The following is a 144,179-nucleotide window of genomic DNA, read 5'->3' as shown; positions in this document are numbered from 1 at the left end:
GACACCGTCAAGATTTTTTATAAAATTTGGATCCTAGATCAGCTTTATAAAATTGATCCTCCCATGGAAAAATAAACTGCAATATCATCTTTAAGAAGACTGTAAAAAAGAGATAAGTCAACAAGATTTCATTTTCAAAAAAAGTGGTTTCTAGAGGTATGAGCAGCAGAACACTAGAACTAACTGTCTAGGGATGCTGGAGTTCTGTGCTCAGAAAGATCTTAAATATTCATCAGGGAAGACATATATAAATGATACTTTGGGGTAAGAGAACACACTAAACTTCTGACATGCTTTGAAGGCCTAATTTCTATGTCTTTCTATGCTTTCTGTTATAGAAGAAATTCCTCTAAAAGTAAAGACTGCTTCTGACTCAGTTTCAAGAAGCAGAAAAACAAGTTTTCCTGGTCACCAAAGCAATAAATCTAATTTACTGCTGTAAAATTTATTTGGGTTCAGCCCTGGAAGTTGATTTATCCGATTTTTTTTCTAGTTGTTTGTATCATGTGTCCATTTGCACCATTTCTAACACAACACCATATAGCAATACAATTTGCTGAGAGGACCTCTAAGTCTGGCAATATTTATATATATCTTATGGTACCTTATGTAGAATACAGTCAAGAAAAAAGAAAACTATCAAAGCATCTTCTATCTATATAGACTCCTGCAGCTAACAGATGAGCTCCCTTTCTCTCAGTGATCAGACAAGGTTTCAGATATTACTTGTAATATACTTCTAATATCTTCTGTGACACAATATTTCACAGACAAAAAAAAAAACCCAAATTTTTTTTTACTTCTATTAATTACTGACTGCAAATTTAAACATTAAAACAATACAGCAACTCCCCTATGACTTAAAATAATCAACAGAAATTCTTTTGTGAGGGAATTTTAAGTTCAACAGTGTGCATCAACAAGTTGCAATTAGAAGAGGAATAAAAACGTTATATGGATATTAAATTACTTCCAAGTTATTACAAACCAAGAAAATTCAAAGTAAAATTTACCCTGCAAAGAAATCTAAGTACATAAAGGAAAAATATACACAGTAGAGCACTGAAATAACTCCTGGATCATGTTCACACAACTCTTCCATTCTGCACTTGCATTACAGTGCACTTTTACTTCATTTTCTATTGTGTAAAGGTATTTTCTTCTTTTTGCTTCACTTTATTCTAGTCAAAGCTCCTACGTGTCCATATATCTTACAGAATATATCATAAACCAATTTGACAAAGTCAAAAAGAAACTGAAAACAGCATTTCAATCCTATAGAAAACTATATCCAATAGAAGGAGGTAATGTTTATCTCTATAAACCCCTATGTTGTTGAAATAATAAAACCCTTCATATTCCAGATATAGAACCAGACATATGTACAGGCTAAATGCCATTGGCAGAACACAGTAAACCTCAAAAAGAGCTAAGAATGGAATTAACATTAATCTAAGTAAAAATGTTATGTATTAAAAGGCTATCCAAGTATTTCCATATGAGATCAGAAATTCAGATTAAAGTAATTATTACATGTGATCTACAAGAGCAAGATTCTGTATTGACATCTATTTGCCTTATCATTCAATGTGATTTTTCATAATGAATGAATAATATGTAATATATATGCTGTTGATATCAAGAAGTGTTATGTCTTCAAATTTTCCTTAAACTGCTATAATTAATTAACTGTGGTTTTGGATGCATTGACTGGAGACCCATATTTTCATTCAAGACTTATTAAAAAACAGTGGCAAACTCTTCTTGGATTACCAATATATACAACAGGACTACTTCCAAGATCCTCTTCCAAAATTTAAAATGAAAGATTTCATTTTCTATCAATACTCTCAATCTTTACAACACCACAGATGGCTTTAAAGTATTTCTTACAAGATGAAACATAGAACATCTGTTGAAAACACTTTGAGGACATGAAAGAAAGCTATTTTTTCAAGTCTTTAATTTTTAATATAGAACAGGTTACCTAAAAAACCTTGAGAGATTTTCATAGGACCAAACTATACATTTTTCCCATGTTCAATACATGTTTTTTCCATTAAATCAGTGTTTGGTATTGTAATTTGTCTTTAAACAGTGCTTACAGAGATAACATTAAAAGTTGCCATGTAACAAATGAGATTTCCTCTTATTGTGAAGAAGAAAACACTCCCTCTTAGTCACGGTTAATGGAGAAGAGGGGGGAGCAGAGTTACAAGCCTGTTTCTTTTGCCAAATTGGACCACATTCACATTCATCAAGTATTTCAAGCAAGTTCCTCTCTCAAATTGTTTCAAGTGTTTCATTTTTTGAGTATAGTAAGAGAGGCAGATTAATGCTGAAAATTAATGGCAGCTTTGAAGTGAAAGCTCCGCTTTATTGTAACTTCAACTTTAAAAAAAATTTAATAATCTGAAAACATGAACCTACATTAATTTAGAAATGAACTTTTAATGATATACATAATCCTAAAAGTTAATCCATAAAAGATACCATTTTAGTAATTTACATCATATTTAGGTGTTCTAAAGAGAAACCCCCATCACAGTCAATGTTACAAACATTAGCACTGGAATGTTTCACTGGTTGAAGGCAATCTACTGCATAATATTGATTCAGCTTACAAAACACAGCTTCAAATTCTCTCTTCGTTATATTAATCAAAATATTCATAAGGATAAATAAAAAGAACCTAAAGCTCACAGGACAGTAGCAAGACTACACGTAGCTATAACCATCCATTTAGGATTTTGATGGAATTATACTAAAAAACAATGTACTGGAGAAAATGAAACATTATTGCCGTCTTTACGTAGCTGCTGAAACTCACGCTTTCAAGTTCACTTCTCATTCAAGTGATAAATATTGCTGTTTCCCTTCTGAGTATTCTCATTGCCTATTAAAAACACCAGGGCTTGTTAAAAAGAAATGCAGTGCCCACTACAAACCTCCTCATTTATCACCTCCTATTGTTTCCTCATTTATCTAAGCATTAACCTACCTGCAGCTGCTTTCAGAGGCAAGCAATCTGTACCCCCTCCTGTTAAGAAGGTTCACACATAGTCAAGACTATTTTCTCTCAGCTTGCCTGCATTGCTCTGCTATTAAACTGAAATTTGCAAACTCATGTTTGATTGTGAATAAAGAATTTAGTGCCAAAACACTGGGAGAAATATGTGATAATTTTTATCAGTTGGAGTCATAAAGGCAGCAGCTTCTCCATGCTTTTATAACTCACAGAGCTGTGCTATTTTACAACATCATCGTATAAATTTCTAAAACAGTCTACCAATATTTTCAGAAGGGAAACCAACTGTTGTTAAACCAACTGTCTTTATATTCCTGAAGCCAAAATAACTTTTGGCTTCCATTTGTAAATTGCTTATGCTGTCTATTTTGGCCATTGAGAGGCTGCAAGGCAGTACCATACATAAATATATCATGTACTACCAAGAGCTGCAAACTCACTTGTCTGATGACCCAGCAGAGGGGAAAAAAAAATAAGAAAAAAGGATCATCTACCACTTCTCTTTGACTCAGATAAGCCAATGCTTTCAAAGCTTTGTTGTCCCCAGCTCCTGACAGAACTTCACTTTGAAGGGTCAGCTTTGAATTCTGGAGTACCCAGAATTTTCTGAAGGAAAAGCCAAGCCTTGGGTAAAGGTGAGGGGGCTATGAACCTCTGGTCATTCACAAGCAAAAGCTGACAAAGAAATCCTGATGAAAACAACTTTTTTAGCTACCACCTTTAAAGAGTTCTGAGAAATACCTTCCTCCTCAAGTGCCTGCATATAATATTATCATATTAAGAAATATTAATGCTGGAGAAATTTTTTAAATGAAATCAACATATTATATATCCATCTATTTCATATGATCCACACAAAATTTAAATTGCACTACACACAGCAGTGTGTATATTTTTTATGCCTGAGTTTCAGTTGTTTATTATTTCTAACAACCAGAAAGAACCCCTTCAAAGCTTTCATCAACTGGACAGCCTGCTGTTTTCTTTGGAATCAGATTCAAAAGACATCCCTTGGCACCTAACCCATGACAAGCTCTGGCTAATCCGTCAACAAGGCAACACAAGTGAAAAGGAAGCCCTACTGTCCTCACCACTGCACCATGATACCTGCAGGGTAGAGCCTGGGGATGGTCTATTACACTCTGTGCTTCCACTTAAATATAATGAGAGGCTGCATCTGACCTAAGAAAATATGTGAGTTGGGCAAGAAGTGTATTTCTAAACCTTGAGAAGTATCAGTTCTCCTTTAAATACAATCCCAATGTGGTATGGGTATATTATGATAGGATTTATTACAGATTTTTTTTTATTATTATTAATTAAGCAATGCCCATTTTCTTCTGGTGGAGAGTATAAGCATTTGCACTCAAATATTTTTCTTTCATTTTTTTGCATTGAACAAAAAAAATCTTAGAGATAATAGAAGAAAAACATTGATAACATTTTGCTTAAAGAAGCGACCAAGATAATGGCAAAAATAAAAAGTAACAAATCACAGTCTCAGACAACAGCTGACATGGCTCAGATTGTTATAGAAATGACCAGCATCAGAAAGAGACAGAAAGGAGGGCAAGAGAAAAAAAGCAGCATATTGGTATCATTACCAGTGAAATCCAAGTACTTTGTATCTTTATGCTTAATATAACCTAAGTTTTGCCATGCTACAAAATCCTCTTTCTGTTATATAAGGTTTTTGAACTACAGCTGTAAATCATACCAGAGAAGTAAAATTATTTATATTCCTTTAATAGATATCTTGCAGTTCCTTTATCTTTGGAAGAACAGCAGGTATTTTAAAGGAAAAAGAAGAAAACTACCTGGAAACTTCCTTCTCCCTTTCCTTTGGAAAGGTATTTTATTTTAGCTCATTTCTTTATGTGCTTCAGGTATCTGCAGTGTGCCTGCAGACAAGTGTGCACAATGAATAACCTGAAGTGTAACAGTTACATGCACCACATGTGCAGCTTTGCCTGGTGCACATTTGTCACAGGCGAAATTATTCCATTGATTAAATCAATCTTCTTTTGCAAACAGTAAAATTTTGAGTGAGAAAAAGTACACCACCTCTGACCTTTTTTTTGGACAGTTATGACAATTTTTTTTCTCTTTAATTCTTACACGTTTGTTTACTTTTTCTAAAAACCCCTCCTGTAAGTTACTTACAGAAACATAGCCCTAGCCCCACTAATCAGTTTTATATTTCTAGAATGTTAGCTTGTATCTCTTTGGTTTTAACGCCTCTTGTCCTCCCAGATCTCTTTACCATTTAATTTGCCCAGGAGTCTTCAATGAATGTATTTTGTAATCTTAAATACTGATTCAGAAGTTGATGAAACTATTCCAGTAGTTGCAGCAGCAGTTATATTTGCAACAGCTACCAGCATTAATAGCTGACATTCTTAACTTGCCACACTTCAATACATTTAAAAATATAGATACTGAAGTTAAGAAGGTTCTGCTCTAACCTGAGTTCTCTGGAGGTCCCCTCAAAGCTACTGCTTACCTCTACCATGTCCCATTTTTCTTATTAAATTACATTTTCCTCTGAACACTGCAGCAGAGAGATCAGGAACCAAGGATAAATTTGGACTAGTGTTTCAAGCACCTCTCATTCACAATTACTTTGCTCCAAAGTTTGGAAGTGTTTGAATTAACTTCATATAATGTGAAAGCACAGTTACTATGACTGTTTTGGTACCCATAATTGTTTTACACTAAATCCAAACTGACTGACAGAATTAATCTTGGCTTATGTGTGTGTATAATCATTAAATAAGAAATAAAGTATACCCTATATATATTTCAGTTGGCAAATAACAATTTTCACCGAAACATAGTGAAGTTTCTGGGGAGATCACCAGTTTGTTCAAAAGCTTTCAATGTTTTTGCAGCTGACACTACTTCTGTCTACCCACATAAAGAAATTTCCCATATCAAGGGATTTCAGATTTGGCACAAGAAAAGAGGGCTTACATTAATTTCTACACTTGGGGTCCTTCTCCCTGTCTACAAAGATCATAAATCTATAAATTTTAAGGTACAATGTAACATCAAAATTCTAGCATCCTTATAAAAACAGAATGCAGAAGCTTTTAACTGACATACACTGTGGTGGGTTGACCCCAGCCAGCAGCTGAACTCCCATCCAGCTCTTTGATTACTTGCTCCAGTGGGATGGGGAGAGAGTTAGAAGAACAAAAGTGAGAAAAACTCATGGGTGAAGATAAAGACGGTTTAAAAAGTAAAGAAAACCAAAACCTAATAAAAAAACCCCAAGTGATCCAAAAGCAATTATTCACCACCTCCCACAGGCAGACCTGCTGTCCAGCCAGTCCTGCAGCAAAGGTTACCTTGGGAGAGCTATCTGCTGCCAATTTTATTGCTGAGCATGATGTAATAAGGCATGGAATAGCTCTTTGGCCAGTTCAAATCAGCTGGCCCAGTGCTACCCACTCACAGTTTCCTGCTCATTCTCAACCTACTCCCTGTGGGACAAGGTGAGAAGCAAAAAAAGACCTTTTCACTTTGTGCATGAATAATTGATTTCAGTGATATCAGCACAGTTTTGGTCACAATCTAGGACATAGCACCATATGAGCTGCATGAAGAAAATTAATTCCACCCCATGAGAACTTATATAAATACTAAGAATGAACAAAAGGCGTGTTTAACTACAACAAGAAATAAAAAAGCATGAGTTTAGAAAATAGGCTTGACAGTATGTTTGTCTGAATATTCATAGAATCAGTCATAGACTATTGGGCTAGAAGAGGACCTCCCACATTGTTTGAAATTTAGTTACAAATTCTTTCAAAAATTATTTCACCATTGATATGCCTACAAGAATAAGGTCATTTTAGAAAAACATCTCTTCTAAAGTTAACACATTTACTTAGGCTCATCTCAGGCCCTTTCTGAAGTCTGGCCTGGGAGCTGTCATTTGGGTCTTGTTAATAGGAAAATTAGTTAAAATGGCACTTAAAAGCTGTGATGCAAATGAATCAAGTCCTAACATAAAGCTACTCCAGTGGAATGTTTAATCTAAATCAGCCATAGGATTAGCTTACTTTGTTTCCAATGACATTTGTATATTTCATCAGAGGAAGTGCTTATAATGTACAATCATTTTTATTTTAAAACTTAAAGCCCATAAAAAGTAAATTACTGGCAGCAGGAAAAGAGGACACAATGCAAACCTCCTGTCCCACCAGTAACCTTTATCATGAGTTACAACTACTACCTTCTGCAGATGTCAGAGAGAGTTTATTCTCCATGGTCTTTCATCCCAAAGCAGTTCCCAAATACATATGCAGAATGAAGGGGGGAAACATGAGTGGCTGTATAACAAGCACTGAAATCTGAAAGCCCCTGGGCCAGCTGAAGCCAGCCATAATGCCATTCTGGTAAGATCCAACCCATTCCTAAATGTAAAACAGGTTTGTGGAAAGAACCTTGGGTTTGTTAAAGCAAGAAAAGCACAGCTCTATCACAGTCAATAAAATTTAAAATTATGTTTCCTTGAAAAAATAAAGCAATTTGTCAATATAACTCAGATATTTCAGAAAAAACGTATCTTGAAAGTGAACTGGTTTTGGCTACTTAACATTACAAGCAACAATTTTTGATCATCAGTGTGTCAGGTTTCTTCCTGTTTCCTAAATATAACAGAGAACATGTGCAAGCACAGCTGGCTCCTGACAGAAAACTGAGCAGGCCCTACATCAAACTGAGAAGGCAGACAGCATCAGGAAGGACACAACAACCTAGCCAAGCTAAGAGAAAGGACTAATGTACACACAGGCACTGAACACATCAGAGCTTTCATCACAACCAGAAAACATAACCATGGTTATGCAGAAATTTCATATCCATGACAACTACAAGATCACTAAAATATGCTTTCTTTTGTTGAAAATCCTTAGAGTTGAAAATCCTTAGAAAGTAAATAACTTTGCATGAGCCTTGAAACTTTAAGCAATGAATTCTGAACCGTGTAATCGCTAGATGCCAATGCTTTTCTTTCATGAGGTTTTGAATTAGATAAATTTGATACAATTAAACATATCAAATAGAGCTGTAAATTTCCTTACCAGCAAGGATGACTACTGAAATACACACTAGAACAAAATTACAATATTTCCCAACAAGCTTCAAAAAACAGAGCTGCAACAATTAAAATACCAAGCCATAAGTGCAAACAGGCCTTTTCAGGTCCATTTTCAGGTCAGCCCAAAGGCTTTAACTGTCCTTAAGCTTCTGCATCTAACTCCAGGCCCTTTCACATATAACTCAATGTTTTTAGTATCTCTGAATTATAACTCTTTCTGCTGAACAGCTTTTTCCCTCCTAGCACGGCGTGCAGCCCACAGGAAAAGGGAGTGAGGCTCAGACAAGGTCAGTAGCAGGACCCCAGTGAGCTGCAACAAAACAGAATTCCATGATTTCATCGTTTTTTGTTCCAGAAGTCAGGCATGAGAGTCACTCATTGCTTTTTTGTAGGTTTTTCTCCACAATTATCAAGAAGCAAATAAAGAAAGGGATTTTATTTATTCAATAATTACCTCTAATTTTTTTAAGTACCAATTTAGGGAATTAGGCTGTACCATTTCTGTTTAGCACTAGAAGCATCAGCTTGCTTAAAGCATACAAATAGACACTTTTTTCTTTTTTTAATTTGAGCAAGAACAGGTATGACAAAATTACAACCAAATAGAAATAAGAATGTTAGGAACAGAGACGGGTATACTGTATAACCAAAGCATTTTGATTTCAGAGTAGACTTGGACAGAGATCTGGCATGCTTTTATGGAGTCCTCTAAGTAGGGGGAAAAAAAAAAAATCGAGTATTTAAATTATACCATGGCAGCAGTATGTGCATTTCATTCATCTTCAGCTGGAGGTGGCTAAACCTCCTCTCCTGCTCTGTTCCCTTCTTACTGGAAAGGGAACATCTCAGCCTCACTGGCTTTCTTCTGTGATTCTCTCTCTCCTAGATTTACTTAATTATCCCTTAACCTCTTATCAGAAACAGCTCATTGATTCCTATGGAAGGAATTTGCCATTATTTGCCATTTCTCTGTATAGGCAATCATTTATGTAACTTATACGATCATCTTAGTCCTATCCAGTTTGTATTGTATTTTTTGTCTTTTAAAGAAAAATATCCAGACACTTGCACCTAATGCCATCCCATTCAAACTCTGGATTACACAAATGGTAATTTTCTTGCCATTATTAGGGTCAGTATGGAGCTGGAGTCACACAAGTGTCAGTAGAGCTCTCTGAGCTAATCAGCTATGTGAATGATTCCTCAATCGGCACACACTTGCAGAAAGAGGTTATTATCAGGCAGGAATAACATCTATGAAGCACACAACATCTGATAATTTTCACATAATAATAGTTCTTCTACTGCCAGCACATCTTGGCTGGCATCTATGGGAAAAGGAAAATATTCTTTTGCATCAGGATATTCCAGTGCAGGGTGATAATACAAAACACAGTCGCTCTGAACACGTATCTGGTGCCAGAAAGTGAAAAGCCTTCCAAAGGCTTGGTATGAAAAAAAAAGGGCAGGATTATTTTAAAAATGGGGAAATAAACTATTCTGGTTTTCTACATAAATAATTCAATTTTGCGCAATTTTTCAATTTTCCCAGTAGGACTACTACCGACAAGTAACCGTACAACACTGTTGCAGTTAATGATAAAGAAAAAATTGAAAAGGTTTTTGTGAGAAAAAGAGGAGGGGAAAAAAGCAGATAACTTTACTCAGCAAAAGCCAAGAAGCAGTCCATGCTGACTTCCAGCTTCTCTAATTTTGAATTATGTGTCACTCAAAGCACTGACTTATTAGGACTAGATTTATTGCAAGCAACTATCTGAGACCGTATTTTCCACTTCAAATATGGCCCCAAACATTTACAAGAACACACAGTCTACACAAATGTTTATTCATCCACTTTTTTCAATATGCCATAATAAAAGTGCTCTATTGTTACTTCCAGAGTCATAACATTTTCTGTTAAACTTGCAAAAGCAGACAGCTTCAGGCTGTAGCCAAAAAACCCAGAACTCCTTGTTGATTTACCTGACTTTCCTGTCCAAGTTCATGAGTTTTTCTCATGAGTTCATGAGAAAAAAGTCACAGGCCAAAGGAACATCTAGTCAAATACTAAATTACTTTTTCTCAGAATGAACAAAATGACTGGGAAAAGTAAATAAATAAGGCAAGTATATAGTGATATTTTCCATGAATACTCCCCCATTCTCCAGATAACTCGAAACTTCGTGACTTCCTGAGCCACAGGGAGGCACCTTTGCCTTCGATTTTTCTTGAGTGAACTTGGTCAGCCCACCATTCAGGCTACACAATTTTTTATAATAAAAACAGCATACAGTTAGCTCATAGGGTGAGGCACAATGAATCACAATTTTCTACTGGTAATTTTTTTACTTTTGGTTTTATTTTAACCTTGGTACTGATACAAGTATTACTATTGTTAGAGTTCATGTTACTTAGTACCAGTTGTATGACTTGTTACTACAAAAGTGATATTTAATAAAAAACCAGTCATAGTATAGCAGTTGCAGTATATAATAATCTTTTTTAAACAAAAACAGTGGAATTAATTAGTTTATTAGTATATAATAATAGTGGAATCAATAGTTTGTTTAATGTCAGCACCTTGAACTCTTGCCCATCAAGATGTCTTTGGCAAAAGCTCGTGTCTTGCTTTACTCTCCCGGCTACAAAACCTTTGGATTAAAATCCATTCAAAAAAGTAAAAATCCAGATAATTCAGCAGTAAAACACATGTACATACACACACATTATTTTGATTTTGATGCAGGACACAACACACTAAAAACATTTTTCTCTTTTCACCTGCCCTGCCTCCTTTCTAAAATTACTGACTGTTGCTCACACATACTTAATATTCAGTACATGAAAAACAAATGCAGAGCATATTAGTTTAAAGTGTGCCATTTTGCACAAGTGAAAAAGACTGTGAGTGTGTGTATATATATATATATATATACATGGCTTTTGTCAGTCACACAGCAAAGCACTCCTGTCAATGAAAAAGCTGATCCCCCTGAAATGCCTTCCCCCTTCCAGCCCCTCTCTCTCCATGGCAGAAGGGAGCTATAGGAAGACACCATTTCACCACTTCCAGCAACAGAAGAGTTTTTGAAGACAGAACTATTGACGTCATTGAACCAGGCCTCACAGCTAGCCTCTGGAAAAAAGAAAACAACATTCTTACTCTGTAAACTGGACAACATTTATTTCTAAGAACAAAGCACACCCATTGTGAGTAAGAGAAAGAAAGGAGTTGCTTTCACAGTCAAAATCCCTGAAAGAAAAACACAGCTGCACCTGCAAGTTTTCTTTACTGCATCACAAGCATTGCCTGGCACTTTCTTAAGGACCGCCAAGAAGCTGAGGGTACAAAATAAGCTGAATTCCTGTGCTCTTGTGCATGAGGAAGAACAATGCTGGTTTTTTTTACTCCTTTTTTTTTTTTGTTTAAGGACAAATCTGATGTAAATGGGTGCTGTTGCTATCCCAACTTCTTTTGGTTCCAGTCAGGTAAAAAACCACAGACAACAGAAATGATCTTGACTAAAGTGAGTTGTTTAGGAATTATTACAACAAATACTGTCTCTCTGCAAGAGAGTAAGAGGTGAGTACAACACAGATGTGTCCCCCTGTGCTTATGCTATGGCCATACTCCCTCCAACATGTAGCCAGAACACATAGTTTGCCTAAAAGCTTCTTGGCAAACCATCTGAAGTTGATTTAGATTCCTGTAGCCTCTGCAGGAGAGTCAGACACAAAGGTGTAATGATGTAAAGGGTTCAAAATCTGCCTCGAGAAGGAAATGACTTTAAAAAGTCAAGCCAGAAAAACGAAAAAATAAATCACACCAGATGTTGTAAACATTCATGTCAAAGTATCTGAGGCTCCATATTCAAGAAGCAGGTAAATTCAGAAAATATTGCTATATTCAGAAACTCTTTCTGCACAATCTAAGCTGTAATGAAATTCCATTCTTTCCTGTCAGAATCCGTAAGCAAAGAAATCCTTAAGCTACCACCTGCCCTCCTGAAAAGCAGGAGGGCCTTGCAAGTCCGAGCTCTCTTCCGCCAGCACAGTTGAACCAAGTCAAATGCACGTCATGTGTTCTAGATCAGCATACACAAACACAGCTGACAGGATGCATTTGAAGTCTGGATAGCGTGAAGTTTACACCTGCACTTGAGTCTGGTTAAAACTTTGCTGCAGCTGCTTTATAGAATGGTGCTTTTCAAAGGCAGCCAGAATTTTAAGAAAAGGTTCGGCTGGCTTGTCCTCCCCATGGGTGGTCCTCTTCCTCTTCAGGCTGACATAGCCTGCTAACATTCAGTAGATGGTGAGATTTCATTCTTTCACCTCACCCCCTCCCTGAAAGTGTGTCTTTTTTTCCACCTCCTCCTCCTTTTCCCTCCATTTTCTCCTGCCTCAAAATCAGCTGTATCCGGCTATAAACATGAATTCTTACAAACAGTGTACATAGCTCAGTGTATATTGTAAGCTCTCTGTGTTCCTGCTGGCTGCTATTCCAAATGCAAGCCAAATCACTTAATTTAAGAATTACAACATCTGCATTTGTATACTGAAGCACTTTCTAAAAAGATAAAGCAGGAGGCCAAATTCTGAGCTCACTGATGCCACTGAATAATTTCACTGATGCTAAAAAGGGTTAGTACAAACTTTCATCCAGTATCACAGAGATCAGAATTTCACCAATTGCTTTAGTTATGTGCTGATATTTTCTTTAAACAGATGATGAGAAAAGGAAAATAATCAGTGCTCGCATTCCAAATATTTGATCCCTGTGAATGTTTGAGTGAATTCCATCTTTAGTGTGCCTTAATTTCTATGAAAAACTGCATTTTATTATTTCTCCATTCTCGAAGCTAAATCTTTAATAGATAGGAAATTGCATGAATATCTGCCTACACTGGCCTTTTCAATTTACAAGAATAGTATTTACAATTCAAAAGAATAGCAGGAAATGTCTAATAGACTTAGCACTTGGTCTCTAGGAAACGAGAAATACCATGCTAATCACTGAAGGCTGCACCTTAACTATATTAAAGTGATTAAGCAAGCATGAGAAAGTGTACTTTTCTGTGGGCAGTAGTACACTGAACAGAAAAACTACAGATATTAAAAGAAAAATATATCTGAAATATTTGTTGTAAGCATATGGACAAATCATTCTTCTGTTGCAGTAAGGATCAGTAAAAAAGGATCAGTAAGCTTTGCTTGTACAAAAATTTTTGGAACAGACTGATCTTGAAGATGTTTATGATTATCTTCTCAGGAAAGTTTTCCTTGATTTGCAAGATGAAGATTCTGAAAATGATTTTACAAATCCTAAACCAAACGAATCTTTTTTTACAAATTATCTTAATAAAAAATATATAAATTTTAAAGTAATATAGCAAAAAACGTGTTCAGCCCTACAAATCCAAGTAAAACCTAATCAGATACTGTCATTTTCATGCACTTTTCCCAATACTAACATGCATTTGACCAAATTAGTCCTGGAAATTTTCCTTTGCAGTCTAATTTTCTTCTGCTTGCTCTTAGTGGCACATACAGGACAGCATCAGCCCTCTCTAGACTCAATTAATGAGTTAATATAAACAGAAAATATAATCCTCAGTCTGAATGAGAAATTAAAACCTTTGTCATTTACTTGCTTTGGAAACAAGGTAATGAAATGGTTTTTATATTCAAGACACAAAAACTCACTGAAGAACAGGTGCATAGAGAAGACCAACCTAACAACACAGGCCTACCGTGTTACAGGGCCAGGCTACTTCATCAATTTTCAATGAAAAATTATAGAAAGGATTAGAAAATAATGCAAATTTACACTGATAGATAGCACATTATAAAATTAAATTATTTGACACCAAAGATAACAACAACTACAATCATAGTCTCTTCTGTAAGTTTTCCAGAAAATAACTCAAATGCATGAACAATGCATTTGATAATCATGTTGTAGGCACTGGTGGCACAGATATCAATATATCTGCTGAATCTACAAACCAAAACTACATCTTTGCTCCTGCACAGATTCACGGCTGCATAAAGTATGTGGCAAAGAGGATTTGACAGTACTTTCACAGGAATCTCCTGATGTTGGTGTGTTTGCATATCTTCAGGTCTCTAAAAGTGAGACAGACCATGTCCTTTTCTTCATCAGTCACTGTGTGACACTGTTGGAAGATTCAAGATTCTCCCCTGACTTTAACATGCACTGGGTATGCAGGGTGGGGGAAAGCTGACTTGAAAATTAGCAGTTTCTAGCAAGAGCCCCTGTGTAAAGATGGCAGTTCTGCCCCTAATGACCATCTCTGATTGCAAGTCACTGCTAAAACAACTGTAAGGATTGCTAACAACTTATTTCTTTGCCACATGCACAAAAATTTTAAGAATTTTACCTGGTTAAATTTTTGTTTGGCTTTGGCCCCACCATATCAACCTCCTTCCTCCATGACTCCCCAGTATTTCTAATCATAGCAAAATCTAGGAGCAGCAAAGAGGGAATTAACTTTCCATAGACTATAGGACTGATGCAGACTACAAAGTAGCCAAACAAGAACAACTGTCTTAGACACAAGTTCAGATCTCTTCAGAGTGACAAAGTGGCAGATCATAAGGGAAGAGATTAAGACAGCTAGCCAATGGATAGACAAAGTAATTTATAATAACTAATTTCTAAACCCAACTTGAATTTAAAATTTACAATAACTACACCAACACAGACAGGAAACAGAAGCCTCTTGGAGTAACTATACCATTTTCACTTCAGCCACAAGAACCTGATGTGCCTCAAAGGAGTCTGTACCCATTATAATAAAAAAGATTTAGACTATTGCAGTCCAAATTAGACAGCTCAAACAGCCAGAGACAGAAAGTATTGAGCATGTAACTACTTTTGCTGTAATCTTCACTTAAACTGCAAATTTCAGTTTTCATTTCAAGCAAATCAGCCCAAATATAAACAAGCTTGCACCACACAATTTTGCTAAAGGAAAACTGAATTTGGGATCAGGTACTAGCAACAGAACTATAAGCCCTATTTAAAAGTTCACAGCATCATGTTAAATCGTGTCTTTAGCATAGAAAGGTATTTATGCCTTGGCAATATCTTGCAACCTAAAGTCAGGAGTGGTCCTACCTTGGGCCTCCTGAGTTCTCCTTATTATTATCTCCCTTAAATTATTTAGGGATCCAACAACTTGATGATGATATATTTTATTATTGCACCAACAGAGCAAGATGCTAAGACACAAAGATCACAGCATTGTTTAGGTTAAAAGGGACCTCTGTAGATCAGCCCCCAGTAAAATGTAAATTTTTAGCAGCTTTAATGATGCAGGTATTATGCACACATGGTTTGCCATCTGTAAAAGCTTTAAAAATAAAAATATATCAACAGAAACACATTTAGTTTCCACCATTCTCACAAGCATGTGAACTAATTTTAAACCCAAGTCAGGGCTTCTCAGGTCTTAATAGGTGTATTTAAAAAAGTCTCTTCATAGGTACAGTACATGAATAAATAATCCTGATTCCTAACTACACTGTAAGGCACATACTCTTGGAGGGTTTATTCTACTAGTAAATGAGATTCAAGTTAGCACTCAGAAGATAAGTCCTATTAATGCATGTTAGGGCAACTACACAAACATATTTACATATTAGAGTAATTATATAAATCAACAGCTTCTTAAATTAAGAAATAAGTCCTGAGCTGGTTATTTGCTTCATTCCCAGCTGACTCAAAAAAAGAATGGAACAGTCAGTCACCAAATCTTGCCTTCAAAAAATGACACATTACAGCATTACTAGACTTTGTAAAATTCTGCTAGCTATAAAGCACCCCCTGTCTCCTGGGAAGAAATGCAACTCACACTAGACCATAAATGCAATAGCCTTGTAAGTCATGGCATTTCTCATTTCGACTCTTGCTAGAAAATCATATTTAAGCCATGGTTTTGTGATTATCATTACGAAGAGACATCTGAGCAATAACTTGTAACAAAAGACCTGATGGCTCTGTTTCTTTTATCTTGATTATCCTTTGCAACGAGAGTTTGAAGCTAATACAACTTGAACAAAATACATTAGATTTCTTTATAATGTAGAAGTACCAAGAAACACTGCTATTATGTTCTTATACATCATTTTTCACCAAGGGATCTCAAAATACTTTAAAGAAAAGGAAGGAAATGTCATTAAGCCATTTTACAGGTAGATAAATTTCAGAGATTTCAGTTTTTCTCTGCCTATTTCACATCCTCCTATGCAAGAAGAAACAATGGACACTATATTTAGAGGCAGCTTCCAAACTGTGGTCTGTGAGAATTCAGTAATTCACACAACCATATTCAGGAGTGGTTTCAGGGCGCCCTTTAAACTTGTGTGCTGATCCTGAAGTTCTAAAATTGGACAGCTGTTAAGTGGGCCCCAAAAATCTTGCAAGGCAGTGGCAACGTTTATATGCATTGTTGTGAAGTGCCAAAATACAGAAAATGAGATCCCAGTTCAAATACTCTAATACTTAAGGCCTACCCATTAAGAATTGTTACCCAATTTAGACTGAAACTGAGGTGAAATTTTTCTCTCTGTGGAAGAACGTCTTATCTCAAAGTGTCTTCCTTTTACAAATTAACAGCAAAATTCAAAGTCATAAAAATTCATTAAAAATAAGTATTCTAATTTAGTCCAATAATTTTGTTTTACATTAATAGAAATCTTGATTAAAATTGGATGTGAACTGAAAATGGGAGCTTTTAGATTGAAACTTTAAGAATTCTATCTTGTTTGTTGTTCTGTTTTTAATAGGATATTTATGATTTATTTGGGGAGGGAAATAAAACTGACTAATCTGGATTTTTGCATTAGGTGGGAAGAAGATCTTTAAACCTCTTAATAAAGCAATGGTGAGTATCTCCATTTTCTGATGATCCACTCTCAGTACTCAGATCCCCAAGAATGTCTGGGTTTTCATGTTCACAAGAGCCAGTCCCAGAGTCCAGAATGCCTTATGAGATGTCTCACTTCATATGAAGGTCTGAAGATTTAGCAATAATCTCAGTAACAAATGTAAAGAACTATTTATACCAACAACTATCTTAAATGTAGGACTAGAAGCTTAACTTTAGGGGAAAAAAAAAGGAAAAAGAAAGAAAGAAAAAAGAGTATCTTCAATTAGTAGTCTTTCTGCCTTACCTCCATCCATTTATTTGTCAAGCTACATAGCAACAGCAAATTATACCAATTTCAGATTCTGGCCACTTCTGTTTTCTTTAGTAATGAAAACAAGTGACTGATAGTTATGTCATGTTTGTGTAACAAGTTTCATAATGAAAAGCTCAGTGCTGTGTCAAGGGAAAGCTTTGTGCACCCAACCATCTCCTAAGCACTTCCTGGCAGGAGTTTAGCAGGTTACCACCAAAAGTTTGAGGTCACCTCAGGAAACAAAGTGGAATTAAATGTTTCCACATTAAGACTTGCAAATGCAAATCTGTCAGACAGATGGATTTCATAGCTATTTCTAAAGTCTGCAATACACATCTTCCCAATGAAAGACCAGCAGTTTAACTCTTAAGGTTTCTGGTAAAAATGTTTTATACTATGTCAAGCCTGAAATAATGAAATCTGTTGTCCCTCATCATTAGGCCAGTTAAACTTTTAGTTATACAGCTTGAGCGTTGATACAAATGCTGGATAACAAACATGTTATCTGCTCAATTGCAAACTTTTGAGTATTTTAGGAAAAAATATGACAACACACAAATTTGATTTATTATGAAATACAGCCCATTTAAACGAAGCTGAAGAGATACAAGAGAGAGAAACACATTCAGCTACACAATTTGTAACAAAAATATAGATGTAATGTGCGATCCCCAGATACAATTTAAAAAAAAAAAAGAAACACACAAGAAACATAAAGGAAACAGAAATCGTGCAAGTACTAGTGCTAGTTAATACTTGTATTCAAAGGCTATCTACAGAGACAGTTTCAGGGCCAGAAGAAAGAATTTTGCTTTGTACAAATTTTTGATAGAATCTTTTCAGGATGAAAAGATCTTCAGGGGTCCTCTCAGCCAAAGAATTCAACAGAGAAAATGAAGAACAGAAAAAAAAATTCCTTTTCTGCCACTCAGAGATGCCTTGGGCCATGAAGATGTTAAGGAGCTCCTAACATTATGGTTGATTATATAACTAAAGTTTGCATTTTAAAATGAAAATTGACTGCCATAACAAAGATAATTCTTCTTTGTATACTAAGAACACAGAATGTGACCTCATGATTTTTATCCCAGTATATAATGCATAGGCACAAAAATTAAAACAGAGTTCCACCATTTGTTTCACTGTGATTATTCTGTATAGAAGTGACCCTCAACACATCTAACACAAGGAAAGGACATGGCTAATAGGAATAGCAAAAAATAGGCCACCAGCACTTAATTCCTGTAAATCCTACCAAACACCAAACCCAATGCCAGCAAATATGTGAGTCATGGAAGCCTTTAAATGTGCTTTCGAGTGATTAATAAAAGGAAGAATTTTACCCATACACTCACAGTCTCCAGCACTGAATGCTGCTACTTTTCATTGCTGAAGTGTTTTTCAGGGCACAGCTTATAAATCATAACCATAAATCAGATAAGGAGCTTGCAGGAAGTAAATCTAGGGCCTACTACCGTAACTTACTCGATTACAAAAACAAATAAACAAGAAAATCTGGGGGTGTTTTTTAAGATGTAAATATTTGACATACCTAACACAACCGGAAATCAAGATGATTTTATATGTATTTTCTCACTCAACTGAAGCTGATTTTTTTTTTTAATTGAGATCTTAATTATTTAATGCCCAAAGTTCTGAAAAAAATCCCAAATTATGATGCCCAAACTGCATTTCACAGGCAGTAGCTTGATCTGAAACTGAAGAGTGCTCAGTCCTGACTCCTATCTTAAGCATATTTGACTGCATCTGTTTGTGAAAAAATGGCTTAATATGAAAATTGTGTTCTTTAAAAGTAATAAAATAATTTTCCCAAGTTTAATGAAATGAGTGCATCAGAGTTCAAATTTCATAAAGCAATTGAAACACTTGTAAAACATTTTCCAAGTATTAAAGTACAAATGTTCAATATTCATATAGAACTGACCCATTAACAGTATTGTATGTACAGAACATGACAACACAAGTGCTCTAACACATTCTTTTTCATGTACCTGAGTGCCACATGTGTGCCAAATACCCTGCAATGCCTACTTTTAATGAAACGCATCTTGTTGCAAGGAAAGCAACTGTGAAGGACCACTGTTAAAAAACCACTTACTCCCATTTTTAGGGTGGAAACATACATTCTGAATCAGCTGGGGAAGGTTCAGGAGCCCAGACACAAAGTGGAAGAGCAGTGTGAGGTCTAAAGGACAATTTCAGGGTGCCCAGCTCACTGAGAGTACTGGCACTTTCAGTACCCAGGTACTCGCTGAGAAGCCAGAAAGAAGGAGGAGTAGAAAACACAACCCCAAGTTGAATTTTACACACTAAAATATGCAACTATGTGCAAAGTATGCCTTTTGCCAGAGTTTGCTGTATTTTCTATTTTATTGATGTGCTTGATTTTTAATTCATCACACAAAGGAAAATAAGCAAAAAGGTGAGTAAGGGCATAAATGGCAAACCAGAAAAACAGTATTAGATGAAAACAGGCATCTCTATAGGCAGGCACCTTGATAATTAGCAAAGGAAAAAGTAAGAACTGGGCCAATATATATATGAGGTTGTGCAAGGAAGAACCCCCTTAACTTTTCCCATGTCCAACTTTAGGCCAAGGCTAATATATGCTTTTGTGTAGTAACTACACATAGATCTCTCTTTCAAGTACTTGGGCCACCCTGAACTCAAGCAGATATTATTCATTTCATTCATGAACACAGCTCTCATTCTGCAAATAGTTCTGGAAGCAGTTTCCAGTTGAAACATCTCTAAAGCATCATTGACTTTGAACTTGCAGAGATTCATCAGCATAAGAAAAAAAAAAGAGCAATGACAGAACTATTTGTAAAAGTCAGACTATCAGGGGAAAATAACCTTGTATTATGCTAATAAGAAGGCTAAAAGAAGAACACTTGCATTCACAAAGAATTTGCCTTACAGAGGAGGAGACCAATTAAGAGTGTCTTATGGTTAACATGCTGTAACCATTTACTTTTAACCAGAAGGCATTCGATTATTTCCAATATGTCACTACAGACTCCTCCTGTTTTCATACATAGTAAAGTGGCAGACAATATCTTAAGTCTATTCTGTACAGATTTATCAGCCAAAGACTTGTTGCTGAAAAATAAGGCAAACTTGGGCACCATAGGAAAGCATTGCCAGTAAGAGGGTTAGGATATTTTTCTACAAATTGCTTTTTTGCAAAACATGGTTTGTGTATTTTTTCTCTATTTTTCATGCTACCACTATGAAGAAAACACAAATAGATTACAAATACTTCAGAAGTGAAAAAATACATGGAAGATTCAAGTCTAGAGAGACAGAGCTGACCCTGGGGAACTATTATTTTCTCCCATTTTGGAATGTTAGACCTCAATAGCATGGGGGGGAGGGGAAAGGTGAAGGAAGATGGGACCTTATTTCTTATTACCTAAGCAATTGGGTTAAAGATTACAGGAAAACAAGAGAACTTTTGCTTTTAGCTTTTATATGATAAGCCAAAGCAGACTTAGTTGAAAGAACTTGCAACACTAATTCACATCTTTCTCGTGTCTGGAATAACCTAAATTGAATTGAATAATTAAATTAAAACATTGTCCTTTGTATACAAACATTTCAGCAGCTTTGAAATTTTTTGTAATAACAACTATTTCATCAAATAATCTTTAAGGGACAACTAGGTATCTGGTTCATTACATCAGCAGTGAGTAGTAATTTCTCATATTTATCTCAAATCACCTTCACTTTGTTGACACAGTTTAATCAATATTGTGCTTCTCATTATTTATTTCTTACTGTGAGAGTTAATCTTTTTCAACAGGCCTATCTAACTCAATTGTCAATTTATGAGCAAAACTAAATATGTTTTGTTAAAAAAAAGTCTTTCTGACACTGTAAACTTTCTTGTGGGAGGGCAAATATTCGGCTGCAGTTATTTTCTTATTTATATTCATGTTTTTTTTAAAAAAAACAAAACAAACAACACAATATATACCAAAAATGCACAAAGCCTTACTTTATTTCAGGTCTTGTAAAACTCTGTATACTTTGATATATGATGCATAGCCATTATTTGGCAAGCAAATGCAACTTTAATTTAGTAGTCTCAAAGCTTTTTGGTAATCTCTGCCAATATCTGCCTTTTGTAAGACATATATAGAAGTTATATGTTTTACCTGCAAAAACTGCATTTCCAAGCACCAGGCAAACACTACCCAGTTACCTAATATAACAGAGCTTATATTTTCACATTCATTATCAGTGAATAGGCCTCATCTAGCCCTTTTTGTGATTTTCTGTTCCCTTTTGCTAGAAAGCAACTCTGGTGTTATTATTCTGTTAACTGCCTTATCCTGATTTTGCCTTATTTCTACCAGGACTGGTAATTGTCTTATCTCTGCAAGCAGATTAGACTTCCATGATTTTTCCTACAAAACCTGAATAATAAGATACCTAAATTCTCCAGTTCTTTAAACAATTTAGAAAGTAATTTGGATCAGGACCACTGTTCTATAATGATCATAAGTCTATGCACCTGTTGTTTTCAGTTAGGTTTTCAGGAACTCTCATAAAGGACTCTCATATAGAACAGGTTCCACAGAGGGGAAATGTGTATAAACATAAAAATCTAAGGCAGGCACTGGGAAGAGAGACAGGACAACTTGAAGCCACACTTGGCTTTCCTGCTGAAGAAGTGGAGACAGCTGTTTAGGCAGGGATCAACATAACTGAGCTGCTAGAGCCTGGTCACTGAAAATTTGTATGTGTGTGTATGTTGGTCTGCCTCAGCTGTCATGGAGCCCTTTGAAAACAAACTAATGATCCATTAAAACTTCCACTGAGGTAAATAATTATCACATCTTCTTTCACAGATAAGTAAATAAAGATAGTAAATAAATAGCTGGTCTGAAGCCACATAGAAAAATCAGTAGTTCCAGAAACAGAGTACTAGTTTCCATGTTTACATATTCCCTTCAAAGAGTTTCTGTCCCACTTTACTTTTTGGTTTAGATTACAGATTAGCCTTTTACTTTTTGCAGCTGCATATTTAGCTCAGTTTCACAGAAAAACCTCACATGGGAACAAAATGAAATGTATATATTGTACAGCAATCTCTATTATACAGCATAGAGATCCCTGAGCTGTATCCAGAAGAAGCAGCAGGACAAGCACATCACATAAAGTAATCTGCTGGTAGAGTAGAAGGAAGACTCAAAAGGAATTGTCACTGCAGAGGTCAGGTTTTGAAACACAAGCATCTTCCCAGTACTGCCTGATACAGGCAATAGGTAGTTTCATTAGCAGCTTAACATCCAGCTCTATAATGAATTTCCATCCCAAATTATTTATACTACAGCAGTACATTGCCTTAGAGCACCTTTCATGCTACTTAATTACACCCACATGTTCCAGAGGCCCAACACAGGCTGCAGATCAACTACTGATCAATCTTTCTGAAAAGACAGGCATGGTGAGGAGCACAGAGGAGCTGCTAAGCAAGCTGCTGTAGCAGCAGGCTGGACTGACACCCTGGACTACTATGGGGGAACTGAAAACCTAGTACTGCTAAGCCAGAAAGGTTTGGTTAAGGAAGAGCAGCACAAAAGATATTAGTGTAAAAGTCATGCTTTTGGAAAAGAGCAACTTTATTTTTGAGAAAGACCAACTCTCAGCAGTAAGTTATGGTTCAGCAGAAAGTAAACATAATTCAATTACTTAAATAATTTATCAGTAAAATATGACCCAACAAAAATTCTTGACAAAAAAGGCTGTTTGATAGGGATAGCTAGATGATATCACGTGGCACATAGCAATGGAAATGCATAATCTTTAAAAATAAACAATAGGCCACACTTGAGGGCAGTTCACTTAAGAAAGAAAAGCAAACTTTCTTCCTCCCAGTGAAAAAAGAATAAAATTCAACTTCTCTCCATTCTTCCCTCATTTGTGTAATGTAGAATCAAGAAAAATTAGTTATACTTTCCAAATTCCATGTCTCTCTCATAATGAAAATTTCAAATGAAAAAGAGGGAAAGATAGGAAGATATTAATGTCCCTCTTTGGAGGTTGTTGTACCACCTTTTCAAAGCACTGATGCACTGAATTAAGTTTAGTGTTTGATCAGAGAGTTTGGCATGTAGGACTAGCTATCAGGGCAGGCAGGAAAAAGAAGTTGTAAAGAAAGAGGCATAGCAGAATGATTAAAACAAAGCCTAAAAAACTGAAAAGCATACTGATATAGAGAATTGAAACATTCACAGAAGTCAGCCATATAGCTACTCTTTCAAAGAGTAGTTCATTTTAGGGACTTAATATATTATCATATGTCTTTATATTTAGGCAATATTGATCTGTGAATTTGAGTAAATTGCATTTCATATTTCACTTTATCTATCCATGGTTTTTGTTTGTGCTTTTATTACATTGCCCACCCTAACACATTCCAAGGTCTTGAAAAGATTTTCAGTAGACAACCACTAAGATTTCTGGTAAATTAGTAACACTAATATACTCATAAAAAAAGACTTAATATATATATTACTGTAAAAATAAAAAGAACACATACACATTCAGAAACAACTCTTCCAGATGACAGTTTAAAGGGTTTGCCAGACACAGTTAAGGAGCACTGATAAATTAACATGAAAATGAGCGTATATGGCACAGTATGTTTTCTGTTTAGTGGATTAACAGACAACTTTAGCCTATTAGTGTTCTCTGTGCTATATACACATCAAATCAGCACTAAAAATACAACTTCTGTAACTTTAACTTCAGCTCCCAGATAAACAAGACTCCTTTAACATGACAGCTATGAGCATTCACGAGAAAATAACTCTTTTCAGCAGTCATGTAACAGAAGCCATATGCAGAGACACATACCAGCAGTAGATAAAAATCTTACTTTACTGAACTCAATTTCCCCAAGACACAGTTTTGCTCAATGTTCCACCACATCAGAACCACTATTCGTGCTTCTCACATGGTAAAATCACACATGTATGGATGTGACTTCATTTGATCCCAAGTATAATCACAAGAGCATTGAGGAAACTCCAGTGGGGAATGCAAACTTGCCAGGAGAAAAACTTTTACTGAAGAACTCAGGGAAAGGGAAGTTTGAAAACATCACTCCTTTGTGGAAAACATGCAAAGCACATTTGAATTAAGCAATAAAATTCATCAAACCTCTGTAGTTTATCACACTGCTATCCACAGTCCTCTTTTTGTTACTGTGTTGCTGTTTTACTGCCAGTGTTCGCATACTGTTACACTGAATTTAGCATTTGAAAGACCTAAGACTTTGTAGTATTAAACTTTAGGAGTATTTTGTAGTATTAAAGCCTTTTAAAGTATTAAACATATTTTGCTAAACACTTCAATAAGACAGCCCCAAAGAAGGGAGAATGCCAGATAAAGAAGTCAGCTCTTGGCAGAATTCAACTCCTCTAAGTCTTCAAAGAAAGGGCAGTCTCTGAAGACAATGGATTGGGCAAGCAGTTTTTAGCATGCCATTAAACCAAAAAAAGTCCAGATCAAAAGTGGAAGCAGATTGGGCTGTCTCTCTGAAAACAATACTTTGCATGCCATAGTGTTTCTCCAATATAATTTTGACTTGGCCAGAACATTACTTTGGGTTTTCTTTAGCAGACCTTCTATGAAAGGTGGGAATTTCTAAAGCACAGACTTCAGTTGTGAGTCATTACTATTGTTTCCTTTAAATTTTCTCACCAGCTCATCCTGCACCACTTCCCTTGTTCTCATGAATGAACAACAGTAATGGAAATGTACCCATTGGTAAGAAAGACAGAAAACTATTGTGATAGATTCTCAAATGTCCTGACAAAAAAAAGTCAACAGTTAATTCTAGTTGCTGATTTTAGGGCTGTTGTAGAAATGAAGAACTTAATATGAACTCATTTAATATGAACTTATTTCAACTTTGGAGCCATGAAACTCCTTAAGAGAAAAAAATAAGCATCCATCTTGTGCAACTTTGTTTTATGATCCATTACCGTAAAAAGGAAGGGGGATGTGATTTTAATCTTAAAATAATATCCCATTTGTGTAAAGGCAATGCATCATCAAAGCTTCATTTCCCCATAGCATCTCTGTATATCAGCACAAGGGAAAAAAATAAAAAGTCTTTACATACCATGAAATCTTACCTCCTTTCGAGATTAATGAGCACTAGTCTGTACGTACATTAAGAGGTCACTTGACCCCATCTGTTGTGCAATAGCCAGGCACACTTGGATAAGTGAAGGGGACTGAAAAGCTTCATTTTCCTTCTATAAGTCATTGCATGCAAGTTTTGTGCTGTGTGCCCTTCATGTGTTACGCCCTTGGAACTCCCTTTGACAGCAGTGGAATTTCTGGGGATGACATGAGTGTGGTACTGCCACATCAGGTTCTGCCAAGTGCTGCTTTCCTGCAGCAAGCTCCCCCAGTTATTTGGTTTCTTCTAGTATTGGGACCAAAAGGTAAAAACCAAACAACCCTCCACCAAACAAACAGGAAAAAACCCATGAAAAAAAGGGGAATAGTCTAGTTTTACTAAAGGCATGAAAGCTTTAACAAGTTGTAGCCTAGACCTCATTTTACTTAGCTACAAAGGAGGACAGCAGAGGCCAAGAACTTTCCAGCTGCCCTTTCATGAAGGGGCACTATGACACAAACTCTGACTAAACAGACACCTACTGCAATTTCTGTTTCAGCATAACTATCAAGGCCTTCAAACACAACCACAAATATTAACATTTCTCTCCTGTCAAGATTATAAATATATGGTTTTTAGGAAAGAGTCTTATGATATTATTATCTAGCTTCTCATTTGCTGCACTTTTATCCATGAAAACCGCCTCAAAAACCTGTTTTCTCTCGAAGCTAAGAACTTTCTCATATAGTTTAACAAAGTCCCCCTCTGCCATGTGTTACATTGCCATCTAGTGACACATTGTAAAGGTATTTTCTGCTGATAAACTATTCTCAATCACTTTTCCCTAACGAAATTTCACTCAGTGTATTAGCTTAGGGTTAATAAAAGATTATTCAAATCATTGATGTAGTTTAATAGAACTATTAATAGAAATAATAGAAATTTTATTATTTGATTGTTTTTAGAATAATTCGCACTGTGTGTTTGCTTTTCCATAATTAGCTCTTCATCAGTCTTGCTGGTATTTTTCAATATTGTTAAGGGAAAAGACCTTTATATCAGTAGGAAGTGGAAATATTTTCTCTTTCAAAAAGAGATCACACAGGACTATTGGCTTGCTGTTAGTGCTCTGAATAATTATATTAATAATTTTACTGGTTTTACATTTAAAATTGAACCTTCTCCTAGTGCACATCTTACATGCCATCACCTTATCAATACCAGGTGCTTTCAAAACAATAAATCTAAGAACCAATTAAATTAAGCTAGGCCTAAGCCAAAAATGAATGGGCTTGTGCTGAAGATGAGAAACATACATGTGCTGTTGGGTTACAGCCTTCTCTCAAGCAGAGGGTCAGATAAACCAGGGTGTCACATCCTCAGCTCACTGTGACACTGCAAATCTCCTGGAACAGGCACAAGATGCTCCAGCACCATCTTGCTAAGGTAATAAATGCTCTAGAGGGACACAGTCAAACCCCAGACTGACAACAGCCTTGGCAGGGTCCTTTCCTTCAGCTTTACAAGGCCTGTGGTGTGCACCCCAGACCTGGGGAGATTGCACTGCGCTGCCTCTGGCTGCTCTCATGGCAGCTAAAAATCCAAATGAGGACAGTTCCAGAGAGCCTCATCGTAGTTTGCACAAAGAATTGGTTGACAGAGTTAACTTTACCTGTCTGTAGTGTATTATACCAAACAATCTCTGAAATGTTGCTACTCTCCAGAAGCTATTTTGTGCACAGCAGCAAGTTTTGATGCCCTGAGCTGTTTTTATGCTTCAGACTTACCCACTGAAGGTGACCATTTCATTGAACTTCTTGCAATTCAGAACAGAACAAATGAGGTCCAAATGAGAAGAGTCTTGCCTCTGGCAAGAAAGTGATGCTGACCAGCTCAGGCTGCTAAGTGTAGTGATGAGACTGATTGTCCATCTGACTAAGTCCAGACTCACTGATTCTCTCTGCCTGAATGAAGGAGCAGTTACTTGCCATTCATTCACAGAAAACTGTTGGATCAGCAAGCTCTTCAAAATTACTTAGCCCCAACCCTTGAGTTGGGCCAATAAAGGTAGAAAAAGTATGTGAGATTTTCTTCCAATACTTTTACACTAAGTCATCCTCTTATCTGACACTTTGAACCTGTGTCACTTTCAAAGTGGTTTATGAACACTATTGATTCTTATTTATAGCTGATATCTTTGTCTTTCCCTTTTAAATTGGATCAAAAATACTTTCCCAGTGCTTGCACATAAGGGAAAACCCCACAACATTCTGCAACAGGTATAAAACCAAAAGGTCCCTGATAAATGTAGCACTCCTTTATTTCTCATATATACAGAATACAATATTTTCTTACAGCACTTATTCTGGCCCTTTTTACTTGAGGTGGCTAAAGTTGATGGGGAGAGGATAAAAATGGTTGGTTGTTTCTAATACAGTGGGAACTGCAGAGGCAGCACTTCTCATTTCATGCTCATGCTTTCTGTTGTTTTAACCATGGCTGCTTTGAGATTCCTGCTGCTGCAGCACTAGCAACTGACTTGTATCTTGTCTCCTTGGGAAGCAGCTGTTCCCACTTAGCAGGGGCAGATGCTCAGAACACAGACATTTACCTTAAAGAACGGGGTCACTGCGGTTATCTGTATAGAAATACCACCCCACTTCAAAGGACAGCTACTCCTGCTCCACTGCCCAAAAATTTACAAAAAATTTTTTTTTGTTTTCTGTATGAAACACGTAACAGGTAATAAATGCACTGAAAATTGTCTTAAACATATTCACTACAAAAGTGTAGCTTCAGAAAGAAGATGATTTTGACCAGACTTCATCCCCTACAGCAATCTCTACTCATACTATTCAAAGTTGGAAAATTTGATTTATATTTGCAATGAATTAGGACTCAAAATGCTTGTGAGACAACCAACCACCACTCCCTATACAGTTTAAAACTCATCTGCATTTGTCATCTGCAGCTTTTTTTTTGGCCTATGAAAGATCTGTAGAGGACCCAAGAATAACATCCCAGAGTCCCGGGTCTGTCACAGATTTTAACTGTAAAGATTTTTTCATTTACAACAGATGATGGCAAATCCCATCCCAGGGATGGGTTTCCCAGGGATAAACTAAACAGCACTCTCTTAAATGTCACCAGACACTTACTGCCTAGAGAACAGAAATACAAGGATGTCACTTGTGTACACATATACATAATTGACTCATCTTTTTTTACTGTATTATACACGACATTAATACATATGTCAAATACAAAAAAAAAAAAGTTACATTAAGACCACCACTGCCTAAATCCAAACACTCTGAAAATTCCTTTAAATTAAAATCTCTCAGTTCGAATAGGTAAAAAACTGCATAATGGCATTATATACCTAAATTTAAAATCCAAGTATCTTATATATCCTACTATGAAAATGAACGTCTCACTCTCCATTGTTTTGTAAAGTGAATGCCTGACATCTGCTGGTGAATATACAAACTGCATAGTGTTGAATTAAACTCTTTGGTTTTTAGACTAAGGAAGATGTTTTAGAATATGTAGTTTATTCAAAGAAAAGATTAAAACTTTTAAAGATTATCACGATCATGACATAATGAGGTTTCAAAACTGAACTGCATCAATATTGCTTTTACTGGTTAAACTTGAGATAGGTTCTTAGATTTTCCTACAAAATTTCCCTACAGGAACGATCAAATCCAGTCCTCAAGAAACCAACATGAAAATCAATCATTTTTCCTCAATATGATTTTTGTTTACAATATTTTTACTATACTAAATTAGCAAAAGCAATTTTAGTGCAATTACACTGCCATTTTGTTTAGATTGAACAGTCTTCAAAAAGCTATTTCGACACTATTCTGTAATACTTCAGTCATGCTACCAGAAGTACAATTGCTGGTTAAAACAACTGGAATACCCATTAAAGCACTGACTTATAAAAGTCCAGTCTGTGACAAAGGATACAAAACATTTTTTTTAAGACTTCTCAAGACCCAGGAAAAATTTGGGAGAAAATAAAAGATATTTCTCTAGAAAAAGCAGCAGAGACCACTGCTCCAGAATTGATCAAATGAAGGCTTTCAGTTTTTCACCTTCTCATATATTGTGCAACTCTTTTTCTAAAATCTGAGGAATTTTTGTATGGATAACTAGGACTCAATTGTTATGATACACCTTTGAAACACAATATCTTGCTGAAACACAATTCAGAAACTAATTTGTGCATTAAATAGGTCAGCATATCAGAATTAAAATAATCTTGCTGGATCGCAAGTAGAAATCAGGAAGGAAAGAATACACCCAGGAAAATGAGAAGCTAAAATACTGCATGAATTCGTTACTATGGAGTAATATGAAAGTGGTAAAAAACTAAAGTATTTTTTGACAAAATTTAAAAGGGAAAAAACTTCCAAAGTTAACAACAGACCTTTGCTCAAACCCTATATAGATATCAAAGAGCAGAACTCCTTCTTCAGCCAGAGAAACTGATCCTTCATTCCAAACAAAAATAAAATTTGGTTTGACAAGAATTTCTTTTGTAAAGTAAAAGCTGTTGTCTTCATTCATTTTTGGTTTTTCATTCTCCCTCTGTACCAACAAAACCAATCAAATATAATTAAAACTTGGCACAGTTTCTCTTGAATCCCTATATCATAAAGTGCATTTCTGGTGCTGAGCAACATAAACACTATACTTTGCTACTATACCACCAAAAAGAGAGCATAAAAGAATTACCATAAGTTTAATGGCAAATGTACATTAGTTTTCTGAAAGCAAACCATCCACAATTCTCTTTGACGGAATAAATTAATGAAAAAGGAGAGAGAGCTAAAAAATACAATAATTAATTAAAATCCAAGCCATCAAAAACCTTCACTTTGGATCCAGGAAAAAAGTCATTTACACCTCATATAGCTCCCCGGGAAAGGGTAAATTTGTGTTGCACCCTGTAGAAGTGGTCAGATCAATCTCAGTGTTTGACGCTGGTTCCTCTGAAATACAAGCAGCACTGAAATAAAAATTGCTGAAATTCCCTGGTGCTGACCAGTTCTTGAAGGATTACATTTAACAACAGGTACACACATATAGCATAAATATTTATTGGATCTCCCTGAAAGGATAACAGCTTGTTACCCTGTATGTAAGATACAAATGATAGTTCCCCATTCCTTGTTTTCTTTAATACTAAAAATTATGAATTTCAGAGTAGTGGGAAATTCTCATCCTGGGATCGGGAGAGCATTAAAAGACACGACACTACCAAACCCATGACATTACTATTATGGGAAGTATCCAGAAAAAAAGAAACAAACAAACCCAGACATCTCTTATCTGAAGACACCCACTGGCTTTGATGAATATTGATGGATTCTTACACAGGTTATCTCTCTTTGAGAAGCAGCCTACTGTCCATGCTGAGAATGTCAGCATCTGCTCTACAAATTTCTGATTAATAACTTATTAAAGTGAGAGACAGGGAAAAAAGATAGTCATCTAGTCAAAGGCTCTACCTGTACCCTATTAAGTCAAAAAAAAAGTTTTATTAACTGAAAAAACAAATCCTAAGGAGATACTCCTTTTTAGAAGAGACACTTGACAATACAGAGAGGTGACAACTAGGCAAAGTTCACTGCTCATGTGGATCAAACCTTGTGAAATGAGGCAGTCTTTACAGTGAGATCAGGAAACACATCTGATGAGCTATATAACATTCATTTCATTACAGCATTAAACCATACAAAACATTTTACTTTTTAATTTTAAAATTTGAAAATATAAAAACCCCCAAAAACAGTCCTTAAAAAGAAGAATGTTAATGTTGGTTGTTGCCACATGTGCATTTAGAATGCAGGCACTAGTGCACTTCTCTCTTTCTTACTATACTAATTCCTAAAGCAAAATGTCAATGAACAAGGAATATTTAATGAGCAATGGGGACTAGAAAGGCAGGAAAGAAAAAAAACCCTTGCCTGCTCTTTCTTTCAGAACTAGGAGAGAGAAAGAAAGAAAACGTGAAGAAATTTACCTTCTAGAAATTAAAGTAAAAAACCAAAAATCAACCAACCAAAAACACCAAAAAACAGCAACAGCACCAAACAACAAAATGCAAAACCCAGAAAGACTTCAGCATCCACAATCTGATCACTGTTACTTCCAAATTACAGTTAAACTAGTTTTATCTCAATCTTCAGTTACAATGTCACACAAAAAATACCTCTGTCTGCCTCTCATAACTACATGTAACACCAACCATTCTTAAGCATAAATATTTTTACACTTCAACTCAGAAAGTAGTGTTTGGCTTATCTTCTTTACCCATCTCCTAGCTTCTACCACCACACTCTGAAACTTCATCTGTGTATCAAATCCAACAAATTCCCTTCAGCATGAGCACATGGGACCACAGCAGTCTCTTGGAAAACAAAAGCAAACCCTGACAGAGCAAGAAGAAACACTACACTGAGCAAGGAGGCAGACTGAATGAATAGCACTGTACCTGCTGCGCACGTTGTAACACAGAAGCAAAACCCCACACGTGGCATCCAAATCCCAGTTCTGCCAAAGGCCTGCCCAATTAAGAGCTCTCAATTATCCCTTCTGGTTACCAACCACCTGTGCAGCCAGCTGGTGGAACCTGTGGTGGGTTTATCACATGCCACACAGGCAATTCTAGTTACCCCAGGATACTGTTTTGAAGACTGTTGCTTGCAAAAGCACTTCCAGTGTGGCTTAAGAATGCCAGGATCTTTCTGGAACTAAATGTGTATTTTTTCTTGTAAAGCACTTGGAAATCGTTGCATTACAAGTGCAAAGCACATGATGACTGCTGCTAACAAAGTTATTGGTATAATACAAACATGTCTTCCAATTACAGAAATGTTTGCTCACTGTCATGGTCCTCTAGCACTGGAAATATGTATGTCCTCTAACCCATTTCGGCCAATTTTATAATTTTAAAAGTGTGCCAGCTATTTCTTCAGAATTTACGTGAGTACTACCAAGGAGCAAAAGGGAATACAGCTGGGAAGCAGAAGAAAGTTTCAGATGAATTTGTCCATGGTTAACCCACAGTTGTTCTTTTTCCACTTTATTTTCTAAATAGTTTATTCACAGAGGATTTAGAATTTCATTATTAGACCATTAGTGATTGAAAAAGACAGTTGTGTTGAAGCTTGGAGTAAACAGGTAGGGGTAGTGAGAAGGAGGGAAGGTTGAGAGGAGGGAAAGAAGAGAAGGTGGAGAGAGATGGAGAGAAAAATCCTGGCCATGCAGATAATTACAGGGATGGCTGAGAGAATTGGGCTGTTCAACCTGAAGAAGGTTCCAGGAACTTCTGATTGAGGCCTTCCAGCACTTGGGAGGGGCCCTAAAGATGGGCATTAACACTTTAGCAGGGCTTGTTGAGATAGGACAAGGGATAATGGTTTTATACTGAAGAAGGCTGGATTTATAGAAGGAAGTTTTCTACAATGAGGGCAGAGAAGCACTGAGCATGCTGCCCAGAGGTGTTAGATGTCCCATTCCAGGAAACATTCAAGGTCAGGCTGGATGGGGCTCTGGGCAGCCTGGTGGGGTTGGAGATGTCCCTGCTCACTGTAGAGGGGCTGCATTAAATGGCCTTTAAATGTCCTTTCCAACCCAAGCTGTTCTATGACCATTATTAATACTGAATACTCTTTTCCATCTGTGCCTCATCTTCGGCTCATTATCTTCAATAACATTGGGAAAATGGTCTGAGGGAAGTGTTGGTGGGCACCAGAAAAAGATCCAGAAATGATTTGGCTTGTTCAAGCTAAGTCTTGCATTTTTTTTTTTTTTTTTTAATAAAAAGATGCCTGATATAACTACTCCAATATGAGCATTAACCCATATGTGTAGAATGGGACTTTTCAGGCTAAACAATATCTGTCTGTTGACTTGTTTTTGAATGAACAGTTTAAAATTTTATAAGTTTTAACTGTTTTAATGAAAAAAAATTCCAAAATAAAGCAGCCAAATAAACCAGAAAAACTTTTCTTGAAGTCTGACAGTTATTCTGTATGGATTTTCTGACACAAATTTGGAGCAAGATTGCTTCTCCAGTACCCGAGTTTTCAGCTTAAATAGCTTTCATTTTGCAGAACTGATCTGTAAAACCTACCATCTTAAAGCAATTTTCAGAACATTTTCAACAGCTGGAATCCAAAAATTCTGCAGGAACTCTATTTAAATCTTGCTAGTAAGCAATATATTAACTAGCTTTAATTTCATTGTTCAGAAGAAATATATTAAAATAATTAACAATTGATAGAAATAATTTATTTTCTCAATGTCTATCTTCAATAACTGTAGACCCACCCATAAATAAGACTGCCTGCTCAGGGGAGCAGAGCTCTAAACATAGATTTTTCAAAGCTATTTTGCCCCTCCTGCACAGAGCCGTCAGTGTAGTGCTGCATGTGTTTGATGGCAAATGGAAACTCAGGCTACTTTAAAAATTTCCCTTTTTCAGTCCTTACACAAGAACTGCTGTCTCCAGAACCTCACGTAAAAATTATCTGAAATGTATCTTTAGCATTTTCAGTTCAGCCTCTCCCCATTAAGTAAATCACTTGCCAGGGAATATCTTGTTTGTACATATTACTTCATAAACCAGCAACATTTGGTCAGCAACACAGCTAAGAGAACACTCAGCTGCCAGCAGTACTAGTACCTCATGAGATGTGGGAGACAAGAGGAAGTAAATGCCATTAGTTTCCACAAAAGCACGTGCTTTTTGTAAATGCTTTGAGAATTGTCACAACAAAATACAGTAGCCATTTAACTTTTGGAAAGGCTTTTTACTTTTTTATAGAGATCAGTTGAGGAATTTGCCTCCTTAAACTCTGAACCAACACCCTGTCTCAGTGGCTCAGGAGCAAAAACCAAGCTATTACAGCATCAAGTCATCATTATGCTGGCCTTTTCATCAGGTCAAAAACAAGTTCTTCTCTCCAAGAATTTGAACTTCATGATGGTTTCTTCTTCATCCCTCTAAAATGCTTACCTCAAACATAATTTCTCTTCACAGGGAAACACAAGTAAAGCATCAAACATCACATTTGAAAGCTACTGTTTCTGTGTTTTGAAATTCTGCTACTGTCTGCTGGGAGGAATATACCATTTTGTAGGACAGAAAGTAGCTTTCTCCCTGATGCTCTTTGACAGCAGATCCTTGTCTCTGTAGTTAAAGCTTCTCTTTAATAGGCAGCAGACATTATATTCATTGGAAGAGTACTGCCAAAGGAATGCAGGGAAGTGGTTGAATGCCAAGCCGCAAGAAATGCTTCAGTAAACAATTCAAGAATATAATTTATGACAAAACCAACCACTTATTTGGCAATTAGCAAAACAAATCCACAACTTTGCCCAATTATCTCTAAAAATATTTTGTTTTCCTTATCTATGACAGTTTTAAGTTCTCTGTAACAGTTTTTAGAGCCATATATACAATTGATATCAAAGCACAGCAAAAATAGTATGTGTTTCAACGTGCTGATTATACTACTCTGTGGAAAATAGCACAAGTTCAGAGAACTGAAATTCATGCAAATATGCTGGATACAAATGACAAATTCTCCTACAACATTCATGTAAAAAATTTTTTTTAGTTTTTGCACTTAAAATTTTGTTTGTACAGACAAAGCACCTTTTGGGAATTTTTTTCAAGACCTTTTTGATTAATACATCAACATGAAGAATGTATTAAAATAGTCACTAAGGGACAATTCACAAATATTAAAGATCCCTTTTTAAAAGCAAGTTAGTTCCTTCAAAATCAATCAGCTCTTAGGTGAACTCAAAACCAAGGGAGATACTCTGCTCCGATTTTTGCATCTCTTTTTTTATAAGGGTTTTCACAATGCAGTTCTCATCATTTTTCCCATTACTTTTCTTCTGATTTACAGCTGAGTTTTAGTTTCCTCTTTTTCCAAGTGTCCGGTACATCTAGAACATTCCCTGCCTGGCAACGAATTCCCTTTGTCATGCTTTGTTTGAAGACTCACATGTAAATCAGGCACTGTGCCAGGGGGACAGCAGATAGAGGGGCGTGCTCCTTCTCCTGGCTGTCTCCTGGCTGGCCCGAATGCACCAGTCAATCACTGCAAGCCACTGCATTGCCTAAGGCATCCTGGTACCCTGCTCCTTCCCTCCTCCCAACCCCGACAGCACTCCCAGCTGTAGCTGAGGGAAGGAGCACACACAGGGGGATGTGCAGCCACAGAGAGGCCACTTTTTCTGCAGAGGGGCCGCCTGAAGCTGCTGCATGCTGCTTGCTACCTTTCCTGGCTCATGCAAGCAAGCCTTGCAGGTAGACTCACTGACAATCAGGTTGGTAAATCTGCCTCAATTACTCTATTTTACCATGGGGAAATCCTCTGCTTTGGAAAGGTTTACCCAGACTGTTTAGAGAACATCTATCCTTTCCCTTGCTGTGGCAGATCCCCTCTGATATCGGTTGTCTCAGCCCCTTCTGGGACAAGCACGTTCATTCTTCCTTGATGAACAGATCCCAGTAAAAATCTAGAGATTCCATTTCAGAAAGTCTTTCTTTACCTAAAGCTTTTTCTTTTCTTACTGACTTAGCCTTATGTCTTATGCTTAAAGAAATAAGACTCATACTGAATAGATTTCTTTTTATTCTTCCAGTTTGCTGCATTGCAAGCAGCTATTAAAATGATTTGTAATACAGAACTGAATGTGGGCTTCATCAGTGGCACTCAAGATTTGAGGCTGACAGATAATAAACTACCAGTTTTCCAAGTAGCTGCTGACAGTCCTAGAAAGGACCAAGTTTAGCCTACTGTAACATACTGCACATGGATTTAAAAAAATGCCCTAAAACACAACAGCCATTTCCTTCAGGCACTTCCAGAAACCAACTCCAGAAGGTATATTTGAGTTCTACACAAAATAAATAAGAATCACAGTACTTAAAAAGCCCAAACACAGGAAGACTACCTTCTGGTTTAAAAATATTTATTTAAAAGAAAAGGAGATGTATACTTGAATGGCCAGGAAAAAAAAAAATCCTCAGTTTCCCCCCTCAAAACCGTTACTCTGCAATTTACCTTTCCCTTCAAGTTTCAGCTCCAATGTTCTATTAAAAAAAAAAAACAACCGAATTTTCATTTCCTTTTCCTATGCTACTATCCTGAGGAAATTAAGCTCCATTCAGTGAAAAGTTGCATGGGATGCAAGAAGAAACTGCAATAAAATGTATCCACAATATACAAGTATAAAAATATTTTGCTTATGGTTCAGTACTATAATTTAATAACTTTTTGTTGTTTCATAGGTATCTGGGAAAGGTACAGACACATGTCCTGATCCTGTTACAAGAGGTAGAATGCCAGCATTTGGTACAACATTCCAGGAGAGAGTCAAGGTGATATTCCTGTTTCCCCTGCAAAAGCAACAAAGACTATCAGCACAAACACTCAAGTTAAGTGATTTAATTAACAGTTACTAGTATTAAATAAATTACGATACAGATTGTTTATCTGCTCCAGAAACAACAAGCTGTTTAATTTTAGGTAGTTACTGCCTATTTTTTTTTACTTGACTCCTTTGGAGTTGGGTGCATCACAGAACCAATTTTACAGAGACTGAAGGCAGAAACCCAGAAGCCTGTTGCTCATAATAGCGGTGCATCTTCCAGTCTACAGAATACATAGGATATCTTGTACCCCAAGGCCATCTTCTAACAATGAAAGATGCAATAGAGATGACAGAGTATCACACAGAATACAGGTACCTTACTACACCAATGAACACATGTATTAAATGCAAAGTATGCAAGTAAATCAAGATACCATGAACACTAGTAATAAAACAAATATTTACTTACTTGAGACCATTTCCATCATCAAAGAAAAAGTACTTTGACTTCATGTCTTTTAAGGACAGCCTTGGGTTATCTCCTCTCAACATGATCTTGTCCCAAAGGACCACCTGATTTAGGGCCTAAAATCACAATTGTAATTAAGTCAGCAAGGTATCTTACCAGATCACATTCAGACATTGGACCTTCACTGCACTATTCCTCTAAAACCTCCTTTTGCAGGTACATGCTTGCAATCCATAACTAATTTAACAAAGTAACACTTCACAGTGGGGTAATGTAATACTACTACACAGTGAAGTGTGGCATAGAATAAATGGAAACAACAAGGAACATCTTAAAACACAAGAAAGACATTTAAAAAGAAGTCATATGCTTTAGAAGAATTACAAAGCATAAAGGGGTTTCCTTCTGACTTGCAAAGGTAAGTCACTTTCAAAGCAGTATTTAGACTTTGTTTCAAATAAAGGACTTAAACTGAGTTAGCATGACTCTGCTTATGTCCATATCATTTTTCCAACTTTAATGGAAATCTCTATTTTAATTGCAAGCATAACCCCAAAAAATTTATTAACAGTTGAAAAAGTGAGATCCCAAGTTCTTACGTTACCGGAATTTACACTCTAAAGTGTAAATTCTTTACACTCTAAAGTGTAAAGTTGTTTCAAGTAGATGCTAAACAGTCTTGTTTAGTAATTTATAGAACAATTTAGAAAAATACATCTCAGTATTTCTGAGAAGTGTTGAGTTACATGAAAGAAAAATCTAAAATATGGAACAATACAGTAAAATCACTGTACAATCTAGTACAAACATAATATCCATCATCTTATTTAATATAACTAAGGTGCTTAAAAAAAATTTAAAAAGAAGGACAGTTTTGTACAGCAAGTTAAGAAAACCCCCAAGTTTCACCATATCCTTGCAATGTGACCACAGCAGCTTTAACTAGAATTCAGTGGTACTATGGCAGCATGGTGTTTCATGAAAGCAATTTTTAAAGGCTGCTCCACATAGCTTTTATCAGATTAGTAAAAAGGGTTTTCAGCTATCCCAAAGGGAAGGCTCAGTAGCAACCAATTCAAAGCAACATGGCAAATTATTTTGAGAAGTATGACAAGGTAATGTAAATGAATTATGGGGCTACAGTAACTGGTAGGATCAACTGTGATCTATGAACAAAACACACACCACATCGGGCCAGCCCAGAAGCCCTCTTGTTTCTAACAACTGTCCACTGCAGAAATTCAGGAAAAAAGTAAAATGGACAGAAAAGGTGAAAAAACTCATTTACAGTATACTGCAACACAAGGCATGTGTTATTTTTCTCCCATTCTACTGGGCATATATCAAGTTAGGTTTTATGGAGGTGAACTTCCCAGCCTACGGTTTAACTGTCAAGAAAATAATCATGAAGGCCAGTGCAGGCTAGTAGGAAATGCTGGTGGCCTTAACTCTTCTCAGCAGAACTACAGAATGTTTAAAAATAGCTGCAGTACTAAAATGAGTAATTGCTTCAAACCTCTTTTTAATACTTACATTGTTTTTCGTTGAATATTCTGCAGACAAATATAGAAACAATTGTTTAACATTCCAATCAAATATACTCTGCAGATGTATGCAAGTTAAGAAAAATACCATACTGTACTTACATAACCTTGTTTTATCTTTACTAGATCTAAGTAGTTTATAATCATTACAGTGAGCTCTTACCTTTCAACATACCTCATCTTACTCATAAATCAGAGCACTGCCAGCAGTTTGAACACAAGTTTTAGTCATAATAAAGTGACAGGTTTTCAGGTGAGTATTTCTTTTTACTACTTATGAAATCTAGCAGCTATTTCTCCTCCAATAATTTAAGAGTTCTATATTTGACACTGCAAGCTAGTAACCACAATCCTCTGCTAGACAACCTATTATAAAACCTTAAGCATAAAAGTCACAACAGAATTCTTCCACAAATATCCCCAAGGCAATTTTTTATAGTATCAGAGAACCCTTGCATCCAAATACAGTAATGTTAAACAATATATAAATACAAAATCGGTGATGAGTAGGGAATTCAAAGAGCCTTTAATGCCCATGTTAGGGAAATTAGAATATGGGAAGTATTTAATATTGGAAGGGACCCCAAAAATTAGCAAATTTGGTTCTTTACTGACAACAAATAAAGCTTATTAGACTCGAACAAAAAACTCTTGATCAGATTTTTGATCAGCAGTAAAGAACTGATGACTGCCATTTGAGACAGTATAATTATGCTGGGATTCTAAACAGTTGTCTGTTTATTTAACAATAATGTGTGACTGCTAAGGAAAACACTTTTTAATTCACAATAGAGATTAGCTGTAATCTTTATTTCCTAGTCCTCTTTTCTATTCTATTTGCCATTATCTCAAAGAATAAATAGATTCCCTAACCAGCCTCAAAATCTGTTTCTCCTTCTTCCACTCATCCCAAGACACACATGTTTTTCAGTTACTAATTCAAAGGGCAAGAAAGGAAAGAATTAAATATTTAACTCCTGTCCCTGCAAGAATAGGTAGAAATATTTTACTTGAAGATTTTTTGGCACCTGGCTCAAAATATCCAACAAGATTTTGAAGATCTCCTTGATAGGATTTCTTATCACGTGCAAAAGTTAACAATGAATTAAATAAGCTTAAAGGAGATTGTCAAAATTCTATTTTCCCTTTCCTTTGCCTAGTTCCTTTTTCTAACTGCCATTGTATTTAACTTCTCCCAGGATGAACAACTTCTTTCTGGTAGTTAACACAGTCCATGTACCTGTATCTCTTCACAAATTTTGAACAAAAAACCCTACCAGACTTTTACAGCTCTACATATTGCAAGCTTTGTTTATGCCAGGCATGAGAGATTCAGTCAGAATCGGTTTTTTAAAAAAAGGCTGTTACTAGTAGCAGTCATTCAAACATGGAATCTTTATGCTCACATATTGCAGACTAATCCTTTTATAAGAACATTTCTTTTAGAGGTCCTGTCCTGCTTTACTCTGCTTCTCTCTATACACAATGTGTACAGGTCTGTGCATCTAATTTAGAATTTCAGTCTCTGTTTTTAATATGCATAAGCATTTCAGAGGTAAAACTCAGGAACTTACTGAGTTGATAAAAAAAAAGTGTTTGCACCCTTTTCCTGTGCAAACAGGCCTGCAAAAATCTGATTAACCTGTTTATCCAGCATTTGTATCAGGCGTTGTGTTTTGTGTGGTCTGCTCACACAAGACAGTGTTCTTCAAAAGGGCGAAACCAAAACACAGAGGTGATCAGTGCCTTGCCTAACAGACAAAAACCAGCAGACAAGGAAAAATCCCAGGATCCTCAGACCAGCTGCAAAACACGGTTTAGTGTAATCACCTGAACATGCCACCTATTATTTGGTACTGACTTCTGAAGAAAAACTCTTTCAAGAGCCTAAATCCAGACTAGCAGGGAAGCAAAGAAATACAAAAAAAACCACTGCAAAACTGCAACAGCAATTGAGAAAGAGGCCAAAAAACAATGTGATACATCTTTCAGTAAATTGTATGCTTCCCAATGAATTTCATACTATTCAATACTAAAGATTAGAGTATTTAACATCTAAGCAAGTAAACTATTACAATGCCTTTTTTATTTTCAGAAAATGACAGGTACTTCTATGCAACTATTATACAGTCAGGACTTAGAAAGCCTCACAACAAAGTGAGTTTGAAAGCTGCAGTTCCTAGATCAGTATGACATTCAAAACAATATCCTATATAAACCTTACCATTAATCCACTCCTCAAACCGCTGATACAAACTTCACTTAAAAGTAATAATGTCTAGATGTTAAACTGCATTCCCCATTATTAGATACAGTGCACTTAACAAGAGAGCCTGATTTCAAAAACAGACATTAAACAACTTGTCATCTACTAGAGACCAAAGGGCTGGTTTAAGTTCTATTTCACTGCCATAGCTATGCAAAATACTATTTTTAGCTGCTTTAAATTTTTATTTTTAGACAAATTGCTAGTTTTCCCCATGTCCTGAATATCTGAAGATTATAAGGTAACAAAAATAGCATCTAAGTGTTCTCATTCCAAAAAGTCTGCAAACCATTTTTTCCATTAAGGATATCTGCAGTAATGTCAAATGTGACGAATCCCAGATCACTTCTTTCTCTAGGTCCAGTGAAATCTTCTACATTTTTTCTAGGAGAAAACAAAACACAACACAAGATTATCCTTTCTCATTATTTATATCTTACACGTGACAAAAATTATGGTTTTTATTAGGTATTTTCCTCATCCATTTTCTGTATTTTGCTTTATATACTTCTGGCTAAAATGCAATCAACATTACAAACTAACACCTACCTTCCAGAAATTATGGTGTCCCAGTTTTAAATGTCAGGCCTTGACACCACAGTGTCTAAAACATATACGTAGCCTATTGACTTTTTCCTGTTAACAAAAATCTGTATATACAAAATCTAGACTACATTTCATTTTAGTAAAATATGTTTTAGCATCTCCATATAAGTAAAACTGATTGGGACACCATCAGCATAGCAGTCTGCTGGCAACCACATTCAATTTTATTTCTCAACTGTCCTTGAAGAAACAAAAAAAGCCAAAGCATCTCATGAGGCTTTGACCATTCCAATACAACAGTTTACATGCATAGTTCATGCAAATTTCAAGATTTATTCCTGTGATGTATTTAAGTAACAGCATGAAGAAGATAGTTATTTTCATCTACATTCTGGAAAATGGTATAATTTTGGAAGGCTTTATTATAAGCGTACATTTGGAAAACTACCTCAGTTGCCACACTAAATCACAATGGAAAGAGCAACTGGAAAATAACAGACACACAGCAGATACTGCCATATGTATTCATAAGGCTTATCAGTTTACCAAACTTACTATCTACAAAGAGGAATACCACAAGCAATTAGCTTGGCCATCAACTACGAACCTCAACTCTTCATTGAACAATTTTTTTATGAATTATGAACTTCATAGCTATATTTATTACAGTTCAGAAATTAGTCAATTAAAATATTATTTCATTAAAACCAGGTTTAGTAATCTCAAATTAAAAGAAAAGTTTACAAGTGAAGAAAACACTTTTGGAGATAGCAGATAAGAAAAACACCACCAAATCTTCACAATTTAAGCCTTGTTATGAATTTTCATCTCTTTGCAAAAAAGCAGTATATTTTTAAGTAGAAAACCTTATCAAGCACTTGACTTCACCTCTTAACCATTGTCAGTCAGATGGAGTAGCAGGCCTAAGTTTGGGGTCTCCAGAATTTCTTAGACATTCAAGAGAAGCAGATTAGGTGTAGCACCTCCCAGTAACACCAGATCTGTGTGTATCACAGAAGGGACTGGCAATTTCAGCCAAATCAGGCAGTTGTATGCTGCCCTATATATGCTGAGCTCACCGTAACACTCGAAGACATGCCTTTATGTCAAGTTTGTGCTTTTGCAATCCTCAGTGTAGCACTGAATATAGGTTATTGGTTTTTTTCCCGTGGTATTAAACCAGTCTGAAAGGTGATGGCAGTCCCCTTATTTGCATTCATGTCTCCTTTCAAGTCCTGCCATTAGGCATCCACAGGTGACACCTAGCTTGGGGTGGTTCCAAAGCTCCACAGAATCATCACCAAATCACAGAATGGCCTGGGTTGGAAGGGACCTTAAAGATCATCAATTTCCAACCTCCCTAACATGGACAGGGACACCTTTCACTAGTCCAAGCTGTGCAGAGCTCCATCCAACCTGGCACTAAACACTTCCAAAGTGTGCTGCTTTAGCTCCCTAATCTGACCCAAAACCAACCTAACAAAAAAGCATGACCTGAGTTAAAGCAGGTCAGTTAAATGTCCTATGAGCCAAATTCCCCAGTGGCCTCTGGTAAAGAACCACGTGGCAAAAACGGGAGCAAAGGCCTCCGCTCACAGGTGGCTGTAACAGCTGCTCAAATGCTTGTGAAACTACTGCTCTCCATATCACACATACTTAACCTAATGGAAGTTCTCTGTGAGGAAGTCTCCTTTTGGAGAAAAAAAACCCACCCTGAACTAACACCAAAATTGGGAAAAAAAGGTTCCCCTGCACAAGTTTGCATCAGCCCATTTTAAGAGTAGGCAACACGTTCTGATGTGGTATTGTGTCCTACACCTGGTCCATTCCGCAGAGAAGAAGCCATCCGAATCACTTTGCTACCACAGAACAGAAACTATGCTAGGTTATCAATGGGGAAACCCAAGAGAGCTACTAATCAAAAGCAGAACGTACTACGATGGGATAAATGTTCACAGGATAAACTCCACGTTCCTGTAATCCCTGTCTCTCCACAGCCGCGGGCAGCAGCTGGCTCCGCTCCGCTCTCGGGGAGGCGCGGGGCCGAGGCAGCCGGGCCGCTCCCCGAGCGCCGCCCCGGCTCCCGCCCGGCCGCGCCGTCGTGGGGCTCCCCCATTGGCCCGCCCGGAGCGCAGGAGGCCGAGCCCCGAGCGCCACGCGAGCCGCCGGCCGCCCCTGCCGGCCGCCACCGTCCTCTCACCCGCCCCGGCCCCCGCTCTCGGCTCCCGAGCCCTTCACCACCTCAGCGGGCAGCGGCCGCCGCCCGGCCGGGCCCGGCCCTCCCCCGCCACTCCCTTCCTTCCCTCTCAGCTCCGCACTCACAGCGTGACCCGGGAGACGGCGATGCGGACGGGCACGCTGCGCTCCTTGAAGGCGGTGGTGATGAAGCAGCCGAAGGTGAGCGCCGCCATCACGCTCAGCGAGAAGGCGAAGAGCGAGTTGGCCCGGGACAGCACCGTGTTCATCTCCCCGCTGGGCCCGGCCGGGGCTGCGGCCGCTGCTCGGGCGGGGCGGGCGCGCGGACGCGGCAGGAAGCGGGCGGCGGCGGGCAGGGGGCGCGCGCGCGCGACCGCCGCGAGGGGCGTGGCCTCGCGCCGGCTGGGCGGGCTCCAATGAGACCACGCCCCCTCCTCGACCCCGCCCCGTTCCGCCAGGAGATGGGCGGGGCCGGCGCCGGGCCGGAGCGCGACATGGCGGCCGCGCGGGGGCGCGTAGGGCGCTGTGGGTTCACTGTCTGCTGCCGCCTACCGCGCTCCCAGGGCGCTTCCTCTCACAGGGCATCTGTCGCTCTGCTGGATTTTTGCATTCGTGTAGCAAAGCGTAAATGAGTTCTAGGCGGAGGCTTGTATTTTCAGTTGATGTCCGTATCTTGCTTTCACTGGTACTGTGATTTGCCATTCCCTCCCTTGCTTCCTATAGGATGTTCCTATTCATTTGCCTTTCATTACACACGTGCTCAGTATGACAATGTTCTTTGCCTAGAAGTTTCCTTCAGTACCTAGGCTTGTTCCTGGAATCTTTTTCTTTGGCGTGGTGATCTCACACCGTTGGCAGGTTCACCTTACCCCACCAATTTGGTTGAAGTTTCAATTTAAATTGGTACCAGCAAAGATCAGTTTAAGTAGTGAGGTGATTCCTTACTCCTCCCGGGGTCCCTCTTTGGTGCCCATTCCTGCTTCTCGGACCTGCAACGTTATCCATGTGGGAGGCCAGGGGAATGAGAGCTTTTCAATGCTTTGGGGCCCATTTTTTTGGGGTTCCCAACCGCTGTATTCGTGTGTATTAACTATACCAGAACGGATAAATCGGGATTTCTGGGGGCTGCCAACAGGTGTCAGCAGTGCTTCGGTTATGTTTAATTTCCCGGCCCTGAGGTTGCAGTGCTGCAAACACTGGGAGTAGCAGCAGGAGCTCAGATGCAGGAGTCTGGCAGGGTGGAAGCCTCATGGGGACAGAAGGGAGAAGAAGGTGGGCGCTGCCAGACCATTCTGAAATACCTCTGTTCTGTAATGATGGCGCTGTTTCTTTTCCTCCCTCTAGCCAACACCCAGGTCTATGAATCAGGGAAGAAAAATCTTTGCAGATAAAGGTAGGAAAGAGAAAAGGAAAAAGACCATCCTGAGGCTTTTTGTTTCCCCCCAGACTGAGTAGCTGTAGCACATGTCAGTTTAGCCTGTAGGATGTGAAGGTACCTATGGGGACATTCCTTTGGGGACCCTGTGTTCCACTACCTGTGCATTTGTCACATTGGAATCAGTCACAAAGTGGGTAGACTCTCTTCTGGATTGTATTTCTTAAGTATTGGCCTTTCTGATATTTCATAAGAGTTTCAGCATCACAGAGACTTTCTTGTGTCAAGGTTTTAGGCTTTTTAAGAGCTTGTTATTATTTTATGCTATTCAAAATATTAATTATTGTCATGGTTTATGGTCTGGAACTTGTTGTTGCTGAAACCTTTGGATTATTTTTACTGAAAAGTGGGTACTTTTCCCCAAAATAGTTGAAGACAGAAGCATTAAGGAAGCTTTTACTGTAAGCTTCATTTCAGAAGTTATAAAATGTCTGCTGCTTTCTAAAGAATAGTTCAAAAGTGAATACCATTTTTTCTCATATCTACAAAGAAAAGAAGGCTTAATCACCTTTGTTCTTGTTTTTAGTTCATGTGGTTGCTATTTAAAGTTTTTCGTACTAAACAACTCTTTAATTAAAAAAATGGCTCTTTGGCAGAATTTACAGGAATAAAGTAGTGAAATTTTCAAAGCAGTCATTAGGTACCTGCAAAAGATCAAAATCAAAAGGCTTAGCCAAATTAATGTCTTTTTAAGGCAGTGCATAAATATGGCTATTGCTTGTGGAGGTTTGGATTTATTTTAGTAGAAACCTTAAATAAATGTCACTTAAAAGCACAGTAAACAGGGGAAGACAGATGGTGTAATTTATTCAAGGACTGATCTATTACTGTTTCAGAATAAAGAGACCTATAGCTTTTTAATGACTGAAGTATTGCAAAATCAAAATAGGAAAATATCTTGAAATAAGGCAGTTGTGGGAGATAATTATTCACAATAGCTGTCTGGTCATATGTTCTAGATTGCTTTTTGAAAGATATAAAGTCTGATATTTCGTGAAGAATGGTGACATTAATGTCAAAAGCTTATTTTGCTGACAGCTAAATAAGTTGTGTTATTGGGAATTGAGGAAACACTTTAATTATGGAAACAAATTTGAAGGGACTTGGGGAAGCAGAAAAGTTTGGGAGACCATTTCCAAGATGCAGTGGAATGGTATTCATTACACCCAAGCAGCATCCTTAAGCCCAGACCAGCAGAGCACAAGGCATGTCAGTGTTCAGGCTGGCTATTACTTCAAGAAATGTCGTGTTTTTCATTACAAACTTGTTGAAAAAAATGCAGATAGGATTGGCAGCAGGTCTGAAATGTAAAATTTGCCATCCTTCTCCAGTCCTCAGCCTAAAATTATCTGACTTCGAAAATGAGTTTTTGTGCGCTCTTTGATCTATTAAACATGTGTTCTTTTTTTATAGTGCCAGCACTTCAGCAGGATTGATCCTTGTCAGCAGCTGATGATAAGTAGTCTTTTGAGAGAGAGTAGCTTGCTTTCTTTGGTTGACATGTTTCTACTCTGATGTTCAAGTTACAGAGTGATTCCTTTCATCATCTGTAAACAAAATAGCAAGTGTTGACACTGACCATCAACAGAGATTGCTATGAGTTCTTTGTTTTCCCACTGAAGCCATATTGCTTCTAACATGGGACACATAGGTGGAAGCTTTGGGGTGTATGTTGTGAATTTCAAGTGAAAGGGAGGTGTTAACTTAAGCCCAGCACCTGTAGCCTTCTTGGGGCTTAAGTTTCTGACTAATTTTACAGGTGAAAGTTTAGGTGCCTGTGGCATCTTTGGCACCTAGATAGATGAGGACCTTTTTTTTTGATCTAGGTACATGTATGTACGTATGTCCTGATCTTTTTACCATGAATATCTAGATAGTTCCTTGTATTTGTCCTTTATTAATTGTTGAAATGTTAATTCTTTAAGAGACAGTAGCAGCACACAGCCTCTTAGGCAGCTCTGGGTAGGAAGATAAAGATTAAAATAAATGTGGCCATGATCAGCTGTCTCTTGCAACAGCCCCCTTTCAGTTAACACCTCTTCTGGATGGCTCATTTTTACAGCTGGCGTGGAAAGGCTGTGACTAAGAGAAGAGGCTTTTTGGACTGCATTTGATTCTAATGTTCTCCTCACCTCCATTTTTTAAACTTTGGATCTACACAGTATGCAGAATAAGAAGATAAGCAAGAAGAAATTTTCACTTGTCTTTGTTGTATTACTGTGAATCCTTCAGCAAGAAAATCTCGGGTAATTTTTAATTTCTGATTTCAGAATGAAGTTGATATTTTACAACATTGTCTCATTTAGTGGCATAATACATGGCAAAATAAAAGATGCGTCACAGAGATGCAGCTCTGTGCTTTTGGCTCCAAAGTCAATATGTTTTGGAGCCTAACATACATAGTTAACTTTTGGCTCCTGTGAGGTTTGCCCATTTCATGGCCTATGAAGCCAGGCTAGGTAAATTCATTCAAGCATTACTAATTTAGCTTAACCTTTCTCACTCCATTGTGCTTTCCATTCTGGGCTAGAAACCCGAGTGCTACTGCTCCACCTCACCCAGGTTTTAACCTCATTCACTCAGCCAGTTGCAAGTCTTCCTCACAAGGTATTTTTATGTCTCTTGTAAAAGCACCAAGCAGAGACTTGTCGTGCCTCAGCTTGAAGAAAAAGATGTTTTACTAGCTCTGTCATGGTGATATCATTTAGCTGATACCAATTTTAGTGGATGGAAAAAGCCTTTCTGTTACGAGCACTAGCCATGGGAGTCAGCATATAATGACATAAGCTTGCAGAATAAACTTTAACTCTCATCCCTACTATTGACTGTGTAATTTCCTTTTATTAACAACATTCTTAAGCACCAAAATATGCTTTAAACAGAAAGAAGAAAAATTAAACCACTTAACCACTTTTACTTAGTCAAGAAGAAAACCTGACAAAGTTTGAAGAAAGGAGGAATAAAAGTAAACAAATGATTTCACTGTTTTGAGAAATAAAAATTATTTTTTGAAGAAAAAAGTTAAATGGTTAAAGAAATATTTACAGACTGCCTGTAACTTATTTATTAGAACAAAATTAACAATTTTGAATGGAATTCAAATTGATGACAAAAGATTCACAGCTTAAATATTGTTTTTATTTAGAGGCATCTATTTAATAAGAACAAATGATATTTTTGCTGTTAGTTGAAGAAAAGATTGACTATAAAAACTGCAAAAATATCAGGTTTAGTTACATGAATTTAGGTTAATAAGGTGGTTGCACTGCCTACTAGAGAAATAGCAGTTAGTTTGTCAAGTTACCTTGACAAAAGCATAGCTCCTGTGGTAGCACAATCCTAAGAGGCTGAGTTAGTTACCACAGAGGGAATCTGTGTTCTGTAGACATGGTTGGCAATGAAAGAAATTGCTTGGACCCAAGAAAGAAACTATACAAAGGGAAAGAGGTGCAAAATGAGGAGATTCTTCCCAAGATTCACTGATACACCTGTGTCAGTACATAAGGCCATCAAAAGTGATGCCTAAGTATCCTTAAGAAGAGGCAGTGAGTATGTGCATTTTGACATTACTCTCCCCTCATAGTTTGCTACGAGTTTTTCCAGGGGGTCATTTGCCTTGTCACAGAATGGGTTGTAGGGGGTGGGTGTGAGTGGTTTTTCCATTGTAAAGTCCAACAAGATTGGTTTTAATTTATTAAGAGTTGAAATGGCCAGATTTTGAACTGAGGAATGTACCAGTACACATTCCTTCCTGTTGATTTCCAGCAAGGGAGAGAGAGGGGCAGGAACCTTTAGCTGAGGAATGGAATGGGCAGCTGGAGGTGGTAACTTTTTAAACTTCTGGGGGGCAAGATTTGCTAGAGTTCGTCTGTCAGCAGGCCGTGTGTGCCTGCTGTCTGACACGTTTCAGGGTTTAGTAATGTCTCTAGGTACACACATGACTTATTTTGGAATCTTCGGTAATACTTTTAATAGTTGAGTTATGTTAGGTATCCAAAGAGGACTGCAACAAATACTGTAAATAAACTTACTATGTTTCTAGCAAATCTCAGATTGAATTTACTTGTAAGCTTGTCGGTTATACCTGCTTCCCTTCTGGGTAGAACTTTGCTGTCAGTGGTTAGATGGACTGGTTAAGCAGATCAAGCATGTTCATGTGATAATGTGACAGCAGAATTGGCTGATACCAGACTTGTAGCTGAAGGGGAATTTATCCCCATTATGAGAAGCAGCTGTCCGGTGGTACATAACAAAGGGGTACAGATTTAACATTACTATGTTATTTTTTCAAGGACTGAGAAAGTTAGAAGACTAAAATTTCATGATCACTTAAGTATCTGAGTTACTTTTTATGCTTTTAAATACATGTTATATGGAGAATGTCTGCTATGTGCAGAGATGCTGATTGATATTCAATCCCTGACCGGTAATTCCATTCTCTGGAAATCCAGACATACAAGTCTGAAGGCTAGAATTATTTTCTGAGATAGGAGTAGTATTTCCAGCTACTAGAAAAGGCAAAACACCTCAATGAAACCATTTTTAATTCATTAAGAGTTAGTAGAATAAACAGTCTTTTTGTGATGTTAGAAATGAAATCATTAATGTACTCAAATAACTTGATTTGTATTGAGCCTAAACTGTGTCAGACCAACGATTTTAGTACGCTGGACGAAAAAAGTACCACTGTACCACCCAAAAGGATAAATTTGAACTTTTAGAGCAGTTCAAGAGCTGATGGAAATAATGTGCTACACCAAAATAGAGAGAAAGTATATACATAACAAAACCTTTGTAAATTTTTGTGTATTAAAGCTCTTTTAAAGGAACTGTTGTGCCTTCATTGTTAGAGAAGGCAAATGGTGTCTAAATAAGTAACTGTTAAGTAGAATGGGTGTCAAAAGCCAGAGCTCAACTATGAGGAGAAGTGTTTTAAGACACTCTCATTTTTCCCTGTTGTGCCCCTAAAGTTGTCATTGCATTACATTTTGAAACAGACTTTTGGTTCAAGTCTTTGGTTGGGTTATCAGGCTATTAGCAGGGATTATGAGAACTACAGAAATTGGAATGAAACTAACTTTGGTTATGAGTTGTAACTTCATGTTGTATGGTTTGTGTAGATCCTGGATAGACATGGCATTCAGGAAGAAATCTGTGAAAAGGAGATATGGGCCTTTCATTTCTTTGGTTTACAGTGTTGTATCTGTTGTTTGTCATGATCCTCAAGTAATTCTGTAGAATTCTCAGGGTTAGCAAGGGGGTGCAGTGAAAAAGCAGTTCAGATCTAAACCAAGTTTCCTCTTTACTAGATGAAAAAGTTTGTGTTCTCTCATATTTTGTCTTTTCATTCCCCCAAAACAGTAGCACACAGTCTGTACTTCAGCCACCTCTTCTCTTCATATTTTATGAAGAGTAGTATTTGGGTTGTACTAATGGGCTTGAGCTCCTGTTTAGAAAAGGACACAGCAGCTGCTTGATGTTTTCCAGTCACTCCAGCTTCTGAATTTCTTCAGGTAAATATGACTTGTTTGGGTTTATTTTCTGTGCCTAAGCATAAATGCATCATATCCTTAACTTAAGAATGATATTAATGAAAAGAACTTTTAAGACTTTTTGAAGACTGTTTTATGGTATGTATGCCTTTTCTTTTTGTCTTCAATACGATGTTTGAATAGTGAGGAATATAAATTTTAAAATAGTTTCTTTGAGTCTAGATTTCTCCAGTTCAAACGCTTTGAATATAAAATAGTAGAAAAAAATTGCTGAACATAGATTAAGGAGGAAATGACATAACATTCAGCAGCTTTAGAGAAGTAGGTAAAATTTTGAAGATTAGCATCTCATACATTCATTAAAATACAAGTCAGCTGGTCACTAAACGGGTAATTTTTCTTACTGAGTTAGACATTTCCTTTTCAGTAGCTCATGCTTCTCTTCTTTTGAGTCCTTCATGAAGAATTTTATTCTTACATCAGAAACTCAGTACTAAAACTTGATTTCTTCCTGGTATTTTATTTTAAACTCCTTGTTTCAAGGGCATTACTTTACAAATTTCTCCTGGTTGGTTGCCTATAATGTATAAAATAATCAATTCTTCAAAGCACCTAAGAGTTCCTGTTCCTCTGCCTCTTATCTGAAAATCTTCTGTTATACCTCTTATTAGACAGAAGTTTCAGAACCAGGGTGACTATCAACTTCTTGTGTATATTGAGCTGTCTCTTACATGTGGAGGAAAACATGCAGGTGAAGTGTCATACAAATAATTCCTTGTACTATATTTTGTCTTTATCTCATTTTTAAAATAAACATTTTCACTTTCAGAGTTTTATGTGCATCTCCAAAATACAGAAGAAAACTTTTAAGACTAGCTGTAATGGAATTTGTGCTCTGAATATAATTACTCTTTTACATCTTCTATCATTTAGTTTAAATAGATTGCTTTGAAAAATATAAATAGAAGGAAGTATGTTTTCCAAATGTAACAACACACCATGTGCTACAAAGAAATAATATTTCTAAGGGTTTTATAGTCTTTGATGTTAAAAAATTGCTTTCAAAGACTAAATATTCTATCAGTTGTGCTAATTTTCTTGTGCATCTTACATTACTGAAAATTAAACACACCAGTCTTCTAAAGTGTAGACAAAAAATTGCCAGAATAAAATAGTGTATGACTGTGGTTATGCAGTTAATAATAGATGATAGAGCATAGTTTTTGTGGTTTTTGTTTTGTTTTGTTTTGTTGTTTTTGTTTGTTTTTTGTCTGGTTTTGTTTGTTTTTGTCTGAGGTTTTTGTTTGTTTGTTTGTTTTTCTAAAAATTACTTTGTGTGGTTGAGGGTAAATTGTACACTAGATTTTGGACAGTTTGAATTAGCACAAACAGGTGCCACTGCTACTGCACTTGGCTGCTACACAGCAAAGCATTAAAGGCCAAGCTACTTTGTCTTAGCTTTGGAGTTTGAAATGAACCCCTTTATAGTCATTCTAAACAGCAGTATTGCTATCTTGATTCTGCAGATTATGTTCTTGAGAAATGATAGCTGACCAAGTTACATTAAAGGGAACTCTTAAGACCATAAATTCCAGCATTTGAAGTTTCTTAAGTGGTTTTAAAATTAAAATAGTTAATTTCCAGAAGTGGGGAAGCATATCAGAGGAATCATTACATTGTTCTTGTTTTATTTGCTGGAAATGTGCTAGTTTGTCAAGGTAAGGGTACCCTTGTCTGCCACAGTATTACTATCTTCTTAAACAAAATAAAAATACAAATATTGTTAATGGGCAATGTAGCTTGTTGCCATTTTCTTGTGTGCAATCATAAAACCCTAAATGCTAAAATAATTTTACATCCCATCTCTTCTGTTGACATTAAGTGAATGAACAGTCAAGATTTCATTTTATTTAGGTTTGTAATCTGAATTTTGTATTAAAATAAAAATTATTAAATACGTAGTTAGTTATTCTTTTCACCAGGATAACTGAGTGTTTTTTTAACAGCAATGAAGTTATCTTCAGAATACTCCCCATTTTACTAGTGAGGAAATGAGGCCAAGAAATTTCATTCCCAAAAGTCAAAACTACATGGGAAATGCGAATATCCAGATTAAGCCACTGTTCTTTTTAAGTGTTTTGATGTCATTATAGTGTTGTACATTTGTTACATATGGTGCATTTCCATTTGGAAGCTCTCATTATTTTGAAGTGTTGCAAGATCTGACTTCAGTTACTTCACATTGCCACACAGTAGAAAATGTGGGACACTTGCATCCCACTTTTTTACAGTCCTTCATGTCATCTCATTGACTGCCAGATCCTTCATTTATTTACCTATGCATCTATTTTCTGATTTCCATTACAACAGCTGTAGCTTTCTGTTTCTGGTTTTCCCAGTCTGCATGGGCTTCCTCTCAGCTATTCTGTGCTCAGATCTCAGCATTCACTTTGTTGGTTTTCCCAAAATGCCGTGTGGGCGTTAACTTCTAAGCAGTTGCTCAGTTTTCATGACTGGGTGCCTCATAGCATGGCTTTGCCAACAAACTGTAACAGTAATTTCTATAGCTCTTTAGAACCCTTAGATTAGGATAGACTTGGTTCTGTGCAGCTGGGAGAGTTTCCAGCTAAGCTGGCACATAAGAGTTACAGAGCTCTGATAAAAGAGGAAATATTTTAAGACTAATTTTGCCAGCTTCTGATGAGTATGTGTGAACTGTAATTCTCAAAACTCATGATTTCATGTATTTTTTCATCCTTAAGTAGTTTATTAGTGATGTGGGAAATTTTTGAAAGGACGCGAGGCAAGTTTTGATACAGGAATAATCTTCCTGTTCAATTTTCATCTTGTTCCTAAAAGTGGTTTTACAAATCCGTGAGGTTATTTGAAACATCGCTTACAAAATACTAAATGCATATTAGCCTTATTATTGTAGTTTTAAATTTACAGTTTTTTAACCTCTACAGAAAAAAATAACTTGAAAGAAACAATCTAACAATTGAGAAATTTATTTTGTGATTTATCTACTGTGGTTATAAGAAGCAGGAAACAGTATTGTAAGGGGAAGATGAATTCTGAGCACTGTTAACTCCTGCTGTTATTTCTGGTAATTGGTGTTTGGAGTTTTGCCTCTAAAAAGAAAGATTATTTTGTTCGTTAACAAAAGATGGGAGAAGTCCAGATGAGAAAGCAGGTACTAGATGGCATAACATGAAAAAAGGAAAAAGGGTCAGGTAAAACACTGTAAGGAAGAAAAAGCTTTCTGTAACATAATTATGGCTTTTCCTTGTACTGGATGGTAAATTTGTGAAACAGGTCCATAAGATGGCTGGAGAATTCTGTGGACTGATCAAGTTAAGCTTAGTAATACTAGTACAAATATGGGAGAAGTAAGAAATTCCAGTATTGGGTGTGTTACTAAGGAAAATACCATTTCTATTAATGATTGAAACAGAAGATTGAAACAGAACTTGGCAGTGGTAGCTCAGATCATAATGCCTTTTATACTTGTGGAAAACATGACACCTCAATTCAGTGTCGGATAACAATGTGCCAAATATAAAAATGGATTTTCATTTGGCATTTTAAGTACTCATTCCTGCTTCTAAGAATGGTATGAGGAAAACAGTTCCTATTTTGGCTGGATGAGAAAATGTCTATAAATGAAATTTGGTAAAAATTTGCATTTTTTTTTACTAACTAATATAGTTTACAAGGTAAACTCCTTTTAATTGCCTTTTCTAGTTATGATTGACTTTTAAGTAGACTAAATTTTTTCAAAGAAAAATACCTGTTGCCTGTTTCTCTCAAGATAAGCACAATTCACTTCCTGTCAGTCAAAAATTTTAATAATTTCCAAGAACATTTCCACTTATCATTGTCTTTTCTTCATTTGTATAGATTTGTTTGAATTTAGTTTCCAGAAAACATTATAGCTTCTTACTCTAATAAATTACTCCGAGAGTCAGATGATAAGAGGTGCCTTATTGTTTCCACTTCCCTTCAGAAGTATGGTTTTGTATTATAGTGCTTTATATCTGCTATTCTGTTCATTGAAGTCAGGGTGATTTGTGGGTGCAGTGACATTTGGATCATACCCTTTGATCCTGATGGACCGCTGCCAGCATTCTAAAATGTTTTTGTTTTTTTCTAATCACCAAATGAGAATCCAGGGTAGAATAGAAAGGTTTAGGATTACTTTGGGTAGAGCATTTTAAGTTATAATTCAAGACACTGTTTTTTTAATTTAGAAGGAAGTATAAAAGTTTAGGGTAGGACCCTTTCTTGTGCTGCCAGGATTTTTACTTTAGGATTATAGTTCACTTAGAAATCTGGTTCTGTCATGCAGCTCCTCAGTTTGTATCATGTTGCAACTCAGCAATTTACTGAGCAATTACTCACACTAATGGAACAACTTGTGAGTGACTGCTGATGACTGTGAGTAATAGCTTTAGGGTATAAAGGCAAATTAATTCTAAAAAAATTGGAGGAATTTAGATTCCCCTCTCTAAAACTGGCCAACGGATAAAGCCTGTCATGTCATATGATGCAGCACAATGAAATACATATCATAACTACTAGAAATTTTCCATGTTGAAATTTTACCATTGCATTTTAATTAATTTAATTTTAGGTGCTCCAGGTCTTATGGATAAAAATATCTAGATGTTTGGCTCATATCACCTACTCTGAATATTGTTTTTGTATAGTGCTAAAGTCTTTGTATACTAGGTACTTTCATTCAGCCTGAGCAAAATAATGAGACTGTCAAAGCTGATATATATTAAATCTCTGTTTATTTATTAATGTGTACTTCAATTATTTACTAATATGATTCTAGTTTTTTAAGGAACGAATATTAGTCTGACATAAAATGAAATATCAGTAAAGAGCAATGTACTTAAGCAGCAGGAGAACATATTTTAGCAAAAACATGTTATCTGAGTTACGTGGTTTAGTACACAAATTTCAGGAGTTTATAATAATGCTTTTGAAAATGTATTTTAAACATGTAAATAAATGAATTAGAAATGCAGAATTTGTAATGCAACAGACCTTTTAAGTGGAACAAGTACAATCCAGGATCTTGGAACCTGCTGTCCCACATGAATATCACCGGGCTAGCAGAGCGGTAGTGAACTCAGTACTATGTACAGTATAAATAATCGTCATATTTTGAGCAGCAGGCATCATGACCAGCTGATATTTTCTTTCCTCGGGACCAGTTGTTCCCAAGAGTGCATGGCTGGAGCCATATGATCTTATCAACACATTTGAGAGCCCGACCCAAACACTGACAGAGGTTTTGCTGCAGCAATGACTGTCATAGAAGAAAGTCGCCCTTTTGCACAGCAGTTATCCAATGTCTACTTTACTATACTTTCACTTTTTTGTTTTAAACTTTTTGTGAAGATCAGCCTTGCTATACTTAGTCATTTCTACATTGTGAAAGGAAACCGTAAGGAAGCAGCAAGGATAGCTGCTGAATTTTATGGAGTTCCTCAAGGACAAGGTATATTTGTGTATACTCTGTTATCTCTACTGTTTGGGGATTTTGTTTTTCAGGTAATTATTTATCTGATAGCCTCATTCGCATTCAGTTTTTCAAGTGATATGTGTGAGTGGGGTTTTTGTTCTGTACTTGTTGCTGTGTTTTTTATAACCAAAATTATCTGTAGGAGTGCTGTTAGATTATGTGAGCTTTTTTTGGGTTTTTTTTTGTTCGTTTGTTTTTGGTTTTTTTTTAAATTAACATTAAGTTGAGAATAAAACTCGAATATCACAGCTAGTTTTCTATTTGGAGAGAGGTCTAGATTTAAGATGCCTGTGTATAAATAAGGTTCCAAATTCTTCCCAATCTGGGACTATTTTCCCAATTTCTCCTAATGTTCCCCAGGTTACCATGCATAGTTGAAATTTTCCGTGTTTGGCATATGATTATTTTGCACCACTCTAGTGAAACTACTCAAAATATTTCTGAAAGTTATGTCTTGATTAGGGTAAAATTTTCATATAGTAATTTTTTTGAGATATATATTCCTCATATACCTTGAATAAGTTGTCTCTTGGCACATAGCAGGAACCTTAATAACATTTTGCAGGGCCAACTTTTGGGCATGTGTGTGGAAACCCTTCAGATTTTACTGGGTTTTAAAGCTCTTGTGAAAATTCCTTCTTCTGTTCACACTAGCAGAACTTTGGCAGAATTGTTGCCCCAAGCTCATCAGTAGTGAGGTACCATTTTCATTCAGTTCTTCTGCATTACAGAGCACTCTTTCTTCTAAATTGTGGCATGCTGGCACATGACTGAGCCCTGATTTTGCTCAGCTTGGGATCCCTGCTACCTCACTTGTCTTTATTATTTTTCCTTGTATTCTGGGGTGGCATCAAGCTGAGTTAGGGAATGGAACAGGAAGACTTGTCTTTGCCTCTTGCTGCCTTTATCACTCATCCCTAGGTACCACAAATGTGAAGACAAAGCCCAAGTTAAACATAAAGGGAGAAACTATTGAAATGAGCCAGAAACAGTTTCAAACTCAAAAGATTTTTTCAGTCTTCAATGCTGGGACTAAAGCTAGACATTTTGTGTAGGGGTGTTAAAATTTGCAATCCAGAAAGAAAGGCTTAAATCCTAAAGTAGGAATCAGCTTACTTTGCAGAAGATTTACTTGAGATGGATTTGTATCATGTGTTTTCTGCACAAGCTCTGAAACCCAGGGTTTTTACATCTGAGCCTGTTGATGGCAACACTTGAACTACTGTGCATGTGTGTGTTTGTGTGTGAGTGTATGTGTGTGTGTATATGTTCACTACAGTAGGGTAAGAAGAGCACAGACAGGAATACTTGCAGAGAATGGAAAAGGCCTTACTTGAAGTCAAAAATTTTTTGCCAGAAGCTGCTCGCTAGCTCTAAGGCAGCTCTTTATGGGAAGACCAACACACGAGCTGGGCACAGAAGGAAAGAGACTTGGGAGGAACTGGAGTGAAAGGAATAGCATGCATCAGGCTGGAGAGTAAAGTAGTGTTTATAGTGTTACCTGTTGCTGAACCCAGGAATCTGCAATTCAGGCATTTGTCAAAATTCCCATCTCATACCTAAAAAAATTTAAGCATTAAGTCTTACTAAGCATTCTAGTAGCTGGGCAATGCAAAAGGTGAAAATCTATCACTCTTGCAGGTTACTGTTTTGGTCAGGTAGCAGAGGTTTTTATTGATTTAAGAATCAAACATATGGTAGATTTTCTAGTTTTCTGCTTGTTTTATTAAAAGAAAATTGTTAATGTAACTATTTCGTGCTTAAGTTGGACTTTTTACAGTTCAACATCAGTGTGCCTTCATTTTTCTCTGTCCAGCTTGCAGTGATTGGTTCTGGATTTGTTAAGTTTTAAGCACATGTCCAGCTAGTGTTACAGAATCTGCTATTCATCCATTTGTTGGGGCTAACAGCAGCAATCCTTGCTCTTTGGGATGCAAATAATTCTTCTCAGAATCATTATTTTATCTTATCTTTTCTATAATTATTTTCTATATCTGTGAAAAGAGGTATGCTAGTGTCTGAACTCACAATGTGTTGTGGGATTTGATTTTTTGGTGTTGGTGAAACACAGGGATGTCTTAGCAGAGTTCATGTAATACATTTAACAAAATATCCTGTTAAAAGTGATATCTAAAAGATGTACAATAAGCAACATGAAGCATGAAACTGCTTGAAACATTACATTGTAAAATTAAACACCAAGTATCCTCCTAATTACTGATCCATTTTGTGTTTTTTCTCAAGTAGCAGAGAAACCTTGGCAGAAAAAACACAGAGATAGATAATTAGCCTAGCATCTATCATTAGCTAATTGAAGTTTATAGTGTTTCAATAAGTAATTCAAATTAGAGGAAATGTTTCTTTTTATTTTGTAGTTTTAACTTGATTAGATACTCTCAAAATTCTGTTAGGAATGGTATTTTAGGTTTGCTTTTAATAACAAAAGATTACTTACTGCTGTTATAATGGCTTGTCTAGGACAGAGTGCTATAATTTTGAAGAAAAAAGAACCTTTGTAAATAATGTGCTACTAGGCACAGGCATTATTTCATACTTTCTAAATTGACCCCTTGAGTTAAAATAAGTCTTTCTTTTATGAAGTCTGGGTAGTTGAGGGTGTTTCAGGTAGAGAGAGGTAGTTTTTGGTGGAACTCCTTTTGTCAAACTGAAGTTATAGAGGTCAGTTCAGGAACTGAGGCCCAGGGATCATGCATTTCAAGGTTGACTTGCTTTATTTTGTCACTTTTTCTTTTTTAAATATAAAGAGACAGCTTTGCCTATGTCATCTGCTTTGTGTGGTCTTGTTGCTAAATGGGTCATACTTTGTTTCTTAATATTTCAGGAATATTTTCAGTTTCAGTAGTCAGCAATCTACACTCCATTTATTCTTTGGATCTCAAGTGTATATGAATGGCTGGATAATGTCAAAGTCATTAATTAAAAATTATTATACGGTTTATGTGACATTGAAATACAAGAACTAGATCAGTGTTCAGCATCAGCTGAGACCAAAAAAGTGCATGTAAAAGCTCTACTAATTATAAGGCACTTTCATTTGCTTATGGAAATTATGTCTGAGTAAAACCTTTCTTGTGTATAGCTGAAAGGTACCTTCAGAGGTAAATTAAATGTGACTTATCTGGCGAATGTTTGGCTAACCTGTTTTTTAAATGCTTAGTAATAGTGATTTCTGCAGCATCCTTATGCAACCAATTGCAGGTTTGCTGTTCTCATCACTAAACTGCTTCCCACTTTCCCCAAGGGTGACCTAAATCTTTATGTCTGCTAACTAAATTCATTAAATATTACTGTTTCTTTCTGTGTATGAGAAGTAATCAATTTAAGGACTATTATCATGCATTTCCTTACTTCTGCTGTTTTTTTTTTCTTTTCAGAATAAAGTTAAAAGGATATAACTTTGTCCTCTGAAATCTTATTTTCTAGCACCTGGAGTTACTGCAGTTGCTCTCCCTTGGACTTGTGCTAGTTCATATATAGTTAACAGACATCTTTACTGATGTCTAATTTCCCATGTTAAACAGAGTGCTCCAGCTGAGACTTTATGAGTGTAACCAGGGGAACTATAAGCTGTGTACAAGTGGAACACTTGTGTCATGTGCCATGTATATGGCACCCTGTGTAATACCTCCTGGAATGATGCTGCCCCCTCAGCAGTAAAGTATTACAGGTAGAGGCTGTAGCCTGTAAACCACATGTTAAAACAAAGTCACTGTATTGTGCATTTGCTTTTTTCTCTCTACATACAGTACTTTGTACTGGCCTTCAGCTAATTTCATGCTCTCTTGGTATCAGACAGTTTTTCTGTTTTACTTGTCTGTTTTGAATTGCTTCCCTCTGAGCAGTTGTAGCATCTACAGTTTAGTCATCTACTGCCTGCATAAGAATAAATACATTATTCTATCATTCACAATATTAAAAGCCTGAATAGCACCAAATGCAGGACAGAACTTTGCAGTCTTTTTTACATTTGCTTAAAGTGAATTGAAGACCTGGGTCCTAGTAAGCTATTAGAGTTGAATTATTTTTTTTTTCAGCGAAGTCAGTGTTATTAGTACCATAAAAAAATTAAATGAAAAAGGGATCCATTCTATTATAAAGGTGCCTTTTGCTGGGTTATTTTTAACTCTGGCACTAATTCTGTAAACACTTACTCATATACACTTGCCCCATTGACTTGAAAGGGACTGATTAGTTGTTTGGAGCCAAGTGCTTTCCAATCAGGGACTAGAGCTGTGTTAGAAATAGGTTGTGGTGCCTAGTGTTTCTTTATTTATTGTGTTGAAGTGAACATTTACATATTCATTGCATATGAAACTTTGCAAAAAACATTTTATTAATTTCTTTCTTAATGGGTAAAGACATAACAAGTATATGTTTGCTCCATTTTAAAATCCTGTGCCCTACAGACTGATACACAAGAATAAACTAACTTGAAAATTAACTTTGGGTATATTTAGCTCCTTAGCAGACTATGTGTAATGACAGTGACCTGCACAGTAACATTTCTTCTCTCATGGTATTTCCAGATCTGTGAAGAGTTAATAAATCAGCCTTTTGTACAGCTGTTGCTGGATGAACACTGGAGGGTCAAAAGCAGCTTTTAGACTCTTCCTACTATAGCAACTAACAAGTCATATCATGAAAGTGCTCTGTGTATAGGAGCACTGGGTTGGAATTTCAGATGAGTTTTACAGTATAGTTGCTTTAGGATGAGGTAGTAGTGCTGTGGTTTTAGGTGATTTCAAAGTTTGTGGATCAAATCTAAAGAATTAATCAATTATCAGATGTTTTGGGTCTGTAAGATATTAATTCTGCCAAAAAATACTGGTAAGATCTTGGTTTGTATGAAAGAGCCTATGCTTTGTTACTAAAAATAACTTTACAGAATGAGGCATAGTTCCCACTCATAAACATTTTTATAAGGCAGAAGGTGTCTATTTTATCAAAAGTAAACCTGATACTCAGTAATTGTCAAAATTACCTACAAGCAGAAAGTGATAGAGAGGAACCTTCTTACAAAAAAAAAAGAAAATTTACAGAAGTTAATGTAGCATAAACAGCAAAGGGTCATGTACATATACAGATACCTGGGGCCTGATAGACAAGCTAAGTTGTTCTGAGAATGTAAAATGATTTGTCTTAAATATTGTATTTTTTAATTATGTCACCTCTCTTCACAAAAATTTGTATAAAATTTCACTTTATCCATAGTGTATAAGTTAAAGTTACTTGAAAGCAGAAATTGTGTTTGTGGTATGCTTCTTAAAATACATTCTGATTTTGCAAAACAGGAGAGGTGAATATGCCCTGATTTCTTCTAAGGTTAAGAAAGGCTACTCTTGAATGACTGTAGCAAATTCTAAGCTACCCAACTTTGCTGTATCTGTCCTGATCAGGCATGGTAGGAAAGCTCAGTACACTAGTTAGGCTAAATTAAGCCATCCACGGGATTGTGGTAGTTCAGTCTACTGGAGTCTTCATCTTCTCACAGAGACTGGTAAATACTATGAAGTTTTCTGTTTCCTTTTTTCTTGTACACTAAGAACTACTTGGGTAGTCCCAAGAATATGGTCCTTAAAATACAGCTCATAAATGGACAGTAATGTCGTGTTTCACTCTTAGAGATCTACTGTTTGGATGGCTTTTAGTGAATGATTAGAGCAAAGTTTTCATATTTATTTTATCTTAACAAGTTGCAATTGATAATGCCACTCAGCAACAGTTGTTAGGTAGGGAAGATAGGCATGAGGCATTTTCTCAACTTGCATTCCACAGAGATCACAGTTCTATTAATAAAAGCCGTACAAGACCTCTCTTAGCTTCCTGGATACAATGGAGATTCATTTAGCAATGATAGGAATATTGTATGGCATACCTATTCACCATACCACTTGCTGTAAGGCACCACTTTTAGCATTTGTTTTTCATTTGCAGCACGTAAGCTAATGGTGTAAAAATGCTTAAGATGGTGTGAATATTCTTTTTTGAAATTTTAGAAGGGTATTTTTTTTTTTGATGGAGCTCATCACTTTCTCTTGTATGCCAAATAACTTTGCCTAGTATGACAAATGACTGCCAAAGAGGAGTCATACTGCAGAGTAACACCAAAAAGGCACCTTCTTTGAAGGAAGGAAATGACACCACATATTAGACAAGTACCAGAACATTCTTTCTTGAAGAACATATTCTACCTTAAAGAGGTTTTGCTCAGAGTTATATGATGCAACTAAATTGGCATGGCCTTAGCCCTGCCTTATTTGCAGCAACAAAGAGCAAGAACATCTGTTGGCAAGCATGTTACTTTTAATTCAAATTTTTCATTTTTTACATCCCTCATCTGAAAGAAAATTTCTGAGGCCACAGAAAAATCTAGTGAATATATATGCTGGAGCCTGTTTGCATGCTTGCCTCTCGAAAGGAAACTGATATAGCCTGTCATGTGGATTTGTTTGTGGGATTTGTTTTTTACTCTTCTGTATATGTGAGGACCTCCTTGAGGTCCACCAGCTGCATTTTTTGGTTGGTTTCATTCAGGTGTGCCTCCTTGAAATGTATTTTTTTTCTGAATGTGGACATTAACTTGTCACCAGCCTAGGTCCCATTGGCTTGCTTGGAGTGTACACTCTAAACTCACGTGGAAATGCCCTTCATCAATTGATTTCTGTATTTATCTGTGTGAAATGAAGAGTAAGCTTATGAAATAATAAAAGCACAAAGTGAGCATTCTGATGTATCTTAAAACCTGGGGTTTTAAAGGTGCATAGCAATAAGACTGAAAGGCAATCTTGGATCAATCTGTCTGCAAGGCTTTAAAGAGAACTGGTGTTAAAGAAAATATGCAGAAAACTGCAGTATTGGCTTGGGGCAAGCTCAGCTGACCATCTGCACTGATCTTTCTTGCATTGGTGGGGCATAAGGCAACAGGGGAAGACCAAAATAGCAAAGCTCCCTGAAGGTGATGTTCCTTCCCTCAGCCACTGGATTCTTATGGCCAGGGTTTTGCTATTCACATTCCTCTCTTGTAGGGGATGTTCTCAAACACTTGCAATGCAGGCAAACAGCGAGTGAACTTCTGCCAGTTAGAGGATGATGGCTTGGGGGGAATTGCATAGCATGCCTGAGTACTGAGCTCTGCTCAGGACTGCAGCAATGCTGGCTGGCTGGCCATAAATCCTTTGTGGCATGCTGCATCTGTTGCACCAGTGGATGTTACTCTCTGCCATGTCTGGAGTCTTTCTGGCTCTCTCTCTTTATGGCTGTTCTTTCACTGTAATTGACTCAAGATTCTCTCTGGGGTGTCCTTTACTACTCCTATGCTGACTACAGGTTTCATGCCTGTGTCTGTCTTTCTGTCAATATCTGAAGCTCAGGCCTGCTTGGTAACTGATTTGCTTAGGTTCTGCCCCATGACTTCTGTAATTTAGTTTAGTTTACATATTAGCAATTTTTCTATGTTACTGCATGAAGAGTCTGACAGGTACACATTGCAAACAAGCCAAAAAATATAATAAATGTGTCACTGTTCTGTATTTGACTTCTGAGAGACCTGAGACAAAGCCTTTATTGTATCAGAAGTTCAAATATTTTTTCAACCTTTAGTTATGATTCCAGCATCCAAGAACATAAGGTGTAACAACTGTAGAAATCGCAGGAGAAGAGGTAGGGAAATTATTGGCCAGATAGCCAGGCTGTTGCCGTGATCATCATCTTCTTCTTCTACTACTACTACTACTACTGATTTGGATTTCCAGCTAAGAGACAGTGATGAAATTGTATTAAGAGTATGTAATAGATTTTTTTAGAGCTTATAATGGTGTAAAGAAATGTCATTTTATGCTTAAGTAACTAGTGACCATTAAAGCATTATCTACCTATCTGCTGGTATTTGTTAAGAGGACTGGTTGGTGACCTGGATAATGCCTAAGCTTCTTGTTGCTTGCTAATGACTTTATATCACCATCATACTTGCCATGAAATATGGCTTGATGCAAGAATCTATTTAACAAACAAATAAAAAGTTGTTCCAGGCCTTTCCCTGTTCCCCTCCTAGAGCTGTATCCCTGTACTTTCATGGTGCATTTATGTTCCTTGGCATTGAGCTGGCACAGTAAAATGTAACAGTGGCACCACTGTGGCATTGTAGGATGCTGTTTTTGTCAGAAACCACAGTTCCTCAATCTTTCCTAAAATTTGCTTCATCCTGGCATCTCCTACAGGGAGGAATGTTCAAGATTTCTTCTGGTTTGTTTTTGGCAATGTCAAATAGCAGGCCACTGCTGGGGTACTGGCACTGAGCCACAGGGAGTTCTGTCTGTCATTTCAGCTTCATGGTTGCAGAGTGTGGATCACATGAGCAGGAAGAATCAGTTTCTAGTCCTGTTCCAGAATTTAGTGTGGCACGTTCCATGCAGTCACTGTGACCCCATAGTAATCCTGGTCATGAAAACAGAGTAACCTGAAAGTACAGAACAGTTTGGGAAGCAAGGTGGGTCATCAGTTTGCTGTTTTGAGATGGTTGCACACAAAATACTGATCTGTGACATTTGAAAATGGTGCAATTTTGTGCAATTTTCCTAAGATAAATTACTGTTATAGGAGTTTGGACTGTATTGCTTTGGACTGCATCATATTTTGAAAGGTCAAGGGGATTTGGGGTATTGTTGGTTTTATCAACACATTTTTTGTGTGTTACCAAAACTGCATCTCTGTTGCCTTAAAAATAGTCTTGAAAATAGAATGAGTTCCCTGCTGAAAGGGAGGAACAAAAATTTACTTCTATTTTCATTCCCACCTGTTTAGAACTGTTGCCCCTTTAAACTCAGAGCTATGTGCTGACATGGAAATGTTGAAACTTTACTCATATTCCCTTTTATAAAAATCTGGAATAAAAAGATTTTGAGAGTTTCCTTCAACACTTCTTCCTCTGCGCTATAAACTTGAACAGAACTAATTATTAATGAAATTTAACACAGTGCTTTATTTAAAGCTTGTACGCTAATTTAGGCCAGAATTCCAAACCCATCAGTAAAGCCCTCTGGTTTTCTTACTCTCAGACTGTGGCATCTGTCCCTTCCCGTGGTTGCTTTTTTGAAGGTAACTGCATTGCTTCCATGAGTAACTGTAATCTAAATGCTGTGCCTAACTGCTTCTTTGCCAAGTCAGGAAAAATAATGGTCAACTGTGTTTTTTATATGCTTGGACATCTCCTTAGACTTGTGTTAAAGGTTTTCTGGCAGATTTTGGAAGCGTTTGAATGTCTTCTATAGGGAAAAATCTGAAGAACATAATCTCAGGACTAAGCCCAAGTGGTTTTGTGGTTTTGAATGTTAATTGTTTTATACCTAATGAAGTTGAAGGATACTGATTTTTATTTTTTAGCTAATGTAGTCCAGGGCATAAATGAGAAAGATCACATAGCAAATCCATGTGAAAGGTGGAACTGAAGTAGCACAGTCTTCAGCCTTACGCCATGGTTTTAGCCATGTTTATTCCCTCATCTCAACTATATTTTAAAAATAATTTTGGATTATTTTTGATGCCATTTTAGCTTTTTTTTTTTTTAATTCTTGTATTTATGAACTGTTTTAATAAGACTTTTAAATGTTTTTTGCCTGGAGGTGGAATGCTTGGGCCTAGCAGAATTTAGTGAAAAGTTCCTTCTGCAGTCCTGAACTGTATAAGCTTTGCCTTCTTTAAAGCACAAAAATGCATATTTTGTTATTGGTCTCTAGAGTATTCAAAGTAACTCAGTGAATGGCAAGCATCTATGGAATATCTCTGTGTAAGGGAGATACTTTTCCTATAAGCTATGCTTTGGGGGTGGAGGGTTTTGGGGGTACTCTAACTGCGTGGGGAGCTCCTTGTTCCCTGGCAGTTGTCTGCACAAGGGGGCAGGTGATGCTGGCTCCTGTGGGGCTCTGCCTCTCTGAAGCCTTGCAGCTGGCTGTGTACCTGCTGCTTCCCTTGCTCCTGCCAGCCACACCTCCCCGACAAGTAAGAGAGAACAGAGGCTGGATCAGTGTGGGAAGCATTTGTATGAAGTCCTTCCAGGTTTGTACCACTCCTGTAGAAAGATGCAGATTCATTCTCAGCTGACAACCTCACCCACAAAACTCCTACAAAAAAATGTAGATTTTTTATTGCCAGACCACTGTCAATTCCTGCTCTGCTGTCCCCGATGCTTTACTTGATCCTGATCCTCACCACCTTCTACTGAGAGTCCTGGAATTCCATTCCAAATGGAAATTTAAAACTGAGATGAGCCTCAGAGCCATGGCAAGCACAAAAACTGTCAGTTTATTTCTCACAGGAGAATAATGCTGGTATCTTCCTGCACAGGCACATATTGCATGTCCCTAGTATGCTCTCCTGTTAATTCCCCTCCCAATATTTATTTACTTGGAAGAAAGAATCATTCTAGTATTTAAGTGATATATTTATAATGTCCTGTTTATAATGAGCCGTTTTGTGAAAGCTCTGTTTCAGATTTACATGCAGAGATTTGATATGTTGAAGTGTTTATTTCAGTCTGGGAGATATTCTGATTTGTTCAGCTAGATACAACCCGAGGAAAACAGTTGTCTGAAGGCAGCCTAATGTCTGTGAGAGTGCTGTTTTGTTCTGTCTTGTGAGAAGAGCAGTAGCCCACCTGCTTCTGCTCTGTAAAGGGTGTAGCACTATTCCAAGTGAGACAGCTCTCATGTGCTGCAGTTTCAAGGTGAAATTTGCAGCTGCTCCTTCTTCTTCCTCTCGCCCTATCTACCTATAAGCTTGCCTCTGATTTTCTCCTAAAGAAAACCAAGAGGGATGTAGAAAATTTCATTAAATATCTGAGCAATATTTCAGAATTTTAGGGATTAAATTTTGTCAGGTACCTGAAAAAAATAGTATTAGTGAAACTCGGTAATGTTGATTTGCTTGTTAAAAATTTACAAGTGGCTACTTTATATATCTGTAGAGGAGCATAATGAGGAAATACAACAAGGAAATGCCGGGGAGGTAAAGGCGACATTTTAACATATTTTTATTACAGAGAAATCACTGTCTTTTACTCTGATGCAATTTTATCATGGATTGCTTCTCTTTGCAGATTTCTGTTGTATAGTATCAGCCTGATACATAGTAATCAACAAAAAATTCTAGCAATCTTAGGCTGGTTTTGTTACTATTTTAAAAAAATATTGATCTGTGCTTCTTCTGAGAAGACTACAGCCTTACTTTCACAATGGGATCAGACTTTCAAAATAATTTTTTTTAGTCAAAATATGCTTTTATTCAGGATTTAGTTTCTGTTGACATTTGTAGGATAACTTGCCCCCTATTTAAAAAAAAAACAACTCCAATAAACAAACCATAGAAAACTAGGAGTATTTCATAGTTTCATGGATTCTCTTGAATTCTAAAATCACTTTTTACTCCACATTACATATCAGTAAAACCTGATGCAGTAATAATTGTTGTTACTAATATTAAAAGAATTTCCATTCTGATAAAATAATTTTGGTTTTCTCTTTTAGGCTGCTTGGTATTCAAGCAGCAAAACATTTGAATACTTATGCTTTAAGAATCTGTTTCTTTTTTGTGTTAAATGATTAAAAAATTAACACCTTCTTTCCATTTAAATCATGTAAATAGTTAAGACTCATGCTGTAGCTAAGCTGATTCTTTCTCTGTTTTAAAAATAGAAAATGCTGGAGCAGTCCTTCCCTTCCCCCACTCTGTAGTCACTAGTCCAAGCTAGTAAATGTTACTGAATGGATTTCAGTGTTGTAGCCATTCTACAGTAAGTACAGCAAGATCCTTTGTGAGAAAGCGAAAGGAGGAAAAAGGTGGTAGAGATCATTTGTGGATGTTCGTCAGAGCAGAGCACCTGCACCAATGACAGACAGGCTTTCCTCGAGAAACAGATCATGACAACAAACACTGCTGTGCAGAGGAGCCACAATCTCCCCAAAAGACGCCCAGAAAGTGTAGGGGAGTGCCCTGCAAAACGGAAAGCTGGCTGGGGCATTCTGACCAGCCAAGGTTAGTATAGCAGCCATTTCAGAAACTGGTACTGAAATATGCTAAGCTGACCCAATTTATGATGGTCTAGCTATAAAACTGATTTTTGGGTTTTTAGGTTTTTTTTCCTAGCTGTAATGTAAATGCATGCTTTTGTTAGTGGGACTTTTATTGTCTTGCATGGGTTAACACGAGGGTACTGAGGCTATTTTCGTTCTTTCTGCTCTCTTATCAGCTGATCTAAAATACCATTTCTTGTTTATCTGCCCTATTTATTTTATGCAAGTGTTTCAGGCTTGACTTACCCTGACTTTTGGTGTCCTGTCACAAGGTAACTGGATACTAAAGGTTAATTGTTTACTATGGAGAACCAGGGAATGAAAGGAGGGGGAGGAGTAAACTTTACATATAACTTTATGTGTGAGGAGTCTATAGATAGCTGAAATAGAAGGCAGTAGAGGAACACAGGTGACTGAATTATTGTGCTGTACTAAGATACTAAGGACAAAATATAATTGTAAGGCTTTTCATAGAGAAGTACTTAGGCGGTTTTTAAGTTGCTGAACACTGACATTTTCAACAATGAGGAATAAACTCTGCTATTGCCTGTGCCATATTTTCCTGTAATTTTTTTTTCCATAGTCAAAGTGTGTAAAAGGGAGCTTTGAATAATTGCAAGAGTCTTAAGAGTGATTTTTTTGAAAGAGTGACCATAATTCCATGATTTAATATTGATGATATCATAAGGTTTAGAGTGGAACAAAATAAGAAATGAAGGAAGTCAAGCTTGAAATTCATGATCATATGATATAAAATAAAAAGATGGAAATGTTAAAATAGTCAATGAAAGTAGTAGACAGGAGTGAGTTCATACAATTTACATAAAGGAACTGTGTATTTACCATGTAAAATATAGCTATATGTTAGCTAGATTATTAAAATATATTCTTATTCTTAAAATACCTTTGATGATTTTCAGTATTGACAGTTTTAGAATGAAGCAATATTCAAGAATTTAAGCACGTTGCCTTATCTTCCAAGTAACCATTTGAATGCAATGATACTGTATGATTGCATTTATTCATCAGTTTTAATATGCAGAGCACCTTTTGCCCTCATGTTTTTCACTGTTTGGGCTAAGATTTCCTGACTTAAAGAAACTTTTATTTATGGCCATTTTAGCTTGTTAGGTCAGTATTTTCCAAAAAAACTTGGACAATATCCCTCAGCTGAAAAGAAATTCCACAAGAGTTTATCAGTGTTAGTACTAGCCCCACTCTATTATATGGTTGAAGGTTAGGCTCTCTTGCTACTCTTACAACAAAATAGCCACAATTACTCTAGTTTTGAAATTCTCAGAATCTAAGTAAAATGTGGAAACTAAAATTTTCTGTAGAATCCATCTTAACAGGGTCTAGCCATTTAGAGCTCTTTGTAATTGCCATGCTGGGAATATACATTTATTGATAGGCATCCTGAAGTACTGAGAGACTTCTGTTGCATTTAAAGCTTCTGATTGTTGCAGTGCACTTGAATAACAAGTATATCTTTTATAAACTCTGAAGGATGCTTTTTTTCCTTCCTCTCTATTTCATCCATGCAGGTATCCAAACCTGACTTGGCTCTACAGGCACCCTTGCAGAGCAAAGGGAGAGAAAGTCATACTGCAATGCAGTCTGTAATTAAATAGGCAGATTGGAAAATGGACTGCAAGTGATGCAGAGGGTGGAATATATCATAAGATTGGATAGAAGGGTGAAAGGATAGAGACAAAATGGGAAAAGGCCTTCAGCCTGCTGGCTTGAGGGGCTACAACTCCAAAATCTCATGGATGTGACAAAAAAATTACACATGGCACAGATTTGCTGCACAATTGCTTTCTGTTTCTAAGGTTTAGGATTAGGCCCTGGGCTGCATTCACTCTCAGGCAGGCTGGGAAAATACAGAGAATTCTCAGCAGTTTGGGAAAAATTGTTTGTACTCTCGAATAAGACTGAGACTGTGTTTGAGGAGCAAAATTATTCCAGACTTTTATCTTCAGAGTCTGAACTCAGCTCAGAATGTCCATAGGCCTTTTCTGTCACCTTCTAGTTGGGAAGGGGACTGAAAAACCCTTACTTTGTTTTAGTGACATGTCCAAGGAAATAATAACAGCCAAAGAATATTACCAGCTGCTTCTCCTACTCAAGTCATATCCGATAAGGATCTAATAGATTACTGAATTTGGACATTTATGTGATTTTACATCTTGGCATTCTAGCTAGGGCATACAGACTTTGCAAGCAACTTTAGGTTAGAAAAACATCCAGACAGTTGTTGATGCTTCAAGAAGATGGAAAAACAACCTGTGCATGAGCAATGGATGTGGAGCTGAGGCTGTGCTTTCATGTGACACGAGAAGGGGCCTGACACACTCCTTCCCACACATGCAAGGCCGAGCACAGAACCAGCAGCGGCTGCTGCTGCTCCCACCATTGCCATTGCCATCATCTTCACGTAGATTAATGTTAATTCTGTTGGGAACCAAGCAAGCTGTGTTCGGAAATTGTTGTTGTGGTATTCTAGGCTTTTTTGTAGAGTTCAGTGGCTTGTGTTTCTGTGGGGAAAAGTATGCAAAAGTGCAATGCCAAACACTCCAAATGTTACATGTGCCACCCTGATTTGACCATCCAGTGCATTATAGCCCAGTACTTGGCAGCACAGTCACATGCTGTGCTCTTCCACAAAGCCCCAGCCTCCTTAGCTGTGCTCCTCCTCCAACATGACTGATGTTCTGAGAATGCATTAGTTTTATACTCAGAAAAAACATACACTATGTTCTGCTGTTTGATGCAAAGGTTAGAATCATGTGGTGAATGGTAGGGAGAAAGGGTTAGTGTTTTAATGTCCTTAAAAGTAAATTCCATTCTTTGGAACCTATGTGTTTTAAGACCAATCACCTAATGCAAAAGCTTTTTGGCTGATCATGGTTATTATCATGTAAAGCTGAAGTTTCAGAAGCTCAGAGCTCTCACAACCATAATTAAACTGTGCTTTTAGTGTGCACTCTAATGTTTAAGAACTCAAAAAAAAAAAAACCTGTTAGAATGGTGTTATAATTCAAGCATGAAAACTCTGTCTTTTAGTTCCTTAGTTATAAAATAGTATGAACGGATGATGTTCTGATATAGGTTCAGCAGGGGAGTTGAAGTATTCTTTTATCATTGGGACAATACCATGAAAAAGGCAATAGAAAATTAACAATGTTACAGTATTAAAGAGATCCTGCTAGACATGGAGATAAAAAAAATTTTGAATACCAACTCATTCACTGAATGCAACACTGGAATGGCAAAACTAATGTGTCATGTGGTGCAGGTGCTGTTAGACACAGAACTGTGTGGGAAAGCTTTGTATGGCTTTTAGGAGTAGGCAATTGCTAGCATTACATTTAAAATGAAGCCCCCAGTTTGTAGATTTAAAGTCTACATTATGATAAACAATAGAAAGTATACAGGTTTGAATCGATCAAGTTTTCATTGTTTGTATACATACATATATATATATATATATATATATATATACACTGTTATATAGTTATATTGTTAGAGAATTTTCACATTACTTGAAACATTGAAATGACATATGTAAATGCCACTTGAATGACATCTTTTCTTTCAGACATATTTTAATAATCTCTAGCCTAAATTCTAATTCTCTTGGAGTTCTTCAGTGTTGACTGTTTAAACTTCATTTATTAAAAAAAAAAAAGTGACTTCTGTTTTTCTGGTCATATCTAATCATGATAGTTAAGCATCATAGATATATTTCTTAAAATTTAAAGCCTTCACTGAAGATTTGTTTAATAGTTTTCAACACAAAATATCAATTAAGTAGTTGACATGCTTCTTTATCCTACAAGGGATTTAGACAAATGAGTAATTTTATAGTCCCACAATAAAAATCTTTTCAAACCTAATTAGATATACAAAATATCAGACAATTTCAACAGCTGGGGTGAAGTGATTCCGTTATCTTGGGACTCTGACATGCAGGGTTTTTCTCTTTAGTTATTGATCCTGTATGTTGCTTCAGTTGCCAGAAGCTGAAGCACTCAGAATACATCTTAAGAAATAAAAGGTAACAGCGCTTGTGTTGGTTTTGCAGAAATAAATATTAGGTACAACACTTTCCAAATACTCTGTGTTTCTCATCTCCCAGTAATGAGCTGTGTCAGGCTTCTATTTTCAGTTCTTCTTTGATGATAGTGCTTCTTCTGATGACTGGGACTCCATCTATTTAGCCATAGACCAGTAATTTTTTAAAGTGCTGAGCCCTGGTATAAATATTTTCCCAAAAAGAACTTTATTCATTACAGTTCTCCCTTTGAAAATCTAACCTTTAATGTACTTTTTATACTGAGTTGGGGGTCGTTGTTTTATTGGTTTTTTTGGGGTTTTTTTTGGAGACTTCACAAATTTTTAGAAATAAATACAAAAGGAATTACATGACTGGAGGTAAAGACTGTTGTGAAAATATTTTTACTTATTATTTTACTACTATAATTATAATTTCAGGAATGACTTATAGATAATTGCAGGTAAAGGATGTAAAGGAGTGAAGTCTGTAGGGAAATGTGAGGAAAAGAACATTAATGACTTAGAAATGAATCAAAGTCAAGAATTGCAAAGCCCTATTTTTGGACGTTTTCACTGCTGAGAATAGCTACCAACGCCCCAGTTCAAAAACCAAAGAATATTTTAGAACATAATTGAAGGAATAGCAAACTACTAAAAGAAAAACACAGTTCAGGTGCAGCTCAAACAGCATTTGAAACATGTTCAGAATATCTTTGCTTTTCTTTCTAGATGTATTATGAGTAAGTAGTAAAAGCAGTGCTTCCCTTAAAATCTATGTACTGATACTGATTTTTGAGGACACAAAACTATGTCTTTGCATGAGGTTAAAATAGAAGGAGTTTTTCCTGCAGTTTATTCATGTCAAGGTTTTCTTGATTTTACTGTGAGTTTCTCTTGTGCTGAAATTCCGGTTAATCTGTCTTGGAAAGCCAATGCACAGATCCTGGCACTTTGAGAAGTTGTTATGTTAAAGAAAGAAATGTAAAAAACTGACAAAAAGGGGCAGCCGTCCTTTACCATTAGAAACTGACAACTTGTACACACTCATATATTCAAAGCTGTGTTTACTGAAGGCTGGAAGTTCATATTACAGGGAGCTGCTGATCTTCCAAACATAGCCAGGGTGTTTTAGGAACAGGTCCAACTAGCAAGAGCAGGGTTTTTTTATTATTATTTAATTTTTTTTTTATTTTCCAGATTGAAAGAAATGAGTAGGATTTATAATTGCAATTGGCTGGAAGTGCCATGGGGAGATGGAGATTTAGGTATTGTATTATAATTTGTAATTTTTTTTAACTTCACCTGTTAATGCAGTGAATATATTTATTCTTTCCTGTTAATGCTTACAAAGCAATGATGCTTTGTAATAGTTTGTCCTTCTGGTAAACTATACATCAGAGAACTTGGAACTAATATGGCTTCTGTATATAGAGATACATCGTATTCAGCATTGTCAGGGACCATGGGGAATTAATGCATTATCAATTTTGGAATAGACTATTTTTGCTACTACTGCTATTACAAACACAATGAATGAAAGTGTTTATGTTTTTGCTAATGACTTCTAAGTGAGAGACACCGTAATTTGTAGATTAGCAGAAGGCAGTAATCTAGGCAAAGAATTCAAGAACACCTTTGATGTTTATTTATGGTAAATATTTATGTTGAACATGTTCTTGCTCCTGTGGTATTTAATGATGAATTACTATGTATATCAACAAGTCAGTTGGAATGTGAATTTTCTTTTTCCAGAATTGGTTGGCACAAAATAGTTCTGTAACTTTTTGCTTTTAGATTTTATTTGTAGTAGAGATGCTACAAGCGTTTTGCATTTTATGGATTTATCAGAAACAGCTGGCTGCCAAATATCTCTGCCTGAAGATAGGGATATAAGGTGGGTCTAGGTGCAAACCAGAACTTATAACAGGATCTGGTATAATTTGATTATCAAATGTCACTGGAGTAATTAATAGACATTCTTCTGATCAATACAAGATGGAAGGAGGTGAAGGAAATAAAGGTGGAAAATTTTTGCTTTCAGATCCTACCTGTATTTTTGTTGTGTTTATACATGGCTACAAAAATGTCTGAAATGTATGTGTATTGAATGAGCATAAAAGCCTCATAACCCTTATAATTTTATAAGATATTTTTCCTTAAAACCAGTTCTTTTTTTTTTTTTTTTCTTTCCATTGAGTAGGATAAACTGTAGAGAAAGAGATGTTCTCATCTATAGAGACAGGGGGATGAAATTACGAAAAGCAACCTCTAAATACAGATTTAAATTTGAGGAATTTTTTGCAGCAGCCAGCAGGATAACTTAATGGATCTAATTGAATTAGAACAACTTGAGTGCTCATTCAGATACTACTGCAGAACAGTGATCAAAATACTCATAGTGATGACACACATCCAAACCACAGTACAATAAATCTATCTGAGCTTGTTGGTATGACAAAGAAAATACTGATGATTTGTCAAAATTGGGTCACTTGAAGGTTTCTTAGCTCAAGGGTTTTTTTATGTATAATAGCCCTTAAATCCCAATCTCTTTGTGTGGGGGGGGTTAGTTTGGTTTTTTTTTTTGGTGGTGGTGTTTTTTTTTTTTTTTGTTTTATTTGTTTGTTTTGTTTTGTGGGTTTAGCTTGTTTTTTTTCTTTTTCTTTTTTTGATTTGATTTTTTTTTTAATTTTATTTGGACTATCAATAAGAATTTCAAAACATTACATTAAATAAACCTGAAGTAAAAAGTACAGGGAGTAATGTGTGTGCATGTGTATGTACATGCACACACAGATGACCAGAGCTTAGTGCAAATAATTCTGACAGAGGATTGGAAACTGGATCTTGCCAATAGTCCATCTACTGCCACAGTTGAAAGAGTTCAAGGAGCTTCACACAGATAGGATAGTCTGACATGATAGAAATCTCACTGCATTTTTAAAATCAGGTTTATAAAACCTTACTGTCATATTTTTAAATTTCTGCAATCAGCTTTATGTAGTCTTATGATAATTTAAATAATCATCTGTGCTTTTGTTTTGCCAAGTTATTGATCTCAGTAGTATTCAGTAGTGCTGAGTCACAAAGTGCACCATGTTTTCCAAGATGCAGTCATACTTCTGTGTAAGTTTTAGTCTCATTCACTAACACCACTGGGAAAATGGAGGTTTTATCTATAATTTCCTGTTGAGCACTCTTCCATATGTTTTTAACTAGGCCCTGATTTCTTTTCACGTTGAATAGCCTTTTCGTCATTCTTGATGTGTTTTGAGGGGGTTGTGTATAGTAAACAAAAGTGTACTTTCTGAAACAGGCTAGTGGACAGGAGGCCAATAGGAAACAGAAACAGGGTCTATTTCTGGGGTGTGGTTATCTTAGAGCTTAGGCTGGTGACTGCCAGTGATTGAGCAACAGCCTTTGCATTTCAGACTCGTTGCTTTGCCAGTAAATGCAGTGGCTGGCTCTGTAGGCAGTCCCTGCCCATGGCAGAGTCAAACCTGCACACCTGGAAGAATCATCTGCCAGTGTTACCAATTCATCATGCCAGGGTAATTCTCTCTGCATTTCTTCAGGAATTTTGGGCAGCTTGATATAACTCACACAAGTGGTTGTATTAGTATTTTACAGTTCTAGTGATTCTGTTCTTAGAGGAATAAATATTGATAATTCATAATACATTTTGAAGATGTTTTTTTCCTTGCACAGCCTCTCAAAACTGAATTTTCAACATTCCTGCCATAAATCAGTATCAGGTCTGGCTGCAACCTTGGCTGGCTAGAGGGAACCTGTCAGTGTGCAGTCTTGCAGAGGAAAGGGCAGCTCCTTCAGCAAGAGCTTCAGGATTGCTCTGGAAGCTGGGCTGGGAGTTATGGAGGGTTATGTGTGTGAACGCAGGGTTGTTGTTGGGTTACTATTCTTTTTTACCTTTCTCTTTTGAGGGTGATAAATAGATGAAAATTAAGGCCAAAACTTTACAGTAAACATATCTCATTATTTTTAAACCTAATAGTTTATGGAATGAGAACTTAGACTTTATATCTTCTTTCTACTATAGTAATTTTTTACTGTGATTCTCACTGTATTTCTCTCCTTGCACTTGTGTAGTAGCTTCAAATTAATCTGACCATACATAAAGATTCCCACATTGCTTTTCATATAAACCAACTTCTTTGTGACTTCTTCAGGCAGCTTTATGTCTGGTTTAAGTTCAAATAATGCCTATATTCCAGCTACAAAGCTTTATTATGTGTATTAAAAATGAACAGTGCAAAAATAGAAGCGGAATATGGTAATTAATGAACTTATTAAATAGATTACTGATATCAATATCTCAATATTTTGTTCTGTGGACCACATAATAATTTATTAGAGATGTGTTACAATTAATAATAGAGCACTATTTTACTGCTTAGAAGCTGATGATTTGAGTCTCTAAAGAGGAAAAAATTAATTTCATAGGACATTTGACTTCATTCTGAGCATCATATTTTCTGCTTTGCTCTGTGCATTCCAAACCCTTTCTAATTCATACGGCTTATTCAATAAATGTTGTTATTATACAGGTTCTTGGGCAGATCGCTCACCTCTGCATGAGGCAGCCAGCCAAGGACGTCTTCTTTCTCTGAAGACTTTATTGTCACAGGTGAAGGCTCTGTTTTTACAATTGATTTCATTTTTAATGTTATTTAATTTCTCAGCATAGATTATTAATGCAGATACAGTATTTGTTTTGCTTTTTTCGGTTGAATTTTTCAGAGCAATATATGTTTAGGAATTTTTCATATTACAAGATATAAGCTAGTATTTAAAATATTTCCTCTGTATGTTTCAACCCCCATCTACCCCCCTCCCCCCAAAAAAAAACCCAAACCAAAATTGTGTCTAAATTTATGTCAGTCTTCCCCTCTTGCATAGTATAAATCAATATAAAGCAGTTTTACTACTTTAACCCTTTGGGTAAATAGAGCCAGTCAGGAAGATATTAGTTAACAGAAAGAATCACTGAAAGATTCTGGATTTTGCATTGTTGTCATTTAAAAATAATTGCTAATATCAAAGGGAGGGACTGTCAATGCTAAATTTTAATAATACAATATTGTCCTATTAGCTATTTCAATATTGAAAACATTATACTATAGAATATATTTGATGAAAGCAGGTAGACAAAATTGTTAGTTCTTAAGAATCAAACAACATCTACTGCAAAAAATTTAGAGGGCGTGGTGATTTTATCAATCCAGTTAATGTTTTCTTTGCTAAAATTCATAGCTTTGGATATTTCAGCTCTTAAGTCACAGGCTGGTAGAGTCATAGGAGAGTTTAGACTCAGGTCCTTGTGGGGTTTTAAAGATTACCAGTATTGGAGATGCACCACCCTTTCTCTCATCTGTTTCAGGGTTTCTCTGCCCCCCAGTTAAATTTTTTTCCACATAGCTATTTGGAATTTGCCATGTTCTGACTTGAGTCTGTTGTCTTTTGCCTTGTCACTGTGCATCTAAACAGTCTGCATATTTCATGCCTATTTCTGATGAAAAATAAATGCTCACTGAGGATTAATTTATTGCAAGTTTAATTTTAAGCCTATTTAGAGTATTGTAAACTCTTCATTTGAACAGTAGTGTGAGGAAACGACTCTAAATAGGTTTTGTATGATCTTTAAATACCATTCACATCTATTTTAGGGGTACAATGTAGACACACTAACAATTGACCAAGTAACTCCACTTCACGAAGCCTGCCTGGGAGACCATGTAGGATGTGCAAGAATCCTCCTTGAAGCAGGAGCAAATGTAAGGCTTTGGTTTTGTTTCCTTTTATATGAAGTCCAATTCTAACCTTGGCTTAACTGAGAAGGATATATTTCTTGATTTTAATGTAATTGGTCTCTACTTACCTTGTTGGCTATGTTCATCTCATGTAATTACAGCTGCCATCTGAATGCTTGCAAATGAGAGTGATGGGCAGCTGCTGAGGCAGTAATGAGTTGGAGTGAATCTGTTAGCAGTCTTCATTATGATATTTCATTTCAAAAATATGGAATGCATTCCTCTACTTTACTGGGTTCCTCTTGTTTTAGGTGGCTTTCAGGAGGCTTTTCTTTTAATGTTCAGAATGTCTGCTGTCACACTGCACCGCTGTGCTCTTAAAATTCTTTGGTATGAGTAGAAAAAAGCACAGTCTCTTTTCTGTGCTCCTGGCATAGGTGGTCTTACCTTTTATCCCAAAATGAAAATGGAACTTTATGGATCACTTTCAGTGCAATGTCTGCTGACATCAGAGTTCAAGTGCATAGCTTCCTAGGTCTCTGATTTTTGTAATGGAAATATTTACTGTTCTTAAAATTCATTTTTCAGAAGCATGTGGAAAATGTCTGTGTTATTATAGAAAAATAAAAAAAGATACATAGATATTTCCAAAGCAAATTTCTCCCTACTTCATCTAGCACAAGGAGTCTAAAGATATGAAACTATAAGAAAAAAAATCCCACCTGGTTTATCTTTAGTATTTGTAATTGTTTTGGTGGGTTTAGGGGGTACATGGAAGAAAATAGGCCAGAGTCCTGGAAGAAGCCTTCCCCTCATACCTGTTTTCCTTCCTTTAGTATTATTAGGCCTCACAAACTTGTCTTCTTTGTCTCCTTTCTTTCTCACACTGGAAATATTCAGTTGAAGAGTAAGGTTGGTATTACAGCAGTGAGCCTGTGCTATTAGCTTTGTCTCCATGCTGAGAAATATCACTTGAATCTGGAGACTAAAACTACAGAAGAAAATGGCAAATAATCCTCAATTCCTGCCAGACCTGAGGTCCTGCCAGACCTCAATTCCTTTATCCCATTAGTATGCAAAGTGTAAATTTTCTGTTTCATTGAAACAAGCTCAGTGCAATGACTTTTGAAAATTATTTACTCCCCAGATGTCAATATATGCTCTTTAGAATTCCAGGTGTTTTTATCCAACATACTTTAACAAGAATAATAATAAACGAACTCCAACTGAGAAGCATGGTAAGAGGAAGACAGTTTCACAGAGACTGGTCAGTTAACTTGTTATTTTAACAAGTACTTTTTTTTTTTTGTATTTTATGCAATTTCTAACTATTTCCTGTTTAAAAATCTACCTTTCTTTTAATTCTTTTTGTAAATAGATTTTATATATTCTAGGTAAATGCTACAACAATTGATGGCGTAACACCTTTATTTAATGCCTGTTCGAGAGGCAGTGCAGCATGTGCTGAGCTCCTGTTACAGTACGGTGCCAAAGCTCAGTGGGAGTCCTGTCTGCCATCACCAACACATGAAGCAGCCAGCAGAGGTAAGAAATTAGCTCCTCAATAAACGTGGATCAGCTGAGCAATGTCCCAGTAAGAGGGTTAAGAAATGTGTGTGGTTTTGTCCATGAGACAGCATACTGAAGTCCAGCAAACTGTCATGCTTTGTACTGACAGGTCACAGTGAATGTCTGGAGGTACTGATATCCTGGGGTATAGATGTTGACCAAGATCTTCCTCATTTAGGAACACCTCTGTATGTAGCTTGTGTTTCACAGCAGATCCATTGCATTCGAAAGCTTCTTTATGCAGGTATGTCATGATTTCAATAAAATATTACTGCAAAATAAGCATATTGCACTCACCTTTGAACTCAGCTCTGCTCAGCCAACTGAGCTGGAACCCTTGCTTGCAGGGTTCTACTTCAAAGTTTATGCTGAATAATATTTTCTTATATTTACTTTTTTTTTTTTTTGGCGCCACAGTAAGCTTAAGAGAAAAAAAGGAAGCAAGACCACTAAGAATGAATGTTCAAAATTTTCAGCACATAGTGCAGCTTTGTAGATATCAGTTTTCTATAAGAACAAGAAGGGTAAAAAATGAGCTTTGAGAAATTTCATATAGTAATAATTAAAATTTCAGTCAAACTACTTTAGCAATGAGGTCCCCCTCGCTTTCATTCTTCATCAAGTTCTGACTGATCTTTGCACAAGGCATAGAGGCTGAGTTGCGGAGGGAAGGGGTGAGGTAAAAGGCATCTGATCCTAAATTTCAGATTATTTTTTTAATCAATGGATTAGAGATGTTGAAGGCTGGCTCTGTTTCAGCACAAGTCCAGGGACACAACTGGCATAGCTGAAAGATAGTTTGGTGCATTTCAGTATTTACATACAGGGCTTTTGCATCCTGCAGAACAAGGAATTAAAATGTATATATGAATAATTCAGCCTTGCTATCATTGCACCAGAATAGTTTTTCTAGTTGATTGCATGCTATATTTAGAACTTCAACAAGCAGTTAAAGTGTTTCTCATTGAGTCCATCTCCTCTGATGATTAATTATCCTATGTCATGATTTTTTATGTTTAAGAACAGCAAAAGTATAATTAGCATACTTTGGGATTCAAATACTACTATACAGAAAAAACAGTAACAGAAGGGCATATTCTACATTTGTTGGTGCCCTGAAGTAGAAAAGGGTATGTAAATTGAGAATTTAAGTAACTACTTATGTAAATTAAATTTTTTCATGTTTTATCAGTTTGTGAGAATGTATTAGAAGTTGAAAAGCAGACAATGAAATAAGCAGGAGAATGCAGAAACATGCTCCAATTGTTAATATAAGAACAGGGAATTATTCAGATTTCAGATCCAATTACTATAGACCCGTGACATTATTATTTTACTCAAATGGACATTTAAAATGCAAAAAGTGTTGAATCAGGGAGTAAAGTTGGTACAGCAGGCAATTATTGGTCTCACAAGGTCAGTAAGAAGTCCGAAGAAGGCTGGGTTTTAGATGAACCAACAGCTTCCATGTCTAAGGGAGATTCTTCCATACTAGCTAGTTTAGTTTAACTCTTGTATGTTTTTTTTTCTTGAATATGAATGCATTATTGCAAATTAATTTAGTCCATTTTAATTTAAAACATGTTAAAAATTACCTATTAATATAAATGTGTACTAATTAGAACCCATGGATTAGGAGAATTAATGGTTTGGGGTTTTTTTTCCCTATTAGCTTTCTTGACCATGTATCTCACCTTAATTAAAATTAAAACTAATTTATAGATTAATAAATAAAAGTTGGATGGGATGGGAGTCTATTTCAAACCCACTGCCAGCTTCAACATGTGAAAAATTATAAGGCATTCAAGATTTTTTCTTGAGTTGGTGTACTCACAAAAATATACATACAAAGCTTCAGTTTAGTGATTTTTTTTTTAAGACTTAAATAAGGAAAGTATGTTTTTTATGTAGTGTAAATTTTCTTAAATATGAACAAAAAGTGCTTTTTATGATTAGGCAACAGTGATGCTTACGTTATCTGATTAGTACCTGATACCTTTTTAGCTGGTTGTACTTGGATAATAAAACCTAGGCTAAAAAACTAAAACCCAAACAAAACACTGATGTGATTAATTATAGTTCTATGCAATAAAATAATAATAAAGTGGCTAAATGCACTGTGGCATTCCAGACCAGTGGTGGCTTTTATTTGCTTTGTAGCCTCATCTTTCTTACTCAATGGCAAATTTAATTAATCTCACGTCTCTTTATGTGCATCTGCCCACCAGGTGCCAACGTGCAGAAGGGAAAGCATTTGCAAACTCCACTCCATGCTGCTGCCCAGCATTCTAGTACAGAGATTGTAAACTTACTCCTTGAATTTGGGGCAGACATAAATGCCAAAAATTCAGATTTTGAGAGGCCTGTTGATTTAGCTGCCCCAAGCAGTTTAGTGGAGAGACTGCTGCTCTTCCACGAAGGTAAGTTTTAGATGTTTATATTTGAAACTGCAACTTGTATTATCAAAAAAACCAACCTACCTAGAAAAAACCCCAATTTAACAGCCCAAACAACCCCTGTTATAGACGGTAACACTGTGCTGTATGAAATGATTATATGAGCATTCAGGTAATTTCCTTTCTAACTATAAACATACTCAGCAATATTTAGCCTCAGGCCAGAGCCCATTGACCAAGCAGCATCAGAATTTATACAAGCTGAAAAAGTATCGTCATATGTTTATTGGGTGTTTACTTAAGTAGATATTTAAGCTACATTTTTATTGGTTTTTACAGACCTTGTTAAAAAGAAACAGAGTATTTAAGTTTCAGGCTAAAAATATATTTCATTTTGTTCAGCTGGCATAATATTTTTAAATATGTATTTTATGTGCACATAAAGCAAATTATTTTGATTATGGGCACAAAAAAAAGCGTAAGAATTTTAATTTTCTAAATTTTCTTTACAAAATTTTCAAAACCTGAGAAACAGAAGACTAAAGAGTCTATAGTTCCTCAAACCTCTTAAAGGTCTATCTGCTTTGGCAAGAGAGAAATATTGCAAAGGGAACTGGACTTGTTCAGACTGAACTATGTATAATGTAAAAATAAGCCACAAGAGAATGCAACTATTTCAATAACCACGGGCGTCTCTTTAGAGGTGAACTGACAAGTAACACTGATTCATGTTTTCCTCCAAAAAAAAACCACCCTGTAGTCTGAATGCTGCTAACAAAACCCCTCTAAAAACTGTATGTTTTCACAAATTTACCAAGACTAGTAGTGTTTTTAAAAGTTAGAGCAAAGAAAAATATTACATTGCATGAAACATATCCAGGTTTATTGTCCAGAGAAAATAGCATTTTTAAGGAATGGGGGGCAGAATGATAAAGACATTATGATTAAGTAGTAAGATCACTAAATATGGTCCAGGATCTTGGGGTATTTTTCCTGCTTATTCTTGTTGCAGTGATGCATTGGTAGTGCAGCTGGTAGTGCTCTAGCAGGTATGCAACCTGTGCTGTGAATAAAAAAAAAACCAAAACAACAAGTCTGCAGTTTTTAAAGTTATTGACATCAGATATTTTCTGGGAACTGGTTTTTAATTTAAAAAAAACTGACCTTGACTTGCTTTCTTTAGCATTTCCCTAACTATTAATTAAGGTTTAAGCAGCCCTAGTCTTTGAGGGCAGAAAGGCAGTGAAGGAAATGGAATGAAGAAAAAGGTCAAATCTGCAAAATATGAATTTTTTTTTTTTTTTAGAAATCTATTATTGTGTGAGGCAGTTGTAAAACAAAGTGCTTGCTTGTATAATTGTACAATTAAACTCCTTTCTTTATTTGCAGCCACACCATCTTCTCTTTGTCAGCTCTGCCGACTATGTATCCGAAATTACATAGGAAGAGCTAGACTGCATCTTGTTCCACAACTCCAGTTGCCAACAATACTTAAGAATTTCTTACAGTATAGATAACATAGTAATTAATTGTTAGAAACTTAAATATAGCGAGTACATTTTTTTTCTCTCTGTTTATTGTACGTTTTATCTAAAGAACTGCTGGGCGGAAAAAAAAAAGCCTTTTACATATTGCTTAAAAAAATGGTATCTTTGACACCTGGTGTTGGAAATGTAATAGTAATTGGGAGCCATTCAGCAGCTAGTGCCAAGGTGCTAATCCAGCTGAATTGAGTAAGTGTGCTGATACTCTGGGACATGATTGTATAACTTTATCTTAACCCTTTATAGCTTTAGTGCTGTTACCTTTAATTTTGTTTATGTTTTTAAAATCTGTTTGATGCACCTCAACCACAAAGAGTTTCTTCATTATTATTTGTTAAGTTTGTCCATTTGGAGTCAATATTTTATGTATTTTCAAATCTCTGTTGTTTGTGTACCTAAAAATACTTGGTGATGGGTGCACTATATGCATTGATAAAAATAAAACAATTAAACATCAATTCTTTTTCTTTTTCTAGACAGTTCATTAATCACAGTGAGAAACTTCCTTTACTCTTCCTCACTGCCTGTGCTGTGGATTGTAATTAAACTGATGTGAACATAACTTCAGTTTTTCATAGAATTCTGTTTACTGGTACAATTAGTAACTTATTTCTCAAAAGCCTTAATATGGAGATACTTTTGGTATCCTCTTATAAAAAATAATTTTATGGGCACTTCCCTTATCTTTTCATAACAGTGCTGTATCACAATAATTTAATGGGCATATTAAATAATTACTTGCCTCAGAGAAAGACATATTTTAATATGTAGTGTCTGTGAGATTTCTGAAGGCATATAGTGGAGATGTGGATACTGAATCTTCAAGCTCAAATTCAGGAGGTGAATACAAGGTTTCAAAAATGTCAGTTTTCTGTATCAAGATGGGTACAGCTCGTGAAAGGACATTACTTCTCTTACTACCTGCTTTGTAAACATTTACCCAGCTCCAAAAATCCTATTTCAAATTCCCAGAATATGCCAGCAGGCATTTCTGTGAAAAAGTATTGTTCAACTCTAGCCAGAGATAGAATGGTGACACCCCCAAGGGACATTAGAAAACCCTGAGGCTTTGCTTATGCCCTTGCATTTTTGATGATTGTGATCTGAATAGATTAAAATGCAGCACTCCTCCTTTCCCTCTTCTCATTTGCTGTTCCTTTGAGAACAGATTACTTTCTCAGTGACTGATGCTCAGTTCCTGCAAACCAAAGCACGGGACATCTGAAAACTTGCCATTTGCCCTTGGTGATTCACCTTCTTCCATTCCATTTCAGTGACTCCTTTCAGTATTTATGTTTCTACTGGAAAGATGATAAGTGAGGAACTAACTATAGAGGAAGCTTTCACAAAAAGGAATGCTTACTCAGTTGCTAAATAATATGCTCCTAATAAAAAATGTAGCTGTCTTGACACTGTTAAATAACCTTAATTTGCAGTAAACCTTCTGTTTACTGCAAAAGCTCTAGTTAGGGGGCTTTTCTGGAGTCCTTGGAAAGTCAAATGCAGATATGAGGAGCTGCTTGGGAGACCATCATATCCTGAGTCTGTACTGGGCTGTGTGTAGTGGTTTTTATTTTCATCCAGAAAATAGCAATTTGTGGTTTTAAGTACAACACCATTACTGTGTATTACTCTCACAAACAAGCCAACTTTGAAGTGCCAAGCCAACCACAGCACTGCTGAACTTCTCCACGTAGAATGAGTTCATTTAGAACCTCACCTTCAGGTGTATATACATTGCTTTTCAAGTTTGATTCAGACAAAGTGGCAAAAAAAGCTCTCATGTTCTAGACACCTGTGTCAGATTGGAGCAAACATGGCTACTCTGCAAAACACCTATTTGGAACACAACTAGATAAGGTTAAAAGTTTTGCTGAGAGTCACACCAGGGTCCAGGCCATCTCATTGCAAATAGGTGTGTTCATGCTCTTGTGGCATTTCCAAAATTTATTCCCACCATTCTCCATGATCCCTACCACCATCCAAAGACCGAACAAAGACCATCTTTGTAGTTTACAGGTATTTGGTAGTATTTTTTTGTGTAATTATACAGAATAGGGCACTAGTCAGAAGAAACTGGCTTGTAGTAATACCATTACTTCGATCTCAGGCAAGAGGCACTTTTCAACATAAACTTCCATCTTTTGCTAAGAGATAATTGTGTGAAAATTGAGTTCATTTTGGCAAGCTGAGATGAGTTGGATGGGGCATTGCTTCTGTTACTATGTGACAGGAACAAACAAATGAGGGAATAGATGTTATTGGCCTGGCAGGACTATGCACTGGGACACGTCTCTGGCAGATCAGAGCCCTGTGCTACTGTCACATACCAAAAATACAGGGCAATGAAATACCTGGTGTTAGTGCTTGGTAAAATCCCTTCCAAAAATGATCCCTTGTTTAGCCAGAAATAACAGGTTTGTTACTGTTCTCATGCTGTCAGGGCCCTATTCAATGTGGCTTTGATGGGTTGAATTCTTAGTATGAAATAAATGTTATGTATTAAAATGTTAGAAAACAGGATCTGAAGCAGTGACCCAGGTCAGAGCACTGTTTAAGTGCCCTATTACAATAAAGCTCTTACTAAAAGAACTGTTACACCAGTTAAAAAGTGTTCTAAGGCATTTTCAGAGAAAAAGAAAAAAGAAAAAGTATTCCAGAGACCCACAGGAGGCACTTCACTGGTGGGTGAGAAAGTACGTGGAATACAAGGTTCTCCTTGTGCTTCTCCTGGGCCTGTCCTGGGGCTGTGGGCTGCTTGGCTCTGGCCATGGCCAGGGCAGCACCACTGACCCAGCCTGGCAGGAGCCCTGAGCAGGGTGGAACAGAAAGGGCATCATTCCACACATCATGGCTTTTTTAAGTGCCAAATCTCCTATCTCAGACTGCAGGTGCCAGTGAAGCTGTCTCTGAAGCTAATAAACGTGTCAGTACCGTTGGGACAGATTATTTCCAAAAAACAATGGATTTGGTTTTGCACAGATGTTGAACATAACATTTAATAGTAATTGGAAAGCACTAGCTGTGTAGCTTTGCATGTTTTTTCATTTAAATGGAAATATGACTTTTATAGAGGAGTCAAACAGTCTTTTGAAGACAAAGTATTCTTTAATATTAAGGGGTAGATATCTGTATTTGACTTGCTATACTAGACAATGAAGCTACACATTAGCAAACAATCTGAAATTATTTTTGAAACTGATGAACGAGTTGACAGTTGCAACCACAGCTGTAACAGCAGACACAATTACAACCTTTTCTGCATATTCCCCTCACTCACCACTGTACAAACAACTTCAAGGAAAATGCAACCTCATGTTATTCACAAAGACTGTTACCTGATGGATCCCCAGTATAAAAAATGCCCTTTGACTTATATTTTGTATTTTAGTAAGGAATGAATTCCTAACCCACACTCTGTAATTTAGAGGGAGTAGATTTGCCCAAGATTCCATGTTAAGGCATAATTTATGTGCAACACATTGATGCAGTTATTCTACATATTCAATATATTTTAACTGTGAAATATTAATAAAAATTCTTATGATGCAATAAAAGATTTTAAATATAGTAGAATGGCAGTTGAGTTAATACTTCAGATCCCAATCCTCAGTCACGGGGCTTCATGTTCAGTTCTTTTGTTTGCTCTCCACCTCTGTATAAAGAACTTTTACATACCAGGTTGTAAGATTTATGTGCTAAAAAACAGATCGTCTTTCATTTGACAGAAGCAAGATCAGATACTGACTGATGGAAAATTCTTTCAAAAACTATGAATTTTAACTTCTGAAACCGAATTCTTCTTCTGCAAGTACCATGGAGTAAACAAAGGAAAAATATTTTCAGAGAATACTTTCAGGAAGTAAAAGATTTGGTTCCAGCACCCAAGTATGTATAAAAATGGGGGTTTTAGGGTACAAAACAGCTGTGTTCCCCCACCCAATATATTCTTACACCAGAAACCCTGTAATAGTACTTTAGAACATTGCCAGAGGATTTTAAAGAGGTAGGGCAAAAAACAAACCCAGGATTTTCTTTTATTTCTAATCTCCATCCCAACATCCCAGCATGGTGGCATTGTTATTTCTACAGTTAAATAAGGGCAAGGCTTACCTCTAAATTGAGGCCTTTTTGACAGGATCTACTAAATAGAGACCCAATACTATTTCCAGTTTCAGAACAGTTGCTTTAGAAATAATTCTGCCAATTTTTAATTGCAACCTCTTTATATTTAATGTAACTATCAGGAATTTAAATAAATTTCAAATTTATTTTTAAGTAGCAGCAAAAAAACCAGATGAAATAGATTTCTGCTTATGTACCATCAATTAAGCTAACAAAAAGTACTGCAACCAAGGCATCTTTTCTAAAAGTGAGCAATTCTTTTTATAAGAATTATTAATATGAATAATGAGTATAATATTTGCCTTATAATAAATTCCATACTATACACAGCTTTAAATATTTTTAGTATTCTATTGCCATAACTGCTTTTCCATTTGAGTACAGATGTAGTAAATAAAAACATAAATGCACAAGTACTTACTTCTGGTCTGTCATATTATATGCATGTTTATGACTAATACAAAATGTAAAGAGAAAACAAGCTTTTTCAATGTACATAACATAGTTAAATAACTTCAATAAATATGCTGCTTGTTCTATACAAAGCCTTTGTTAAAAAAACCAAGAAAATTTATAAAGAGTTTTAGCCTCCAGTGAAAGCATAACGGAGAATGTTGCCAAATATGATCCTATTAGAAAATACAATTTTGTAATCTAGATAATTTAAATAAATAAATAAAAAATAGATAATCTAAAGAAAACATAGATAATCTACACAAAACATAAGTGACCTTCTATTTGTACTGCTATTAAAGCACAATAACAAGGGGATGAAAAAAACACCTACTCTTGAAATTTTACTTTTGCTATAGAACCCTATGTGTAAAAATTAGTTCAAATTAAAAATGGGGACAGTGTGAAACAGCCAAAATATTCCAGTCATTCTAAAAATGTTTGGAGTTGCTGTCAATAAAGTAATTTTATGATTATATATTTGGAAGAGTGTTTATGGGTTTCACAGTTTATTATCAATATTTTGGTAATATGTAGATAGTTGCTTACTTTACAAAGCATCTATTCACACAGAGTTGACAAAAATAATTGTCTGACGACAATATTCTTACAAAAAAAAATGACATGGCTATATATGAAATTAGGACTTTTTCTTTGGATTATCAAATAACTCTTTTCTTTGGATTCTCAACAAACATTTGTATAGAAATCCTTTCATTCTCATGTTAAAATTTTCAAAGTTCAAGTAATTGACCTGCAGGAGGAATCAACTACCACCTCTCTGTCCTTTGACAATCAAGGTTAAATCAGCATTAACTCCCAGAGTGTTATTTTAAGCACTATAAAGTACAGAGGAAACACCTCATCAAAATGGGTTAAGTCGTATTCCTGTTCCTAATGGTGAAAAAGGATTCACTTTGGCCCACATCAAAGCATCATTCAGTGAAATAGTAGATTTTCCATCTTCGAGGAAGAACACAGGACCCTGAGAAGCAAAAATGTTTGGGAAGGGAGAGAAAATGAAATTATATACAGATTGTGTAAAGGCCACAACAAAAAGCATATTTTATCTCAGAAGAACATAAATGCCTTGTTTAGACCTATCCACTATGTTCATACAGATATTTTTCCCCACTCACTTAAAACTCTGATAACAGCGACATGTTATGAATTGAGGGCACTTATGTTCCCAAATCTGTCAACCCAACCTTTTACAATATTGAAATTTTTAGTTTGATGTGTTTTATTGTTATTTTATATATGCTTGTCAATTATTCCAGAGTTAAATTTAGGTTGAATTAGAAACTGAGGTAACAAGCATTTTTCTTCAGAATACTGTCCTTATTTCATCATGGACATGATTATTATTTCTGCTGATCTTTGCTTTTCCTATCCACAAAAATCCTCTTGATATAATGTCTCCATGAATTGTTTGAAAACAGAGTCTACATGCAGTCTACAGAATAATTTGAATTATTCACTATGAAAAGGACAAAGTACTCATTCATGTGATGGAAAAAGAGCTATTTGCTAATTTATTAATTTGACAAAATGTGTTCTGAAAGCTGCATTTCAATTTCAGTGCTTTCTGAAAGAATTATGCTCTCCAAACTTGCTACATAAAACTTGTAAACCCATACAAGTAGGCTGCCCTGCTTTAGTATAAACTGATTTTGATTGTTGAGCTGATCTGCATGCCCAAAGACACCACTCCTAATGTATGCTAATCCAGAAATACGGATCCTGTAGATGAGAAGCTGGTGACACCATATTTGCTATTCTTGTTGAATGGACTATAACATTGGCAGCTTTACATGGCTGTTAGAAAATGTTGAGAGCACAGCCACAGACAGAGACCACTCATCTAATCTGGAAGTGTTGAGAGCAAGTTATTTTAGATTGATGGTGAGCAGTTGAGAATTTTTTTACCTTAAAAATCCCACGAGCATTTTGTAAACTCTAATTTTCATCAGAAAACTATGCATCCCTCTTAGTCTCTAAACCACCCTGTTACTCTTTGGGCTGACATCTTACACTGGACAGAGGAAACAGATTTGGCATCACCTAGGAAAGTAAATTCCTACTGAGGCATTGTCTGGAGGCAGGAGTAGTGTTTACAAAATCTTTCGATTTTCCCTTTATTAAAATAACAAGATATGCTAAATAGGTGTTATAAGGACTAATGTGTATTAATCATAAAACTCAATGTGAGTGATGAATAAATATATTTGAATATTTAGTCTGCTAATGTCTGGATTTAATTAGTCATGAATTCCAAGTTTTATGGTATGCATTTCCATAGTGATAAAAACCAAAACCAGAAAAATATTAGTATGTGGTTGAAGACAAATAATCTCCTGGCTTTTATTGAAGCTGTGGTGAAGGATTAGCCAAAAGATACATGCACTTTAGATACAACGTTTGGCAAAGGAAATCTTTCATGTGTAAATTAAAAGGTTTTGGATTTTGGAAATGACAATTATTTGATTGGAGAATTCTTTATACAGTCTTTCTTAAATAACAGATGTCACTGCCTGTCACTTTTAAGTCTATCCTGTGATAACAGGGTAAACCTTTTTCCAGCCAAATGGTGGGAGAGACCTTTGATTTATGGCAACCTCACAAGTAGTCAGTCCTATCAGTAAGAAAGAGCACTTCAGCTCTGAAACTGTACCTGGATCTTTAGCCCTGTCAAACAGGAGGTATGAACATCTGAATGACTGGGAAGATTTGATCCAGTGACACAGTCTGGCCCAACCATTCCTTTCAGAGGCTCCCCCTGAATTCGTGAGACAAGTACTGAGTACAGCGCTCTCTGCGATTCAGAGGGCGGGGTGCATGGCAACTCATCCGTGGGCCTAGGAATATAAAAGAAATTTGGTTTTCAGCTTGGCTTCCTAATTTGTGTGAGAGGTTAAGATCTGCAAAGCAGTTACATTCAGACTTTACAAAGGGAATAAATTTACAACTAAACAGTTAAATACTACTAGTCTCACTCATGGTAATTTTATACTTTTCCACCTACTTGTTTGATTGTGTGCAAGCTCTCCATGCATCTAATTCCTCAGAAAGCTGTTCAATTTTCAAAGGTACAGATACGTCCCGTCTTTTTAAAAGCTGACTGAAAAGGAATGAAAGTAATTAAAGTCCTAATTAATCCTAATAATGATAATTTTCTTAGAAGCAAGACATGATAGACAGTAGTAAAATAAAACTATTTCTGATTGGATATGGAATAACTATGGAAATAAATTGATCCTTCACAATATACACTATATTAAACTTCAGTAATACTCATATAAGTTATAGAAGCATAGCTTTATATTTAAATTTTTTTTAATGATCCCTATTTACACTTTATTTAATTTGCTGTAATTTTTTTAACTTGAGGCCACTCTATATTTCAAGGCTATATGTGTTTTTATTTCTTAATATTGTCAACTTTACTAAAATTAAGGATCCATTTTGCCTACATGTACCATATATGGTAAAAATGCAATTAGAGAAACATGGTTCAACACATACCTTGGGACAGCCTTGTTTCACTTGCAGAAAGCAGTTTCAAAGCCCTTGCAGTGGATGCATTTTTTATTTATCAAAATATAATATAGGTGGCAGTTACTACCTGACCTAACTCAGCCATCTTTCATTTTTGTTGGCATACCTTAAAAATGTCCTGCTTAAGCATATAAATTGTCCACCTTAAGCAGGTAAGGGTCCAGTTTAAGATGGGCCAGAAACTAAAAACCTTTGAGTCTTGAAGATATTGGGCAATCCAAAAACAAAACTTTGAGCAGTATTGTTTTGTGGTTCTTTACATAATAAATAATTGAAAGCTTTACAGCCAAAAGTGAAAGTATCACAAACTGAGTCTCAAAGACTGCTTGTCACTAGTCTAATAATATCCATATCAGAATAGCCCTTCTGTAAAGGCTTGTATTTGATCTTGTTATTTCTTTAGGTTCAGAAAAGAAAAAAACCAAACCAACAACAAACAAATGCTCCTTTTCTTTTTCCCCAATCCTCTCACCTAGTTTCAGACATGAGGATAGCTAAGAAAAAAGACATGTTTTCATTTTTTTGGAATGTGATGCGAAGAGTGGGCTCAATGTATGGAATATGTCATAATAAAGATTGAGATTACTCAGAGTTAATGAAAACACAGTATTACCTTGTATACTCATATAGTGCAGGTACAATGCTGTTGTACTCTCTTCTGATAGCAAGTAAAGCACCAACATAACCACACAAAATCAGCAACTCATTCCGAAACCTATAAATGAACGAGTATCAATCATGACAAACAACAAGCATTTGGAAAAACATTAAACAAACTCATATTCATGTTATAATTTTAAAACCTAATTTATCTATCACCTTTTGTGGAGAATATATGTTCACTGATTATGCTTACTTTCCGTGTCATGGACTTGTTTAAACAGACTGCATCTGCTTCATGTTGATTTCCATTATTAAATTTTAAATGGCATTTACAACACAATTTTTAAGCACGATCAAATAGAGTTACACAAACAACATCACTCAGACCTTTTAATGTGATAGAATGTAAATGTAAATAAAACTGCCCCAAATATTAGTGTAGATTTCAGTTTCACCAAGTTTCCCAAACTTTTTTCTCCTTTTCGTTCTTCAAACGTATACTTGTGTAGGCACCTAGGCCTAGCTGCAACCATCCATCATAAAGGTGAACCAGTGCTCTCCATCTATTTTAGAGTTAATTCTGAGTTAATTCTGACAGCCCAACATTCCTTAATGCTTTGACATAAAAGCCCACATGATTTGTGATACCACTTCAGCAAACTGAAACCAGAGCTGATCAAAGTGAAGCTCTTCACATAATACCAATATTGATTCACACATTGTAAATGCTCCACAGAGAAAGCAGCAATAAAATATCTTTTTTTTCTTGCTAAACCTTCATAATTTGGGAGAGTCCACATTCTGTTCTCCAGACTGGAAAAAAGCATGCTTGCTGGATTTTTTTTTTTTGTGTCCCTCCTCTGTTAAACAAAAAAAATGATACTAACAGTGTGCACCTATATATATGCAATCTGAAGGATTCCTTTAAGGAAAGTCCCACTTTTCTAAATCAGGGAAAATATACTCACTCACTACACTTAGGCAACATTAACTGCTCAGTCCGTATGTAACTTAAAAGATCAAGATATGGAAAGACTGAATCTAAAGTCCAATCTGAGCCACAGAGTTGTTCTGTTGAAAAATAAAAAGAAAATATTTTTTTCATATATCTCATAAGGAAAGTTATACAGATAAATTTTGCTTTAAAATTGTTCTTCATCCAACTACCTACCTTTCACATACTGAATGCCAACAGGGAGAGCCTTTTCAGGTTCTGTGCTTAACAGATAGTACTTCATTGTTTCAAATACATCCCCATCTGCCTGAATTGTCTCTGCCACTTGCATACATTCTTCCACATCAGGAAGATTACACTGGAAAACAAACATTTTGCAGAAAATTACTGAAGTGTTCAAACAATTTTCTAAGATGCAGAGAAATACTGATGTTTGCACATAAGAAAAAATTCTCTCTGAAGGAGTCATTGAAAGACATACCTGCATATATTGCGCATTAAGAAAGTCATCTAGACCAGAGCAGCACTGGAAAAGGCTCTGTAACTTTAATTTAAGCAGTACCAGTTTTCATTGCTAATGTTTTTGTGAAGCTTTTACTACTGTTTAATAAATATGCAGTCTGAGTCACACCCTAAGGGAGGGCAACCAAAGCAGACCCTTCTGCTGCTGAAGAGGAAAGGGGACATTTATGGACATAACAGACATAAAATATAAAACAATTCAGACTACAGAAAGTTAATCTGCCAAAACATGATTAGGCTGCACATCTACTAGGTTATAAATTGTACTGACAGGTAATTCTGAAGATCATAAGCTACTTCAGAAAGTAAGATGTGTCAGGGAAAGAGTACACTAAAGGATAGAAATGAAGAACTAAATTTATTGTACAATGCTGAAGATAAAGTCAACAAAGACTAAGAGAGGAGAAAAGAATATGTTACATATAAGATGTGAAAGTCAAATTCACCCTGTGGTTTTATATGGCCTTATGTTTTTTGAAATTAGTAAATGAATCAATACAAAACCTTATTAGATCCAGGTAAATTATTTTACATTGTACCTTTTCATGCAGGTCATTTATTTCTGCTGTGCATCCAGGATAAAAAGCACATAGTTTCACTAACTGCAGTTTATTATCAGGAATCATCATAAGAAGATCAACTGCTAAATCCCTGCGCAAACAAAAGATGACACATAGTTACTCTTGATGGTTTGTAATAGAAGGAAGCTATTTTCTCTTTACATTCCTAATAAAAGAAGAGTTTACTGAAAAAATACTATTTCCAGAGAAGTGCAGAAGTAAGCTCAGTATCTAAGAATATTTTTGTTCAATAAATGAGGTTTAATTATTCATCTTATTGGGAAAGTCATTCATTAATTTTCTGTTGCTTTAGTTTGTTGAATTAAACAGTTGTGCAGTTCTTAAGCCTCAGAACCATCTCAAAGTGAAATGGAAGAATATGTGAGCAGGGATGGGAAAGGAGAGTAGGAACCCTCCAATCTGAGATAAGAAAAGATGATAATGTGGTTCTGTGTCATGAAACCATCCTCAAAATTCCAGGGTTCTAAAGCTTCATGACATCAACACAGGACATCTCTCCAATATCCAGAATAGCTTGGTGCTCATGCGACATAGAAATAGAGAGATTATATGGGAAAAAATGTGATACCTATTTGATTCTTCTCAAAGGAAAAGTGTTTTAGCAAACTGACATTTCTTACATTTTCCTAAACTTTTTACCATTTGTTATCCTATCCTTCACACAACAAACAGATGAAGGGAATGTATAATATTAGGAAATTATTTGGAAATTGTTCTATTTAAGTTTTAAGAACTGGTTATTCTCTGACTCTTCTATTCAAGCAGACGTCATTTCTCCTGTGAACCTCAAGATTGACTTGCCCCTTTGTAAGGCAAAAAATCCTACTGATTACCTCTGGATTTTCAGAATGTGGTCCTTAGCTTAAAAGTGTTCAAGTAAGCTATTATCCAATATTTGCAACTGCTTTCTATCTCACTTTCAAGTATTAATCACAATTAAAAATTAGGACACTTAGAGAAATTTGAAAAGCTTGTGACTTTATTAAGGGAAAAAATAAGCTTAAACTTTCTCCAAAAAGCAAAATACCTGTATCCAAGTGATGGGAAGCTAAAAGGAAGACATTGAAACAGTATTGAAAAAAATTTTGCATTAATTTACAGAGAAAATATCTGATAGAAAATAATTAAACTACAGCAGCAAATCTATGGGTCAGGGCAACTGGCTTCAACAGCAACAACAAAAAATAGCTTTCTATTTTATGCCTTTTGACAACATAAAGAAACTCATGCCAAAAGGTCTTTAGAAAATCTGTGATAATATTTTACTGTGCAACAGCTACTTTTCCAAGTTACAGAAGCATTCTTCCAGAATCTAGGTTATTTCACAAGTTCTTAAGCTATTTTCAAGATCACTTACTTATATGTACTAATCTTCAAAAGCAATTTAAACATTTTTTAAGTTATTAGAAATTTTCTTGTCAAAAAGCTGAAATCCAGTATTCATTTTAAAAAAAGTAATTCAAAGAAGATAATGGCCTACAAATTGTGCTACCTGGAATGATTATTAAGAACCTAAAGATTCTAAGAAACTGGAATGATTTTTAAGAATTAAACTGAAAACACTGTTGGTATAAAGACCAAAATGAGGTGGCTGAGTTTGCATATGCAGAATTCAGTATCTCAGGTAAAATATGACTAGCTTTTTGAATAGCAGAAAGTTGCTTTTGACAGTATTTAGGTGTTAAATACAAACAATAATGTGTCCTTAAACATTCACACATTTTCTCAAGACTTTAGATTTGGGAAAGTGCATGAATGTTTAGTTTGGGTTTTTTTGGCTTGCTTTTATATTTTAGAGCATTTCTAAAAACAACGAACCAAAACCCAAGAAACATTCCAGCATTCAGTAACTGATTTCTTTATTAATTCATCAGGATCCTTCTGGTATTCCTTTTGCTGTCTACAATAAAGTGCTTCACTACAGTGAAATATTTCCAACTGATGGATATCCCTAAGCATAACAACCAGTAAATTTAAGAAGGGAGCCCTTCAAATATCAGAGACCCTTGAACTCCACCTTCTCTATATATGATCTTATGAGTGCAGTTAACCAAGGGGATTATGCTGTGTGAAAATCCCTTTATTACAAAACAAAGAGATTAATGAATCTCTGATCTTTTCCTACAGAATATAAAAAATATGCTGCAAGGCTGAAAATCAGAATCCAGGATTGCAAGGTGTTCAGCACAGTGTGTGAAACCCATTGAAAAATCCAGATATATACTTGGGCAATATGCAGTACATCACTTTAAAATTTTATCACGTACAGTACAGGCTTGATCACCATGTAGACTTCAATGTACACATGCTATTAAGTTTACAGCACCTTTATGGACATAAACATAGATGCCATACCATTATAAGCAGTAATTACAGCCCTGAGATCAGAACAAGCTTTTGTTATGGAACTGGAAAAATATGCAGTTTCTTTAACTCCAGTACTTCCTATTGGAGGCTACATAAAAATCACCCTTAACAATGAAAGAGCTTCAGACACCTTAAAAGCTGCAGATGGAGTTGCCAAAACAACCCTATTAAGACTGGTGCAATGCAGACATGCTGAAACACTGCAAAATGAAAGCAGCAAGTCACCAGTTTCTTATTTTATCTTTCTACAATGCTTCATTGTCTAATGAAAGCTAAATATTCTAATGTTCTAATCTCCTCTCTAATGTAGAGGAGTTCCTCTATGTTTCTCTCAGACTACCTCTAAATGCATTAGCAAATACTAACTGTAGAAGAAAAACTGATCCTTAACAGTTTAAGTACACATTTTTTGTGAAATGTTAATTACAAACCAGTTATACAGCTGCCAAATACACCTTAGAAAGGTTTTCTGCTTTTTCATTGTTAGACAGAAAAACAAGAAGGTGATTTTTTCAAAGTAAAACCACTACAATGAGGAAAAGAAAATTTGCCACAGAAGGCTTCCCCTATATGCAAGAGAGAAGTTACTCCTGCAGAACTAAACAGCAATCTTGTTTCATCCTTAAATCATTGCAGGAGTCTTGTGTTCCTAATACCAATAGAAGATAATTCCTCAGACTCATAGTTTTATATTTTTCAATCAAGTACTTAAAAATCACTTCACATATCCTACTTGAAATATCCCTTTTGACTTTTTAACTCAATTCCAGCCTTACTTTTTTTGAAGCTGTTCTTTTTACTCAGTAAAAACTAGGACTTCATAAGCTACCTATTGCCCAAGTATCAAGGGTGTTTTTTTCAGTGGGTTTCATACTCTGACAATGACTCCTCTCTCATTTACAATGCATACAGAATGTATTTTGAGATTAAAGCAGAATATTTGCATGCCCTGTACTTCAAAGGTCTAATACAGCAATTACTATTCAAGCAGCAATTCTCCCTTCCCATTGTGGTTTGATCTCTACAAAAGTTTCACAATGACACACCTTGATTGCTTTGTCAGGCAGAAAATTAAAAAAAAAATCTTTGGATTAAGAAATTCTTACCATGTTATTACTGCCATACATTTTCTTGCTAGTAATTCTAGGGCATAATGTGTTGCTGGTGCTGCACTTTCTCCCAAGACAGTACCCACACTGATTGCCAGCTCCAGTTCATTTCCACGAATCAGATTTGCCATTGCAAGCTTGCTCAATGAAAAAATTATATCATTAAAGGACAGAAGCAGTTTTGGCCATTCATCATGTTGAGCATACAACATTCACTTATGACACTTTTTACAGAAGGACAAAATATGCAATAGTTAAACCCAATTTTATATATTTTGGGTCTCTTGAACGAGTAAATAATTGTGCTCCATATGTTAATGTGCTTTTAAACAACCAAATAGATTTCCTTTAGCAGAATCTTCTTTTATTCAACTGAAGAGATCACATAAACACAATACCTAAAATGCATGCTAGGAATTCCATCTAATCTTAAGGACACTAGCATTCAGAGTTTATATTTCCCCCTCTCCTTCAATGAAAGGAGACTCAAAAACCCCAGAAAACAGGAAGGATTGTCCTGTTCTTACTCTCTCTGAGCATAGTTACTGATAGGCATAGCAGAACGTCAAACCCTATGAGACTACACAACAACTTCAAATATGTCTGTTTAGAAAGATAGGAATTTACTGATTCTCAATTTCTCTTTGGGAAGAAATTATATTTCTTGTGGCGATAGAGGAGGAAAAACATGTTAAGTTAACAACAACAAAATCCAGCTAAAATGAGGAAAAGAAACAATTTGTAAAACTACAAGCAAATAAAAAACATAATAAAATGTTTCCTACATGTCAGTTCTATTTTTTGTACTGAGGGGTGGGGTTTTCTTTTACTATTTACTTCTTCATTTAGACTGCAAATTCTTCAAGGTGGATGACTGCATCTTCTTTAGCACAATAACTTCCAGTTTTGAATGGGTATTTTGGGTCACCATAAACAGTAACACTTAGATGTATATATCCAAGGTACTTAAGTATCTTACCTTGTCTAATATAACAAGATATTGGAAATAAAAGTCAGCAGCAACAGGCTACCTTCTGTGCATGAGAGAGACCTTGAATTTTATAGAATCAAGGGAGTTCTGACTCTAACCTTAATACTATAACTATCTGACTTTGCATAAGTATAAAAAAATCAAATGCCAAATACCATTTTAGAATATGATACATACATTTTAAAACATGTGTAGAGATGTAAAAAGGAAGTAAATGTTGGCTTTTTCATTGTTAAAGAAAAAAAAATTACCTCTATATTTTCGACAGCCAAATGACAACATGCTGCAAGCACTGCACGACCATCCTGGAAATACCAATCTGCCAGTTCTTTACTGATCTTCTGCAGGAGACTGCAAGAACAAAAAAGAAATTCTACAAGGTCACTTTAAGGGTGGAGCACCTTGGGTCTTAATTTATGTAATTCACCACATTTGCTTCTGTACCCTAAAAGTTGCTATATTTGGCTCACAGATAATGACACTACTAGCTTGAAAAATGCAATCTGTTTGAGCTTCATCCACTACTTATGTTGGTACGTACTAAGGTGGGTCAGTTTCCCAAAGTTTACATCAGTAGGAAATGTCTCTTCAGATTGACAGAAGGAAAATCAGATACCTGGATATCCAATCTGTACCTGTAAACTCTGCACTAGTACTTCTCTAATTGCTCAAAAACTGCTTATGTAAATGAAGTAACTACACAGCCTCCAAACTGTTTTTGTTTAACTACAACTATAACTTGATAATGTAATTCAGGTTTCTGAGTGCTGTTCTAGACAAGGCGAGGTGCATATTTGGTTTTGTTTTTTTTTTATGGACATGGACAATGAAATCATAAAATGGCTGGTGTTGGAAGGAAGCTTAAAGATAATTCTGTTCCAAGCCCCCTGCCATGGGCAGGGATGTCTTCCCCTAGACTGGGTAACTCAGAGCCTCATCCAACCTGATCTGGAACACTTCCAGAGATGGGGCAGCCACAGCTTCTCTGGGCAACCTGTTGCAGTGCCTCAGAGTAAAGAATTTTTTCCTAATATCTAATCTAAACCTACTCTCTTCAGTTTGATTTTTATTTTACATTATCAGAACCTTCACTTATGACAAAGAGCAAAGCTTCAGGAGGAGATTATGTGTAATAACAGGGGATCACAGATACTTGTTAATGCTAAATCTTACTCACCAGAAGTTCTTAATTAATATGCTATATATTTTAGTGCACAGGAATGCATCTTACATATTGAGCAAGAGAAAAGGACATTTATAATTATAATGCACACATATGAAAAATCCATTTTGTGCCAGGAGGCACAATAGGGAAATAAGTGTAGCATCAGGTAGTTAGTAACTCCACTAACTAAGTACTAGAAGATGCAATATTTTGTTGAACACTACATTGCTGATGCCAAATTAAACGACTATGCTTTATCACCCTTAATGACTTTACACTCTGCAGTAAAATGAGTTTTATAGTTACAAACTAGAACAACTTACTCATTATAATCATCTGTATTGTTTCCAGCAGAATTTGAAGTTCCACTTGTTGTGGAGAGTGTCAACATCTGTATATTTCCTTCACAAGCTGCCTGGAAGTGAATAAAATATAGATTAATTAATGCAGAATTCAAACTGAAGATGAAATGAAATGTTTATAACAATAAAAATAATCTAAGGTATATAAAAATCATTCTAAAGCCCAGTTATAAAAAAGAAAATATTTTAATGTATAAAGTAATTAACTTATTCATAGCTAAATCTTAGTCTAGTTTTATCTAGCCATACAAGAATTCTACTGAAGCAAGAGACTTCTTCCTTCCTATGCATTGGTGCAGGATTCTTCAGCATTTGGATATAATGGATGGTGAAGGCTACAACTTGATTTTTACACCCCAAGTAGCAAGCAGCTCTGAGGGGAGGATGAAGTCCACAGATACTGCTCAGCAGGTATACCAGCAAATCTGGAAAGATTTGGCATATAGTGGCTTAAGGTGAACTTTTCTTTGTATCTTACAATAATTTATTTCTAACATCAAATACAAAGAGATCAGTGTGGGTTAAAATGGAATCAGTTGACAAAGTGGTGGTTGGTAAAGGGCTGGACTCAGTGATCTCAGAGATCTTTTCCAACCTAATTGATTCTGTGAATTTTTTGAAATTCTTTCACATGCTTGAAGATGTAGCTGGGATAACAGCATTAAACCTCAAGGCTCAGTTACAAAGGAAGGTAAATCCTGGCATTTTGTTACTCATTATTATCTTATTAAACCTTTGAGACAGACTATTCTATGAATTGTAGTAGCTCTGCAATACCTCACTTACATGAAAAATTAAGATCTGTCTGGAGCTTTAACTTGCTTTAAAGTTCAAACACTATAGTTTGAACTACAGTTCCAAACAATCTAAGCATGTGTCAAAGTTACATTCTGTACATTATTTAGCTAAAACCTACAGATGATTTCTCAGTAGAAATTAATGAGAAATCAAATCCTACATGAATTTGATGTTAAGGACAATACCAGCTGTTGAAAATCAGGTTCCATTTCAATTGAAATTGAACACATTGGTTTGCATTATGGTCATTTGGTTGCAGTTTAAAAGAATCAGGCTTTAAATCTGTAAACATGAGGTACTTCCTTCTTGTGATTTCTGTATAAAAACTGGTCAATACCATATGGAAGTAAAGGCTAGGGCATCATTATTCAGCTATTTTGCCTTTTAAATGTGCATGTCATATTCTGACTTAAAAGCTAAGAGCTAAATACATCTCCCACACTGGAATATATGTATAGTGATACCTGTGCAACAAGTAGAGCCTCTTTAAGCTGACCTCTTGAAGTAAAGAATGAAACCAGTTTCTTCACATCTCCAATAGCTATACAGTATGGGATGACATCATCATTTTCTTCCTGAATTAACTGATCAGCTCTCCTAATTAAACAAATGAATAAATAAACAAGAATGAACCATATATAGGAACAATCACCAAATTCAACTATATGGTGTAGGTGTGAGATGAAGCCAAATAAAGTTCACTGAAACCCATCTGCCTTTCCAGACTTACAAAGTGTGAATAATGCACTTAAAGAGTTTATAAAGTTGCAATTTATTTTCAAACCTTTCATTCTTGTACACAAAGTTATTGTTGAAATTCTCCACAGTTCTATCCCAAAGCTTACTGAACAAAAAGTAACATCACTAGAATGCTGTAACAAAAGACAAGTATATCTGGTAATAGTATCCATCCTTCCTACTTGTCTGTGTCCTTTTATGAACTGAAGCTACAATTTGCCATCACATTTTAGTTAACTTACCTTTGCATTAACTTCCTCCAATATTTCATTGATACACCAGGTGCAACTGAGAGAGCTTTGTCCCACTAGAAGAAAGCAATAATACATTTAAAGTGATAATTTCCATTTGAGAAGCAGCCATATTTTAAACTAGTGTAAATTTTCTTCCATTAAAAATATATTTGTCAAAGTTAAATAAGGAATGAGTTATGCTTTAGACTGCATATGTTAAAAATAAGTGGAACAAGATTCCTTTTTTGGGGACTTGTGACCCATTCATTGCTTCCACATCTTTGCTAGGGTAGCTGGTTTTCAGAAACTTTCATAATTTTTTATTCTTCATTAGTGTTCTGATATTTTACCTCTCCAAGTTCTACCATTAGCTCACAATATCGCTGAATTTGTCCTAATCTTAAATGTATTTCTGCAGCTTCTTTGAGTCTTTCCTCTTTGCTGGGTGCACCAATACCACCTCCAAATTTAGACATCTTTACTGTTGTCAGTTCTTGTGCCTTGGACTGAGGGGAAAAAAAAAAAAAAAAGATTTAGAAGTTTTCTGTGATGAAAAAAAGTTTCCTTAAGAATGAACTATTGGTAAATATTACAGTAGAATATAATGGTTATAATTTAAGAAAAACATGCTTTAGCAAAAAGGCTAATTGAAAGAGATTTCAATGAGATTACAGTGAACTATATTTATGTTGTTAAAGTGCGAGTGTTTTATTGCGCATATACATTTTCATTTATTATCTTCCTATAATAACTTATTTTTTTATTCTCATATATAATGGTAATTAATCCAGATGCCCCTCATAAAAATCTTGGTATTTTGAAACTTAAAAAACAATATTTGTGAACATAAACCATAGAGAGCTGAAAATTGTACGTATTACCATTATAATGATGTCCACACAAAGAAATAACAAAGACAGTAGGCTTAACTGGTAGACAACAAGTTCTGTGATCTGATCGGTCATGCCCCATTAACCTTATAGCCAAGAAATTATTTATATTCCCAACTTCTGCAATTTTTATATTAGTTGGGAAGACAAGACTTAATTTCTTCATCTGGCAGAGCCTGAGAAACAAGCTGCAATAGAATTATATGTACAGGGAAAAAAAAAAACAAAACAAAGGGAGATTCCCATTTCAAGAATTCTCAGTTGAATTCTATCTTCAATGCACAATGATGGCATTTGGCTATTCATGACTTTGCAGAACCATATATGGAAGAAGGAGAATGAATTTTGAACATTCTTCCCCAAACTAAACTGCCACATAGACCAATAGCTCCCAAGAATCTGTTTTTTTAAAAAAGCATACTACATTTTTTTTTTCCCTCAGCACCTCTATATTTTTTATTATTTTGATGCTAAAGTCATCAATGCATCCTCTCTGTTTACTAAAACCAGAAAAAACAGAGTTGCTATAAATCCTTAATTTATCCCGAAATGTATGGGTGCTGCAGTGCCATTATTTAGTTTCCTAAGGAAAAGAGAATATTAGCAGTCCTTAATAAGCAGGCAGCATTACCCTACCCCATACTTTCTCTTAAAGATTTCAAACAAGATTTTGAGTCAGCAAGAAGGGGGGAAAATGCTTTTAATTAATCCAGGTGCACAGAATGACCAGCAATTACTGTAGTTATTCTAGGTCACTGGAGTTATAAATGCATGAAATAATTCTGCAGGGGTAAACAGACTGCTGGCACTGCACAAGTCAAGATTTAATGTCTTCTCAGGCCAACTGGCTGAGAAAACTGGCTTTTTGGACACATGGACACACAGACAGAGCTTCATAGGATTTGCAGAGCAGCTGCTCTTATTACAGTTAATAACACTCATAAACTTTAATCACTTGAGAGTCACAAGGAACACAGGACACTCTAAAAAAGTCTGTGATTTTACAGCAAACAACAGGTGATACCTGGCAAGTATTAGCCCTGGGCCTGGCAAGTGCATTTCCTGATCCATACCAGTAGATCATCTTTCCTCTATTTACAATCCAGTCATTGGAGTATGGCATTCTTTAGTACTCCTAAGAACTTCCTGACAGAATGATGAATCTTCATATTCTACACAAACTGTGTATCTCGTTGCATATTCATAAATGCAGCTACTAATTATTTTATGGCCTAATACTTGAATTTCCTTTTCTCATCCAAGTCACTCTTAAGCTGTGTATCTGTGTTAAGGACAGTTTCTTGCCATTCCTTCTTATAGAGAGCTACAGAACATATTTCTGATGACTCTCCCCCGTTTTCAGACATGAATTCCCTTGTCTTTACATCTGAACATAGCTACACACTTCATGTTTATAAAAACAAATAATTTGACTTTACTGAACATAAAAGTACAGTGTATATAATAGGCAAGACAAATCGCTTCATAGCTGAAACTGTAGTGATGATTGTTTGCAATTGATTTTGTTTTGAAATTGCTTTTCTAGTTAATAACTGTAACCCAGCATTTTAACACTGAGTATGCATGAAGTCACACAGACTCAGCTAGATGCTATTGTAACAGACAAGTATTGCAGTGAGGAACCAGTATTGCACAAGTATCTTTGGATATGAAGTTGTGACCCTTTGTAAAGCATTGAATGTTATTTTTAAATAGTGAAATACTACATGGACTAACAACCATTTTCACATACTGTTTGTGCTTCACTTACCAGTCTAAATCTAATGAGGTGTTTCATATGCATAATTCCTTTGCAGTAGTTTTGTGGAAGCAAACTGTCATCCTGTCCCTTTATTACAGCAACCAAATCCCATAAATTTTTGCTGCCTCCTGGAGGCTAAAATTGTTAGAGAAGAAGAGTTTTATTACAGTTATGTTCAAGAGAGAAACTTGAACTTATAATGATATTGGAAAAAATTTGTCAGTCAACTCCAAGAAATACAATTTCAGACAATTTCAATATTAGAACCTTTATTATGAAAGCATGAGTTAGTTCAAGAGATTACAAGTCCTTCAGTCTTCTTGAAGGCTGTAAAGATACAGTGAAATCCATGAACCGATTTGGTTATGTGTGGACATAGCTGAGGGCTCACCATTAGTTTTCCCTTTTGCTCTCAAATAAATGCAAGCTAGCTTGTGTCTACTGCTGGCACAAACCAACAGTCAGCTGCTGCCATGCAGGAGCTGACCCAGGACTTCTTTACCACTTTCTGTAAAAGAAAGGCATGGGCCAGGTAGAAAAGAACTTCAAGGCTTGACTGTCACAACCTGGTTTACTATCTTAATATTAAATCTTAAAATAGACACATATAGTATAACGGTATATGCACAAAATATTGTTTTTAATAAGTTTTAAGCATTTCTATTGGTCTAGCCTTTGAATCAATCCTTCTGTAGAAACAGGACAACAGTTTAACACTGAATGAAGTCTAGAAGAGAGTGAGTATTCAAAAGCTTAAAAAAATCATTAAACCTTTGACCTAAAAAAAGCTTTTCTAAGAATAACAGGATCACAAGTTTAGAAGTCAAATTATTTCTAAGCTGGTAAAAAGCATAAAATCCTACTAGGGAAACATCACCCACTCAACCTCCCCCCACCGCTTCCCCCCCCCCCCCCCCCCCCCCCAAATAATAAAAGAGACTACTCTCTCTTTTTTCTGTCCCCTAAAACTCTTATCAGACTCCACATAGATTAGCACAATATCTCATTTTCTGGAGTCAAAAAGCACTGCCCATACCTGATTTTCTTGGAAAATTCTAGTATTCTTAGAACAGTTTTACTATCAAATCAATAAGGGAAATCAAAATTTATAACTTATGTAAAACTAAGAATTCCATAAATATATTTTTATCAAAAGAGAAAATGTCTAAGCTTGAAATTGCAAAAGATTGTTTCATAATTTCTCAATTATCCACTTCAAGATCTAGAACTCAAACCAAATACTTTGGATGAACTAGGTCTTTTTAGATCAGTGTTTTGATTTAAATTACAACCGTACTGGACACAAGTTTCAGTAGTAGTAGAACCTGTAGTTCCAAGTAATTTTGTCTTTGCTATACCTCAAGTACAGCTTCTATTCAGGTAAGAACTCAAAGGAAATCATATTTTTTAACTCATTTGCACTGAGAAGCTGCAGCAATTTATAGAAAATATTACTGTGCAATGGAGAAAAGGCAGTAGATGGATACTGAGGCACAGGTCACCTGGATCTACAATTCCTAAAACATAAAAAGCAGTTTGGGCACAGACACAGGGCAGTTAAAAACTTGTCAGTAATGAAGGTGTTCTTTTAATAAAAACTCTAATGCAGTTTGATTAAGCACATAATTTCATTTTCTTCAATAACAAATTGATGCCAAATTAACCTTTCCTATAGAAAATTATATTATTTCACTAATTTAACTTTGCAAAAAGCTGATTTGTTTTTTGCAAAGCTAAATTAGTGAAATTTCTTTTTCACAACTGACAAACAATTCAATGATGGACATTTTTACATGCTGACCTGTTAAGAAATTAACTTATTTCTGTCTATTTTCTAAGCTCCCTTCAAGAAAGAGAGAAAAAAATGGTAGACAAAAAAGAAATCCCAATTTTGGAGACTGACTTCAGAAAAGAAAGTCATGTGAATTAACAGCATCCTTAATTTGGCAGAATACTTACTGAAAAAAATTCTGAAAACCACCTTAGTTTTTTTCCTTGAAGACTTCCTGACAATTTTTCCAATTCTTGTTTAATATCCCTGGAAACTTTACCACACAGCAAAGGAGGAGCTCCAGACTCCACGGCGCGATCTAACACACACAAAGATTTATATATGAAATTAAAATACAAAACAACGAAAGGAATAGGAATATTAACATAAAGAAAATTAAAACAATGGCTTATACAATTTGCTTACCTGTATTGCTGATAATATCATCCCAACATCTGTCTGTTATGATATTTATTTGTAGAGGGTTTATAAGAGGTGTCAACGACCAGAGTCTCACAGTGGAATCACGAGAGCAAGATGCCATCGTAAATGGACGACTAGGATGACATGTTAATCCTAGGAGAGGGGATATTTTAAAATGTAGTGAAATAAGTTTATGTAATAACCTGTTTGATTAAATTACTTTATAAATTTCAAACCCTATTAGAATGCATTTCAATACAGAAATAAAACAAAATTTAAAAGATATTACCATACACATCTGCACCATGATCATAAACTGTGTCCAAACATGTTCCATCTCTTGTGTCCCAGACTCGAATTGTATAGTCCCAACTGCCAGATATTAGAAGGTAAGGAATTTCAGGATTCCACATCAGTCCCCGTACTGGAGCTGTATGTCCACTAAGAACATTTATACAAGCATCTTGTGTATAATCCCATATCCGAACGGTACTGAAACAGCATAAAAGAGAACAATTTACATCAGATCACCTATAGAAATATAATTATCTCTCTACTTCAGCAATATTTTAAGCTTCAAATTTATCAGAATATTTATTTGCATCACAACAGGGCTCAAAGAGTTGTAGTGAAAGGAGCTACATCTGGCAGGCAACTGGTCAGCAGCAATGCTCATCAGGGTTCAATTCTAGGGCCAGTCCTCTTCAATGTATTTTATTGTCAAGAAGTTTGCTATCAGGTTGTCTTCTGTCATGAATCACTGCACTATGAACTAATAGATTTTGCTTCAAACATAAACCTGTAATGAATGATAATGGGAAAGCAATAGAAGCCAACATGCCAAACTTTACAAAAATATCTTATATATTCTGCAGGGAAGTGGCTTAAAATCATAGAAAAATGCTTCCTTCTACTGATGTGCTGGGCTGATGTGCCCTCCCTCAAAAGCAACAGCATCAAACAAAAAACCAGAAAGATACAATACTCATTAAAATTCTCTGCAGATTCTACTTAACTACACTCTTGAAAAATATCAAATAAGGGCAGGTCTTGCATCTGTTTCTTTAGATTTAATGTAAGCATGTGGTATCCTCCTTGTGCTATTCCTCACAGTAACAGTATCAGGCACTGAGCCTACTTTTGGGAAAGCATATGGAAACTTGCACTACTGCAGCAGTTGTGACTATTTTAGATAATGATCCTGCAGTCCAAATACTACATAAAGCTAAGAGCAGAGCTAAAACCTGGATCTGAACAAGGCAGAGATTTAGATTATTAAGTATTGACAGCACCATTACAAGCAAAGATGTGAGTTTCTCCAATAGTCCTGCTTGAGTTTTAAGTTTTCTAACAGTTCAGAAATATTCACCCATCATCAGAGCCACTGCAGAGGATTCCTTCTCTGAGAGGAGACCACCGTACATGAAACACCTTTGCAGTATGCCCAGTAAAAACTTTCAATGGTTGATCAGAGCTGGTTGCCAAGTAGTAAACACGAACATTTTTATCCTCACAACCAGTAGCTATCATATCTCTGCAAAATAAAAACAGCAAAATCCTTGGTCACAGAGGTGATAAATGCTTCTTTAAATTTAAACAAAATATAATGTGCAATTGGTGATTATTTTTTTTAAATAGCAATTTTTTGCTTCTCCATCATTTCTTCAACATGTAGCTATCGATAATCTGATTAAAAAAAACTAAATCAGAATAAACCTGATAAAGATCTTTTAGTTGCAATGGGGAATATATTTGCACTCGTCTGACTACGCACCCAATACACAGCTATTATTAAATTGAATTACGAGAATTTTTTTTTGACAAAAAGCTCTCATGTCATTATTAGGAATTATCTACAAAATTTACATGTAATCACAAAGTATTTAGTTGTCTGCTACATTTTCACCTTAGCAGTCATTTCAAGGACACCAATCTGCACCTCTAGACCTCTCTCTCCTGGTATTGAATGTCTTCCCCTCTCCCCCCCCCATTATAAATTCAGCTAGATATTTTTTTTTTTCTCATCAATATGAAATGATCCTCCTTTGAAAGTTAAGAAAGTTCATGTGGTCAATGAAATATACTACTGGGAAGAGAGGGCTGCTATAGGTATATCCTACTTTGGAAGATATTTTCAGTGTTTTACTATCAGAGTGAATATCACATTCTACATAAATTTGTGTTACTTTACTGGTAATCAATTTGAATAGTAAATATTGTCAATTCTTTGGGTTAATTTTTACTTACTTGTTGTTTTGACTCCAATCACAGCCAAACACTGCAGCTGGATGTTTGTACTTGTGAAGAACATTGCCATCGATGGTTCGAATAATACTGAAAACAATTACAATGTGATATTATAAGGAAAAATACATTCTGGGTAGGCTATGAAAAACTAGGTTTTATTCTGTGCAAATAAACCAGAGAGCAAAAATGTATACACAAAGAGTCAGAGAAACAGCCACAAACAGTATCAGCCCCTCAATCGCAACATTTAACTGGATGTTGATTGTACAATATCTAACTTCAGTTATCTGTGTTTCTTCAGAGGGGCTTTAAAGATCTTCATTGTGGTACATATTTCTTGAAAGGATCTCATAGCCCAGAATCAAAGCTGTAGTCATGGCTTTAAGGTACAAATAGATCTTTATGAATTAAAAAGAAAGTTAATTGTTTTCTAAAATTTCTGCCCGTTATGTTCAAGCTGGAATGACACAGGTCGCAGAGGAAACAAATGAAGAAAGATTTTTAGGATGTACTGAAAACAATATATGCAAAATTGGTCTCAATGGACATTCATGCATTTTTAGAAAGGGGTATTATACTCCTGTGATAGAGCACTTGTAGTTATTTAATTCTAAAATAGTACTTTTTAGTCCTTAAAACAACAAACTAAAAAAAAAATTTAAAATTAAGACAAGTAAAGTTGGATATCTTTCAAAAAGTGTCCTCTACAGATAAGAAACCTAGAAGGATATTCTTGTCCAAATAAAAATCACAATTTATTTTCACTATCAGTGTGTCTTAGACACTATTCCTTTCGAAAACATTTCCTTTATTATTTTTAAATCATGAAAAATGTACCCTAACAAGTACAGAAGAGTAATAGAATTTAAGTTTTGTCCAGTAAGAAAAGTTTTTAAATTAATTACTGAGAGTACTGTCAAAATTTATGGACTTGAGAAGTGCATTTAGCCGTTTTTTTCTTCCAATAACACTCACCAAAATCCATCACTGCTGCAGGTTGCTATTCTTTTGGAATCTTTATGACTCCAGGCAATGCAGAAGATTCCATTCTTTCCATGCTTCAAAAAATGCAAAATACCTATCAATAAGAAATAATTCACCCCTTTTTCTCTCATCTATTGACTCATCTTTTTTACTTTATTCTCCTATGGTCTTCAGCTCTTTTCTCCCAGTACAGTATACTGTACAAAACCACATGATAATGAGTACCCAATATAAATTGGATGTTTGAGAATCCAAGTCCAAAACATTGGGACTATGGAGATAAGTAGTAAAACCACTATAGCCTCCAGGATCTAAGAGACAAAACTGGGTCAAGCTGAAGAATGGGCAATCTGTAACTATATAAACCTTAAAGTTAAATGAACAACACTGTGGACAATCAAGAGGGGCCCTTGGGCCTTGGGGCGACAACTTGAGGGATGTGAAGCACAAGTTGTGTTCTCTTCTGTCCTGCCGGTTGCAGGGAATGATGCGGCAAGAAACAGGAAGAATATGCAGATGAACAACTGTACTTGATGCTGGTGTTACCACCATGGTTTTGGGGGTTTTGATCATGGGTCAGTTTATACAACACAAAGCCTACTGGCAACAAATGGGGTTCAGCTGTCTCCAAAGAGAAAAAGGATCTTAGTTCAGGAGTTCATAGGGCTCACTGCAAGAGCTTTAAACTAGTTTGGAAAGAGACCAAGGCCAGGCTTGCCAGAGAGAATGTGTAGGGAGGGAGAGAACCATAGAAATCACTCTAGTAGCACAAGCAGCCAAAGAAGTAATCATTAGACAGAACTACAGGGAATCCCTTTGCACCTCCACTGGGATATGGACAGAATCAAATACTTCTATTAGATGCCTGTACCCCAACATATGCAGTATGGGGAACAAACTGGATGAACTAGAGATCTATGTGCAGTCACAAGCCTTTGACTGCACTGTGATTACAGAGACACAGTGGGATAGCTTGCATGACTGGAATGTTGCCACAAAAGGCTACATAATGTTTAGGAAAGACAGGCCAGAAAGTCACACTGGTGGAATTTCCCCCTGTGTGAGGCAACACTTAGGATGTATCAAGCTCTGTCTTGGACTGGATAATGGGCAAGTTGAGAGCTTATGGTGTGGATAAAAGACACTGTTGTGGGTGTTTGCTATAGGCTGCCTGATAGGTAAAAGAAGTGGATGAAGCCATCTATAGCCAGCTAGAAGTAGCCCCAAAGTCACAGGCACTAGTTCTTGTGGGGCACTTTAACTACCCTCACATCTGCTGGAGAAGCAGCACAGTGAAGCACAGAGTCCAAGAGGTTCCTGGAAAGTGTTGATGACAACTTCCTGTCATAGGTAGTGTAGGATCCCACAAGGAATCTTGTGCTGCTTGAATCTCATACTAATAAACAGGGAAAGCCTTGTGGGAGATGTGAAGGTTGGGGGCAACATTGGCTGTAGTGACTATTGAGACTGTGGAGTTCAGTATCAGGCAAAGTGGAAGCAGGGCAGCAAGTAAGATACAGTCATGGACTTGAGCAGAGCTACCTTTAGTCTCTTCAGGGATTTTCTCTGAACAGTTCTATGGGAACACACCTTGCAGGGAAAAAGGGTCCAAGAGAACCAGTTGATAGTCAAGGATCATTTCCTCCAGGCTCAAAACAATGCACCCCGATGAGCAAGAAATTGGAGAAAAGGGGCAAGAGATCTTCATGGATGACCAAGGAACTTCTGTCGTTACTTAAGCACACGTAGGAAATGCACAGGAGATAGAAGCAGGGTCAGGCCACTTGGAATTAATACAGAGAGGTTGGCAGAATAAGTAGAAAGGAGATAAGGAGCACAAAGGCTCATCTGGAATTAAATCTGGCCAAGGATGTCAAGGACAACAAGTAGTGCTTCTTCAGCTCTATTAATATCAAAAGGAAAACCAAGGATAATGTATGCCCATTACTAAATGGAGGGGGGACCCTGGTAGCAGAGGATGCAGAAAAGGCAGAGTTATTGAACACTTTCTTTACAACAGTCATCACTGACAGAACCAGCTCTCAGGAGTCTCTGACTCAAGGGACCAGCATAGAAGAATGGAAGCAAGAAGCTGGAAGCACGACTTTCCCTTGATCAAGATGAACTGGGTTAGAGAACACACAGACAAACTTGACATCCAAGGTCCATGGGCCCTGACAGGATGCATCCAAAAATGCTGAAAGAGTATCACCACAGCGAGGCTGCTCATGGCCATCTTTGAAAGGAAGGCTGTGGCAATCAGGAGAGGTTTCTGAGGTGAGGACTGTAAGAAAGCAAATGTCACTCCAGTCTCCAAAAAGAAAGAGGAAGACTCAGGGAACTACTAACCAGTAAGCCTCACCTCAAGGGACGATGAGGGGAGAGCAGTGCGTATTGCTCACCTTGACTTCATCAAGATTTTCAACACTGTCTCTGACAAAGTCCTCATAGTCAAACTCAGGAAGTGTGGAGTGGATGAGTAGACAGTGAGGGGGATGGAGAACTGGCTGAACAGCAGATCCCAGGGGGTTGTAATCAGTGGCACAGGCTCTAGTTGGAGGCCTAGTGGTGGTCTAAAACTCAATACCAGTCCCAGAACTGTTTAGCTTGTTCATCAATGACTTGATAACGAGGCAGATGCATCCTCAGCAAGTTGACTGACAACACAAAGCTGGGAGGAGTGGCCAGTACCCCAGAGCACTGTGCAGCCCTTCAGAGGGACCTTGGCAGGTTGGAGAGATGGGCAGAGAGGAACCAGCTGAAATTCAACAAAGGCAAATGCAGGGTCCTGCACCTGGGGAAGAATAAACTTATGTACCAGCACAGGTTGGGGCTGATCCACTGGAAAGAGCTCTGTGGAGAAGGGGGGTAGGGTGGGGGTTCTGGTGGACACCAAGCTGTCCATGAGCAACAGTGTGACCTTGTGGCCAAAAGGCCAATGGTGTCCTGGGGTGCATTAGGAAGAGCATTCCAGCAGGGCAACGGAGGTGATCCTGCTCTTCTATTCTGCCCTGGTGAGGACATATGTGGAGTATTGTGCCCAGTTTTGTCCTCCTCAGCTCAAGAGAGATATGGAACTTGTGGAGAGGGTTCAATAGGGGTCAACAAAAATTATTTCTCTTAGAAGAAAAGGCTGAGAGAGCTGGGCCTATTCAGTCTTGAGAAGTCACAACTGAGAGGTGATCATCAATGTCTGACAGTATCTGATGGGAGCGTGCCAAGGGGATGGAGCTAGGCTCTGCTCAGTAGTGCCAAGCAAGGGGCAATGGGCAGAAACTGATGCACAGGAAGTTCCAACTGAACATGAGGAAGAACTTCTCTATTGTGTAAGTGACCAAGCACTGGAACAAATTGTCCTGAGAGGTTGGGGAGTCTCCCTCTCTGGAGATATTCCAGAACCATTAGGATGCAATCCTGTGCAAAGTGTTCTAGGATGACCCTGCTTGAGCAGGGAGGTTGCACCAGATGACTCCCTGTTGTCCCTTCCAACATTAATCATTCAGTGATTCTGAATAAAGGTTAGTTACTTGTTCGAATAACGAAGTATATGGGCATGAAAAATTGTGGTATGAGAAAACTTAATTGGGATGCGTATCAGGACAAGTATTACAGAAAAGATATTTAGTAGCACAAATGCCAATATCAGTATTAGAATGCCAGAACTCCTGAAGGTAGGTATATTTGTTTTCTGCTCATGCCTCTCCTCACTCCCCCACCTCTCTTCTTAAAGAGCATCCCTTGTACATTGATGTGGATCCTATACTTAAATGATGATGTCTGTATAATCTGAAGATCACATCTATATACCGAGAATACACAAAACAGTGTAAAATACTACAACATAATATTACACAACTCCTTCTGCCAATAAACATTATGCTACTATTTCAGGACTTAAAAATGCCTGGATAAATTTCAGGTAATACAAGGCAAGCCAATGAATGAGTCATACTGCTTAGTGTGCTGCAAAATGGAGCTTTACTGATCTAGGCTTCAGGTACTGCAAGTTTTTTCTGGTCCTTATGTTTGAAAATACAGAACACAGCTTTCATTTTGATGCTGAGTCTGTATGTCCATATATGTTTACACAGTTAAGGAATCAGCAATGCTTTTGCCACGTATCCCTACAAGACCAATTTTAAGATAATGGAGTCCATCTGGTGCTTCAGCACTCTCATATTACAAACCCAGTTTGCGGAAGTAAAAATACTTCTGCCACACATGTAAACTGGCACCTAGATAACTCCATAGACTTTTATACTATAGCACCTTTTAAAAATATATGTACTTTGGCCATCTCTATTTATGGACACTAGAGGGAATGACTAACTTGCATTTCATATAGACAAAAAAAGTAGCAATCCCATCTTACCTCACTGAATCTGGTTATCATTTTGCCTTTTCGAACATCCCAGATAAAGGCACCATTTCTGGATGTTCCACCCGCTATGCAGTTCAGATTTCCTTTAAAGAGAGATGTTTATAAAATATTACAATAATTATAAAATCACAAGATTGTTTGACAATGGTTTTACTTTAAATTGAAGAAATGTAATATGAACATAAGACATCAGTGGTACATGAACATGAGGCTAGCATTTGCTACTAAGTCAAAAACATCAATGGCTTTCAGTGAAAGCCTGACCTGTTTTTCTACATTCCTGTTTTGAGGAATGGTCAAATAAAAATTGTATTCCTGTAAAAAGTGTCTTAATGCCTGCTAAAAGTCTTGCATGTAAGAAATTAATGATCGTGATGCATATGACTCAACCTGAAAGACATGCAACCTCAATGTTTCAAGCCCAAAGTTGTAGCAACTAGAGCATTTTCCTTTAAAGTTCCCTACATATAAAGACAAATCATAAAAATGAGAGAGAACACTTAACAGTACTTTGTTTCCTTAATCTTGCACCACTGCTGCACCTAAGACCATCAAGAATGTACCTGAATCTGTAACCACACTCTACAGGGTGGAAAATCTCAGTACAAAACTCCACAGTGAGAACTGGGAAATTCAATTCAGGTCTAATCCAAAAGCCACCAAAGTCTCCTCATTACATTGAATCTATCCCAATATAGCTATACTTTTCATCAAATAGCAGATTTATAGGAAACTTTTGACTGTTATTTTATTCCAAGCTTCAGAGGCAGAAAAGACAACCTATGCAGGAGGAGTCTAGCAAGGTAAATATATAAAATGGGAGTAAACTCGGGTAGGAGAATGATGAGGGAGAAAAAAGAAAAAAGGAGTAATCACTTTTTTCAAAGGTCTGAGACCAAACAAATTGAGGCATGCATTAGATTACACATTAGGAACAAAGCAAAAGGCAGGAACTGTCTGGGAGTAAGCACCAAAAGTTCTGGCTGGGAGGGACAGGAGCTTTTGGACAGGATACTAAAGAACAAAACTGGAGCATGTACTTCCAATTTATCTTAAAAAAAAAAACAAAACCCAAACAAAAACCAAAAGCAACAAACCTACACCCCTCCTGCAGCAAACAAACTATTGATTCAATGCGAGATACAACTAAACACTGAATTTAAACTTCAAAATTAAATAACCAAGAATAAGCACTGTATTTCATATTGCCATGATTTCCATATAGCAAGAAAAATTACTTGTGAAGATGTATATACAGTGCAAGAGACTCTGAAATGAAAAAGTGCAAATTTATTTAACATATGCAGACTACATTAAGCTTCCCACCACAGTATTTTTCTTCTGTCAGTTATTAGTTCTTAAGAGTTTAAAAGTCCAGGTGAGAAGAGAAAGGTGAATTATTAGGATTTAAAAAAATACATCTGCTGTCCAAAAGAAATAAAACATGATAGGGAAGCAAACTTATTGTCAACTATTGACAGCTATCAGATGTGTATTTTCAGGTATACCGAAGGGGGTTACAGAAGAGCTTTGAAAACAAAATTTCCCAGTGAGTCCACTGATTTGTCTAAGATGCTTTGCAGAAAAGACACTTCCTATTCTAATAAGGTTAAAGCAGAGTTCTTCAGTGATTAGACTCCTACACAAAGAAGGAAGAAAAAGAGCTAAATACTTATGTTCCACTATTTCAGCACAAAATATAATCTGAATTCCTTTAAGTAGCTGCTTCTCATGCAAAGCAGGACATTTTTTCATCTGCATAATGTCATGTTAGAAATGTTCCAGAGATTTTCCTCCCTCCATTCTGAGTATGGAATACTGTGAGCATTACTCAGAAGGATAAGCTTCAGCAAGGTCTGAAGCATTGAATTCTACTGGTTTCACAGATAATTAAGTTTTGGTTAGACCTTAGAAGATGCCTTTCTATATAAAACTAATACTTTTATATGACAAATTCTGCAGTTAATGCTAATTCAAAGAACATTTAGACATACAGCAAAATATTCTTACCTGGAGCCCAAGAAATGGAATAAATAACCCCCTCATTACCAGGAGATGTATAAACCGCTGATAAAGTATTTATGTCCCAAACTTTTATTGTGCCATCAAATGAAGCTGTAGCAAGAAGATCAGGGTTATCAGGTTTGAATTTGCAATCAAAGATGGTCTCAACATGTCCCTTAAATGAAACAAATATTTAATCCATTTTTATTACATTTGATTTTCTCCAGAAGTCCAACTCTAGATCAAACTCTAAAATACATTGCATTTAGTTTAATTGTCAGGTCAATTAAGAGTTCCAAAACCCTTTTATATTTAGGCTTATCAGTCAAAATAAAAGGCATAAAATAACTTAGACTATAACATGCTCTTTCATAGGTTAAAATTAAAACTAGAAAAATTCTTTCCTGAAACCATAGGGTAATGCAATGCCAGGAACTTGTTAGCATTTTCTGTTCAAAATATGTTGCTAAAATATTGAATTAAAAAACTAAGCAAAAAAAAAAAACTTAATTTTTTAAAACAGGAACAGTTTTTCCCTGTTGGTAAAAAGTACCCGATTGAAAAAATAAAGCTCTGTATGATGAATGTGTTCTAAAAGTTGTCTAGTGCCCCACTGAATATTCTGTGTTTCTATATACAGTCTACGCTCTATTGCAGCTTAAACTTCAATCCATCAGAATTTTAATGTATCAATTGGTTGTTTTCCAAGTCATGCATTTGTAGAATTTAAGTTTATAAATATATGAAACACAAGTATTATTTAAGAATTTTTTTAAGCCTCAGTTGCTTTACAGGATGAAATCCAATAAAAATGGAAAGAGAATACCAACCAGCAGCCTCTATTCAAATGCATATGGGAGTACAGCTGAAAATTGTTTGGGGGTTTTTCAGTGAAAAGAGAACTTGAAAAGAGGAAAAGAGAAATATCCTCAAGAACCTCAATAATTAAAAGCCTGGTGAAGAAAAGGGTCATCCAATTTATGATAAACCTGTTTCTGAATGTCAGGTTCAAATAAAATTTAATAATTCTTTGTAAAGTTAAACTGAGTGCATTCACCATATAGCTCTCTGATTTGACTCAAACTTTTATTCTGAATTATAGAAAACCCACTAGAGAAAATTTCTGAGAAGGTCATCAAACTAAAATTTCAGTTAAAAAATAAACAAACTAAAAAGAAGTCTGTAACTCTTTATTTCTGTTTTTTAAAAAAACTGTCAGAATACTTCCAACAGAATTCAGTAATTTCCAATTAAAAATTACTTTAAACTTCAGAACTGTGATTTTATTTCCTAGAAATCTGGGCTCTAACAATAGAAACTGCTGTACAGTACTGCAAAGACTTCATTCTCCATTTTTTTGCTGTTAGAAGAAAGTGCATAAGCCAAATAAACTCTCTATTCAAAGACAGAGATGAACCATACCAAATCTCTAAGGAAATCCCACTTTTTGGCTCCCATGTCATAAAGCCCCACTCCGCCATCCATGAAGCAACAGACGGTATGACCAGGAGGAAGAGAAAATGCTTGGTTTTGGGTTAAAGTTGGAGGAGGAACAGCCTCACTTGTTGAAGATGTATGGTGATTTTTAGTAGGATACTGTGATGAACATGCTTAACAATATAAAGCAAAAGACAAAGAGAGATTATTTCTTATTTCAGTAATAAGTGAAATTATAAAGAGTAAAATGCTTGTATTCTAATAAGATTTAAAACAAAAGAAATGGAGAATTCCTGTATGAAGCCTGGCCTTCTAAAGAAGGACCTTATAAAGTACTTGTCCTTTATGCATTTGTCTAATCCACTAGCAGCAGAAGATACTTTAATTAAGAACTAAATAGCTGACCAACGCTACAGATATTGATCTGGACTCATAAATAAGATTTTCTTAAGTTGCAGCCATTACAATGAATAACAATCAAAATTACACTTACACTTTTTTTTTGGAGGAGAACTTAGCACATGCAAGCCATGGAAACCAGTTTGCTTCAATTTAAAATTATCTATAGGTGTTGTACGTGAAACATTCCAAACACGTAACACACCAACCTGAGAATCTAAGGTTTAAAAAAACAAAACAAAACACAGAGGTATGTGGTTTGAGGACTGATTTATACAAAAATACAGCAGTGAATTAAACTTCAAGTCCTAAGAATAATTTTTTAAGCAGGCACTGTCAACTCCATAGAACCATAGAATAGTTAGGGGTGGAAGGAACCTCTGGAGATCATCTAGTGTAACATCCATGCCATCCTATTTGTCCTCCATTCACCATAAAGGCCATAACATTATTAACAACAATCATTATTAACATTATCTATTTAAACACAGATAAATTCTACCTCTATTTTTATAAAATATTCTGCCAGTCTTAATTTCTTTATTCATTAGTTCAACCTGAGCCATAATGTCTATGGTTTAGAAAAGAGGCAGGAAATAGATTATTTTCTTCTTTTAATTTTTTAAATCTCTGAAGTAGCATCAATTACTACAATGCATTTTTATTCCTATTCCCAAAGAAATTAATATACTTTTTGCTAAAGGGTGCATGAGGAAAATAGTATTTAGCAAATTGTAGAAAGTCACATATTTATGTAGCTAAAACTTTTAAAACATGAAAAAACTGCTCAGCGTAGGTTTATTATTTTTTGGTTTTGTGTTATGGTCTTTTTTATGTACAATTCATGTATGCTTCTACTTTTAAAAATATTATGAAACATAAAAATCAAACTTGGAGTATCATTTTTTGAAGACTCAGTACTGTATTTTTTGTATAAATCAGGAAATAAAAGCCTTACCTCCAGTTATAAACATTCCAGGTGCACTAGAAACCCAGGCTAAACACTGAACAGATGCTGCTGCACTGGGTAAACTAAAAGTTGTGATACAGGACAGAGATTCAGAATCAACTAGTCGAATACCATTATGTAAATTAGCAACAAGAAGGTAATCAGTTGACAAAGGGTCCCACTCCAGAGCGGTAACTGGATCCTCTTCATCTGTTCCTTCAAGAGACTCTGGTCTTAAGACATGTTTCTGATTTTTAGAACCTTTAAAGTGCACAAGAAAACAGGTTATTTAGAAATTAAATCAAATACATACTTTCAATAGTTACAAGATTGGCAAACATAATTTTTTCCTCTCTCCCTGAAATTTTCACTAGCCCGCTCTCTTGTCTGCAGCAGTGAAATTAATGAAGCTGTACTGGAAATATTTGACTTAGAGTATTACTTTTTCTATCAGATTTGACTTTATGTTTAATATAGCAGAAAACAGAAACGGCTATCAGATTTATACACATAATTTTATAGGAAAGGAAAGTATGTTAAATCACATACATTGTTCTAAGAATTTCTGTGAGTAAAGGTCTGCAGCACAGCATAAAATACAAGCCATTTGAATGCAAATAAATCTTCAGACCAGAGCTTATACAGGCGAAATAAAGGCAGTAAGAACCAGAAAAACACTGTGGCAGTAAAGGCTTATTCTGAAGAACTGCCTTTAGACTTTTTTCTTCTTTAAAACAGTGTGTGCAACTATGAAGTGCTTATAGATTCTGTAGCCAAAACAGACCATTCATATCTAGTCTGACACCCACAAAAAAGATTACATGTTTCACTTGATGATCCATATTATTGAAACCTACATTTTTTAATACTATATTTATCTTACTCCTTTTATTTCAGAGAGATTAATCTTAGTTGTATAAGACAGAGTACAGTCCAAATGAAATAGATCTGTATTTTTGAAGTTGTGATCTTATAAAAAAAAATTACTGCTTTTCTAGAAATAGGGAATTGACACCTTCCATTATTCATAGATAGACTTCATGAAAAGTATCAGTCTGATAAATACTTAGATGTTATCATATTAAAATTGATTTCCTTTTCCCAGTGCCAGTGCTAACTCAGTCAGCACTACAGAAGCAAGGGAATCTATTCTCTGTGACATCCTGTGTGACAACTTAGTAGAGTGAACTGAAAGAAAATAAATTTTGCATGGCTGCTGGAGAATAACTCTATGTAAAATTAACACATTATTTACAGAACAGTTTTCCCCACAAAGTTGAAAATCAATTTTTATACAAGGAAGAAGCAGTGAGGAAAAAATTCAAATAGTCAACCTAATACAGATATCTGCCTTTGAAGAAAACTATGAAAACAAGTGGAATTTTACCTTCAAATGAGCATATCAACATGGCACCTTCTTAGAGAATAGACTATTTATAGAGTATGCACAAATGTGTGTGGTGGATTTCAGACAAAAAGAGATAAATATTTTCCAATCTATCCTTTGACAGAACAGAACAATGAAGATAATACTAAGTATGAAGTGAGATTCTACCAATAAAATTGCAGAGGATTCCAGAATATGAAACAGACGACTCCAGAACAAATGCAAAAATAGGAAAGTAGACAAAAGATTCAAGTCTTTCCATTCAAAAAAATAAAATTGCAGGAAAATATAATTCAGTAGAAGATCTGAAGTAGAATGGCTGTTACCATTTGCAAAAAAAAAAAAAAATGTTTACTGCAGTTGTGAAAAAAATGCAGTCTTATCTTGGTCTCAAAAAGCAGGAGACATAAAGAAAATGCTCTGAATTTTGCATCTAAGAAAGAATATTTTTGTGATATGGAAGGAATAGGAATATTGTGAATCAAGAAAAAATGTTATGTATGTACCTATATTATAGAATCTAATTTTAAAAAGTGAAGAATAACATATGGAGAAACAAGAGATACATATATAAAACTAAATATTTTGTCATATGAGTTTTTACCTGATTGAAAAATAGAGAGGCTTCCATCAGTATGTCCAAATACCACCTTTCCTTTTTTCTTTGGATGCCATCTAAACAGACTGATATCTGACAAGAAACTATGTGCTTCTCTATGCACAGTTACCCCGCTGTCAGGTCCTGAGATAGTCCAAATGTACAGTGGACCTCTGTGGGGCACAAATGCAACTGCATCACCTGCATTCCAGCACCAGCCAAGGGATGCAGGAATTCCTGAAACATACAGGTAAACCTTATAAGAACCAGGACACAAAATTCAGGTAGTATTCCTTGACCCAGTATCAGCAATTGCCTTGAAAAACAGTAGAAATAATTTTTCTACATAGAAGTTGCTAGACTGAAAATTAGAGAAGTGTGTGAACATCTTACAGTGTAAAAGTAAATTAGATTTCCAGAGGCAGGAAGTAAAATAATTTCCCATATTACTTTTATGCTACTTTGATGGGCCGTATTTCTTGATATCTACACTTCATCAGCGCCAAAGATGAGAATAAACCTGATCCTGCAAACAATACTTTCATTCATTCAGAATTTCATTCACTACTGTGCTTTGCTGTAAGTTATTTACTACTAAGATAATAAAACACTGAGAATTTAAAAATGCCTGTTTTAGCAAAATACAATGAAATTTAGAGAGAAATCTAACAGAAGCAGATATTTTTGACAATATCAGATATTTTAGTTCTGTAATAAAAGGGAACTCTTGATTGCTTTTTTCTGGATACATGACAGTTTTAATTCTGTTGTCTAATACCTAACTGTAGGCAGTCTTATTTAAGAATTTTGATCTTAATGTCTCCAGCCCTCATAATCCTCATAATTGAATAATATGTGCCTGAAGGAATAAATGACAGTAAAATAAATTTCTCAAACTGAAAACTTAAAACTGTATTTAGACACTTTTATGTGGCAGTGTAAAAGGGACTAAAAGAGAAAGCAATAAAAGGTTTAAACATATTATCTTAATTTAGTTTCTAAAAATATTAAAATAGTAATAACATTTCGTCATGCATAGTCATTGGCTGAAGTAAATTTTTAAACAAGCCATGTATTGAAAAATAAGTACCAGCATTTATATTTATGCATATTATTCTTTTGGAATAGATTAAATCACTGTGGAATTTTCTTTTGCATGATATGGAAGATTTAAAATATTTCCAGAGGTATCCCTAAATGCTCTGGAGAAAACAGAGTAGGGAGTCCCAAAATAGCTTATTAGATCCTGAGATTCTGACTGTTCTTGGTTTACGCCCACTTTCCAACAATGAAAATGTAGGGGTCAAGGACACCTGATGAGACTGTAAGAATCAATCTCAATTTGAAATACAGGTACTGATTTTGACTGGCATAAATCAGAACTAGACATGAAAATGTAACTGTAACACAGATGTTTGACCCCCTAGACTTGTAATACAAGCTCCAGCAGTTTCAAGGCCTGAGACAAGATTCAGGTAGACAAGCATTAGGGTACTTAAACAAAAGCTGTTGTTCAAATTCACTAATGATTTATACTTGAATCCGTTAAGGCTACCTTTTGTTTGCTTTCACTTAGCTAAGTCGTTGTGAAATATTTTATTTTAAAATTTAATTGTTTATCCTTTTATACAGTGATGAAAATAATGTTGGTTTTGGGATTTTTTTTCTCCCCTACTCAACAAGAAATCACTAGCAAAGTTAATTCTTGAACTGGAGAAGTTCTTTAGAGAAAAAGAATAATGTCTTTCTTTACCAAATGCAAGATGGTTGAAGGTAAATTACTCACACGACCATTATTTTCTAGAATGAGCTGCAACAAATCTGACAAGAATATTGTTATATTGTGTTAGGCAATTATTACTGTGTTAGGCAATTGTTAAATCTCCACCCTAACAACTATAGAGTTTACACTAATCAAGTATTTCTCATACCCACGGATCAAGCTGTATGGATAAAACAGATCTCCATGTCTAAAATACCTTTTGTATTGTCCAGCTTGGCCACAACTTTCTGTTCATTCACATTCCATATGATCACTAAACTATCTGCACTGGCACTTGCAAACACGTCAGGGTTGTGGGGACACCAAGATATGGCTGTGATTGTCTTCTTGTGCTCAGACATAATCGCATGGAGCTTGAATTCATTGTATCGGTGGTCCAGCTAAACAAATAGTAAAATTCATTTTAGAAATACATTTTTTGCAAAATTACTTTAAATTCCTCTGTGTTGGAGAATACTTCATATAACAGTATTAGACTTATGGATGAATTTATAATGCATTTAACTATTGCCAATACCTCACATCTCAATAAAATAAATTCTCATATATTTGACTTGGAAAGAAAGGTTGCCTGATATCCAACAATGCAAAAAATAGTTTTATATCTATCTCCCTGTCACCTCCAAATAATTATATTTCATTAAGAACTGTACTCAAATAATCCTAAAATGTTTTATTTATAGGCATGGTAGCAATAATTTAATAATCTCCAAAGGGGTAAACAGGAAAGAATATTAAAATGAGTTTGAAATCCTTCTCACTTTTTAAATTACTTAGTACAGTTAAAAATACATATTAAAAAAAAGCCCAAATATGACACAGTAAATTTTGTTCATTTTAATCCTACTACCTGTATAACTCTTAAAATTAAAGTACATCCTTTATTTCCTCACATATTTCTCAGTCTGAAAGTTCTATGTCACAGCATTTCTGTTTTTTTAGTTAGATGTTGATATACAACAACTGCAAACTTCAGAAGACCATAGTGCTGAGGTGTTTGGGCTCCAAATTAAATAAAGGTAGGTCAATGAATCCACAACTTTGGACCATTTTAATCCACTACGCAAAAGACTATTTTATACTACAGCTTCAAATGGAATTGTGGAATTACTTCATTTCTCCCTAAAAACCCAGTCTTCTATCACTGAGCTTCACTCATCTCAAATGTTTGCTGTACTGTAAGCCTGTCTTCTAAAAATAACTCTTGACACACATAACTTCAAGGGTATCCTGAATGGAATATTGAGCTTTACACAGATATCTTAGCAGCAACCCTACTTGCAAAAGCATTTGTTGAAAGGGTTCAAAGTGAGATCAACAACAATATAAAAATGTAACTAATCAGATAAACAAGAATAATCTTACCTGATAAATATAAACAGCAAGGGTAGCACAGTAGGCAAATCTGTCGCCACTAGCGGCACATATATCCTTGTTCCATGGCTGACATCCAGCAGCTAAAAGTCCCACTTGTTTCACATGTGACATTTTTGCCTTTAAAAGAGAAATTCATTAGACTACAAGATGACAGAATATTAAAGAATAAAATAATGCATTTTTGTTCCCATAAATAATTTTAAAATGTCTACTTCAAAAATATAACTCTCCTAAGATACAAATGAATGTGTCTGAAATAAAGAAAAGCAGATGTTCAGAGACTTCAGTGCTACACAAGAAAGGGTGCCTAATACCATTCACAACAATCTAGTTGGAAGAAAAGGAGGGGGCAGGCAGTCCTGCTCCTAAAAACTTGAATACTTCTCGATTTGTACAAGCTGAAACTGTTCATCATGTCCATTTTCTTCTGTGGTATGGTTCAATACTTTCTCTATTACACTTTACTGCCTCCTCTGCTCTCCCATTCATCTCCCACTGACAGCCAGACAAAATAAACCATAGACTAATCGTTTTAAGGAAAATCGACATGTAGAAAGGTCTTCAAACCACTTGCATAGAACAACTCTTTATCACATTATCTTCCTTATTATCATCCTTTCTGGAGAAGCTTTCTAAATTTTCTTCATAATTACTGCCTAACAAAAAACTTTGAAGTGAGCTGTGAAAAATCAAAAGCAAAGCTTAAGGTAACATTACTGTACAGGAAACTATGCTTTCTCTGTCCAAAACATGTCTCACAGTACCAGCTGTGCTCAGAGTGACAAAACTGATTTCAACATAAAAATGCAAGAAATGCTTTGCTGGGCCAGACCAATTATTTACCTAGTCCCATTTCATTCAGGATAACGTCAACATGTTACTTAGTAACAGAATGTCTCAGGGTCACATTTATGCTGTGGATAGATTAATGGACTGAGGGACATTAGGTGGAAAAATATTACATGCAATATGGAGGATGACATCTTTAGGTCAAAGAGCTAAGACTATAATCCTGAAAGAGGAGGAGAGCCATGTTAAATTTATCAAGTGTTAGGTACCATATAAAGCTTCACAAAGGAAAGGAATTAACGAGAAATGAGACTTCAAAAGCAATAAAGCATTTCGAGGGAGCAACTGTTGATGAAGTACAAGGGTTGGTTACTCAATGCACTGCTGTGTAACAGTTTAGCACAGATACGTTGCTGTAGATCAGTTTTCACCTACTTGATGTCAAATGTATAGAGGAGGAAATATTTTCCTGGATGACAGTAGTATTAAGGCACATACAGAACAAACTTTATACAGGTGTTGCAGTAGCCATCTACAGTACCCAAAGGAACCTATTGGTCACTATCAACTAAATATTGGTTGCCTAAATATTATCAAAATTTTATTTTAATGCATTTATACTAGGGATAAAAATAAAGTTGAATTATTAATTTTATTTTTAATTTTTCTCCTCTGCTTGGTGTATCTGCTTAGCAGGTAAACAGTAATGAATAATTATAGGTAGCAAATTTCATATCATGTTTCTCTCACTTTGGAAAGTGTGAAAAAAAAATGAGAGTGACTTATTTTGGGGGCTTCTTTAGCAGAAGATCAGGATCAGTTGAATGTTTGAGACTGATATCTCTCAAAGATATCACTGACACTAGTTAAAGTGCTTAAACATTCTGAGTGAGTACCAAATGACTGAAGGAAATTAAATGGTCACATGTAACCTTTGAAAATTTTGGTGAAAGAGACTGCAACAGCAGAACAGAAATATACAGAAAATCAAGTTACAAGATATAGCTTTGTTCCAGACTAGGGCTTTGGCTACTAGACTTCCTTTCTGTCCGTCAATAACATTTATTCTTCCAACTTCTGCAGCAAATTAGAGATTCCAGAGAGAACATTTCTATAAATTGCATAATCTTGCAGCTTCTTTGCAATCCATCTCATGTTCTAGATGATATGAGTTCTAAATGATATGAGAGAGAAATTTATCTAATTATTTAAAGAATCAACATCATCAAGTGGCAAAAATAGCCTCCAAACTTCTAATTTTTCCATTTAGCGTTCTTTTACTGCTTAGTAAAATTACAAATTCCAGAGGTCCCTTCTATGCAATTAAAGTGTAAATCACATATGCAGAGAAATAATTTGATTTGGGGCATTCAGAACAGACTTCTTCTAGTTCCCATGAAAAAACAACTGGCACCATTTTACTGAAATTAAAGTCCCCCAGATGATCCTCCAGCTGATTAGATAACTATTTTAGGCAAGTACAGAATAACTGGAACTAGAAATTTTGGGTTCTGCTCTTGATTCCAGGGCAAACAATGGTTAAAACTCTAGGTGTGTCAACAAATTGATAAGGGATGTTAAAAAAAGGCATGGTGAAGTAGGTTTAGTTTGCAGGTTTACTGCCTGAAAACCATCAATGTAAGACTGATAAAAAGTTGACAACTATATAGAACCTAAGACTACAAAAGCCTTTACTTCATAATAATAAAAGATTTTTCTCACTTTGTACAGATACTCTTTTTTACCTTCTCATATGGGAGCTAAGAATTCTTGATTTGATGAAGTTTTAATCTGTAAGAAAATATGATTTAAGACTTGTTTAATTTGCAGTTTGAGTCCATGTAAAATTAATCGCAAAGCCAAGATCTCTTACAGATGCTAAAACAGAATTCCACAGATTTTTTAGAGTAACAACAGATTTGTCTTGTAGGATTCTGCAGTAATCTCTTTAAAAATGCTGCTAATAGGTGAAATTTTTCAATTTTAGATGAAAAATGTTGGTCTGTAATATAGTGTTATTTCACTGAGTTAAGAATTCATGCTTAATAAATATTCTTAAACTTTGACTAGATTTTCCCTATTTAAATATATGTAAAAAAGTTACATATATAAAATATTCTGAGCTTTATTACAGAAAAGAATTTGCATTTTAATAACTAATATATATTGTTTAAAACTTGTTATTATTTCCTGCTCTTTGTAATGATATACAATTTTACAAGAGGAAGCATTTGCCTTGAAATTCAAAATGACAGTATCTAGACGAAGAAATGACAGTTGTGTGTGGAATACTGACTTGCTTTCTCATATGTATCATGTCTTAAAGCAATTTCCTGCACATCTTTTCAAACATTATAGATTTCCGTTAAGCATAATTAACCGAGTAAGCAGATACAAAAGAGAAAGATGTATTCATCAGAACAGCCTGAGGAAAAGGACAAAAACATTGAAATGCAGCATAACTGAACATATGTATGATTTCGCACTTGGTGCATTTTTATACAATGGAGATTTTTTATACTTTGTAAAGAAGTATTTTATTTTTAAGTAATTATATTTGACTCTTAAGTATACAATGAAGAAACCTCTGTGCATGTAAAAAATGCATACCACATTGGGAAAGCTAGCAGTGTGTGCTCACAGTTTCCAAGGAGATGAAGGAAAGAGGGAGGACAACAAAACCCTTTCTTTTCAATTGGCAGCAACAGCAACATTCTAGGTCCTTCCTTGTTGCTTAATATAGAAAAAACCCCAACAACCAACCACATTAAACTGAAAATTGGTATATCATAAATATTATTTAAAAATAACAACTGAATTGACTAGATACATATCATGGCTTTATATCAATAACTTAAAGATAAATGCCTAATAATCCCTACCTTAGCATAGGTATGAATTTTTGGAAAGCACTTTAGAATTTCCATGTTCATTCCAATACCTTGCTGGTCCCAAAAATGGAAAATATTGTTCTCATTGTAGAATGAAATCTCTTTACTTGACAGATGGAGGAACTAAACCTTGATATTCACGAATAATGCAGTTACTACAGGATGCAGGGGAAAAGACTGAGTGTTGTGTCACACCGCACACAAAACTGCAGTGCCAGTAGCCTGGCAACTGCAGCTCTTTAACAGGCACCATTTTAATTTTAATCTAACTCCTTTTTCTCTGTTTCAGCTACTCAGTGTATTTCATTCCTCACTGTATTTCCCAATTGCACTATGATAACACTTATGGAATAATAATAGCTCTTGAAACCCACCACTTGACACTTTCATTATCAATACAGTGCTTGCATATCATCAGTATCCATAAATATCTAACCATCAAGCACAAGCAACAACATATGCTCACATGTGCTTTGATTGTGGTCCATGTGGTGTATGACCAACCCAAATATGCAATATGGCATGCATACAAAAGTGGACACAGAGTAGCCTTATGTTAATCAATATGCTTCTGTGTATACAAAGTGTAGTTTCTTAACAGCTACAAGCAGTAAAGTGCTCGTGTCCTCTGCTTCTGTTCACTCTATTGTCATTATTTTCCATCAGGTTTGTCTCTTTTCTTATGTGGAAAGCTTGCTGTCACTCCTGTATGTCAGACATATAAAACTGTTATATTTCATCCACACTACTGTCCCAAGGCACCAATATTTTTGTCAGCAAGTCAATGATAACATAATAATTAGTAAGATCTTTAGTGATATAAAGACATTATATCGTGTTATTTCTCCTTGAAAACACTGGGTATATTCACCCATCCTTGGGAGGAAATCCGTTGGAGATGAAAATGTCACCTGTGAACCACAGAGTTTCAAATTTGTTACCCTATCCAGTGGGACCACTTAGAAGCACAAGATAGTGGACAATCATTTTATCTTGCTAAAAGCATGAAGGTGTTCAAACTTATGAAGAAATGCTGGCATGTCTGCAAGACAGAGCAGAAAATGACTTCTGATTGAATGTCTGCCTCAACAGCACTGAGAAATGTGGAAAAACACAAACATAATTAGCACTGGTGTTCTTCCAGTGGAACTGGGAAACACCAAGCACATTATAGCCATGTCAGGAAATTAAATTCTCATTAATTTTTCCTGACCCATGAAATGAGGGTAATTGGAAATACTCTGGTATATATGGAAATATTCTGGTATATATACAGCTTAAAAGCCAATAGATAACTTACAGTATGAAAACTTTGACAAAACAAACAAAAAGTTCTTCCTGCTTTGGAATACTGCAAAATGCTAACCAATCTGCAGTCTTGACATGGCTTAATAAACTGCAATTACTACTGCAGGTGTCTGAATAGTCTGAGACAACACACACTACTCAAGCAACTGCTTCTGGAAAAGATGAATGAAGTCTGCCTATATTAGTAGTGACAGTCACAATGTAGAATAATTATGTAGGCTTACACATGTACTTCTCTATACAAGTGAAGCCCTTCATTCTTTCCAGGAGAATTCTACCAAGGCAGTCTACTGCTTATTAAAGTGCCAGGCTGGTTGCTGGCTTACCACTAAACAGTATAGATAGTTTGCAAAAATTGGAAAGGTTTTTTCTAATTTTGTATACCATTCATGGTACACAGGCCATGTATAGCTCCAGATAATCAGAAGGCTAACCATGGTCAGGAAGAGGGTGCCTTGAACAAGGCTTTGAATTTCAACAAGATTCCTCAAAAATACCTCAAGCTTTGGCTAGACTCCTGCAACCAGAATTTGCAGATGACATTTCCTAACCTATGACAACCTAGCAAGTGTTCAAAATGTGCATTCACTTATCCAGACACTGACCAGGAAGATAATACTCTGATTTAAAAGATTTTTTGAAATGAACAAATGTTCTACTAGTGTTCACTGCCATTTTAAACCACAATAAACTTAGACACAAATCATTACCAGAACTGATTTAACCACAGGATCTCTGGCTTCACAAGAGCAGAAGTTTTGGACCTTTCCTTAAAGTTTGAAACTTGAAATCACAGCCTGAGACTGTTTTTCAGAAACAAATACTCACAATAAACCCCAAATATATTAATCCAAGATAGATACCCTGCTTAGAAAACGTAAGGCAACAACATTAAGAAAATGTAACATAGTAAGTCTTACAAAGTAGTGCTTTTGATTGTCTTGACTATACTAGTACATTTAACTAGAATACCCTTTATTGTGCCACCTTTACAAGATAATCCAAAGACCCATACTAGCCATACATTTCTCCAAACATGGAGAAATGCTGATATTTGTAACAAGAAATCACCAGCAATGTTGGACTACACACTTAATCAATATGAAACCATCTTGCAGTGATAACCAAGCCATTATCTGCAGAGTATTGCTTAATCATAGTCTGCAGATAATGTGTGCAATACACAGAGATATGTATACAACCATGTCTGATCACAGAATGAAGCATCTAAGAGCCTGCATAAGATTCTGTCCTCATCTTCCAAACCAGAGCTATAACAATCACCAGAAGATTGCTTTTCTGCTGGCAAACTGCCAAGACTGCTCTGATTTCAGATAAAGTTACTTCTTGACACATCTCACACCCGAATCCCTGATGACAGCTATTAAAAGGTAATTCTATGTCTGAAGCATCCATATCATGAGTGACATGTAAAATGAGAACAGTGGAACAGTATTAATATCTGCCAGTTTTTTTATACTTATGAGCATATAGCTGGCATTATCAAGTAATACACTATAATCCAATGAAAGCAGCTGCTTTCACTAGCATCTCCTGCATTCTAATTAGCTGACTATATACTCTGAAAACAGAAAAAGAAATCACAGAACTGTAAGGTACCATGAAAGAGCTTAATACAGTGAGAGAAATGTGACTTATATTCATTTCCCACCATAAATCTATGAAAGCAGCTGTAGACATGCAGCTAATAAATGCTAAAAATAAATCCAAGTTATCCTGCAAATGTTGCTATAGTAACAACTCCTCCTCAGAAAAATGTTAATAAAAACATAAAGCTATCCAAGATACAAGTTGGAAATGACCCTATGTGAATTTAATCTCTCCCAAATATTTTGGTTTACCCTATTACTAACTAGAATTATTTAATTTTACTCCATGCATGGTATATTAATTCCTTCTAATACAAAAAAATTTAATGTTTGCTTTCCATCTCATTGCATATTAAAAAATTACTATTGTTAAATTATGCAACCTAAAAAATGCAAGTAGGTGGTTGTCACACTTCCAGTACCTTTTATGCAGCTAGCAACATTAATTTTCAAAAAACTAATTTTGTCTCAAACCATGACAAATACTTTTGATATAATCAATATAATAATAAAGAACAGCTTAAAGAAGAAAACTATAAAAATAGTAAAAGAGAAAATATTACTTTAAGCAATTCTTACTCTTTCTTGTCCTTCATACCAATCATCTTCATCAAACCAGTGGGAAATATAAGTCATCCAAGCCATGAAAGAAGGCACAGTTGAAATAAAAAATACAGAACCTGAAGACATATAAGTACAATAAATCCTGTGCTAAAATTTATTCAACAGTACAATAAGCAACTCAAAGATCAGATCTGAAGTCTGTGATATTATTTGAGATTAATAAGTTTTAAATTAGTAAATCTGTAATCTGAAATACTTTTAACAGCAATTTAAATGTTCTACCTATTGGATTTTCTAATGGAAAATGGAATTCAATACTACAGTAATTATTAGATTATATATTCCAGTATTTAAAATTGAAGCAGGTTAGTGCTTCAAGATTGATTTTCCTGTGCTTCTGAGCTCCGAAAATGAGGTGCTGTTTGAGTCATTCTTATCTGTCTTCTAAAAAATTACTTTCATTTTTTAAAAATGTACTATCTACAAAATGTACTTCAGTGCACAAAAGCTTGTACTGAAATGTAAAATATGCTCAGAATCATGGGGAATGATTTGTTTTGGTTATGTAGGGAGTGGTTTGAATTGGCACAGTAGGAGGGGCCAAAATTATCGCAAATACCAAGCGTCGGTTTAACTTTTTTTTTTTTTTAAGAGGGAAAAGAAAAATCTGCAAGTCCATTGTTCACAGCCAGCAGAGCCTAAAGGGCTCAGCTGTAGCCACCAGCATTGGCTGAAAAATGTAAAAAGACTAATTTAACTAATTCATCAGAATGGATCTGTTTCTTTTCTCTTCCTTAGAAGAGTTTCACATATCTGACAGCATTTATGCCTTCCACAGTTAGTATCCTTTTCTGGTATGCCTCCAAGTTTCACATTAGGTTTCACAGTGCATTATGCCAGTGAAAATGAAAGGTAAAAAGGAATAAAAGCTGTACTACCACATTTCCGTACTGCAGCAATATACTTCTTCAGCTGTGCTGTGTAGGAGACATTATCATACAAATCTTCCTGACTGCATGGTTACAGCAACTATCAAATCCTCAACAGAGATTGTGCAGACCTATAAAAAACCAGTTTCTTAAGAAACCTAGGATCCAGATAACCTCTGCCTTTCTACACTGACTTAACAAGCTGTTCCTCACAGTTTGTAATATAATAAATGTAAAAACTAAACAGAGAAGTGTATTGTTTAATCAAGAAATAAACAAAGCAAAGTAGGAAAAGTAGCTGGAAGTACCAGCTACTAACTGGTGAACATTACTTACCATTTCCACAGAGCAATTCTGTGTTATTACCTGTCCTACCCTAGAATGTGTAGTTTCCATTAAGGGTACTGTATAGGCAGGTGACATTCTCCAGGGGAATAAAGAAAAACAGCAATATTTTTGGTTCAAACCTCTTACTCAGAAATTCTGACAGCCAAGGAGAAAAAAAGAAAACAATCCAAAACCAAACCACACACGCAAAACCATAAATATTTAAGTCAAGGCACCCAGTAATAGGAAGTAGCATTCCAAGATTATCAGATTTTTTGTAGTTATACAGTCATCCATGTAAATGGATACAGACACAAGAATATACAGAACTTCCTACAATACTGCTGAAATTTTTCAAATTACTTGCCCTTTGAGATTTCAGATCAAACATTAACTATGCAAAGTGCACAGATTTGCATGGTCTCATAAACTGTATGAGAAACATGGCACCAATTCAGTCACCTCAAATGACAGTGCTGAAGACATTCCTGACCATAACCATAGTCTATGAGCAATGAAGAAAAACATTACTGATGTACCACTTCCGTGAACAAAATTTTAAAAATTGTTAAAACATATCCACATTATTACTGTTTGTTACACATGAAAATCATGGTTTCAAGTAAATAAGTACTTGCCCATTATGGAAAGTCTTTGCTTTCAGGGTGTTGTGTCTTTTTTATAAGGGCACATAGTATCACTGAGAATCTTGATCAAAGAATTACAAGTAGTTCAGTAGTATCAAACTTGTTTCTCTTTTATGCCTGTAGCTGTTCCATCATCTATAAAAACGTGTTTCTTTTGTATGCCTATGTATTGGTTTTGCACCCTCTGGTTTTTGGTAGTTAGGGGGGCACAGAGGTGGCTTCTGTGAGAAGTTTCTGGAAGCTTCCACCATGCCTGGCAGAGCCAATTCCTGATGGCTCCTGAAGATGGACGTGCTGCTGGCCAAAGCTGGGCCAGAGAGAGGTTGGTAACGCCTCTCTGATAACATATTTAAGAAGGAAATCAAAACAAAGTGCAGGGTTGTTTTTTTTTTGTCAGACAAGTGGAGGAGGTGAGAACATGTGAGGGAAAAAACAGAAGCACCAAGATCAGTGGAGAAGGAGGGGAGGAGCTGCTCCAGGTGCCACAGCCATGATTCCTCTGCAGGCTGTGGTGAGACCAGGGTGAAGCAGCTGTGTCCCTGCAGCCCTTGGGGATCAGCAGGGAATGCAGAGATCCACCCACAGCCCGTGTGGGAGGTGCTCAGGCTGGAGAAGGTGGATGCCTGGAGGAGGCTGTGATCCAGTGGGAGACCTGGTGGAGAGAGAGGGGCCCCTGCTTCCCGGCTGGAGCAGCCTGTCCTTGGAGGACTGCACCCCGTGGAAGAGTGACCCTCACCACAGCAGCTCTAGGAGGACTGTGTGCCCATGGGAGGGGCTCACGTTGCAGCAGTTTTGGGAGAACTCCTGCTTGTGAGATTGGACCCACTCTGGAGAGGTTCATGGAGAATTGTTTCCTGCGGGAGGGACCCCATGATGTAGCAGGGGGAGGACTCCTCTCCCTGTGCAGGGGAAGAAAACCTGGGGGGATGAACTGAGCAAACCCCCATGCCCTGTCTCCCTGCACTGTCAGTGGGAAGGAGGGAGGGCCTGGGGGAAGAAAGGATTTTTTTAAGGGCTTATTTTACTTCTCATTATCCTTCTCTAATTTAGTTAGCAATAAATTCACTTTGTACCTTTAAGTTGAGCCTGTTTTGCCCTTGGACTTTTTTTTTCTCTCAATCCTTACCTCAACTCATGAACACTTCATTAATTTTTCTCCCCTCTGCCCAGCTGTGGCAGGGGAGGGTGAGCAAGTGGCTTTTGTGGATGCCTGAAGTTTGGCCATTGTCAAACCACAACAGCCTGTACCTGCTCCACCATCTATGTGATCTGAGTTTTCTAATCTCAATACCAACCGTCAGAACAATGAGTCTCTCAAGACAGACAAACACTGTGACTCACATTTAGTTTCAGCATCATCAGGGAAGCATGGGCTAAAAAGGATATGGATACTGTATTATCCTTTCAATAAACTGGTAAATATCTTCAACTGAAAAGTACAGATGTAATTAAAATAATCTCAAGATAGCAGATGGGAACTTAAACTGCTTACAAATATCTGTTACAATTACCTGTGAATAAATTAAGAAGTTTGGTGCTAAATTATACATGAAAAATTAAAGACAAGAAAGACTGCAAATGCATTATAAGGCAATTACATGTTTTTGCCTACTTCATCATTCATCTCCAGGTGCTGGGAAAACTATTATATTATAGTGTGCTGGTTTTGTCTAGGGTAGAGTTAATTTTCTTCCCAGTGGCTAGTATGGGGATGTGTTTTGGGTTTGTGCTGAATAAAATTGACAACACAGAGATTATAATTCATATAGATTACACAGAGCCAAGGCATTTTCTGGGGGTGCATGTGAAGCTGTAAGGAAATTCAGGTTGGGACAGTTGACCCCAATTGACCAAAGGAATATTCCAGACCATGCTACATCATGCCAAGTACATCAAGTGAGGCGAAGAAGGAGCAGGGGAAGACATTCAGAGTGATGGTGTTTGTTTTCCCAAGTAACCACTGAAGGGGCCCTGCTCTCCTGGAGATGGCAGAGCACCTACCTGCCCATGCGAAGCAGTGAAAGAATTCCTTGTTTAGCTTTGCTTGTGTGCTTGGTTTTTGATTTCCCTCTTAAGCTGTCTTTATGTCAACCCACAAGTTCTCTGGCTTATACCTTGCAGATTCTCTCCCTGATCCTGCTGGTGGAGGAGTGAGAGTAGCTGAGTGGGTGAGTGGGGCTTGGCTGTTGGTTGGGGTTAAACCATGACATACAGGTATAACAAAACTTATGTGTAGGATGAATAAAACTATGTGTACTAAATAGTGTAATAAAAATATGAAAAACCTCAAAATGTTCAATCCTTTAAATTGTTGTAATTAATCTAATTAAATGTTTTATAAGTAACTTCGTATGCTCTTAACCTAAAGTCCAGCTGGTACCTCCAGTTAAGTGTTCACTGATCTCAATTTAAGGACAACAAAATGGACTATAATAGATCAGACCAAAAGAGACATCTTCAAGGCATAAACAGTCTTTTATATAATATATTGCCCAATAAATTTGTTTTCAATATTCTAGAAGGAATAAAAACAGACTAAACAACCTATTCATTTGATGCAGAAACAATTGTTTAATTCTTGAGCTGACACAAGAAAATGGCATGAAACTGTGTCAGGACAACCTCATCTTGAGGTTAGACATTATGAAAATATTCTTCACTGAGAGGGTGGTCAGTCACTGGGACAGATTCCTCCTGAAGCTTTCATGACACCAAACCATTCAGATTTCACTGAGCATCTGGACGATGCTCCTAGCCATGTGGTTTAGCGAGGAGCAGGATGTTGGACTCAATGATCCTTACAGACCCCTTCAAACTTGAGATATACTATGATTCTATGATCAAACTTGTGCTGCAGACATTTCACAATCCTCCCTTTGGAACTAGGTACTCTTATTTTAGCTCATTTCAGATTGACTAGGCCTAAATACAAAAAACTTAAAACTGTCAGAATGAAAAAGTGGAAGGGATGTTGAAAATAATAATGATTTACCATATAAACATCACAATGTGTTTTTAAAGTTCAGAACTACAATAGTCAAGAATTACAAGAAACCAGAAGCAACCAATCACCCCACCTCCCAAAGGAAACTCATTAAAAAAAAAACCAAAACAAAAAAACCCCACCCGTGGTTATTTTCTCTTTGTATTTCATATCAAAGTTGATCATCTGGACATTCCAGTGCAGATATCTGTTTAGTATGAGAGCAGGCTACTACCTTGCTCTTTACAAAAGACATGACCTTAAGAATCTGGAAGAATATGTTGGAGAGTATAGTGGCCTCAATCTCTACACACTGAAAAAAACCGTACCTAAATATAACATACATGTAGAATTTGCCTAGAAAACAGAGGATAGAAGATTACATCTGAAAATAATGTCCTATTGCATCAGAATGAGCAAACTGATGCTACTCTCCCATGTTATCTGGCAATACCAGAAATCAGCAATGCACTTTAGTTATGAATAAAGATTTTCAGAAATAGATGATGAGTGGTAAGAAACCTCTATTTTGATCTTCCACTTTTACCATGAAATTTGCTCTTAATTAATAATTTGAAGTTGATATACTGTGACAAATCAACCATGCACTTTTTTTTCAAACGCATCTTTAACCACTGTTTCTGCTTAACTATTATATACAGAAATATTTAGACATTTTCTGTTTAACCTCTAGAAAAGTTATGTTTGATATATTCTTGCCATAAATTAGTAGCATTATATGTTTTTCAAAATTAAGAATTATTTTAAATTAATCCAATTTTTACCTCAGAAGTTTTTATTTTTGCTATACTCAGTTCTCTGAGAAAACTTCCTGCCAATCTATAAAGGCATAATTTCATAATATGTCCCATCAAAACTCTAAAAATTATCTGTCTTAACTACTGAATTACTAAAAATTAATATGCTGTGACTTTGCACTGAAGACACAAAACTCATTACAAGAATGTCTTAATAACAAAAATAACCCAAGAACAAAATAATTTAAAATTTCCTTAAATTAAAAAAGCCTAGAAATTAATTACTTTCATGATTTATATGCTATTATGCAAATTCATTACACCAAAATCTACAGTACAGAAGTCAGTTAAATCCTCAGGTTTTATTTATTAACTAGCACTTTAAGAATCTTTACACTGAGAACACAAAGCATGTAACAATGCCAAGTATGCTAAAATAAATCCTAAAATACAATGTTTAGAGTAAAGCTGTGCAAGAACCAATCATATGATAATGACACAGCAAACTTATACCTCAGCAATCTTATGTCATACAAGGTCAGGCAACAATTAGATTTCCCTGGACTTCCCCAACTCCTATCAAGCTACTAATGGCACGGCTCTAGATAGGTGTCCTTTTTATTTTTTCCCTCACTTGCTCTTTCCCAGCAAGCTATATGGATTTATCAGGACAAGATGACATACAGAACAACCAGGCCACCTCACAGTGATTGGAATAAGCTGTTAGTAACAGATGTACAACACTATCATCACCACCAGACCTACACTGGGCTGAGACTTTCACACAACCTTCTCACAAGCTACTTTTAAGATTGAGCTTTATCAGGAGATTAAGCTTTAGCTACCAACAATAGCAGTGGATTGGACTTGATCATGTATCTTCTTAAGGATGTTCTATAACTGGATTTTAAAAATAAATTCAATGAAGCTTTATAGTCTTTTTCCAAGAAAATAAATTAACATCTCTTCAGAAAAAAATTGTAAGTTTATATATATTTATAGTACCACTTTTACTATGGCTTAGCAGATACCATTCTAATGCTGTGAAGAATACATATAAAAAATGACAATTTTAAATATCTCCAATTGTGTCCTTGGTCAAAAAAGACAAAAAGGAATATATTTACAGAGAAAAATTACAATCTCATTCATAAAACCATGTCTATATTGAAATATTTGTATCAGTTTCATAATCACTGCTTGTATAAAATTTGAATGCAGCCAACATTAAAGTACCCCAGTTATGATTTAATCAGGCAGATAGCTAACTGCCCATGGCCACTTGGTGATTTTTTGGTCTGTCAGCAAACAGTTCACATGCCAAGAAACATATTGCATGTATTTTTTGCAATTATGATCACAAGATTTTATCTATGTCTAGTTAAGTCATTCCATTGTAACATATTCTTCAGAGACATATTCTAATAAATTTGGACTATAATAGTGCAAATCCCTGTCTGCAGTTATAATGAACACACACTATAAAGTAAATATTTTAATTACATCAACTTTTTATACTATAGTTGGCTGATTCAGATGTTAAGATAAATATAAATTGAATAATATTTAATATAAAGTACATTTGATGAGATAAGAAAGGTTGAACAGTTAAAGTGGGGATGACATGCAGTTGTATATCAACTTACTAGTTTTCCAAATTTGAACAAGTAGTTAAAGCTGGACATGGGCAAGAAAAACTTGTTTTTATTAGAAAAAGACGTCAGCTCTTGAAAAGTTTATCTCCAATTCAATGTTCTAAAACATGAGATTTTCTGCCCTAGGAATTTTTACAGAGCAGTCAGTTTAACAGGTTTTTTCAGACACTTCAGAGCCACTTGTGCCCAAATATCCATAAAGGCAAAAGAAACCTTAAAAAGCAAACATCATAACAAACCCCAAAATAAGAAACACTTTAACTGCAAAAAGATTGCCCTTGATTCTCTGGGAACCCAGTATGGGATACGACTACATAACCTGATGACAGCCAGCAGTTAGGAACAAAAGATGTGCTTAGGTTAGCAACAAATGATTAGTGTTGAGAAGAGCTCTTCTCAACACCAACCTCACACTTGACAGCAGAAATCTCAGTCTTTCTTTCCTGAAATCTAAACCAATGTATGAAACTGATCTCCTGGATCTGACATATCCCCTTTCACTCAGTCATTACCAGTCCTCCATCACAGGTATTTTCAGACAATAGGTAACAACTTGAAAAGAAAGTTAGGAGAATGAAAATAGTAGTTTTAATTAGTTCTCTTAGACCTTGATTAACCTATGTGGGTTAAAAAAATTAAATATAATCAACTCTAACATAAAACCCCCAAATGATTCTTTAGCCAGATCGAAAAAGAGAATACAGAAGTTTAAAACCAAAGAATTAGGTTTCAGACTGTCAACAAACTAGGCCATTTATGGCCTCATGGCCATTTATGGCCTCTCATTAAGAAAGAGGTTACAGAGCATGTTTTCTAATGGTACAAGTAAATGTCAACAATTACACCTAAGACAGAAACAAAGTGATGTTAAAACATACAACTCAAAGGGATGAGATAAATGCTGTGTGTTGTGTCCCCCTTCTTGCCCCCCCCTCCAAAAAAAATGCAAATAGAGGTGGTGGGTTTTAAGAGACCATGAAATTGAGTATATACTACCCAACTATAGTACACCAAGCAGAATGGAATCAGTCAAAAGGAGAGAAGGAGGGAAAAAAAGCCTTTACAAAATCAGTCAAACAATGGATGTAATAAACCATGGGAAAAGTATGAGCCACCAACAGGATGTAGCCAGAAGAGATGTACAACATGTAAGGAAAGATATTGCCAGCACAGAAGAAGGCCTAACATCATTTTACCAGTCATTCATGCATTAGGTTTTGTTAACATGTTCAAGAAACATTTAAATACAGAGGTTTAAAAAATAATGAAACAAGGAGGCAATTACCAGAGATATAGAAATGTTATTTGAATCAAGACATCATATGTGCTAAGCAGCTGGGTTCAAATTGGTCATGGTGCTAGAAGGTAGGTAAAGGTTCCTGGACCTGAAGCAAATTTATAGTCAGTAGAAGCATTAAGAAAAAAAAAATCATTAAGTAGGGGAAAGGCACTACTAACCTCATCAATAGACACATAATATACAGCACAAGGGAAAAAAAAAAGATTACATCAATCCTTTTCCACTGCAACAGCTGCTTCTGAGACCCTCTACCATCAATAAATAGGAAATTAGATACTGGACAGCAACAAAAAAAAAAAAAAATTCCTCACTGATGAAGATCTTAAAAATCACTATTTATCAACTTGTTTGCTTACAAATAGTTTTCCACATACAATTAAACAAAGTAGTCCAAGAGAAAAAGTGTAAGGAGAAGACTTAGCAGGGACAACGGTGCTAACAACAGTCAAGGTCATCGGCATAAAATAAAACACCAACAAATAAAGAACTGGAAGAGGCAAGTTCCTACACTTGACACTGCTTTGAGAACTAATAAATTATATTGTCAACCAATAAAAAAGTCAGCAAAGTTCTACAGGCCTTTACTGATAACCAAATAAATCCCACACATACCAGAAAAACCAAATTCTCCCACCAGTACTAGAACAGGATATGGAAAAATGGCCCCAATGGATACATCCAAGGTGTGCTTACAGGATGCAAGTGGGGAAAAGATTACCATAAAAGCTTCTGTCTTTCTCCAGTGCCCATAGTACAGCTCAGCTGCTACCATAAATAATGGCTAGCCTGAGAGATAGGATGTCACCAAATTGCCTATACCCTGCAGGGGAATTCACAGTTCTTGTAGCCACTTTCTGGAATTCAAATGTTATATTGATATTTACTTATCTTCTTGGGCTGCCTATATTTTGCTTTATAAAACAAATAATGTCAGTTACACAACATCACCACCAGGACTTGGTGAAGTTACTCCAACTGGCCACATCAATTTTAATTCACAGTTGCAGGAAGAGGAAATACTGCTCTCCCTAAATTATAATCTCCTATTACCACTGCTAGAAATAAAATACTGAATTAAATGGACAACTAGGACTCACCAAGGACCTCCCTTACTTCTTGCTATGTGGGAATTTTCCTCATAGCAGATGACCAAATGACAAGTTAATTGCATGTTATAGGTCCTTTAAAGAGCCAGAGCTACTCAAAGAGTCAAAAATTTGGTATAACAGAACACAGAGAATGTTGGAACTGAGGAAGAAGCCTGTAGATATCTTATCAGGGAGAATAATTCATAAGTGGAAAAAAAAATCAGTAAGTAAAACAATAGCCCCATGATATTTTTAAATTTTTGCATTATCTGTATCTTCCATGCATATTCCATATTACCTTTCTAAGTTCTTTATACCACCATGTCTCCATACGGGTTACAACAATTTGTTGAAGATGACTACAGTCTTAACAGAAGTTTTTGAACAGTTTTGAAATACAAAATATAAATAATGATATCACTAAGTCATCTAGACTGATTCGCGCAAGGCACACACACACACACCAGAAACCTGGAAATGTATCAGGAACTTACACAGTTGTGCCTGTAATTAGGAAAGAAACACCATAACAGAAGTGTATTTTCTCTATTTTAGGACTACAAAAAACTAGGAAGTGCAAGGATTAGAACCTTGAACTTTTTTTTAAAACAGTGGGAAATATGTCTTACCAGAAATAACTTAAAGCAAAATAACTCTGTTCTAAAGTTTGAAGAACATCTTACTGTTACGTGTTTCTTACCAGAATTCTTCCCCTGCTATACTCTTATGAATAGCAGGTAGCTGCATAATGTCAGGGCAAAATTTTAAACAAGGTAATAAACCACATGGCTCAACACTCCTATAAAAACCCTCTAAAATTAGTTAGAAAGAGATACAATGAACTTCCTAGCCCATTAAATTTTTGAAAGACTAAGTGCATGGCAATCAGAAAGAGACTCTTGAACCAATAGGGTTTGGCCCTCAAAAAGGACATTTCTAAGTATTTATTTTCTATATCATTCTACGGTTAAGTCGATTATTAAGAACAGTATGGTCTTTATCGAGTCTAAAATCCAGGATTATGTTCTTCACTGCAGCATTACATGTAATTAAAGATCTTGCTCAACAGTAGCAAGATGAGCAAGTTTCCAACAGTTTCTCAAACTGTTGAATGACAATGTCTATGTAAAGCAGCATCTCTTAAGATATTAGAAGAATTTACTGTACAGAAAAAAAAAACCCTTAAACTTATTTCTTCATTTGCAGAGTCTGCTTTCTTAAATTCATTCTCATAAGCTTTGCTTGTAGTTTGCTTTTGTACTTGAATGATATTTTTTTTAACTCTCTAAACTTGATTTTTCTTCCCCCTCCCACCCTCGTCCCAGCTGGGAAAAGCATTTATAGTATAAACAAGCCCAAAGCTCTCCCTCCCTGCGGAGGACAAGCGTTTGCTTGCTTCTTTTAGAGATTGCTGCCCCCGCCTTCACTCGATCTTAAGTTCGCGTTTCCGCACAAGCACGTTTGTAAAGAGACGCGCACAGCGTAGGACAGTCCCCAGAACAGTGTAAAATCCCGACAATACCGTCAGACGGCTCCTGGACGCTTCAGACACCGCCCGCAGCCCCGAGAGCTCCCCGGGGCCGCTCCGTCCCCGGAGCGCAGGTGGGCGCAGGGCGGCGCCGCGCGCCCGAGCCCCGCGCAACCTCCCGGGCCGTGCCGCACCCGCGGGGCAAGAATCGCGGGGCAAGAACGCAGGGCAAGAACGCAGGGCAAGAAACGCCGCACCTCCGCTGGCCTGCCGGGCCCGGCCGCCGAGCTCTCACCCACTCCGCGGGGGCGGCCGCCGGCGCTGCCTCCCTCACCCGCCGGCCCGCAGCGCCCACAGCGCGGCCGCGGCAGCGCCGTCTCCGGGCAACCGCGCGCCCGCCCCCGCCGCGTTACCGGGCAACGCGCGCGCACCCCGAGCGCGGCCCCGGCGCGGCCGCTGGGAGCGGGGCGCGCGGCCCGTGTGGGACGGCGGCCCTGGCCCGGCTCCGCTGACACCCGTGTCCGGCTGGATCGGGGGGTAGCGGCTACTGCGGTGCCGCTGGGTGGCCTTGAAGGTCTCTTGCAGCCTTAGTGATGCTGTCATTGTGTGACTGTTCCGTGCGGGCTCCGGCTGGGGCGGCGGCTGGGAAGGGGAGGTTTCAGAGCTCGCAAGCCGCATTCCCCGTTACTGGGAGGGCGCCTGAAACCAGCGCCAGGCGGGAAGGGAGGATTTTGCGCTCCCCGAGGATCTCCGGGGGTGCTGGTCCGTCCCCAGACGCCCCGGTTGTCAAGCCAAGCACTTGAAAAGTGACATGAAATTGACTCGGTTTGATAAAGTGACATGAATATTGACTCATTTAGCTGTAGCTGCCCTTCGTTCGCAGGGACCGTGGTTACATGCTGAAGGGAACCGCAGACTAACCCGCACTAATCCCATCAAACAGGAGTCACAAAATGCATCCCACCAGATCCCACTCCACCTGGAGTTATCATGTACATATGTGGGTTTATGATTCACAGACACTTATTGGGGAACATCCACCTGTTTTTCTCTTCTACTTTTTCCCTTCTCCAACTGTTTGTGCAGCTG

The 144,179-nt window shown here is 36.3% G+C and overlaps 3 protein-coding genes across 11 annotated transcripts; 1 reads left to right on the top strand and 2 right to left on the bottom strand.

Moving 5' to 3' along the window:
• Window positions 1-36,158: 36,158 nt before the first annotated feature.
• On the bottom strand, window positions 36,159-44,321 carry SPCS3 (signal peptidase complex subunit 3). Its single transcript, XM_054633391.2, has 5 exons — window positions 44,066-44,321; window positions 41,508-41,581; window positions 38,921-38,997; window positions 37,388-37,503; window positions 36,159-36,943 (listed from the first exon to the last, which is right to left on the bottom strand). The coding sequence occupies exons 1-5, from the start codon at window positions 44,206-44,208 to the stop codon at window positions 36,811-36,813; spliced, it is 543 nt and encodes a 180-aa protein (XP_054489366.1). The 5' UTR covers window positions 44,209-44,321; the 3' UTR covers window positions 36,159-36,810.
• ASB5 (ankyrin repeat and SOCS box containing 5) lies at window positions 44,057-84,279 on the top strand. 4 transcript variants are annotated; one of them, XM_077177346.1, is made up of 8 exons: window positions 44,057-44,140; window positions 73,742-73,809; window positions 77,110-77,189; window positions 78,229-78,336; window positions 79,707-79,857; window positions 79,991-80,125; window positions 82,110-82,301; window positions 83,667-84,279. In XM_077177346.1, exons 2-8 carry the CDS (start codon window positions 73,752-73,754, stop codon window positions 83,792-83,794), a joined length of 852 nt encoding a protein of 283 aa, XP_077033461.1. In that variant the 5' UTR covers window positions 44,057-44,140; window positions 73,742-73,751; the 3' UTR covers window positions 83,795-84,279. The 4 variants fall into 4 exon arrangements, with proteins under 4 accessions (XP_077033461.1, XP_077033460.1, XP_054489365.1 ...); XM_054633390.2 differs by lacking the exon at window positions 44,057-44,140 and adding an exon at window positions 68,132-68,447; XM_077177345.1 differs by lacking the exons at window positions 44,057-44,140; window positions 73,742-73,809 and adding an exon at window positions 56,168-56,378.
• A 2,628-nt stretch (window positions 84,280-86,907) lies between these two features.
• On the bottom strand, window positions 86,908-143,473 carry WDR17 (WD repeat domain 17). 6 transcript variants are annotated; one of them, XM_077177343.1, is made up of 30 exons: window positions 143,348-143,473; window positions 124,762-124,890; window positions 123,593-123,776; window positions 121,620-121,850; window positions 119,638-119,889; window positions 118,774-118,896; window positions 118,266-118,453; window positions 116,850-117,018; window positions 114,831-114,922; window positions 110,450-110,532; window positions 109,475-109,561; window positions 108,597-108,761; window positions 107,517-107,719; window positions 107,231-107,380; window positions 106,993-107,123; window positions 105,043-105,168; window positions 102,732-102,887; window positions 102,391-102,455; window positions 101,875-102,007; window positions 100,574-100,665; window positions 99,337-99,436; window positions 98,092-98,231; window positions 95,646-95,666; window positions 94,577-94,688; window positions 93,732-93,873; window positions 93,529-93,631; window positions 92,571-92,672; window positions 91,425-91,520; window positions 91,074-91,257; window positions 86,908-89,384 (listed from the first exon to the last, which is right to left on the bottom strand). In XM_077177343.1, exons 2-30 carry the CDS (start codon window positions 124,882-124,884, stop codon window positions 89,265-89,267), a joined length of 3,873 nt encoding a protein of 1,290 aa, XP_077033458.1. In that variant the 5' UTR covers window positions 124,885-124,890; window positions 143,348-143,473; the 3' UTR covers window positions 86,908-89,264. The 6 variants fall into 6 exon arrangements, with proteins under 6 accessions (XP_077033458.1, XP_077033457.1, XP_077033459.1 ...); XM_077177342.1 differs by lacking the exon at window positions 143,348-143,473 and adding an exon at window positions 143,145-143,329; XM_077177344.1 differs by lacking the exon at window positions 143,348-143,473 and adding an exon at window positions 140,520-140,538.
• Between the last annotated feature and the right edge of the window lie 706 nt (window positions 143,474-144,179).

The sequence above is a fragment of the Agelaius phoeniceus genome, chromosome 4 (genome assembly GCF_051311805.1).
Source record: "Agelaius phoeniceus isolate bAgePho1 chromosome 4, bAgePho1.hap1, whole genome shotgun sequence".
NCBI classification, from domain to species: domain Eukaryota; kingdom Metazoa; phylum Chordata; class Aves; order Passeriformes; family Icteridae; genus Agelaius; species Agelaius phoeniceus.
This window is presented reverse-complemented; position numbering and strand designations above follow the sequence as displayed.

Excerpts from the sequence above, each read along its gene's own strand:
- ASB5 (XM_077177345.1), top strand. The coding sequence starts at position 56,183 with ATGACTGTCATAGAAGAAAGTCGCCCTTTTGCACAGCAGTTATCCAAT. Across the intron at positions 78,337-79,706 it reads TCCTTGAAGCAGGAGCAAAT|GTAAATGCTACAACAATTGA; the intron begins GTAAGGCTTTGG and ends TATATATTCTAG. Across the intron at positions 80,126-82,109 it reads TCGAAAGCTTCTTTATGCAG|GTGCCAACGTGCAGAAGGGA; the intron begins GTATGTCATGAT and ends TCTGCCCACCAG.
- SPCS3 (XM_054633391.2), bottom strand. The coding sequence starts at position 44,208 with ATGAACACGGTGCTGTCCCGGGCCAACTCGCTCTTCGCCTTCTCGCTG. Across the intron at positions 38,998-41,507 it reads CACATTTGACATTACTGCAG|ATCTGCAGAGTATATTTGAT; the intron begins ATATCCTTAATG and ends TAACTTGCATAC. Across the intron at positions 37,504-38,920 it reads AATATTCAACGAAAAACAAT|GCCCTAAATCAGGTGGTCCT; the intron begins GTAAGTATTAAA and ends TTGTGATTTTAG.
- WDR17 (XM_077177339.1), bottom strand. The coding sequence starts at position 132,061 with ATGTCTTCAGGTTCTGTATTTTTTATTTCAACTGTGCCTTCTTTCATG. Across the intron at positions 110,533-114,830 it reads TGATAACCAGATTCAGTGAG|CATGGAAAGAATGGAATCTT; the intron begins GTAAGATGGGAT and ends CATTTTTTGAAG. Across the intron at positions 99,437-100,573 it reads AATACAGATGATTATAATGA|TCTCCTGCAGAAGATCAGTA; the intron begins GTAAGTTGTTCT and ends TTGTTCTTGCAG.